The sequence below is a fragment of the Lepus europaeus genome, chromosome 22, assembly GCF_033115175.1.
Source record: "Lepus europaeus isolate LE1 chromosome 22, mLepTim1.pri, whole genome shotgun sequence".
Lineage (NCBI taxonomy): Eukaryota > Metazoa > Chordata > Mammalia > Lagomorpha > Leporidae > Lepus > Lepus europaeus.
This window is the reverse complement of record NC_084848.1, coordinates 31,756,736-31,897,816: the sequence shown is the minus strand read 5'-3', so window position 1 is coordinate 31,897,816 and position 141,081 is coordinate 31,756,736. Positions and strand designations below refer to the sequence as shown.

The following is a 141,081-nucleotide window of genomic DNA, read 5'->3' as shown; positions in this document are numbered from 1 at the left end:
GCAAAATAAATAAATAAAGGGACAAACATTTAGCGTGGTAGTACCCAAGTCCCATGCTGGAGTGGTTGGTTCAAGTCGCAGCTCCAGCTCTTGTCTCCAGCTTCCTGCCAGTGTGCACTCTGGGAGGCAGCAGTGACAGCTGAAGTGGTTGGGTCCCTGCCACCCATGTAGGAGACCAAGACCGAGTTTCTGGCTCCTGGCTTTGGTCTAGTGTGGCCATCTGGGGATTGAGCCAGAGGATGGGAGCTCTCTCTTGTTTCTGTCTGTCTCTGCTTCTCAAATAAACAGATTTTCTTAGAAAACACATTTTAAAAATAAATTTAAAAATATGAGAAAGAAGCAATTGGTTGGGATAAATGTCAAGTCCTGTTCGTGGTCTCAGAATGGCAGCAGCCTAGGTACTAATGCTGTCGAGCTGCCTCTGCATCGGAGCCTGGGGAGCTGGCCTGCAGCTGACCTGGCAAAGTCGACACGTCTGGAGTTGCCTGATCAATCAGAATCCGGGTGATGAAGGAGATGCTCTTGTCCTCTCTGTGCAGGTAAGCTGCTGTGAGTTCTGCATAAGAGACAAATGGACTATCCCTCCAGCAGCAGGGTGGAGAGCAGGCCGGGTCAGCAAAACCAGTTATTCCAGATAGGGGAGATGTGGGGAGGGAGTTAGAGGAATCTGATTCCTTTTCTTCCCTTTCCTTCTTTTGAAGAATCTGTGTAGACAATTCCTAAATAAGAAAAACAAAGTATTAAAATGAAGGAAGAGGCTGGTGCCGTGGCTCAACAGGCTAATCCTCCACCTAGCGGTGCTGGCACACTGGGTTCTAGTCCCAGTTGGGGCACCGGGTTCGGGTCCCGGTTACCCCTCTTCCAGGCCAGCTCTCTGCTATGGCCCGGGAAGGCAGTGGAGAATGGCCCAAGTGCTTGGGCCCTGCACCCTCATGGGAGACCAGGAGAAGCACCTGGCTCCTGGCTTCGGATCAGCGCGATGTGCCGGCCACGGCGGCCATTGGAGGGTGAACCAACGGCAAAGGAAGACCTTTTTCTCTGTCTCTCTCTCTCACTGTCCACTCTGCCTGTCAAATAAAATAAAATAAAATAAATAAAGGAAGAGAAATTATTTTTTAGATTAATTATTTGAGGGATGGCACTGTGGAGTCGTGGGCTAAATTTCTGCCTGCGATACAGGCAGCCCATATGGGTGCTGATTCTAGTACCGGCTGCTCCTCTTCCAATCCAGCTCTCTGCTGTGGCCTGGGAAAGCAGTAGAAGATGGCCCAAGTGCTTGGGCCCTTGCACCCATGTGGGAGACCCAAAAGAAGCTCCAGGCTCCTGGCTTCAGATCGGCGCAGCTCCAGCCGTTGCAGCCATCTGGGGAGTGAACCAGCGGATGGAAAACCTCTTTTTCTCCCCCTCTCTCTGCCTCTGCCTCTCTGTAACTCTGCCTTTCAAATAAATAAATAAAATCTTTTAAAAAATTAATTATTTGAGGAGAGAGAGAGACCTTCTATCTGCTGATTCGCTCCCCAAATGGGGCTGGGTCATGCTGCAGCCAGAAGCCAGGAACTCTATCCAGGTCTCCCACGTGGGTGCAGGGCCCCAAGCACTCAGACCATCTTCTGTTACTTCCCCAGGCACGTTAGCAAGGAAGTAGACCAGAAGCAGAGCCGCCAGAACTTGAACTGGCGGCTTAACCTGCTGCACCACAGTGCTGGCCTCCATCTTGAACTTCCTGAAAATTAAAAAATATATATTATTTTCATTTTATTTGAAAGATAGAGAGAGAGAGACAGAAAAACAGAGATCTTCCATCCTCACACATCGCAAATGCCTGGAACAGCCAGAGTTGGGCCAGGTGGAAGCCAGGTGTCAGGAATTCAATCTACAACTCCCTCATGGATGTCAGGGCCCCAGGTACTTGAGCCATAACCTGCTGCTTCCCGGGGGTGCACATCAGCAGGAAGCCGGAGTCGGCAGCGGAGCCAGGACTCACGCCGGGCTCTCCAACACAGGACGCACGTGTCCCAAGCAGTGCTGTGACCACTGCATCCGATGCTCGCCCTGTAACTCTTCATATTTTTTGAGAGAAGGGCTCTATCTATTCATTTTGCACTGGACTCTGCCATTGTTAAAATATTTATTATTTATTTGACAGACAGAGACAGAGAAAGTTCCTACCTCTGGTTTACCTCTCCCAAGCCCATAATAGCTGGGGCAGAGCTGGGGCTGGAGTTGGGCCAGGGCCGACGCCTGCGGCCAGGAATGCTATCCAAGTTTCTCACTTTGGAGGCAGGAATCCAACCACTTCAGCCATCACTACAGCCTCGCAGGATCTGCGCTGGGCCTCTGCCATCCTCGTTCCTGTCTTTTGCAGGAGAGTGGTGACACAGGCTTGGCCACGATGCACAGATTTTTGCTGCCTTAACTCTGTAGACGCAGGACCCTGCATCTGCCTGCAGGCCTCCTGGGGCTTGTCTTGAGGAGAGATGTGGTCCTGGGGGCTTCTCTCTGAGGACGAGCAAAGGATGAGCTAGAACTTTGGAAAGATTTGGAGGCCACCTGCCCTGACAGCTCACTTCACCACTACAGGAAAATGCCAGCCCCAAGGGGAACTATGCAGCCAGCAGCCAGGGGCACTGGTGCTCCAGGCCGTGATGTCCCCACTCAACTGAGGAGGAAGCTGAGGCTCCATAGGGCTCTGTCATTGACAATACAAACAAACAAACAAATCACAAAAGCAGGGCCTGTGTTGTGGCGAAGAGGGTAAAGCCACCGCCTTGAATGCCCGCATCCCGTATGGGTGCTTATTCGAGAGCCGGCTACTCAGCTTCCAGTCCAGCTCCCTGCTAATGCCCTGGGAGAGGAGCGGAAGATGACCCAAGTGCTTGGGCCTCTGCTACCAGGTGGGAGGCCCAGAAGAAGCTCCAGACTCCTGGCTTTGGCCTGGGCCAGTCCTGGCTGTTTCTGGCATTTGGGGAGTGAACCGGCAATGGAACATTCTCTCTCCCTCTCTCCCTCTCTCCCTACCTCCCTCCCTCTCTCCCTCTCTCCCTCCATCTCTTCCTCTCTGTGTAACTCTGACTTTCAAATAAATAAATAAATCTTTTTAAAAACCCTACAAAAGTATAAGCATTATGCAGGGGCTTAAGCTACCTCTAGGGACACCCATATCCCATATCCAAGAGTCTTGGCTCCCTGTGCTTCCAATCCAGCTCCCTGCTAATACTCCTGGGAGGCAGCAGATGATAGCCCAAGTATTTGGACCCTGACACCCATGAGGGAGACCTGGATGGAGTTCCTGGCTGCTGGCTTCTGGCTGGCGCAGCGCCAGCCATTGTAAGGGCATCTGGGAAATGAACCAGCAGATGGATGATCTCTCTCTGTCCTTCCCTCTCTTTCTGTCACTATGCCTTTCAAATAAATAAATAAATCTTTAAGAAAATTACACAAATATCATCTGTTCCTTAAAAATTTATAATAGAGGCCAGTTCTGTGGCTTAGCGGGTAGTTTCCACCCGCAACACCAGCATCCCATGTGGGTGCCAGCTCGAGTTCCAGCTGCTCTATTTCTGATCCAGCTTCCTGCTAATGTGCCCGGGAAAGCAACAGAAAATGACCCTAGTACTTGGGCCCCTGCACTTACATTGGATAACTGGAAGAAGCTCCTGGATCCTGGCTTCAGCCTGGCCCGGACCTGTTTGGGAAATGAAACAGCAGATGGAAGATCTCTCTCTCTCTCTCTCTCTCTCTCTCTCTCTCTCTCTCTGTAACTCTGCCTTTCAAATAAATAAATACAGGCTGGCACTGTGGCGTAGCACCATATGGCACCATATGGGTGACAGTTTGAGTCCCAGATGCTCTACTTCCAATCCAGCTCTCTGCTATGGTCTGGGAAAGCAGTAGAAGATGGCCCAAGTCCTTGGGCCCCTGCACCCACGTGGGAGACCTGGAAGAGGCTCCTGGCTCCTGGCTTCGGATGGACATAGCTCCGGCCATTGTAGCCAATTGGGGAGTGAATCAGCAGATGGAAGACCTCTCTCTCTCTCTCTCTCTCTCTCTGCCTCTCCTTCTCTCTGTGTGTGTGTAACTCTTTAAAATAAATGAATAAAACTTTTTTAAAAACCCTACTTTCTTTTTTTAAAAAAGATTTATTTCACTTATTTGAAAGACAGAGTTAAAGAGAGAGGTAGAGACAAAGAGAGAGGTCTTCCATTTACTGGTTCACTCCCCAACTGGCCGCAATGGCTGGAGATGTGCTGATCCGAAACCAGGAGTCAGGAGCTTCTTCCAGGTCTCCCACACGGGCACAGGGGCCCAAGGACTTGGGCCATCCACTACTGCTTCCCCAGGCCATAGCAGAGAGCTGGTTTGGAAGTGAAGCAGCCGGGACTCAAACCGGTGCCCACATGGGATTCTTGGCACCACAGGTGGTGGCTTTACCTGCTATGCCACAGTGCCGGCCCCCGACTTTCTTTTAAAAGAATTTTTTTAATTTGAGAGGGATAGACACACACACACACAGACACAGAGACATACAGAGAGGGGGAGAGAGAGAGAGAGGGCACCCTCCCATCTGTTTATTCCCTCCACAAATTCCTGCAACTGCCAGGGCTGAAGCCAGGGGCCCAGAATGCTCTCCAGATCTTCCTTATAGGTGGCAGGAATTCAACCACTTGGGCCATCACTGCTACCTGCCGGAGTCTGCATCAGGAAGAGGCTGAAGTCAGGAGCCAGAAGCAGGACTTGAACTTGGGCACTCTCACATGAGATGAGGGCATCTTAACCTCTCCGCCAAACGCCTGGTCCGGAGAGTTAATTATGTGGTTTTCTCTGCAAATTGACTTTGGTCAAAGTACTTCTTGTTTTGTTTTGTAAAATGTTTATTTATTTATTTATTTATTTGAAAGGCAGAGTTACAGAGAGAGGAGGGGAGAGACAGAAAGAAATCTTCCATCTGCTAGCTTACTCTCCAAATGGCCCCAGTGACTGCGATGGGTCAGGCCTGGGCCAGGCTGAAGACGCCAGGAGCCTGGAACTCCATCCGGGTCTCCCATGTGGGTACAGGGACCCAAGCACTTGGACTGTCTTCTGCTGCTTTTTCAGGCACGTTAGCAGGGAGCTGGATGGGAAGTAGTAGGCTGGTGCTGATATGGGATGCTGGTGTTACAGGTGGTTTAACCATTGAGCCACAAACCTCGTTCCAAAGTATTTCTTGTTTTTGAACATCCATCTCACCACTTCTCACAAAAGCCTTCTCCTTGGGCTTGCACTGTGGCGTAGCTGATAAAGTCGCTGCCTGCAGTGCCGCCATCCCATATAGGTGCCAGTTCAAGTCCTGGCTGCTCCACTTCCCATCCAGCTCCCTGCTAATGTGCCTGAAAAAGCAGCAGAAGATGGCCCAGGTCCTTGGGCCCCTGCACTCACATGGGAAGACCTGGAAGAAGCTCCTGGCTCCTAGCTTTGGATCAACTCAGCTCTGGCTATCGCAGCCACTTGGGGAGTGAACCAGCAGATGGAAGACATCTCTCTCTGCCTCTGCCTCTTTATAACTCTGTCTTTCAAATAAATAAACAAATCTTAAAAAACAAACAAACAAAAAAAAAAAAAAAAAAAAAAACTTCTCCTCTGAGATACCACAGAGCAATACTTTCAGGTTATCTGTGAAGCTGGGGACCCAGAGGGCAGCACTGTAGCAATTGTCACTAGGTCAAGATGATCACAAAGTATTTAAATGCCCCCTAACAAGATGGAAAGGCGCATTCATAGACACTTCCTAAGCACAAAAGATACAAAGGTGCCTTCTCAGATGGCTCCTTACTACAAATTCCCCAACACATTGCTAGAGCTGACAGCTACTCCTGCTTGGGGTCAGCATCAAAAATCAGGGTTCAGTGATGTCAATCCCCTCCGGCCGCTGTAACTCCTCGAGGCTGTCCAGAGTCTTCTGGCCCTGGGAGGAAGTCCTGGGCTTGAACGGGCCTGTGCAGGCCTTGCTCTCTTCTCCTCTTCCTGCCTCCTTCCTCCATTCTTAGCCCTCCCCAGCAACAGAGATCAAAGGCGCTCCCCAGGCCATCCCGAGCCGCTGCTGGAAAAGCCACGTGCGCACTGCGGCTTTCTGCTGACTGGGCCTGGGAGCGGTGCCAGGCCAGAGATTTTGGACAGCAAACCTTCCAAAAGCTGGACTGAGCCTGGAACAGATGTTGCCTGTGCACGGACAGCATGCACAGAGGTGGGCACGCCGCAGGCAAGGCTCTGGGATTTGGATAGCTTAAAACAAAACCATGGAACAAAGACCTGCAGACACAGCACTGATGGAGAGACTGAGGGAGGGTCTGCTGTCAGGGGCGCCCAGGGGAGCCCGCTCAGTCCTCCAAGAGACTCAGACTCCATGAGTTTCACACATGACAGCAAGGGCACAGAACAGTGCTCCTGTGACTCCCTCCCCCGCACCTGAGCCACGGAGGACTCAACAGACATCGCTTCCTCTTCCAGCTTTATCCTTAGCCTCCTCATTTTTTTTAAAAGATTTATATATTTATTTGAGAGGCACTATTACAGACAGAGAGAGGGAAAAAGAGAGAGAGAGAGTGAGAGCAAGAGAGAGAGAGGTCTTCCATCTGCTAGTTTACTCCCCAAATGGCTGCAACAGCCGGAGCTGTGCTGATCTGAAGCCAGGAGCCAGGAGCTTCTTCCGGGTCTCCCAGGTGGGTGCAGGGGCCCAGGCACTCGGGCCATCTTTCCACTGCTTTCCCAGGCACATTAGCAGGGAGCTGGATCAGAAGTGGAGCAGCCGGGACTTGAACTGGTGCCTGTACAGGATGCTGGTGCCACAGGCAGAGGTTTAACCTACTATGTCACAGCAGCAGCCCCGCCTCCCTGTTTTTAAAGTGGGAAATGACTGCCTGAAACTCACAAAGAAGTCAGGATTTGAGGAACGGCAGACATCACGGAGGTGCTATATCTGTAAACCACGTTTTGACCCACAAAGCCCAGTGGCACAGATGGAGCTGATGCTACTGCCTAATGGAACAGGTGATTCGAGGGACAGAGGAGTGTGCCGACCGGAAGACGTCCTCTCCACGGCATGCCTGAAATTCTACCACTACCAATGGGAACTACTGGGTAGCTGATTAGGGCAAAGAAAGGAACAAAAATTAGAGACCTGGGGGCGGGTGTTGTGGTGCAGCTGGTTAAGTTACCACTTGGCTACTGGCATCCAATAATATTAGAGTACTGGTTTGAGCCTGGCTGCTCCACTTTCTTGTTTTTTTAAAGATTTATTTATTTTACTTGAAAGGCAGAGTTACAGAGATGCAGAGGTTGGGGGATGGTGGTCTTCCATCCACTGGTTCACTCCCCAAATGGCCACAATAGCAGCTGGGGGCCAGCGCTGTGGCATAGTGGGTAAAGCTGCCGTCTGCAGTGCCGGCATCCCATATAAGCACTGGTTTAAGTCCTGGCTGCTCCACTTCCGATCCAGCTCTCTGCTATGGCCTAGGAAAGCAGTAGAAGATGGCCCAAGTCCTTGGGCCCCTGCACCTGCGTGGGAGACCCAGAAGAAGCTCCTGGTTCCTGGCTTCGGATTGGCGCAGCTCCAGCTGTTGCAGCCATTTGGGGAGTAAACCAGTGAATCGAAGACCTCTCTCTCTCTCTCTCTCTCTCTCTCTACCTCTCCTTCTCTCTCTGTGTAACTCTGATTTTCAGATAAATAAATACATCTAAAAAAAAAAAAAAAAAAGAAGTGGAGCAGCCGGAATTTGAACTGGCGCCCATATGGGATGCCAGCACTGCAGGCGGCAGCTTTACCTCCCATGCCACAGCGCTGGCCCTGGATGCGCCACTTCTGATCCAACTTCCTGCTTATGTACCTGAGAAGGCAGCAGTCCAAGTACTTGGGTTTGTCTCGCTGACAAGGGAGACTCAGATGGAGTTCTGGCTTCAGCTTGGCCTAGCTCCATTTGTTGCAAACACTGGGGAAGTGAACAAGTGGATGGAAGATCTTTCTCCCTCTCTGTCACTTTGCCTTTCAAATAAATAGGCCAATAAATCTTTTTTTTTAATAAGGTATTTTTTTTTTTTTTTGACAGGCAGAGTGGATAGTGAGAGAGAGAGAGACAGAGAGAAAGGTCTTCCTTTTTGCCGTTGGTTCACCCTCCAATGGCCGCTGCAGCCGGCGCATCGCGCTGATCCGAAGCCAGGAGCCAGGCACTTCTCCTGGTCTCCCATGCAGGTGCAGGGCCCAAGCACTTGGGCCATCCTCCACTGCCTTCCCGGGCCACAGCAGAGAGCTGGCCTGGAAGAAGGGCAACCGGGATAGAATCCGGCGCCCCAACCGGGACTAGAACCCGGTGTGCCGGCGCCGCAAGGCGGAGGGTTAGCCTGTTAAGCCACGGTGCCGGCCTTAGGCCGATACATCTTAAAACAAAAAAAAAGCACAGAGACTCAGAAAAACATGACAGAAGATCCACTTGTCTGGGATAGCTGTATGTTTGGTACAAGACTTAGGATTCCCACATCCTATGTCAAAATGCCTGGCTTGAAGTCCCAGCTCCACTTCTGATCCAGATTCTTGCTGATGCACACTGTGGGAGGCAGCAGGTATTGGTTCAAATACTTGGATCCCCGCCACCCATGTGGGTGAGTTTCTGGCTCCTGGCTTCAGCCTGGCCCAGCCATAGTTGTTGCGGGCATTTGGGAGAGTGAACCAGCAGATCTCCCTCTCTCCCTCTTTCTCTCTCTCTTTCTCTCTCTCTCCGTCTCTGCTTTTCAAATAAATAAAAAGAAATACATGTTTAGAAAAGATCAACTGGGGCCAACATTGTGGAGTAGCAGGTAAAGCGTCTGCCCACAGCGCTGGCGTCCCTTATGGGTGCTGGTTCGGGTCCCGAAAGCTCCACATCAGATCCAGCTCCCTGATGATATGCCTGGGAAAGCAGCCGAAGATGGCCCAAGGGGGCTTGGATTTTTGGTGGGAGGGAAGTTATGGGGGTGGGGGGAGCCATGGTAATCCATAAGCTGTACTTTGGAAATTTATATTCATTAAATAAAAGTTTAAAAATAAAATAAAATAAAATAAAATAAAATAAAATAAAAGAAGATGGCCCAAGTGCTTGGGCCCCTGCACCCACATGAGAGACCCCGAAGAAGCTCCAGGCTAGCTTTGGCCATTGTAGCCCTTTGGGGAGTGAACCAGTGGATGGAAGATTCTCTCTGTCTCTGTCTCTCCCTCTGTCTGTAACTCTGCCTCTCACATAAATAAATAAATCTTTAAAAAAAAAATCCACTTGGCTAACCCTGCTAACATGTTTCAAGGACAGCTTTAGAGAAAAGGCACATTAATCCAGTGTAGAGAAAACAGCACTGGACTTGGCGTCTGGCGGACCTGGGCTTGAATCCTGGCTCTGACATCTACCAGCCGGTGACTTTGAGCAGCTGCTCGACTTCTCTGAGGCTGTAACAGGGCTCACAGGGCTGCTGTGAATGTGGGCATGCTCTCTTAACTGCGACCATGTGCACACATGTGATGCATTAGAAGCTGCAGCCCAGGGTCCTCACTGACAGTGCGAGTCTGGGGCCAGCATGTTCCCTTAGCTGAGCAAACGCCTTTGCAGTCATTGTTCCTCCTCTCTCAAGGCCTCAGCTTGCTCGTGGGCGGTCCCTTCAGAAGTGGCATTGCACTCCGGGCGAGCTGCTGGGAGGCGGGAGGCTTGGATTTCATTGAAAGCTTCAGAAGTATCTGCATTCAGAAGCCTGACCTTTGAGATTTTTAAGATTTATTTTATTTATTTGAAAGAGTTACAGAGAGAGGTAGAGACCAAGAGGCCTTCCATCTGCTGGTTCACTCTTCAAATGGCTGCAATGGCCAGAGCTAAGCCAATCTGAAGCCAGGAGCCAGGAGCTTATTTCAGGTCTTCCACTTGGATTCAGGAGCCCAAGCACTTGGGCCATCCTCCCCTGCTTTCCCAGGCGCATTAGCAGGGAGCTGGATCAGAAGTGCAGCAGCAGGGACTTGAACCTGTGCACATATAGGATGCCGACACTGCAGGCAGGGGCTTTAACCCGCTGCACCACCGCGCTGGCTCCAAGGATGTTCATCTTCCTGGCTCCCCTGAAATGATTTTTTCTCTGAAAGGATGTCTTACCACCAGATGAGATCTGGACGTACCCCAGGCAATCTGCAAAGCAGGGTGGGGCAGCCAGGGTCTGGAAGCTTCTGAGGAGAGGCAGGAGGAGGGGCAAAGTTTTGGACGGTGGGTCAGGAATGTGCAAACAGAGGATGTGCAGGGACCCAGAGGTGACAGAAGGGGCCTTGTAGCTGATGGGTCCCTTCCTAAGTCACTGTGGGAACCTCAGCGTTTCCTGGCTCCCCTTTCTCTTTGCCCTCCCACTGCCTCTGTGAGGCCAGCAGGTTCTCCTGGGAATGCTCTGTCTAAGCCCCATCCCGTGAACTGCCCATCAGCGCAGAGGAACTTCCTGGGCACGTGACCTGTGCAATTGTACATGACCTCGTGCTCACAGGGACCCTGCCGTGGCTTTATTCTTGGCTGTTTCCATCTGGAAGTTGTCAACAATTTATCTCTGAACTGTGTGAGTGCAATGCAGTGGGTCGGCGCAGCAGCAGACACCCGGTGACGGGGTCCACAGGGCTGAGCAGGTGTCAGGAGCACAGAGCCATGGGCCTGGTTACCCTGCACGCACACACAAAGCGGGACAGTGTAGGGCACCCAAGGTGTCCCAGGCAGAACCCCAGCGACAGCAGTGGCAACTGCAGGAGAGAAAAGGAGCTCGGTGAGTGGGCAGTGCTCAGATCACTGAGTGGAGGCCACTTGTCTGTCCCTGATGGTGTCAATATTAACTCTATGTCTCAGCCCTTGGCCAATAAACTTTATCAGTAAGTTGTTGTAAAATGAAATTGTACATACGGACATTGTTATAAAGCGTGTCGGAATTGTCAGAGCCCCTCAAAGAGTTTAGAATCTTCAGTTTTGAAAAGTACTGCAGGCGGCCGGTGCCGCGGCTCAACACGCTAATCCTCCGCCTGCAGCGCCGGCACATTGGATTCTAGTCCTGGTTGGGGTGCCGGAGTCTGTCCCGGTTGCTCCTCTTCCAGGCCAGCTCTCTGCTGTGGCCCGGGAAGGCAGTGGAGGACGGCCCAAGTGCTGGGCCCTGCACCCTATGGGAGACCAGGAGGAAGCAGCTGGCTCCTGGCTTCAGATCAGCGCAGTGCACTGGCCACGGCGGCCACTGGGGGGTGAACCAATGGAAAAGGAAGACCTTTCTCTCTGTCTCTCTCTCTCACTGTCCACTCTGCCTGTTAAAAAAAAAAAAAAAAGTACTGCAGGGGCCTGCGCTGTGGCACAGCGGATTAAAGCCCTGACCCGAAGCACGGGCATCCCATTTGGGCGCCGGTTCTAGTCCCAGCTGCTCCTCTTCGGATCCAGCTCTCTGCTATGGCCTGGTATAGTAGTAGAAGATGGCCCAAGCTCCTGGCTTCGGATCAGCACAGCTCTGGCCATTGTGGGCACCTGGGGAGTGAACCAGCGGATGGAAGAACTCTCTCTCTGTCTCTACTTCTCTCTGTAACTCTGTCTTTCAAATAAATAAAATAAATCATAAAAAAAAAAGTACTGCAAAATTGCAAACATTCAGTCTTAGAGAAATGAAACTTAGTCTGTGCATTCATTGGAAAACAACACTTTTATATGAAGCGCTGGATGAATCAGTGATTAACAATCCAGAGAATTTCAAAATTAATTTTTCTGATAATTGAAGATGCAATGAAAGGTTGTATAAGTCAACGTTTTAAACAGTACACAAAGGGGCAGGCGCTGTGGCGTAGTGGGCTAAGGCTCCGCCTGTGGTGCCGGCATCCCAGATGGGCACTGGTTCTAGTCCTGGCTGCTCTTCTTCTGATCCATCTCTCTGCTATGGCCTGGGAAAGCAGTAGAAGATGGCCCAAGCTGTTGGGCCCCTGCACCCACGTGGGAGACCTTGAAGAAGCTTCTGATTCCTGGCTTCGGATCCACTCAGCTCTGGCCATTGAAGCCATTTCAGAAGTGAACCAGTGGATGGAAGACCTTTCTGTCTGTCTCTCCCTTTTTCTGCAACTCTGCCTGTCAAATAAATAAATAAATCTTAAAAAAAAAAAGAATAAGCTATTGCTTATTTTTGTAATAAATAAATAAATTGTACACAAAAAGATGAAGCTGTCTTTAGTTTCTTGTATGAAGCTCCACAAGTTCCAGGAAACATCACAGAAACAGTAAATGGCAAAATTAAATTCAGACTGGCATGAAATTGATTTGTATGAAGAACTAAATTTGTTTGGAAAAATTGTTGCGTGAGAATTGTCAGCTCTAAGAGCACCAAGATTTATAATTTAAAACAACAAGTCACAGTTGGGGGGTCATTGGTCAGTTGTCCAATGTCCTCACAGAACAAAAAGCACTCTTAGAAGATCCAGTAACAGTTCCATCAGCAAAGAATTACTTCTCAAAATTAAAATTATTAAAAATCATTGTGGGCCGGTGCTGTGGCTCACTAGGCTAATCCTCCGCCTGTGGCGCCAGCACACTGGGTTCTAGTCCCGGTCAGGGCACCAGATTCTGTCCCAGTTGCCCCTCTTCCAGGCCAGCTCTCTGCTGAGGCCCGGGAGTGCAGTGGAGGATGACCCAAGTGCTTGGGCCCTGCACCCCATGGGAGACCAGGAGAAGCACCTGGCTCCTGGCTTTGGATCAGCGCAGTGCACCAGCAACAGTGCACCAGCCGCAGTGGCCATTGGAGGGTGAACCAATGGTAAAGGAAGACCTTTCTCTCTGTCTGTCTCTCTCTCACTGTCCACTCTGCCTGTCAAAAAAAAAAAAAAATCATTGTGATGCGGGCATTTGGCCTCGCGATCAAGAAGCCTGTTAGTTTGCCCGTGTCCTGCTTTCGAGAGCCTGGGTTTGAGTCCCACCTCTGGCCTCTGACCCCAGCTTCCGCTGGTGCAGACCCTGGGAGGCAGCGCTGATGGCTCAAGTGGTTGAGTTCCTGCCATCCACATGGGAGCCCTGGATTGGTTTCCCAGCTCTCAACTTTGGCCCCAATCAGGGGCTGTTGCAGGCATACAACAAGTGAACCAGTGGGTGGGAGCTCTCTATCTGTCTCTCTCTATTTGGACCCCCCCCCCCCCCAAAAAAAAAAAAACAACTTTTTTTACATTTAGAAACTGGTGTTCATTTTCCATCAACCTCTGCTTCAGCGACTGTGAAGATCAGCTTAGAACCAGATTTGCGAGGCAGATGCCATCCCTTTTCCTTTTGTAGATGCACCGTTCCATTTGGAAGTCAAGGTTGGTGCCATCCGGGTGGGTTCCTGCTACATGGAATTTGAGGACATCTCCTCCTTCATTTACAGGACACGAAGGACCCCAGATGCTGTGACAGCTTCCCTTTAAGGTGCACTGTGGGGGGTTGGCACTGTGGCACAGCTGGTTAACGCTCTGGCCTGAAGCGCCAGCATCCCATATGAGTACCAGTTCGAGTCCCGGCTGTCCCACTTCCCATCCAGCTCTCTGCTATGGCCTGGGAAAGCAGTAGAAGATGGCCCAAGTCCTTGGGCTCCTGCACCTACGTGGGAGACCCTGAAGAAGCTCCTGACTCCTAGCTTCAGATCGTTGCAGCTCCGGCTGCTGCGGCCAACTGGGGAGTGAACCATCTGATGAAAGACTTCTTTCTCTCTGCCTCCCCTCTCTCTGTGTAACTCTCACTTTCAAATAAATAAATAAATAAATAAATAAATAAATAAATAAATCTTTAAAAAAAAATGTACACGGTGGGAATTTGCATTGTGGAGCAGCAGGTTAAGCCACCACTTACAAGCTAGCATCTCATATAAGAGTGCCAGTCTGGGTTCCAGTTGCTCCACTTCCAATCCAGTCTCCTACTAATTTGCCCAAGGAAACAGCAGAAGATGGCCCAAATACTTGAGCCCCTGCCACTCATGGATGTAGTTCCAGGCTCCTGGTTTCGGCCTGGCCCATATGGACCCCTCTCTGTGTAGCGCAGAAAACTATTTGTGATATATTTGCCAAGAGCAACTGACATTGCTTTCAATTATATTGATCAAAACTAAAGTTGTCAAAATTATAAATTCCAGTAGCCATTAATAAATGAATTACAGAAAAAGTAAGACAAAAGAATCTTTAGATGAATCAAAAATAACATGAATAAAATAATTTAATGTATTACATTTTTTAAATATGACACAAAAAGTTTAATTTATGAAATTATGTTGTTACTTCCGTATCACTATTACCCTTATTACATTTTACAAGTAATAAAACATTTTGAAAAGACAAAAGCTTCATATTCTTGTACCTTTGGCAGCAATCATGTCCTGCTTTTTGAACGAGGGTATTGAATTTTTCAAAACGTTATTTATTTCAGAGGCAGAGAGAAACAGAGAGCTGCCATCTGCTGCTTCACTGCCCAGTGCCCACAGTGACAGAGGCTAGGCTGGGGACAAAGCCAGGAGCTGGGGATACAATCCAGATTTACCATCTGGGTAGCAGGAACCCAGCTACTTGAGCCATCACTGCTGTCTCCCAGGGTCTGCATTAGCGAGAAGCTGGAGTCAGGGACCACAGCCAGGAATTGAACCCAGGCGGTCCGATGTGGGATGTGGGCCTCTAGACGCTTAGGCTAAACACCTGCTTCCAGGGGCACTGCATTGTTATTTTGCACTGAGTCCTACAGATTACATGGTCAGCCCTACCCCAGTGTCTGAAAGTCCCTCTAGAGCCCAGTGAAGCCCTCAGATGTGTATTTTAAGAGTTCTAATGTCCTCTTAACTGTGGTTTTGCCCCTCCCACAGGGACCTGGGGCAAATTCTGGAGGCATTTTTAGTTGCTAAAATCAGAAGGCTGCTCTTCTAGTGGGTAGAGGTCAAAGATGTGCGAAGCATCCTACAAGGCACAGGACAGGCACCTACAACAAGGATTCTTCCAACACAACATGTCCATAGGGGTGCAGCTGACCACAGACACCTGTCACTCTAAGTGTGGTCCTTGGACAAGCAGCTGCAGCATCCCTGATGGGTTATTTGCACCCAGACATTCAGGCTCCGCCCCAGACTAAGTCAGAATCTACATTTTAATGAGATCCCCATGGGATGCCTATGAACAGGCACATGTGCACAAGCGCGCGCACACGCACACACACACACGTTTGAGCAGCCTGGAGCTAGAGAATGCAAATCTCTAATGATAGATTTCAGACAGGTCAGGGAACTGTGGGGCTCCCAGCTAGGCTTATAGCAGGTTCTTTCCTCCCTGCGTGAAAGAATTCAAAGGTAGAGGCATAAAGATGTGCAGGAAAGCAGGATTTATTTAGAGCAAAACAAAAGTGCAAACTCAAGAACTAAGTAGTGGGGCCAGCATTGTAGCACTGCAGGGTAAGCAGCTTTCTATGACACTGGCATCCCTTAGGAGCGCTGGTTATAAGTCCCTGCTGCTCCACTTCTGATCCAGCTCCCTGCTAATGCGCCTGGGAAAGCAGCAAAGGATGGCCCAAGGACCTGCATCCACCTGGGGGATCTGGATGGAGTTCTAGGCTCCTAGGCTTCGGTCTGGCCTAGCCCCAGCTGTTGTAACCTTTTGGGGAGTGAACCAGTGGATGGAAGATCAATTTCTCTCTGTAACTCTGCCTTTTACATGTGTAACAACATCTTTAAAAAAAAAAAAAAAAAAAAAAAAGAACTAAGTAGTGATGAACCCAAAGCCAAAATACAAGAAGGCCCCAAAGAAAAACTTCTTACTGGGACTGGCGCTGTGGCCTAATAGCCTAAGGCTCTGCCTGCAGTGCCAGCATCCCATATGGGCACCAGTTCATGTCCCAGCTGCTCCTCTTCCAATCCAGCTCTCTGCTGATGGTCTGGGAAAGCAGTAGAAGATGGCCCAAGTGCTTAGGCCCCTGCACCCGCATGGGAGACCCGGAAGGAGCTCTTGAAAAAAAGAAAGAAAAACTTCTTACCAAGGAAAAACCTCCAACAGCAACAAACGCCTTCAAGAAAAGATATAAGCCCCCTCAACCAGGTTAGACCTTCCCTTTACAGCAACCGGAGGCAGCGCGGGTGATGTCTGGGGGGCTTCTGCAGACCTTGGAGCATGGGGTCAGGTCCCACGTCTGTCTGCTGGTAGCCATGGGAACCCTGGAGAAAAGGGAAAGCTTCCAGGAGGGCAGATGAGTGAGCTTTGAAGGCTCCGCAGGAGGCAGCTATAGCGGGAAAGGGCACATGTGTTTAAAGGCCCACGTGATGATGTGACCAAGGGTCAGTCCCTCACACAGGAGGCACATGGCCGAGCCCTCAAGCCCGCTGAAGCGGGAGGCAGACCAGAGCTTTTGCAGTTCACTCCCCAAATGGCTGAAACAGTCAGAGCTGCGCCGATCCGAAGCCGGGGCCAGGAGCTTCCTCCAGGTCCCCCAAGTGTGGGTGCAGGGGCCCAAGCACTTGGGCCATCCTCTGCTGCTTTCCCAGGCCATAGCGGAGAGACACGAACCTGCCCCCATATGGGATACCGGTGGGGCAGGTGGAGGCTCAGCCTACCACACCACAGCACCAGCCCCTGGAAAAGAGCTTTAATGGCCTGGCTTTCATGCCATTTGGCTCCCCTTCTCTGCGTGCCTACTTGACAGAGGTACAAGTTCAAAACCAGGGTGAGTTCCAGGGCCAAGGGGCTGCGGGACACACGGTATCCTTGCACCTGGCCTGCCTGTCACATGCCTGGGATGGTCATGGGAGAGAAGCAAGAAACATGAGGAAAATGATGGGGACAGATGGTCACTGCGGGGCTGGCCTACTGGTACCATTGTGCCACAATGCCAGCACCCCAGCTCCCTTTTTTTAAAATAATGAATGAATGAATGAGAGAGGCAAGCACACACAGAGAAAGAGAGAGAAGAGAGTGAACTCTCATTCACTGGCTCACAATGGCCAGGGCTGGGCTGGGCCTGGCTGAAGCCAGGAGCTGGGTATGCTATCCAGGTCTCCCATGTGGGTAGCAGGAACTCAGTTACCTGAGCCATCACCACTGCCTCCCAGGGACCGCACTAGCAGGAAGCTGGAGTCAGGAGCTGGAGCTGGAAACTGAGCCCAGGTTCTCCAGCGTGGGATGCAGGTACCTTAACCACCAGGTTAAAGGCCGGCTTCCAGGTTAGCCTTGTGTGTGTATGTGTAAGTATTAAAACAGAGAGAACATCGTGATTATTCTAACCGAACAGGCTGTTGTGGGGAAATTTGATTGTTGTGTCTTTTATCCTGATTTCTTGGACGTTCAGACACACAGCTTACTTTCAGCTTGGAGACTTGGAACTTTAGCACAGGTGACTCCATTTTACCTTTTAGCCTGGTCTCCTGGGGCCCAGTGCATGCATTTGATCAAAACAATGGCCTTTATAAGTTTCCTTTAACACGTAAATTGCAGAAAGAATGTGTGTGTGTGTGAACACTTCATCTAGAGCTTTTTCAGAACAATGTCAAAGCTGGTAGCACTATTGCCCAAGGTGTTGCAAGGCTGAAAGCACACAGCTGCCTTGACCTGCATTGGTGATGATTCTAGGTGGGAGTAGAATTTTCTTCCTCCTTCATGGTACAGTTAGGACACTGAATCTATTGATTTTTTTGGTAAATCAGTTTTTTGGTAAAGTTGTGTGATACATTCAGCTCAGCAAACAGAACATTCTCAGGACATTGAAGTCCACTCGGCGCTCTCCCAGTCACAGTGCCTCCCATGGGACACTCCACTCCTGACTTCTGATAAAAGGGAAATTCTAAATTTTATGACAGGCCATGGAGTAGCAGGAGGGAAGAGATCAGGGGACTTAATCAGTTTACAACTCCAGGCTAAAATTTGCAAACGTCCTGTTTCACATTTCTCAGTGTGCATTGAAGTTTTCACCCAAAACCCCGGGCACCACCACCATGTGCTTACTGTGAACTTTCTGGCTGGTAACCCCAATAAACCCAAAGCAACAAGTGCTTCCAATAGACTGTCCTCCTGCCAAAGCTATCCTTGCTTTTAGTTACCCAACCCCTTCTATGGATAGCTAAGGTTGGGGCTGCGCTGGGGCTCAGCAGGTTAAGCTACCTTCTGTGACGCCAGCATCCTATATGGGCATCCCATATGGGCGCCGGTTTGAGTCCTGACTGTTCCACTTTCTATCTAGCTCATTTACTAATGTACTTGGGAAAGCAGCAGAAGATGGCCCAAGTCCTTGGGCCCTTGCACCTGCGTGGGAGACCTGAAAGAAGTTCCTGGCTCTTGGTTTCAGATTGGCCCAGCTCTGGCCATTGCAGCCATTTGGGGAGTGATCCAGCAGATGGAAGACCTCTCTCTCTCTCTCTCTCTCTCTCTCTCTCTCTCTTTTTCTGCCTCTGCCTCTCTATAAGTCTGCCTTTGAAATAAATAATATTTTTTAAAAAATTTTTAGTTTATTTCCAGCACCTTAAATTAATTCTTCCTATCTTTGAACTTGATATAAATAAAATCATACAGTGCATAAATTTTTTGTGTGTTGTTTCTTTGAGTCAAAATTACATTTTCAAACCCATGTTGTTGGGTGAATTGGGAGTGTGTTCATTCTCATCACTGCATGGCATTTTTTTTGTGTGGATATCTCATGGCTTATTTCTCCATTCTACTGAAGGTGGATATATGGACTGTTTCCAGTTTGGGGCTATTACAAATAACAGTGCCATGTACGTTCTTTTAAAAAAATTAATTAAGTAATTTATTTGAGAGGTAGATTGAGAGAAAGAGAGAGAACTTCCATCCACTGGTTTACTCCCTGAATGTCTACAACAGCCTAGGCTGGGCCAGGCTGAAGCCAGGAGCCAGGAACCCAATTCAGGACCCCCATATGGGAGGCAGGGACCCAAGGACTTGAGCCATCACTGCTGCCTCCTAGAGTCTACATTAGCAGGAAGTTGAAATTGGGAATGGAGCCAGGATTTGAACCCAGGCACTCCAACATGGGATGTGGGTATCCCAAACTGTTGCTTAACCACTAGGCCAAATGGCTGTCCCTAGCAACATTCTTATGCATGCCATTTGGTGAACTTATGCAATTACTTATTTTTCTAGTTATGTGTTTGGGCATATTCTATTATCTACGATTTTTATTTCATGGTACTAAGAGGATGCCATAAAATACTTTTATCCAAAGGGGGCATAGGTGCTCAGGGAATGATTGAGACCCTCTGGCTTGAAGCGCACACTTCTGTTCATAGTCCGTGTGTCTGTCCCACAGGGGTTGCCTCTGCTGTCCTGTGCCCAGTGCTGGGGAGCACAATGGCTGTGATCCATGGAGGCAGAAAGTTTGAGAACATTGGAGGACAGAGGCCTGCAGTCTTGATCACTCCACTAGGGGGCAGGATTCCACAAGGGGCTGGGGACCAGCTGCCTCTTCTTCCCGGCAGGCTTCCAGTCCAGCTGCTTGCTCTTTCATTTTCCTCCGTAACTAGAGGTCCAAGTCTATTGTGAGAAATAGTAAAAAAAAAAAAAAAAAAAAAAATTATAGTGCATCTCAGTGGTGGCAGAGGGAACATACATACTTTCTGGGCATCAGACATTTTTCTCCTGGCCGGCAGAACCACCTTTCATGTTAAATGGAGCCTCTGGGGTCCCCCACATATTCCCTACCTCACGGTGAGCTTTGATAGCCGTGGGCCCGGGGCTGAGTTCACCTCCACTATTCCTGCCTGGTGGGTTCTGCAGAAACATGGGCTGGGAGCTTCAGGGTTCCAGTGGAAAATATTTCACACTTCAGTTGTAATATTTAGCAGCTGGTTCTTGGGGTGGGGTGGGGGGGCTAATTTAGAGCACTTATTAATTCTTGTAGTAAACACCTCTCCTATGACTGATTTCTAGCCATCAATCTGATGTCTCTGAATGTGGAGTCGGGAAGGAGGGGGTACAAAGTGGCATGACTATACTTGGACAGAATTTCCACCTTCCAGATATAGTAGAGGTAAACAAACTTGAAAGCACAGGCAAGACCACTATTTCACCAAAACTTGACAACAACGGGTCTCTGAAATGAAAGGGCTTATTGCACCATTGCAGATGCAAACCAGAAATGGACCAGGTCCTGGGACAAGATCCTGCAACTCCTAGGAGTGAGGATAAAGAGCAGTAGGAAAAATGTCCCCAAGACCTAAAGCTAAGAGCTTGTTTAAAAATGTGTTTGTTTATTCACTTCAGAATTTGTTGGAAAGAGAGAACTTTCCATCTGCTGGTTCACTCCCCAAATACAACAACTGTGGTTTTGGGCCAAGCTGAAACCAGGAGCCAGGAAGTCCATCTGGGTTTCCCATGTGGGTGGCAGGGGTACTTGGGCCATTATCTGCCGCATTCCCAGGTGCATCAGCTGGAAACTGGATCCTACGCACTCCGATATGCGACGTGGGTGTCCCCAATGGCAGCTTAATCTCCTGTACCACAACACCTGCCTTTGATGTTGAGTTTTTAAAATGTTTTTGTATGGTGGCTGCCGGAGCCTCACAGCCCTGTCCCTGCTTCCCCAGTCTGAAGGAAGGGGCCACCCATTCCTCCACCCAGTGCAGCTCAGAGCTGGCAGGGCCAGGCATACAACCTTCTCTTCTCACCTTTAATTCACGTGGAAATGACTGGGACGGTGGTGGGGGGCTTAGGGGGACTCAGAGGAAGGGTGGTGGTGGTGGACATTCGGTGCAGCAGCTACACCACCACTTGGGACTTGTGTGTTCTATATCAGACGCCTGGCTTACGCCCCAGCTACACTGCTTCTGGGTCCCTGACACTCACGTGGACGTGGTTGACCTGGATTGAGTTCCAGGCTTCTGATTTTAGCCTGGCCCAGTCCTGGCTGCTGCAGGCATTTGGGAGTGAACTAGCAGATGGCAGATCTCTCTCCATGTATCTTTTTTCTCTCTCTATCTTTCAAATACAATGAAAACAAACAAACAAAAAAATCACGTGGAAATGAACCATCACCCACATGAGAGACCTGGATTGCATTCCCAGCTCCTGGAGTTGGTCTAGTCCAGTCCTGGCCAACCACATTTGAGGAGCAGACCAGCAGATGGGATCTCTCCCTCTGTCCCTGCCTCTGAAATAAATAAATAAATAAATATTCAAGAAAATGAATCATCAAGGCATCCCCTAAGGAATTAAATCCCCAAGGGCATGCAGTGTCAGGTGACCCTGGGCAGGTTATAGAGGCCTCAGGCCACGAGCTGCCTCCAGCCCCTTCCCCCTTCCCTGCCAGCTGCCTCCCTGAGCCACTGCTCAGCCTTGGGGGTGGGGGGCAGTAAGCAGGCCAGCTGGCCTGGAGGGTGGGGAGAGCTGGCTGTCTTCTCCTGGGTTCCCAGCGAGGACTGGGACAGGCCTGTGACATAGAGGCTCCCTTCCAACTCTGGCTCTTCCCTGTGTGAAAAAAAATGAGGTCGGGGCCGTGGTGGTGCAGTGGTCAAGTCCCAGCCTATGACACCAGCATCCCATATGGGCACCAGTTTGAGATCTGGCTGCTCGGCTTCCCATCCAGCTCCCTGCTAATGGCCTGGGAAGGCAGCACAGGATGGCCTAAGTGCTTGGGCTCCTGTACCCACGTGGGAGACCTGGAAGAAGCTTGTGGCTCCTGGCTTCTGGCCTGGCACAGCTGGAGAGGAAGGAAGACAGAGAGATCTTCCACCCATTGGTTCACTTCCCAAATGGCTGCCATGGCCAGGGCTGGGCCATACTGAAGCCAGGAGCCACAAGCTTCTTCCAGGTCTCCCACACGGGTGGCAGGGGCCCAAACACTTGGGCCATCCTCTGCTGTTTTTCATTGCTTTAAAAAGGCTGAGTTCTGAATTCTGACCTCAGCAAAGCCCCTCCTAGCCAATGGCCAGTAGGGATTGGGCCACTGTACCTGGCTGTCATGGGTTCTGACAAGCTCCAAGCAGGGATGGTCTGGGTCATGGTGCAGGCTTGTGCAATCAGATAACCACCTGGGCTCAAGACTTCCTCCTCTGCAGTGAGAGCCACCTCTCAGCTCATGCTGGCTGTGCCCCACTGGGTCCATGTGTGCTGGACACTGACGTTATATGGTCAGGGAGGCTGAACACTTCTACCCCCCTTGGGTTCAAGTGGGCTTCTTTTCACGGGGCTTTCAAAGCTGCCTTGGGAATCATTTTTCTTTTAATTTTTTAAAATTTATTTTCATTTTATTTGAAAGGCAGAAAAACAAAGAGAAATCTTCCACCCACAGGTTCACTCCCCAAATGCTTGCAACAGCTAGGAACTGGCCAAGCTGAAATTAGGGACCCCTAGGTCTCCCACATGGGTGGCAGGGACCCAAGTACTTGAACCACCACCACTTGCTGCCTACCAGGATGCGTATTAGCAAGAAATTGGATCAAAAGTGGATCCAGGCCTTGAACTAGACACTCTGATATGGGATGTGGTGTCCCAAGTGGCATCTTTACAGCTGTGCCCAAGGCCTGTCCTTGTGCAAGCAATCTTGAATAGAAATATGAAACCTACACTAATTCCTGCATGAGATAAAATAAGCCAGTTATCTGCTTGGAGCCTCAGTTTCCTTATAGTTCAAAGTGAGAAATGATAACGTTCCTCCACCTTATGGGAATGTTAGGAGGATAAAATGAACTGGTGTTCAGTGAAGCCTTTTTAAAAGATCAAGAACTGGGCTGGCGCCGCAGCTCACTAGGCTAATCCTCCACCTGTGGCGCTGGCACCAGGGTTCTAGTCCCGGTTAGAGCGCTTGTTCTGTCCCGGTTGCTCCTCTTCCAGTCCAGCTCTCTGCTGTGGCCTGGGAAGGCAATAGAGGATGGCCCAAGTGCTTGGGCCCTGCACCCGCATGGGAGACCCAGAAGAAGCTCCTGGATCCTGGTTTCGGATCGGCGCAGCTCCGGCTGTTATGGCCAATTGGGGAGTGAACCAGTGGATGGACGACTTCTCTCTCTCAGCCTCTGCCTCTCTGTAACTCTGCCTTTCAAATAAATAAATAAATCTTTTTAAAACAGAGCTATGTAGGGACAGTTTGGGGCATTATTTGCCGTTTGTGTTGGGGAGGGCAAGGTTGAATGGTTTATTTGGAGAAGTGTGACCTTTAGAACAAAGAAGAACAAATTCTGGTTGTGCAACATACCTGCTATGTGGTTTGTGACAAATCACAAAAGTCTCCCAGAGCCTCACGTGTGAAATGGTCTCAACGGTACTCAGCTTGGAGGATTATTGCCAGAATTACAGAGCACATGTATGAGGTTCCTCCTAAGAATCCAGCGCACACTGGGTGCTCTGTAAATGGGGGCTGTCATCCCTGCTGTCACTTGGAGGCCGAGCTCCACTGTCCTGCCCTGCAGGTGGCAAATACATAAAAGCTCCTTGTTAGATTGCTGGGGAGGAAGGAGGAACGCCCTGCCCCCTGACTCTTAACACAGGAGTGACCTGCTTGTCTTGGCTTGCCCACGACTGTCCCAGACTTATCAATGGAAGCCCCACAGGCCAGGGACCCTCTTAGTTTCAGACAAACCAGGAAGGTTGTCTACTCTGCTCCCCACCAATCCCTGAGGCATGTCCAGTGTCCTTATTTGTTTATTTATTTTTATTTGAGAGGCAAAAAGAGAAAGAGGGAGAGCAAGAGTACTCCCATCTGCTGGTTTACTCCTCAAATGGCTACAACAGCTGGGGCCAGGCCACGTTGGATCTGGGAGCCAGGAACTCATGTGGATGCCAAGATTGCAATTACGTGAGTCATTAGTGCTGTCTCCCAGGGTCTGCACAGGCAGGAAGCCAGAGTCAGGAGTCAGAGCTGGGAACTGAACCCAGGGACCCCAGTATGGAATAACAATAGCTTAACCACCAGGCTGTTCCTGGTGCCTAGATTTAGAATAACAAGATTTGTATGGGACATCTGGAAAGATCTAGGAACATTGGCTCAAAAAGCCATCCCAAATCCTTTTAAAAATAAGGCAGGGTTTAAATAAAGAAAAATAAAAAATTATCTCTGGCCTTAAAATTCATTGTTAGTGTAAGAAATAAAAAATCTGGACCAACATTGTGGCATAGCAGGTAAAGCTACCGCCCATGATGCTGGCATCCCATGTGGTCATCAGTTCCTGTCCTGGCTGTTCCACTTGCGATCCAGCTCCCTGCTAGTGGCCTGGGAAAACCAGCAGAAGATGGCTCAAGTGTTTGGGCCCCTGCCACCCACATGGGAGACCTGGAAGAAACCCCTGGTTCCTGGCTTGGCCCAGCCTTGGCTGTTACAGCCATCTGCGCAGTGAACCAGTGGATGGAGGATCTCTCTATCTCTCCCTCTCTCTGCAACTCTTTCAAATAAATAAATCTTTTTAAAAAATCAGTTATGAAAGCCATATGCTGTTTGATTCCATTTATATGAAGTGTTCAAAACAGGCAAATCCATAGGAACAGAAAGCAGATTATTGGTTGCCTCTGGGAAATGCATATGAAATTTCCTTTTGGGGTCATGGGAATGTTCTAAAAATTGATGGTGGCAGACTGTAAGACCTGTAAATATACTAAAACCCACTGAACTGTACACTGTAAATTTACAAATCTTTTTTGAAGGTTTATTCATTTATTTGAAAGGCAGAGTGATGGGGGTGGGGTGGGGGAGATCTTCCTCCTGTTGATTCGTTTCCCAGATGCCTTCAACAGCTGAGCTGGGCCAGGCTGAGGCCAGAAGCCTGGAACTTCACTCAGCTCTCCCATGTCGGTGGCAGGGCCCCAAGCTCTTGGGCCAGCTTCTGCTGCTTTCCCAGGCACATTAGAAGGATCCGGATCAGAAGTGGAGCAGCCAGGTCTCAAACCAGTGCTCTGATATGGGATGCCAGCATTGCAGGTGGCAGCTTAACCCAAAGCATCACAATGCCGGCCCCTAAAATAATTTTTTTAATTAACAAAACAATGGTCCCTCCCAGTATAGAATCTGTAGGATCTAAATTATTCTTTTCCAAAAAAAATATTTATTCATTTGAAAGGCTGAGAGAAACAGACAGACACAGGGATATCTTTCATCTGCTGGTTCATTCCCAAGTACCTCCAACAGCCAGGGCTGGCCCAAGTGAAAGTCAGACTGGGACTCAATTTAGGTCTCCACATGGGTTGCAACAACTCAAACACTTGAGCTATCAGCTGCTACCTCCTAGGGTGTGCATTAGCAGGAAGCTGGAGTTGGAAGCAGAGCTGGGACTCAAACCCAGGCACTCCCATATGGGACATGGCTGTCCCAAGCAGTGTATTAACCACTGTGCCAAACACCCAACCTAGGGCCTACATTATTTTTAACCCTCATCGTGAGAAATATCTTCAATGGCATTAAAAATAAGTTGTACTCCAGGCCAGGGAGTACCACCCCCATTTTGTAGGTGAGAAGAGCAAGGCCGATAAGCAGAATGTAACAGGCTTTTGCTCAGTTCTAATGGGGGAGGCCAGTGGAGCCTCGGGCAGGAGGGGTAAAGGGGAGAGGAAAGGCTGGGAGACAGCATTACAGCAGAGCAAGGAGAGAGACTCCAGAGGGGAAATGGATGCCCAACTGAGCCTCAACCAAAATGCCACAGACAGGCAGAAGGAGCAGCTCCGGAGAGGCTGCAAAGGCTCGGTGGGGAGGCCATTCTACAACAGGGGCAAGGGCTCTGAGCTGGGCTGCTGTGCTGTTAGACCAGCAGGTGGTACAGGGAGGCCTGGGGGGGTGGTGTGTGGAGGGACAGACAGGCTGGGCACAGACAGTGAGGAGCCCTGTACTTGGTCTCTGGGGGGTGCAGTGGGGGGCTTGCCTTCATTCATTCTGTGGCTCCAGGGGAGGATTTTAGCAATGAACAGACCTGCCCACGGTTCCAGAAGCCACCGGACTATATGAGAGGTGCTGGGTCTTTCGGGTGGCCACCGAGCCTGTCGGCGGGGAAGGCGACTGTGCAGCACAGCTCAAGCTCGCCGCCTGCGCGGTGAGCCGACCCCCGAGGAGATGCATGCTTCCTTCCCTTCCTCTCTGTCTCTCTCCATGTGCCTTCTCCAATCCTTTCTGCCTCCACCCTGTCCCCCGGCTGCCCCCTTCCTGAGCCCTGGGGCTGCCTCTGTGGCGGAGGCTGGCACGGTCAACTCCGTGGGGGTGTGGGCTGTGCAGTCGCAGCAAGGGGGAGACAGTGAGCAGCAAGGGAGGGGTGTCCATCATCACCAGTGACTCTGGACCCAAGAAGAAGACAGAGCATAGACCGGCTTAGGGACAGGGCAATAGGCTGGGCAGATTGCTGTGGAGCCCAGAAGGGAGGGCTCTCTTGGGAACAGCTGTGTGCAGGTGGGGAGGGGCGCTGGTCTGAGCTCTTTCAAAGACATGCCCTAACTTATTCACAGTACTTTTCCTGAAATCGAGCTAGAACCAATACTGGTCAGGGGCCCTGGGGGTGTTGGTGGGGGGTGTATCCACGTCCCACCTTGGGGAACAGGACTGCTTATGCCAAGGTGAAGCAAAAGATAGGAGTTTGACGTTCCAGTAGGGACGGCTCACCATCCACTGAGCACCTCTGAGGCCAACACTTGACTCAACGCCCTGGGGCACAAAGATAAAAAGCCACAGTCCCTGCCACCAAGGGGTCACCGGCTGTGTAAGCACAGAAACCCAGGACAGATAGCTGGGGCGGCAGTGCCAGTGGGAGGTCACCAATACATGGTGCGCTGGTCGTGGTCCTGGCATGCTGCACCTAGGCTCACACAGGATGATGGGCTGGATAGCCCCAGGAGGCTGGCCCCCGGCCGGCACGCAGAGCTGGGCACCTGGCAGGGCTCTGTGCCCGGCTGTGCCACTCCTTGCTAGGAACTTGAACTTTTCAACCCTGGGACCCATGGCGGATGCTTTCGGTGTGCTGAGCGCTTCCCCGGGAAGGCGCCAGTCCGACCCTAGCTGTCCCGACTCGGAGAGGCTGGAGGTGGAGCCGCGACCTGCATCTTCACCCTCAACGGCCCGCCCGGCCCCCGGGGTGATCTGAAGGTAGGTAAAGGCTACACACAACTACTTAATAGGGCGGATAATCACCTGCTTCCGAGCTAGGTCAGAAGAGCCATTCAGGAGCTCACAAGACAACACGCGTGAAACAGCCTTGTAAACCTGGTGGCAATCCAGTTCTTTGCAAATAAGAACAATTCCCCCTAAAAACAGCAACAGTGCAAGACCTGGGGAGCGCGCACCGCCCCGTCCGCTCCGCTCGGGCTCAGTCAGCGCGGCGGTCCCTTTAAGGGCCCCCCCACACCCCGAGGTCTGGTCTCCGGCGGGGCGTCTGGCGCGGCCTGCGGCGCGTGCGTGCGGGGGCTCCCAGTGGGGCGACGCCGGCGCTTGTTGCGTGGCCCCTGGCCCCGCCCCGCTGCGCCCCGCCCCTCGGCGGGGGCTGCCCCGCCCCGCGCGGTACAGCTGGGCCAGTGACGCCGCCGCCGCCGCCGCCGCGCTCCATTCTCCGAAGCCGGCGACCGCCTCGCCTCCTGCCCCCGCACCGCCGGCCAGACACGGGCACGCGGGGCCTCGCCCGGACCCGAGAGCGCTGCGGTGGCGCGCAGGCGGCGCATCGGCTCCCTCCCTCAGCTCTCCGCGCCGCTCCCGGGGTGAGTTGTCACGGCGGCCGGCATTGTGTGTGTCACTGGCGCGCGCGGCCGGCTGTCAGCGGCCGGGGCCGGACGCGCACCGGCCGCGAGGGTCGCGGGCCGGGGGCTGGGCCGGCTGCGCCCCGGCGGCGGCCCGCCCGTCTCCCTGCCGCCGGGAGCCCCGAGGAGGGCACCTGCCCCCGGGCTCGCGGCTGTGCGCGGCGCGCCGGGGCCGGTCCCCTTGGCGAGTGCGGCGCGGAGGCGGCGGGCGAGCGGCCCTCCTTCGCGGTCCCCGGCCCCGCGCCGAGCCGAGCGGCGGGCGCTGCGCCGGGGCAGGGCGGCCTCGGCCGAGGTGCGTTTCCTGAGGAAGTCTGGGGCCGGCGCGGGCGTCCGTGCGCACGGAGCTGCCCGGAGCGCCTCGCGCCTTGTCTGCGCCCACAGTCTCGAAAAACTTTGATGATCGGGGCCGAAACTCCCCCCGAAGCCACTTCCTGTTCTGCCCTCGCTTGCCGGTGCACGCCGCTTCTGACTGCAGAGAATCGGTGTGGGTTCGCCCAGCCTGCACGGCTGCGGAAGTGGAAAAAGTTACCTGGCACGGGAAGGGGCGCAGAGGGCGGTCTGGGCACAGCCGGACCCGGGCTGGCGAGGGGCAGGTTCCCGTGCGGGCGCAGCGGCCTGCGGAGCTGCTGTGGGCAGAGTTTTCGCCCTGGGGCCGGCCTTTGTTGCTCCTGCTACCCGGGGTCGTGTGCGCTGTGTGCGGTGGGACCCCCCCCCTCCCCCGCCACGGGTTTGACTAGCTCTGCAGAGGTGGGAAGTGTTGTCTCTCCACCCTGCTCAGCGATTGATCCAATTCCTTGCTGTTTTGATTTCTTTGGCTTAAAAAAAAAAAAAAAAAAAAACAACTATATGAGTGATGCACACACACGCTTTCTGTTTTGGGAATTCCACACCCAAATTGTCACCATCTAGTGGAGGCAAGTAGAGACATGTGCTTGGCTCGAGTGCTCAGCTTCTAGGCTTTGCGTTTTTAGCTAGATGCATAGGCAAGCAGAAATGAGTATTTTCACAGAGTTGCGTACGGCTGCCTCTCAGTAAAGGAAGTATTTAATAAAGGAGAGTAGCAATCATATGAGCAAGGGCTAAGAGCTTTTTTTTGCCTGGTTTCATGTAAGAAACAGCAGACTTTTGAGGTAGACATTTTTATACTCCCATTTTTCCAGTTGAGACCGGCTGGATACGTCGAAGAACTTGTCCAGGGTCACAGAACAGCTCCTGGTGGAGCCCACCCTCTGATCCACTGGATGATTCTACCAGTTTCCAGTTTGTTTCCCTTTTGGTAAAACTGAAGCTGGAGTCTTTTAGAACCTTCTCAGAGCGCCACTGCTTCAGGCCATGTCTCAGGTCAGGAGCCTGCCCAGCGCTTTCTCCAGGGTACATAGTTATGGTCCGTTTGCACCATGTGTTTATTCTTTCTTGTTTTCATTCGGTGCTCACCAGTATTTATGTAACACAAAATACACGCCAGACTCTGCAGAGTCCTGGGGCTACTGCAGTGCAGAAGACAGAACCCAGAGCTCGCCGCGTTCATTTGCTGTGTGAGGAGCTTCTGCCCAGTGGGTTGCACAGGACAGTATGGATCTGAAACCTGTATGGAGGAAGCAGAGTAACTTTTCAGATCTTGGAGTAGAAATGATATAGGAGACAAATGCTCACTTGGGGACAGGTCTCTGGTTGGCTCAGTGTTTATAAACATTTAATTTTTATTTATGGGAGCGACAGAAGGAGAACTCCTATCCATGGGTTCAGTTCTTTTTTTTTTTTTTTTGAAAGCTTTTATTTAATATAAATTTCATAGGTACAGCTTTTGGAATATAGCGGTTCTTCCCCCCATACTCGCCGTCTCACCCCAATTCCCATCCAGCGGGTTCACTTCCAAATGCCTGCAACAGCCAGGGCTGGGCCAGGCTGGAGCTGGAAGGCCGGAACTCAAATCTGAGTTTTCCGTGGTGGTGGCAAGTGCGGCCTGAGTACTTGAGCCATCACCTGCTGCCTCCCAGCGTGTGCATCAGCAGAAATCCTGGGCTCCGGGAGCCAAGCCAGGACTCAGGTTCAGGCACTCCAGGGAGGGATGCAGGCAGCTGACCCCCTAGGCCAGATGCCTGCTCCTTTGTGTCTAACTCACTCTCAAAGGGTAGAGTTTGATTTAGTCACTGAGGCTGGCCTGGACGGAGCCCAGACTCTGAGCTGGTGGAAGAAGAGTGAGCTGCGACAGATGCGGAAGAGACCTCGGCCCTGCTCTGGTTTCCTGGCTTGTGTCTCGGGCGTGGTGATTGAACTTGTGCCCTTATGTAATGGTGGATCGTGTGGCAGGGGATTTCCTCCTCTGCTGTTGCCAGGGCAGCAATTCCTGTTGCTCCCTCCCCAACCCGTACCCTGCACCCATGAATCCTCCAAAGGTAATAATTCACCTGGCTTCTTAAAGGTAATAACTGCTTTCAAGTTTATTACCGCTAAGCATTGTTTCCCTCCTTCCATGCTTGTCCATCTCCCAGATAAAAACTCCATTTTGTTTCAAGTCTTTCCATATCTTTAGCTCTTCTGGCAACCAGGTTACTATTAGTATGGTCTGTGGGCTTAAAGAAATATGGTATTTTTTTTTTAAATTAATGAGGTACATAATCTTCCTCATTGCGGTTCCAGAACAGATGAAGTGGGGAGAAAGAAGCAGAAGTGGCTGCCAGCACAGAGGCACAGCCACAGAGCACAGGTGCCTGTGTTTCCCCTCCCGGCCCCCGTTTACCAAGGGATAAACCACGAGAGGCCAGGGCAGGGCACAGTGAGCACCGCACATCCCCTAGGCGGCCCCATAATTACATACAGGAGCTGATACTGACTGAGTTGTAGCTGACAAGCGGGATTCCCACTGAGACACTAGGGACACGTAGTGTAGGGGGATTCCCTCAGGCTGGAGGGGAAAGATGAGAAGGAATGAGGGCCTAGAGGACAAAATCTTTTTTTTAAAGGTTTGTTTACTTGGAAGGCAGAGGCAGAGAGAGAGAGAGGTCTTCCATCTACTGGGTCATTCCCCAGATGGCTGCAATGGCTGGAGCTGGGCTGATCCAAAGTCAAGAGCCGGGAGCTTCCTCCACGTCTCCCACATGCGTGCAGGGACCTAAAGACTTGGGCCATCTTCCACTGCTTTCCCAGGCCATAGCAGAGAGCTGGATCAGAAGTATAGCGGCCGGGTCTAGAACTGGCACCCATATGGGATGCCGGCACTGCAGGCAGCGGCTCTACCCACTGCGCCACAACACTGGCCCCTTCCTTCCTTTTTTTTTTTTTTTTTTTGACTTGGAAAGCAAACACTGTTTGGATGCACACTTGAGTGTTGAGAATTAGGACATCTGGGTTAAGGGTAAGCAGTGATAAATGCATACTCCTGTGTGATGATGGAGACTGTCCTGGCTTCTCTTCAAGATAACGTCCATCCGAGGTCACCGTCTTAGTCTACTTTCCCTTGCTATGACAAATATCTGAGATGGTAATTTATGATAAATTATTTGGCTCACGGTTCTGGAGGCGGGGAAGTCTGAGAGTGTTGCTGGTATCTGGTGAGGCATCTCTAGGGCCTTCCTGCAGCTCCGTCACCAGGTCACCTAGCAGAGGGCCTCCTCTGGCAAGACGGCAGGTGTACAAGCCCGCCTCTCCTCCCCTTCTAAAGCCACCAGTGCCATCCCTCCTGTCCTCATCCAATCTTAATTACTCCCAAAGGGCCCTCCTCCAAATATTAGCATGTGAGTTTCGGGATTAAGTTTCCAACACGTGAACTTCTGCAGGACACGTTCAAACCACAGAGCTCACATATCCCACGTAGTAAAATTTCATTTAGTGGAACAGTTTTGTTTTAAAAAAAATATGTTTTTAAGTTATGTTGCGTGTCGCAGGGAACTTGGAAATGAGGGCAGTGACAAATACTGCCTGAATGTCGTGGGGCTAGCATACATACATCCCTGTTGATGAGAGTAAAGGACGCAGGTTGAGGCTGAGACTGGAGGCTTTGTGATGGGTATTGGGAGCTGTGAACAGCTCTGGATGTGAGACCCAGGACACAGGTGATCCCTGGGCTGGATCGCTCAATGCTGGATCAGTTGGCGTTTGTAAGGGTCTCTGTAAACACCTTTGATCGGGGGGGTGCTGCCTGGGGTGCTCGGGTGTCAGAGTGGAGTACTAGGTCCACTCCAGCTTCCTGGAAGCAGCAGGTGACGCCACAAGTGGCTGGGTCTCTGCACCCACGCAGCGGGCTTTGAGCTCCCATCTCCTGGCTTTGCCTTGGCCTGCTCTCTGCTGTTGTGGGCATTTTGGGGAATGAACTAGCAGATGGAAGATCGGTCTGCCTCTGTCTCTGCCTTTCAAATAAACAAGTAAAATCTTTTAAAATATATAGAGAGAAAGGAAACAACTCAAAGACAGCCCCTTTTATCTGAAAAAGTAGGGGTCCTGGCAGGCACCGGTATGTTCCTTCGTCTTGTGCTCACAAGTGTCTGACGACTGTCGTTTTTCTGTCCTTTCTAGTTTTTTGGCCTAGAAACCAGCAGGGTTCCTGCAGTAGCCCTCTCATCCTCTGGGGCTGACCTGAGTGCTGGTAGACCCGCTGTGGCGCTGAGCCGTGTCTGGGCAGCCGGGAAGGGCCACCGATGCTACTGTCAGGGCGGGGAGACAGTTGAGTCTCTCTGAAGGTACTGCCTGTAGTGACAGCAGGAAGTGCCGCCACCAGAGAGACCGGAAGGGTTCACAGGCCCTGCTGTTGCCCGTGTGTGCTGGACTCTCTCTCCCCGGCTCTTAGATCGCCAGGGTGGAATAGCCACCCAGGATACACGTGAGGGCTGCACGCCGGGCCTACGTGCGGTCCTCCGGACACAGGGTACTGCTGCAGCACTGTGCCCTTAAACATATCTCCCTCCTACACCGCGTGGTGTTTATTCATTTTACAGAGCCCCAGTGCTTGATTTGGGGGAAGGTAGCCTGGGGTTCCGGTGACAGTAATAGGTTCTCAGGGCGTTTGACAATTCTTTATTACGCAGAAGAGGATTTTCTGTGTTGAAAAATAAAACGATTCAGGATCCTTTTCTCCTGCAGTTGGAGACTGAAAACAGAAAGGAGGAGAAGAGACAAGGTCAGGGAAAGTCTCCCCGCCTCTTCCTTGTTGGGGGGGGAGAACGCTCATTGAGCTTTCCACACCCAGCTGCTGCCCGTGATGCCCTCCTTCACCCACAGGAGTTTAACATCGGGCGTGGGGTTGCCCTTCACGTGGACTGTGCTGAAATTTTCTTTGGCTAGCCCGGACTTCGGCTTCTGACAAAGCTGGTAAAGTGAAACTGGCTTCTGGGACTGGGATAGCAGCCTGTTTATCCAATTCTTCCATCTTCGGCTTCTTCTCAGTCAGTCTGAATAAGTGAAGTGGGCGGAATCTGAAAAAGGGAACAAGGAGCTTTTGCTTATTTTGCATTTTAAATTGTGGTACTCTCTGAACCACTCAGGGAAGACACAGGAGAATTTTTTGAGGTTATCAGTACACTGGGACCAGATTACAGAGAGCTTGGAGAGCAGAAGGGGAAAAGCCCCATGACTCTGGCCCCGACACTAACATCCTTTCTGTGTGTTCTGCTTTCCCCATCTTCAGTTGGCAGTCCCTGTACTTCAGTGTTGTGTATTTTTCCCCTTAGCGTTTTACCATAAATGTTTCCTGTGTATACCTTTCATGATTACAACCTATGGACTAGATGAGCTGTGATTTAAATATCTTTCCTTGTATGTGTAGATGATTTCTAAGCTTGCTCAAGGAAGTATTTTTTTTTTTTGAGGGGGAGGAGTGTGGCATTTTATTTTGTCATATGCTTTTTAAAATTTTATTATGTATTTGAAAAGCAGAGTTACAGAGAGAGACAGGAAGAGATAAAGAGACAGGCCTTCTACCCACTGGTTCACTACCCAAATGGCTGCAGTGGCCAGGGCTGGGCCAGACCGAAGCCAGGAGCCAGGAGCTTCTTCTGGGTCTCCCATATGGGGGCAGGTGCCAAGCACTTCAGCCATTTTCCATTGCATTCCCAGGTGCATTAGCAGGGAGCTGGTTATGCCCCAATGTTGGCCCCGGGTCATATGCCTTTTTAATAAAATAACTTTGTTGGGTCTGGCGTTGTGGCGTGGTAGGTGGAGCCACTGCCTGTGCCAGCTGCTCCAATGGTGGCCTAGGAAAAGCAGCGGAGGATGGCCCAAGTGTTTGGGCCCCTGCCACCCATGTGGGAGACTAGGAAGAAGCTCCTGGCTCTTGACTTCGTTCTGTCCCAGCCCTGGCCATTGTGGCCATCTGGGGAATAAACCAATGGATGGAAGATCTCTCTCTTTCTGTAACTCTGACATTGAAATTAACAAATAAATCTTTACAAAAAAAACTTTGTTGAGATATAATTTACATGCCATAAAACCCACCTGTTTTTAAAGTGTAAACTTGATTTTTAAGTTGCACAACATCACCATAATCTAATTTTAGACATTTTGTTACCCCAAAAGGAAACCTGCTAGTCCTTCCTTATTCCTCTACGGTACCCCCAGCCTAGGCCACTGCTCATCTGTCTCCCTTCAGGGTTGGGCACTTCATATAAATGGAGTCACGTGATATATGATCTTTACACTGGTTTCTTTCACTTAGCATAGTGTTGTTGAGGTTTATTCCTGTTGTTGCAGGTATTAGTACTTCATTCCTTTTTGTTGCTGAATAATAGTCCATTGTGTAGGTATGCCACATTTTGTTTATCCATTCACCAGGTGATAGGCCCTTGGGTTTTCATTTTTTGGTTATAAATAATCTCACCAAGGACACCCATGTGTATGTTTTTGTGTAGACAGATATTTTCATTTTGGAGGCAGCTGTTTTAAAAGGTACATGCATATCTCTTCTTTTTAAAAAAAGATGTATTTGTTTGAAAGGCAGACTGATGGAGAAGGAGGGAGGGAGGAAAAGAGGGAGAGGGAGAGAGAGAGAGAGAGAGAGAGATCGATCTTCCATTTGCTCATTCACTCCCCAGATGGCTTCAATAGCCAGGGCTGGGCCAGGCCAAAGCCAGGAGCTTCTTGCAGGTGTTTCACTTGGGTGCAGGGGCCCAAGCACTTGGGACTTCTTCCACTGTTTTCCCCAGGCCAGTAGTAGGGAGCTGGATTGGAAGTGGAACAGCTGGGACATGAACCGGCACCCGTGTGGGATGCTGGCATTGCAGGCAGTGGCTTTACCTGCTATGCTACAACACTGGTCCTGGTATTTCTACTTGGACGTTAACTCTCAGTTTTGCAGTTTGTTTGAGGGAGAATAGTGGTATTGCTTGATCCTGTGCTATTGAGGATTTTACCGTGAATTAGGAAGGGTTACCACCCAGAAGAAAGAATCTTGTGTTTATGAACTTGAACTCTCAGGGTTGTTTCCAGATCTTTGGTGCAGAACTTTGCACATCCGGGAGTGAAGACAGATGCAACTGTAACTAACTTTGGTGCCTATGTACAGCTGCTTTAAGAAAATAAAGAGGATTTTCAGCATGAAGCTCCAGTTCTAAATTGTGTCATTGTGTTTTATAGAGAGAACTTTGCCGTGAACCCCAACTGAACCTTCCTTGTCAAGTGTAACTTACGGTTCTCAGAAGCTTTTTCTTTGCTTATGAAAAATTCCATGCCACGGTTCTGTGTACCTGCTCTGAGGTTTCTGCTGGGCTGGGGAATGGAGTGGTTACTGCACAGAAAGCCAACCAGCCAGGTAGGGAGCAGGAGTAGCACTGAGTGTGGTGAAAATAGCTCCCACTGGGCTCGTACAGGTGGACTGTGGAGACACCAAGGTTAAAAATACAGACTGGGCCAGACACAAAGAGGAGCAGATGGTGCAGCTGGGGGTGTCGTTTCCTCTGCAGGATCTGCTCCTGGTGGTTTTGCATCATGCCAGCCGCATTCTGGAATGAGCCGACAGCATGTCTCCTTTTGCCCTTGCCCTACTTGGAACATTTGTGATCAGTAGCTGGTCTTGCATCCCCTGCTCTTAGACCCCTCCTGAGAGCCCTGAAAAGGGTGCAGGTGCAGGTCCCCCAGCTGTTTTTTTCAGAGGGTCAAGGTGCTTCTGTCCCAGAGAAACCTGGGATTTGGGCACCTGCCCTTTGTCCAACAAAGCAGACAAAAACTAGGAACATGAATTATCTTCTCTGGATTCCTGTATTTGGAGTCATACTCAAGGTTCCATCCTTCCAGAAAGTTCCCTTCAGTGTGTGTGTGGATGGGACGGTAACTTCCTTTTTAAAATTTTTACTAATTTGTTTGAAAGGCGAGGAGAGGGACCCATGTTGTGGGCACTGAGTTAAGTAAGTCACTGCTTGTGACAGCAGCACCCCAGATTGGAGTGCCGACTACTCTGCTTCTGTTCCAGCTTCCTGCTGATGTGTCTGGAAAAGCAGTGGAAGATGGTACAAGTCCTGTGGTCCCTGCCACCCGTGTGGAATTGCAGGATGGAGTTCTTGACTCCTGGTTTCAGCCTGGCCCAGCCCTGACTTGTGGGCATTTGGGGAGTGAAGCAGCAGGTGGAAGCTCTCTCTCACTTTCTCTTTCTCTCCCTTGCTCTCTCTCTTACTATGCCTTGTGAGTAAATTCTTAAAAAAATACTGAGGCAAAAAGAGAGAGGTGGGGAGGCAGAGATCTCTCACCACTCTGGTTCACACCCCAGACGCCCACAAGAGCTGGGGCTGGGGCTGGGCGAGGCCAAACCTGGGAGCTGGGAACTCCCAGGTGGGTGGCAGGGACCCAGCTATCTGAGCCATCACTGCTGCCCTCCACAGTGTGCTCAAATTAGCAGGAAGCTGGCATTTGGGCTGGAGCTGGAGCTCAAACCCAGGCACTCTGGTATGGGATGCCTCTGTCCCAGGTCTTACCTGTTAGTACAAATTCTGTTCCCAAGTCCTAGGAGTTTCAAAAGGTGATGTGAAGCAAGATAAAACTCCATCTGAAGGTTCGCATTCCTTTAAATGTCCAGACACCACCAAAACTCTTTACAAACAAACCCAGTTTGTGAAGAGAAACTGCAGGCTCAAGAAATGCTGGAGTTGGATGGCTGGAACTCTGGGCATCATCATTTTCTACCTTTTCATTTTGTAGAAAAGAAAGGTGGGATGCGGGTACTCAGCGCTGACTTGTCCGATTGCTGACAAGGCCAGCAGAGAAGCCAGGGCTCCGGATTCCTAGTCTAGTGCTCTTTCCATCCCACTGGGATCACCTCCTTGCTTCTCCCCCTTCTCACCTGCTCCCATCCCAGTAGAGCGGATTGGGAACCCAGAGGATGTGTTAGCAAACTATGTCCTTTGTGTGATTGTGGCTTGTGACATGTGCACAATGAGTCTCTTTCTTTTGAGGGAGAACTGTTCTTAAAATGGCTGCAGTTGTCTTCAGACTGTGCCTGCTTAACTATTTTGTCTTTGCTGTGCTGCTTTGCGGATCAGAAACACCAGCTGACCCTAGGCCAGGGAGATGTGTTCTCTGTCCTTTGTTCCCTTTGGGCTCCCTCTTGCCCAGGTGGGACAGGTGGCAGGTGCTGTTCGCATGGTAAGGGCAGTGGGATTGCCAGCATGCTGTCTGGAAGAGCTGATCTCGCCTCCACCCCCACCCACCCATCCCATTAGCAGATCAAAACCCACACTGTGTGATTCTGACTTCCCTGGGCTTATTTTGTGCATCGGAATACAGTGTGAACACACTTCCCTCAACTGTGCCTCTAACCAGCCAGGAAGGAAACAGGTCATATAGGCTGGCGTTCCCCGTCACACACAGGCAGTGAGGAGGGTTTTGTGTTCAGTGGGTGCTGCTGTTTCACTTGGCACACTCAAAGCATTTCTAGAGAATTAACGAATGGTGTGTTGGCTGGCTCCACGCCTTTATCAATCCTGAATTTCCCATCCACCTCCAGGTTGAAACTGACATGGAAAGGCCACTTGCCTCTTAGTTTCAGTCCTGTGGGGGTTTTGCTTATTACACAGCAGAATAGCAAGAAAAACAGGCCCTGGGTTTCATAAGAGTTCCTGGGTCCATCTTTTTTCCCCTTTACCTGTACCCTCAAGTCATCATAATTTGTGAGCTGATAATCTGGTTGGGCTATGATGGCAGCTGATGCAAGGTGGGTGGATGGTTGCTGCAGAAACCAGAAGGAAATAAATCTAGTCATTGTTTGGCATGAATCGGTGCTTGGCACACTGCTGTGAGCAGAGAACAGACGAGACAGACAGGACTTGCCTACATGGAGTTAGCAGTCTAGCGCCTGTGAGTTATTTAGCGTGAGAGCAGTGTTGGAGGAGCCTGCTACCCACAGTAGGCTTTCACCTTGACTGCTCTCACTTTGTGGGTTTTGTGCTGCACACAGTAGTCACTGTGGAGGCGGGGGTAGGGAGGACCTGGGAGGGATCCCTGGGAGTGCCCAGGGCCTCTCCCTAGCAAGGCTGCAAACTGCCTCTCCTTGCGGAGTGAGCTGAGTCTAGGATTTTAGTCCTTCTCTTGCTTTCTGATTTCACTTAACCAGGCAGTTTTTAATCTGAGAATGTTTTTGGACCTGAAACAATTTTTTTTTGCATTGGAAGTGAAAAGCGGATGCGGGTTCAACAGTGAGAAACTGGGAAAAATTGAGACTAAGACAATTCAGTGGCCTGAATTCCTCAGGGAGTCCTTTTTCTTCTTCATTTCCCCAGGCCTTGTTTTTCGATGGGCATGGTGATTCCTGGTTCTCTTCCTTTGATACCATACTCTGAAGTTTTATAGCCTGCGGCAGGTGCTAAAAGACCAGGGCTCCCAGCAAGCATAGGTCCTGATACTTTACCTCTGTGTAGGCGCAGGTTCTAGGCTGACATCCGATCGATGATTGTCTTGTCTACTTCTTTGTCCCCACTCCTGGATTAATCGGTTGATTAATAAGTGACTGTCCAGGTGTGGGAGGGCAAGGGGACTTTGAAGCCATGAGCCTTGGTGACAAGGAGTAAAGAGTAGTATCATGATAGTGGTATGAAAAAATTTTAAACATGGAGACATTGGGAAAAACAGATAAGCAAGGCAGTAAACAGCTGTAAGGACCTTCACCAAGTTCACCCTGGTTGTGACCGGAAGAGAAGATAGCTCAGGAGCCATGGTAGGGGGGCGTGAAAGAAGAGGAGGGGTTGAAGGTTGTTCAGAATGTTTGAGGAAGGCCAATCAAAACCAAAGCGCAGGGCCCCTGAAGTGTTCTGCTTGAAGATCAGTGAGTCTGTTAATTTTCAGGTGCATGTCTTTGTTTCTGGAATTCTCTTGTTCTTTAAAAAACCCAGGAGGCGTCAGCCATGCCCTAAAACCAGCTTACGCATTTGCCTGTGTGGTTAGGAGAGATAAATATGTTTAGCATCCAGCATGAATCAGGTTGCAGGCAAGAAGGTAGTTATCAGAGGGTGATTTGTTTCTCTTTGTTCTCCAGTGTTGGGCTCTTTGGGGGCCAGCTCTGTTGTTACTGGAGTTTTGAAATATAAATGTGTGGGCCACCTCCTTTGAAAGGTTGTGCATGCTTTTGTAAAGGCACATTTTTGAAAGAAGGGCTGTTGTATATGAATGCTGATGTACTTTTTTGGGGATCTGAGGGCTCTTTGAAATGGTCACAGGTAAGCAATGTATGTATTTCAAAATTGTTTTGCCCCAAAGTAAACTTACATTAACTTGTTATAACGTGTCTGAACAGGATCTAATTTGAAGTATTCAGGAGGGTAATACATTAGTTTAAAAAGAGCTCGGGGCTGGCATTGTGGTGCAGCAGGTTAAGCCACTGCCTGCAATGTCAGCAGTCCATATGAGTGCCAGTTCGAGTCCTGTCGAGTTGCTTCCAATCCAGCTCCCTGCTAATGTGCCTGGTAAAGCAGCAGAAGACCCAAGTATTTTTTTTTTTTTTTAAATTATTATTTTTGACAGGCAGAGTGGATAGTGAGAGAGAGAGAAAGACAGAGAGAAAGGTCTTCCTTTGCCGTTGGTTCACCCTCCAATGGCCACTGTGGCCGGCGCGCTGCGGCTGGCGCACTGCGCTGATCCAAAGGCAGGAGCCAGGTGCTTCTCCTGGTCTCCCATGGGGTGCAGGGCCCAAGCACTTGGGCCATCCTCCACTGCACTCCCGGGCCACAGCAGAGAGCTGGCCTGGAAGAGGGGCAACCTGGACAGAATCTGGCGCCCCGACCGGGACTAGAACCCGGTGTGCCGGCGCCACAAGGCAGAGGATTAGCCTGTTGAGCCACGGCGCTGGCCAAGACCCAAGTATTTGGACCCCTGTCACCATGTGGGAGACCTGGGGAGAATTCCAGGCTCTTGTTTTGGCCTGGCACAGCTGTAGTCATGTGGCCATTTGGGGAGTGAACCAGTGGATGGGTGACTCCCTCTCCCTCCCCCCAACCTCTCTTTCCTGCTCTCTCTCTGTAGCTCTGCCTTTCAAATAAATAAGTAAATCACAACAAGAAAAAGAGCTGCAATCAGAGCAACATGAGATTCTGCTAAACATGAAGCAAGAACAGACATCAAATTGATGGTGAAGCTTTGGTAGGAGAATGGTGAAGCTTTATGAAATGTTTATGGGGGCAGTGCCCCAAAGAAATCAGTTTTTAGATGGATAACTCATTTTTGGAAGACATGAGGTGATGTTGAAGATGAAACCCACAGCAGCAGACTGTCCGAATCGATTTGTGAGGAAAAAATTAGTCTTAACTGTGTCCTAATTGAAAAGGGCCAACAGTTAGCATCAGAAACAGTAGCCAGCACCATAGAAGTCTGTGGGTTCAGCTTACAAGTTCTGATTGGAAAATTGAAGTGGAGCCAGCTTTCTGCTTGGTTAATGCTAGAACTGTGGCACCCAGTTCTGCTGCAGACAAGAGTGGGGCTTACAATGGAATTTTAAACAAGTAGGATCAAGGTCCAGAAGCATTTCCTTGAAGAACTGGAAGAGGAGATGCACGTGGCTCTACCAGCATGATCCTGAAGATAAAGCACGACCAAAGCAGCGGCTACCACGGGAGGCAGTGGTCCAGTTAAAGCTCAGTCCGACAGTCAAGAGCAGAGGCCATGACGACAGGCTTTTGGGATGCTCAGGGCATTTTGCTTTGACTTTTTCAAAGGCCAAAGAACGGTCACATCTGTTTATTAGGAGAGAACTTCCAGGAAATCAGCCAAAGTTTTAGCAGAAAAACTCCAGAGTGTTTTTCTCTATCATGACAAAGCTGCAGCTTATTCCTGTCACAAAGGGCAACTTTGTGAGACTTTTGATAGGAGATCATTAGGCATTGGCCTTACAGTGCTTATTTGGCTTCTTCTAACTCCTTTCTGTTTCTTAATCTTACAAAATCTTCAAAGGGTGCCCATTTTTCTTCAGTTAATAATGGAAAAAAAAGACTGGATTGACTTGGATAAATTCCTAGAACTCTCAGTTCTTTAGGATTGGACTGAATTTATTTATCTGAAAGGCAGAGAGAAAGGAAGGCAGAGAGAGAGGTCTTCCATCCACTGGTTCATTCTCCAGATGCCCACAACATTCAGGACGGCCGGAGCCCGGAACTCTATCTGGATCTTGAGTCGAAGCACTTGAGCCATCACCTGCTGCTTCCCAGGGTGCATTAGCAGGAAGCTGGATTGGAAGTGAGGTAGCTGGAACTCAAACTGGCTGTCCAGTGACTGTGTATCTGCTGCACCATGGTGCCTGCCCAGCTTGGGTGATTTATTAAAATTACTTTTAAAAGTACCCCTCCCATATAGAATTGTTATGAAAATCAAAAGAAATATTTAAAACGGTAGGCACAGGCCTGACAGCTATAAAAAGATATTCAAATGACAGTTTGGGGAAGAAGTCATTAATTAGTAGCCAACTCTTGTTTTTGTAGTGCTTGATTTTCTGTCGGGCTGTGCGGCCTTGGGTAAGTCTCTTAACTTTGTTAATCTTTAGCTTATTCAACTGAAGGCAGATTAGCAGCAGTATCTATTACATGTGGGAGATCCGAAGGATTAGATGAGACAAGTTAACCTGGCGTCTGGCACTTTAAGTGCTCAGGACTGTTAGCTGTTTTCAGCCATTCTCTCCACTGCTGTGCTTGAAGTGAGGTGGGCTTTGTACTCATTTTAAAGTTACAGAAAGTGAGGCACAGGGTAATTCGGTGACTTAGCTTATGGCCAGATGTTGGGTTAGCTGCAGAAATGGTGTTGATGTCTGTGTGGACTCCTTAGTGTTTCAGGGTTTGCCATGGAAGACTGGGCAGCCGCGGACCCTCGTGGCCTTGCAGGTGCACAGACAGGAAGCACTGGGCAGGGCTGCAGGTGTGGTATGCAGCAGGGCACTGCTGGTGTGGACTGAGGGGGTTAGTGATGGGGAGAGGCTGCTTTAGGACCATGTCCTTTCCCCACTTGCTAGATGAAGCGGTCCAGAATGACCAAAGGGAGGGATTTGTATCTTCTCTCCCTTTTCTTTGGCACCCTCCTGGCCTTGGTAGGGAGCAAACTTCCCCAATTGCTGCTGTTCGGAAAATTCAGGTCTGGCCTTCTCTGTGACACTGTCCCTGCTGCTGGAGTCCACACTGACACTGACCCTGCCCGATCCTGTTAGTTCTCACCCTCCTTTGTTGTGAAGTCCTGTGTACCCATGGGCTCAGCTTCTCCAGGGTAGATCTCGCTCTCCGCGCTCAGCGGCTGCTGTGACTGTCTGTTGTGGGACTGAGGGTTACGCTGAAGGCAGTCTTGGTGGGAACGAGGTTCTGAGCTGTGTATTTGTATTTTGGGGAGGAAAAAATGCTGAGTGATTTCTGCCCAGTAGTGTTGAGACAGAGAAAGAGAGGGAGGGAGAGACTGATTTTCTCTTCCCCCAAGCTCGGTTTTGGGCCAGAGTTCATTAAGCCCCTGGGTTTTTACAGCACACTTCTCACCTTGCCCTTTGCTTTGTTCTCTCCTTGTTGAGCCTTACTTACCTATTTACTCTGCTCCCTTCCTGCGTCTCAGGGGTCATGAAACTTTCCAGTTGGGGAAAAATCCAGACAATGCAATGCCAACAGTTTTAGCAACCTAAGTTTTACATATTGGACTGCAAGAAGGAGCATGTGTATTTGTACAGACTCTTGCACTTGATAGTGTTTGTATTGTTTACACATGTTTCAAATATATCCTTTCCAAATTTGCATTAATGGTGACTGGCAAACACTGTAGTGGATGTTTCTTTGAACCATCTCCTTGATGTGGGAATTGGATAATTCTCCATCAGGATTGAAAAAGTGTGAAGGGTCTACCTTTGGGGCACCTGCTTTTCCATACTTAATAACAGCCAGTCACCTGGCCTCTTTAGATACCAGTGCTCTGACTCCTGTTTGCTTGGCAACAGGAAGATCCCAGGAGGATCTTAAAGACTTAGTAGAAGGGACCCATTGCAAAATAAGAATCCCATCCCCCCGCCTTGGTGGAAGCCCCTCTGAAACATAAGTTGTGATTCTTTAGTGTCTGTTTTTTGGAGATAAGCTCACTTAAACTGATTCTGATTTTAGGAGAGATGAAGGAGAGTTGTGGGGGAGCTGCTTGTGGAAAACCGAAACTCTGGGTTGTTTCAGGCCTCGTAGGAATTCACAGGGGCAGCTCCAGGCCACTCGGGAGAGAGGCATGGCACACTGCCGGGGAGCTGGCATCTAGGATGCCACCTTTTGGGGACCATATTATAGATAGTCCCTGGCCTATGTGGAGTCATGCCTGGGCCTTATCAGAAAGGAACCAGATGGTATTTCTAGTAAAGCTGGCAGATGTTCTTGCTGTCAGAGTTAATTAAAGTTTTCTTACCTGGGAAACTGGAATTATGGAACTCTTGCTTTTGAGGTTTTGGATGGAGGTGAGGGTGCGGCGCTTACCTCACAGAGACTTAGTGACTTGATTCTATGTCTTCTCATCCCCTCTGACTGCTTCTCACCGAATGAGTCACTTATGGTATGGAGGTAATAGGGTCCAGGGCTCTCTCTGCTGTAATGTTAATGGACCATATGTGCCTGCTAAAAGATACCACTGGTGACTAAAGTGGCCATCGTTTGAGTCACTCCTTAAGACATTTGGACTTAGCAGGTACAATACATAGAAAGAGTTGCCCAGAATAGAGAAGACAGACACCTTGGGGAGGGAGCCGAGCGGAAGCGTGGAGTGCATGCTCTGTGCCAGGCACCTGCTAGGTTTTACCTAGGTCTTCACTAGCCCGTCTTCACTTCAGAGATCAGGAAACCCAGTGCTGACATGTTAACTCCTGTAAGATATTGTGTTGGAGCTTGAGCCAAAACGCCTCAGTTTTTTCACGGCAGATAAAGTATATGTGGACCAGAGAGCTGGGGTGGAGGCTTAGGTGACGGGGCTGGCCAGGTGGGAAAAGAGGTAGCGGTGGAAGGGTGGGAGGTGGTAGCTCTTCCTTGAGGCAGGCTCCTGGGGTTTGCTTGGGCCTGGAGGACCAGGGAGCCTCTCAGTTGGGCCGCCACAAAAAGCCTTTTAATCCCTGGTCCTTACGGACTGGCAGCTCCCCTCTCAGCGGAGGCTGCATTGTTCGCCTTTGAAACACTACGTTTATGGAGCCCCATTTGGCCCGATGGGAGGGGCCAGTGATGCCCTGTTACATTCTCCTGATTCCTTGCTGCCTCAGAGGTCCTGCAGGGACAGTTCTGCCATTTCCCTCTCAGTGACCTCTGGCTGCTCCCTCCTGCAGATGGTCTCTTTCCCATCACAGATGAGTTGGAGTCAGGCCTACAGAAGGGAGCCTTCTCATCTGGGTTCAGGCTGGCCAGACATGCCCAGCAGTGATGGTTCTTGCTCCAAGGCTGGGGAGCTTGACCAAGCCTGCCGTCAGCCCATTCAGCACGCTAGTGTTGAGTGTGTGTGTGTGTGTGTGTGTGTAGACAAAGATGACAGACAGGTCTCTGCTCTAATATGGATGACTAATGAGCAAAGACTCAGGTTGGTTCCATTTCCTTGCAAGTGTCCACAAACATGGCAGTCTTGTCTTAAGTATTGTGAGGATAAAATGTAGTAATAATGAATTGAGACGGCTTTGAAAATTATAAAGCTCCAGATTTCTGCAAAAACTTCTTGCAAGTTAGGCTGATCATAAAATAGTAAGTGTTGGAGCTGGATTATGGCCCATATGAACACCAGTTCAAGTCCTGGCCTGCTCTACGTCCTATCCAGCTCCCTGCTAATGTGCCTGGGAAAGCACTGGAAGATGGCCCAAGTGCTTGGGCTCCTGCCACCCACGTGGGAAACCTGGATGGAGTTCTAGGCTCCTGGCTTCAGCCTGGCCCAGCCTTGGCCATTGTGACCATTTGGGGAGTGAACCAGTGAATGGAAGCTCTCTCTGTGTTTTTCTCTGTGTCCCTCCCTCCCTCACTGTAACTTTGTCTTTCAAATAAAAATAAATAAATGAATAACCCATATTGAATGCTTTCTATGTGCCAGACAGTATTCTAAGTACTTTATATGTGGTATTTTAATTAGGCTTCACACTAACTTTGAAGAAGGTTGCTTATCTGTGTCCATTTTACTGTTGAAAGAGTTGAAAAAAAAAAAAAAAACTCTTGCCTAGGATGGCACAGCTGGTGAGTAGCAGAGGCTGCCCTGTGTGACCTTGGTAAAGACCTTGTGAGAGTTAGGGAGTACTGGTCCCATCCCTAGGGGAGGCAGCAGCCTGGACTTAACCTGCAGAGACCCCAGAGGAGCAGAGAACGGTCAGGCTGGTGCCAAGAAAACATCAGCGTTTCTGCACGACTTAATCAAATTACGGAAACTGCTTCCGAGCGCGGAGCCTTCTTTCTTGGATAGTAATGCAATTGAAATACATGATGTATGCCAAGAAGGAAGGACAAAACTGGTGAGCTCACGCATGTGGATGGACACTGACTGACTGACTGCAACACAGAGGCAGAGCTTGAAAGCCAGTGCATCTTTATTCAATTTGCAAACGCATGCAGGGACCCAGGCAGCATGGCCCGTGTTTGGACTCTTAACATGCTGGAAAAGAATAACTCTGCCCTTCCTACCCTTTTCTGTAGAATTGTTTTTATTAAGAATATTTGAATTTGACCACTCCTGCGCAGTGCATGTGTCTTTAGTTCGTATTTATCTGAGAAATCGAGGTCATGTTTTGGAGGTGACTTCTGCAAGGTATGGGGGCACACACACATGTGGATGATGGGAAAGTCAGTCTCATGTCAGAAGCACGCCTGCAAAGAGCGCTCTCGGAGTTGATGTCTCTGAATTCCCACTTCACCCCGCTCCATTCTGACAACAGCTTTCTTAATAGTCAGTGCCTATGACTGATAGTGGTTCACAGTTGATGGTTCAGGGGAATTAACCATCCCCTGCTGACCTATTCCCCAATTGTTCAGTGGCTTCAGAAGTCTCCTAGAGTGCCCCAAAGCAGTGGTGCTTAAGGAATGCTTCAGAATTACCTGGGCCACCCCAGACCTGTAAAGTCAACCCCCTGGTGGGTGGAGCCCTGGCACTGAAGCCTTCAACAAGAGTTCCTCTGCCAGGAAGCCAAGTCCTGCCCCACCCCAGAGGGCAGAGATGGGAGCAGCAGTGTGAACAGTCCTCAGCACTTTGTTTTCCTTCGTATTGTTGCCTCTTCATTTAACATCCACATTTAAAGTGATTACATTGTATGATATGGAATACCTTTGAACCTCTAACCAGGGATGCATGCTTTGGGGTCAGATTGCTTAGTTTGAAATCTTAGCCCTCTCTCTTTTTTTTTTTTTTTTTTTTTTTGACAGGCAGAGTTTAGACAGTGAGAGAGAGACAGACAGAGAGAAAGGTCTTCCTTTCGTTGGTTCACTTCCCTAATGGCCGCCACGGCCGGCGTGCTGTACTGATCCGAAGCCAAGAGCCAGGTGCTTCCCCTGATCTCCCATGCGGGTGCAGGGCCCAAGGACCTGGGCCATCCTCCACTGCACTCCAGGCCGCAGCAGAGAGCTGGACTGGAAGAGGAGCAACCGGAACAGAATCTGGTGCCCTGACTGGGACTAGAACCCAGGGTGCCGGTGCCGCAGGCGGAGGATTAGGCAAGTGAGCCGCGGCATCAGCCTCTTTCTTTCTTAAAGGTTTTTTTACTTTGAAAGTTAGAGTTAAAAGAGAAAGAAAGAGGGATTTTCTATCCACTGATGACTCCTCACATGGCTGTAGCAGCCAGTACAGGGCCAGGCTGAAGCCAGGAGCGTCATGTATGTCTTCCACATGGGTGGCAGGGGCCCAAACACTTGGGTCATCTTCTACTGCTTTTCCTAGGCTATTAGCAGGGAGCTGGATCAGAAGTGGAGCACCCAGGACATGAACTGGCACCCATATGGGCTGCCAGTGTTGCAGGCAGTAGCTTTACCTGTTATGTCACAATGGCAGTGCCTGCCTCATTACTTTCTATCTGTGTGACCTTGGACAGGTTATTAAACCTCCCATGTGCCTCGGCTTCCTTGCCCAAAGATGGAGATGATAGGTAGCCCCTACCTTGTAAGGTTGTTGTGAGGACTGTATCAGATACGAGATGCGAAATGCTTAGATCAGTGTGCAGTAAAGAATCATTCAAGTTAATAGTAATGATGTGACTGTCCTGAGATTTCATGGTACATGGGTGGGCTTATGCCCACCCAAGTTGCAGACTTGGGGGCTGGTGCTGTGGTGTAGCAGGTTAAGCTGCCACCTGTGACACCTGCATCCCGTATGGGTGCCCGTTTGAATCCTGGCTGCTCTACTTCTAACCAGCTCCCTTCTAATGCTCCTGGGAGAGCAGCAGGAGATGTTCCAAGTGCTTGAGCCCTTGCACCCATGTGGGAGACCCAGAAGAAGCTCCCGGCTCCTGGCTTCAGTTGGCCCGGCCCAGCTCCAACTGTTGTGGTCATTTGTGGAGTGAACCAGCAAGGGGAAGATCTCTCTCTCTTTCTCTGTATGTCTCTGCCTCTCTCTCTAAACTCTGCCTTTCAAATAAATAAGTAAATCTTTAAAAAATGAATTTGTAGACTTGAATCCTGCAGGATGATGGACCATACCTCCCCGCATTGGGACTGCCAGGCTGTGGCTTGCAAAAGGCTGCTCGCCATCCCTCGGAAGCCTGCCTCAGCTGCGAGAGCCGATGTTCTCAGGACGTGACCTGGCTTTGACTTTCCGAGGCCACTGTGTGGAAGAGGACAGTGCGACTGTTCTAGGGCGGCCAGAATCTGTCACCTGTGGGGGGGAAGCACTTGCTTAGGAAATGCCACATTAGAACCAATGACCATTTGTTCTGTGTTCACTCTGGGCCCTTTTTCCTCTTAGGAAAGAGGGTGCACCCCCTTCTTCATTTGTGAAGATGCCCATCTCAAACTCATTTTCCCCAGCAACGAGCTTGTTTTTAAAACATTGTAAGAAGCCACAGCCATGCTTGTTTCTTGAAGAAAGACTGGGAAAGACAGGTCGGTCACAAGCAGCTCAGCAGCGTGTGTGCTGCCTCTCTCTCGAGGATGTCGGGGCACAGAGCAGCGCATTTCAGGGAGCCAGGCTGGCCCTCCTGCAGCTCACAGGCCTCTGCCACTGCCCCTGGGAGTGCCCTGCTTGGGCACAAGCCTTTGCCAGCGCCCTTGTCCCCGTGTGTCCTCGCCCCTTCAGGGCAGTCACTCGGTTCCAGAGATGCTGCGGACTCAGAAGCCCTTCTGGCCTGGTTCAGGGTTACCCTGCTCTCCTGGTTCTGTGCCCATTTTTCACATGGCAGGTGGTGAGGAATCCTGGCGCTCAGGGTGGGTTCTTCTCGGTTTATTCCTCCTCCCTCACTGGAAGGGAGAACTCATTGCGTAAGAGCAGCACTTCCCTCCCGACCTACAGCCACACCGTGCTTCCTTCCCCTTTGTCTCCTTCCTGGAATAAGAGCTGCCAGGAAAACTGCAGTGCAGGACTCTTGAGATGTATTCAGCTGAGAGATGGACAAAGGAATCCTCAGTGCTTCTGTTCTTTATCTGTCATCGATCTCCCTGGCAAAGGAGAATTACAGGAAATCACAACCAGCATTAAAAAAAAATCCCGAGGGCAGGTGGGAAAGGTGGACCCTGTGACCCCTATTCCCAGAAACAGGCGGAATGGTCCAGCTGATGCCCTTAGCCGTTGGCGTGTGCAGAGCCAAAGCATCGCCTGTCAGGAACAGCACCATCTGGGAGTCCAGACGTGAGTCTCCTGCTCTGGTCCCAGACGCCCCTCCAGTCTAGTCAGTGAGCAGCTCTGGCCAGTTCCTCCTCCTCCAGGCTCCTGTCACCACCACCCGGGCCACATCTCGTCTTCCTGTCCGGTCTTCCTGGCTGCTTCAATCGCGCTTGCTGGGTCCCTCTCCCTGAAGGCAGTTCTTGAGTGCGGCGGGCCTGGGTGTAGAGTGAATCCCACATATGGTGGGAGTGCCTCTTGAGGGCTGGAGCAGTAGATGCTTGTAGAACTGGATTAGGTCAGCCTGCTCCTCAAGCCTATTGTTTGGCTCCCAGATACCTACTGAGCCAAGGCAGACTCTGTGCCTGTTTTTCATGACTATACAAATTGACTTTACCTTAAAGCAGCTGAATTCTTCACACTTTGTGGAATGACCCGGGTGTATACTGGGTGGCAGATCGTGGGGAACGGGGAACGCAGTAAGAGCTGGCGCTTGCCTGAAGGACTTCAAGATGGAATCTGCTTTCTCTTTCCTGATCCTCGGCCCCCATCTCGCTTGCTTGTTTCAGCATTCCTACCCTAACCCTCTCTCTCTCTTGTTCAGCCTGCAAGGGTTATAGTCCGGGCCAGATCTCCCCTTCCCTCCTTTTTAAGGCCTTTCTGCATTATTTGTGGTTTAGGTCAGTTTCTCTCTTCTCTTATTTTTCACTCTTGTGAAACTGACAAGCAGCTGCCCCTTATTCCTGTTTTCTCATCTTATTCGCGATTTAGCATTTTGTTGCATCCACATAGTATAGTGTGAAACAGATACTCCTGCTTTGACTGTGTGCATGTTATGGTTGCTACCTGGGTATGCAGCCTCTCCAGCTCCAGGGAAGGCTCCTGTGGGCTGGGCACTTGGCAAGCCGTGCGTAGAAGACTGTCCGGAGGGGCTGATGACACGTGCAGCACACAGAGGCCAGCCAGTGGAGGCGAAGGCAGTTGGATGGTGCTTTGGGAATGTGGTTCTAGCAGGATTGAGGTGGCTTGGAGCAGAGCAGGAGCTGAAGGCTGAGGACCCCTCAGGAATTGTGGGACTTGGAACCAAGACCTGAGACAGGACAGGACAGGATAGGAGGGGGTCAGCCTTGTCTCCCAGCGTTCATTCTGTCATGCGCTTCTCCCAGAAGGTGATGAGAGTCCTTGGGGTGTGATGGTGAGGCTGGCTGCCTCTGTTTGACCCAGGTTCTCTGTGTGGTGAATCACCCCAAAAGAGGGGTGTGAGAAGTGCACAGGGAAGTTATGGCCTAGGGGAATGGACAGTTGGGGGCTGCAGCCTGAGGTCTTGATGATTTCCCTGACTGGCATTTGTGTTGATTTCCCTGAAGTTTGGGAATTTGAATGTAACCTGCTAATACAGACATTTCTTTCTCTGCTTTGTCAGTGTCAGGGCTTACAGGCTTAGGTTGCATTTTCTCTTCGAATAATAGGAACAATCTTGCATGAAATTAAAAGCGGTGTCCTCCACTGTGACTTGGGCTGAGTTCTAAGCATCGTGCTGACTTTCCCCTTCCCCTCTAATTTCTCAGATCCATGTAGGACTGTGCCACAGGTGGATTACATCTGTGGGCTGGTGCCGGTTTCAGCTGCCTAAATTCCTTGTTATCCAGTTTAAATCTGTGGAGCACATCTAAATTTACTGGGATTACAGGAAGTGTGGTTAAAAAGGCCAAAAAAAAAAAAAAAAAACCACATTAAATTATAACTTGTGTGAAAATAAAACCAACTTGAATTTTCTTCTCATAAACTCTCTCTCTGAAACACCTCTTTAGCTATTTGTCTTTGGCAAATGGGTTTTGGGGTGACAGCCCCTTAGTGTTGTGATGGACGGATAGAACAAGTCAGTGGTCACTTGGCAGAATGGGGAGCCTTTAAAAAATGTCTGTTGCTTTTGGAAGGTAGCAAGTATAGAAACCAGGCCACCTGTCTCAGATGTATACCCGCTTCCCGTTCTGTTCTCAGCTGGCAGAGGCTGTGGCTGCAGTCTGCCTAAAAAGATCATGGCTTGGGTTTGTTGAAATGTCTGCAGCAACGTGGTAATGAAGTTTAGTCCTATTCTGGTGGTGATGGTAGACACTTCGTAGCAGGTGCACAGATGGAGTTGTGAACTAGTTCTTTCCTGGGTACCCAGGAAGAAAGTTGCTTGCTCACTTGATGGGTGAAGGAGTGTGGAGTAGAGAAGGAAGCAGGTAGAGACACCATCTGCCCAGAGGTTACTCTTTAGGGAAGTGTGGTGAATGAAGTTTTGTGTTCTCTGTTTGCAAGAGGGTGTGCTGCTTCTTTCAAGAAGGCCTTTTACAATAGCGCAATGGTTCCTCTGGAACTCATGGCGGGATCCTTTTCCACCCTCTCCTGTATTTACAGCAGCTTTGCCCCTAGGGGAACATTCATCTGTTTTTCAAAAACAGTGAGAAAACAAGAAGTTCTCTTAAACAATAAGGTTCGGAAATCAGAACTGCATTTGCCTTTCAGGAGGGTAAGTTCTAAACGGTTGTTATTTGGGTGGAAGAGGAAGAAGTCTGGTCACATGCTCAGTGTGTGCGCATGCGCACACACACACACAAACATACACACAGGCTCACCTCTAGCTGGAGTGTCCCCCGAACCTCCCACAGGCTCACCTCTAGCTGGAGTGTCCTCACCATGCACACACAGGCAGGCACAGGCTCACCTTCAACCCCAGATCCCTGAGGCCCAAGGGAAGGGGTTGAGGGCATGAGGTGCTCGTGGTGACTCCGAGATTGTACTAGAGCAAGTATGGCTTTTCGGCCCCTGAGTAAGTCAGTTTTTCTAGCAGGCCACTTTTCTTGCTTTCAGTGTTTGTGTGTGGGGCCCCGAGCTGGTGCTGGTCCTATAGGCCATGGTGAGCTTTTGGTGACTGCACTTGAGTGGGTTGGTCTGGAAGATTTCTGACTGTTGGGTTGTTTACATCACACCCACGCTTCAAGGTCTCGGCTCCTGGGAGCCGAGGCCCTCTGAGCAACAAGATGAGATTAGTAACCGGGTTTAACCCTGACACCCCCTTAGCCTCTGGCTGCACAGTTTTAACCAGCTAGCTGGGTGTTGACGTGCATCTTTGTTTTGTTATGAGGAGTGACTGTGCCTTCTATTTAGAGTCTGCAGTTACACTGGGAAAGCTAATGAGTACTTTCTTCCCCTCTGATCTGGAGTGGGCGGCAGGCTGAAGGCTGGGGGACCACAGTGGAGCAGGTGCTGTGGAAGGCGGGGATTGAGGTGCAGTGAGGGCAGCTGGGCCCTGTAGCTTCAGTGGCTTGTTTCTCACCCCCAGCCCCCTTAGTCCGTCCCCCAAGGACAGGCCAGAGAAGCGGCTGTCAGCTTCCCTGAAATGTCTGCTGCTCACGGCTCAGGTAGTGAGGGCAGCCTGAGGAGGGGTGGGCCTCCTGGGCAGGAGAGTGGGAGAGGCCTGGTTCGGCAGGGCCTCCGACCTGCCTCCTGTTTCGGTGTTGGCTGCTGGTTTCCTTCAGCTCTCAGAACAACCCTTCTTCAATCTCCAGAGGGACCGGTCTTCGCTCATTCACACCCAGCCAACCTCAGGCTGCCTCTGGTTCCTTTCCCGAAGAAGCAACCAGCCACTCTGCTTTCTCAGGACCTGTTCCCGCCACGCCGGAGTTCCTGGAGGCCAGTGCTGCTGGCCTTCTGATCTGACACAGGCCTGCACAGGAGCCGTTGCTGGGTGCTCAGAACAGACCTAGCTGGGGGGGCGGGGGGGAGAGGGGGGCAGCCCTGGGGCTGGCACTCCCTCCTGGAGGGCCCAGGCTGCGGTTGGATTCTGATGGGAGGTGTTTGAGGAAATAGGCTTCCCGAGAATTAGAGAGCTGGGTTCTGGCGCAGCCATTTGCAGGCCCTGCATCCCTGGGCAGCTCACAGCTCTCTCTAGAGCACAGTTGCCCTCTACAGTGGATAGACTGAGCTTTGCAAGACGATCCCACAGTTCCTTTAGGCAAATTGCACACAGGAGTCTGCTGTTGGAGACGGACCAGAGGCAGCAAAGTGTGAGACAGAACCACTTGTGGCTCCTGTTTCTTTTTTGCCCTCAAGCCTTGGCCTGTGCTGTTTCTTGTCCTAGGGACGCCCTACCCTCCCTTCCATTCACATCCATTTGCTCTGCGTGGCCAACTCCTCCCAACAGCCTCCGTCGACTCTCACTACTGCGTGGCCCCCTTGGCTTGGGTGCCCTGCCCTGTGCTGCCGCATCACCCTGTGCTTAGCACTCACCTTGCCAGATTGCTGACTGGGCCCTGACCTTGCCGTGAGCTTCCTGGCACCGCAGACTGGAAGGCATACTGTAAGTGTTGAGTGAATGAATGACCTCTCCTGGGCCAGCTCCAGGGACCACCACCTGATGGGACCACCATCCCCCAGGTTCTCTTACTGAGCTGTATCTGGTGCTGGAGACCTCGGGTTATGCCGAGAGTTGTTTCTGAGGTGTGTGCCATGTGACAAGGCAGTGAGGGGTGGAGTGCCCGTTTCCACCAGGGGTTGAGCCTTGACTTCCTCCTGCTCCTCTCAGTCTCTAGCCCTGGGGGAGGGGCTGGCAGGCAAGTGCAGATCTCTGTCCTCTGCCAGCTGCCTGGGGCTGGGCCATCTGCTGCTAGTGACAGCGGGTGGGGTGAGAGACCTGTGCAGGGGAGGGAGCACGGGGTGGGCCGCAGCCTGGTCGCCTTCACTGTGCTGACCCCAGGCAGAGTCCAGCCCCCCTCCTCGCCACGTTGGAGTCTTCTGTTCCATTGCTGTTAGGCTACGCTTCCTCCTGGTCTTAGTTTTGTTCCAGCTGCTGTGGGCCACCCCCATTCTGCTAGGAGAACCCTTGCTGCATTTTTTTGTTTACTCTGTGTGTGTGCTTTGCCCTTTTGCCCATGCCCCCAAGAATCTTTAGCAAGATAGCAGCAGCAGCAGCAGGGTAAAAAAAAAAATCTTTAGAAATGAAACTTTGCACCCCTGTGATCGCTATTTAGATGCAAATGATAGGTCTCCACCCTTCAGAGTTTGTACCTTTGGGTTCACCACCTCATTTTCCATTTCTTCTCCTGGGGAGCCTTTGAACAGTAGAATCTCCCTGGGAGGAGCCCTGATTTAGCTTGTGCTCCCCCACTGGCCTTGTATGGACAAAGGAAAGACACAGGAGAAAGTGACCCTTTGGTGACTTTGGGTTTGGAGGTTCTGAACTGGTGTGTTTGTGTGTGTGCACTGTACAAGAAGCTGGGCTGAGGGGAGAGTATGGATGGAGTCTTACTGGTCACTTTGACCAAGTGGGGATGTGGCAGTGCAGGGACTAGAAGGGCAGGTGCCCCCAGGCCTCACCCCTGCCCCCGCTCCAGCTCTGTTCCGCTGCTTGATCTTGTGCAGGTTCATTGAGGGTGTTCATTTTTTTCAGTCTTTCTCCTCATTTTTTCTTTCAGTTTTTTGGATAATTTCTATTGCTGTATTTTTGTGTTTTCTAATTTCTTCTTCTGCATTATCTAATCTGCTGTTAATCTCATCTATATATTTTTCACTAAAGATTTTGATGTTTTTCCCTCTAGAAGTTCAATTTGAATCTTCTTTATGTCTTCATTCCTCTCCTGACGCTCACTCGTGCCTCTTTTGCTGTTCAACAGGTGGAGTGATGTTTATAGTAGTTCTACTGTCTACTATGCGTAGTTCTATCATCATGCCATTTCTTGATCTGTTTCTGTTGTTTGAGTATTTATTTAGTTTTGGGTCATAGTATTCAGTTTCTTGGCCTGCATGTTAATTTTTTTAAAAAGATTATCTGTTTACTTGATAGGCAGAGTCACAAAGAGAAGGAGAGAGAGAGAGGTCTTCTCTCCACTGATTCACTCCCCAAATGGCCCCAGCGGCCAGAGCTGGGCCCATCCAAAGCCAGGAGCCAGGAGTTTCTTCCAGTCTCCCAAGTGGGTGCAAGGGCCCAAGGACTTGGGCCATCTTCTACTGCTTTCCCAGGCCACAGCAGGGAGCTGGATCGAAAGTGATACAGCCAAGGCTTGAACCAGCGCCCATATGGGATGTCGGCACTGCGGGCAGTAGCTTCCCCCACTGTGCCACAGCACTGGCGCCTAGAACTTTTTCTGTTGCTTTACATGTGTACTTTTGAACATATGTGGACTTCATTCTGATTTGATCCTTTCAAGCCTTGCTTTACTTAAGCTTTGTTAGGGAGGATCCAGAACAGCCTTTTGTCTGGAGCTCAGACAGTCTCAGGAGGCAAACCCTTGTGAAGACTCCATGCACTGTGGACATGTTTCCACTTTAGCTGGTGGGAGGCTGAAGTATTGCTGGCTTTGAGTGACTCTGGAGGTGGTGCCACCCACTTCTTTCCGGTGGTTACTTCCTCAGCATTGTTGATTTTCCCAGGCACACATACAGATCAGTACTAAGCCAGGGGCTCAGAGGCACCCCTCTGCAGACCTCTGGAGCTTTCCCCTTGGCAGCCCCCTCCCCTGCTTTGCTCTGCAGTTCCATCACCTTGGCCTTTCCAAATTCCCCGCTGTGTCTCAGTGAAATCGTGGAGCTCCTTCAGCCTGGGATCTCTCTAGGGAGTGAGCTGGAGCATTTGTGGGACTCACTGCATTTCTTCCCTTTTCTCAAAGATCACTGCCCCATGGTCTCTATTGTTCAAGGTCTGAAAACCATAATTTCATGTATCTCACCTGGCTTTCTAAGAGAGGAGTTCTATCATGTTGGTAGTAGAAGACCTCAGATGGTGACCTCAGACCAATTTTTAACCTTGAAAAATCGTGTTCCTCTTGTGTTCACTTACCATGGATTCATTTAGGTAGATTTTATTGAGAATTCAGCTAGGTTCAGGTCGTGTCAGTTTGGGAAACAGTTACTGAGCACCTGCTATGTCCATAAGAACAGCGCTGTGCTGCCTGTGGCTTAACCTGCGACTTTGTGCTCTAATCTGCTGCTGAACTCTCTAGCCAAGGACTGAGTGTATGTTTTAAGGTGTTGTCCTTGATGAATGTGACATGTATACACGTCAAGCATTCTTCATGAACTTCCTGAGTATGGTCCCATGAAAGCTGGCTAGTCAGCCGACCTAACTAGTTACAGTTGATGAGCAAGCGGCAGGTACTTGGTGGTCTGCCAGTCCATGTGCCAGGCCTAAAAGGCCTGTGTGGGGAGGAGGAGAGAACATTAAATGTCTGTGGTGGGCCCCTGCATCTTTTTTTTTTTTTTTTTTTTGACAGGCAGAGTGGACAGAGAGAGAGAGAGAGAGAGAGAGAGAAAGGTCTTCCTTTGCCGTTGGTTCACCCTCCAATGGCCGCCACGGCTGGCGTGCTGTGGCCAGCGCACTGCGCTGATCCGATGGCAGGAGCCAGGTGCTTAACCTGGTCTCCCATGGGGTGCAGGGCCCAAGGACTTGGGCCATCCTCCACTGCACTCCCGGGCCACAGCAGAGAGCTGGCCTGGAAGAGGGGCAACTGGGACAGAATCTGGTGCCCAGACCGGGACTAGAACCTGGTGTGCCAGCGCCGCTAGGCGGAGGATTAGCCTAGTGAGCCACGGCGCCGGCCTGGGCCCCTGCATCTTAACCTGGCTTTATTCTGTGACAGGTAACCATATGCAAATTCAACTTCTGAAAAATGCATGTCATCAGTTCTGCAGTTCTACCAAGTAGGTGCTGTTACTCCACTCTCTTAAAAACAGATTGATTTATGTGAAAGGCAGAGTAACAAGGAAAAACAGACACACACACACACACAGATTTTTCATCTGCTGGTTCACTCCCCTAATGCCTGCAGCAATTGGGCCTGGGTCAGGCCAAAGCCAGGAGCCAGAAACTTTATCTGGATGTCCTAGGTGAGTGGCAGGGGCCCAAGTACTTGTGCCATCATCTTCTGCCTCCCAGGTACAATAGCAGGAAGTTGGATCAAAAGTAGAGTAGCCAGCGTTTGGATATGGGATGTGCACGTCTGTCTTTTATATATAAAGATTTATTTATTTGAAAGGCAGAATTACAGAGGGAGAGAAGGAGAGACAGAGAGATAAAGAGATCTTCCATCCACTGGTTCACTACCCAGCCTCAACAATGGTTGAGACTAAATCAGGCTGAAACCAGGTCTCCCCCATGGGTGCAGAGGCCCAAGTGCTTGGGCCATCTTCTGCTGCTTTCCCAGGTGCATTAGGAGGGAGTTGGATCGGAAATGGAGCAGCTGGAACTTGAACTGGGCTCATATAGGGTGTGGCTCAATGCTGGTCCCTGAGATATGCATGTTTTTAAGTGGTGGCTTAAGCCACAGCATTGCAATGCCTGCCACTTCCTCCAATTATTAAAAATGGTTTATTTATTTAACAGGCAGAGAGAGAAAAGAGTATAAAAAGAGTGAGAGAGGGAGAGAGAGAGAGAGAGAGAGAGCGAGAGCTCTTTCTCTTTTGGTTCACCTCCTAAATGCCTGCCATAGCCAGGGCTGGAGCCGGGAACTCAGTCTGCATCTCTCAGGGCCCAACTACTTGAGTCATCACTACTCCCTCTAAGGGTACAAGAGTAGCAGGAAGCTGGGACTGGGACCAGAGCTGGACTTGAATCCAGGCACTCTGATATGGGATATGGTGTCCCCAAGCAGTGTCTTAATCCCTGTGCCAATCACTTAGCCCTGTTAGCCCAGTTTTGTGTGCGACAGAAGAGACTCACAGCAGTAAAGCAGCACACCTGGGCTCTCTGAGCAGTCAGAGGATCGGGATCTGAGCTCCCTTTGTGTGACTCTAAGATCTCACTATTCAGTAGACCACACTGATTGACCTATAATTATCTACTTCACTTCCCTTTTTGGGAGTTCCAGCTTAGCTTCCTGTTTTGTACTTGACACTTTGTTGTGTATGTGTCTCACATATATATATGAGGATAGAACACTGTTAGCTATTTAAGGAGCATTTTCTCCAAATGCCCACATTCTCATGAGATCTACATATAGGTACCAATATCTGTGTTGAATAAAGTTAGTGGGTTCCTTATGAGAGAAGTATAGGGATGGACTTCTTCTTTTTAAGATTTATTTATTTGAAAGAGCTATATAAAGGGAGGAGGAGACAGAGAGAGAATCTCATCTGATGGTTCACTCCCCAAGTGGCCGCAATGGCCAGCCTCTGGGCCAGGCCAAAGCCAGGATTTTTCCAGATTTTCCATGTGGGTACAGGGGCCCAAGCACTTGGGCCATCTCCTGCTGTTTTCCCAGGCACATTAACAGGGAGTTGGATGGGAAGTGGAGCAGCCGTATCTTAAACTGGTGCCTATATGGGATGCTGGCACCACAGGTGGCGGCTTTACCCACTGTGCCATAGTGCCAGCCCCAGGGTCAGGCATTTAGTGCAGCAGTTGGTACTCAACTTCAGGCGTCTATATCAGAGTGCCTGGGTTCAAGTCCTGGCTCTGCTCCTGATTCCAGCTTCCTACTAATGTGTATCATGGGAGTCTGCAGGTGATGGCTCAGGCACTTGGGTCCCAGCCACCATGTGGGCCATCTGGATTAAGTTCCCTGGTCCTGGCTTTGGCCTGGCCCAACCCCAGCTATTGTAGGCATTTGGAGAGTGAACCAGCAGATGAAGACCTCTGTCTCTGCCTTTCTTGAAAAAAAAAGAAAAGAAAAGGAAAAAAAGCAAGAGAAAGAAAGGATGTTAGAAATGAGTGTAGAACTCCTGCCTGCCTGGAGGGAAGCAACAAGCCTCCCTCACTGATTGGTGTTTCTTTCTCACCTGCTGTGTGTCTCAGAATCCATGACTCTGAACATCCAGGATGTTCCCCGGGCTTTATGAAGTTCTTCATTTGGTACCTTTGTCTGAATTTGGGCTGATTTGAGACTTTAGGGGTCTCTAGGTGGAGACCTGAGGGATCCCTTGGTGTGAGTTAGCTTAACAAGATACTTTCTTGGTTCCTGATTTAGGGCCCCACGTTGGAGGAAACTGGAAGTTGTGGTATGCATGGGGCCAGAACAAGAGCACGCAGGCCCTGGTGGAGGGGCTTTGGACGCTTAAGAGAGTCTGTGAGGCAAAGGTCTGGCAGGGGCGCAGGGCTAATTAGGGGGGAGGAACGGTGGGCAAGCTCCTCCTCCTTGTATTTGCATGGCCTCACAGTCCACCTTGATGGCTTAGAGGAAGTTTTGAGTGGTTTGTGAGGAAGTAGACAAGAAGAATCATGGTTTGGTTATATATTAGGAGACTTCCTGGAACTCACAGGAGATGGGGAGCATTTGGAGCCAGAAGACAGGGGCTTGTTTGTCTTGAGTGTGCACCTCGTTGGGGCTGTTAAGCTTTGGTAGTTGTGAAGTATGTGTTCCTAGAAACACAGACCTGAACCTCAGGGGACATTTGAATAGGAAGGAGAGAAGTTACAGAACCACGGCCCTGTTTAAGGAAAAGACTAAGACAACAGGGAAGGTTACCTTGGCCCTGTACTAGTTGGCTTTTTTCCCTCTCTTGAATCCTACAGAAGAGGTAGCAAGTTCAGGGGAGGGGGTGATGAGGAGAGAGGCTAAACATTTTTGTTACTCAGTACCAAGGAGCAGGCAACTGTAAAATGCATCCCCAGCTTCTCCTTAATTGTTGCCGACTGTGGCTAGTGAAGTGTTAGTTCAGGGAGACTCTCGGGATGGGTGTGTTGCCTAGCTATCGGGTCAGTTCAGGGAGCCCTAACTGAAGTCATGGGATTGACTGAGAGAGGTCAACACAGATAACACAGATCCCCTCTGGCTCTCATGCAGGTTTTTTTTTTTTTTTTTTTTTTTTTTGACAGGCAGAGTGGACAGTGAGAGAGAGAGAGAGAGAGAAAGGTCTTCCTTTGCCATTGGTTTACCCTCCAATGGCTGCCGCGGCCGGCACGCTGCGGCTGGTGCACCGCGCTGATCCGATGGCAGGAGCCAGGTGCTTCTCCTGGTCTCCCATGCGGGTGCAGGGCCCAAGCACTTGGGCCACAGCAGAGAGCTGGCCTGGAAGAGGAATAACCAGGACAGAATCCGGTGCCCTGACCGGGAGTAGTACCCCGTGTGCCGGCGCCGCAGGCGGAGGATTAGCCTACTGAGCCGTGGCGCCGGCTCTTATGCAGTCTTTCTTCTTCTCCCTTCTTTCCCGGCGACTCAGCGTGAATGGTTTTGCCCTGACCATGTGCACCTTCTCACGCTGAATTCTCTGCACTCACCTCTCTGAGGAAACCGCTCTTGATGATGTCATCCGTGGGCTCTCAGTGGTCGGATCCCATGGGGCGTTTCTGGTTCTCATCTTTCCAGAACTGCCCTGCCTCCCCACACCTTCTTACACCTTCCCCAAGTTTTTCTGTTCCTCCCTCGATGTCTGATGCACTGGTTCCTGGTTTTCTGTACATTTGGGGCTCTCCTCCCTTTGTGCGCAGAGGTTGGTGTTCTTGGGGCTCTGTCCTCGGCTCCCTTCTCACCCAACTCCCTGTCTCTGTCATCTGTTTCGCGTGGTTTCAACCATGCCTGGGCTAATAATTGGGAGGCCCGTGCCAAGCTCAGAGAGTGCTGTGGGGTTTCATACTCATATCGGACTTGTCTGTTAGACTTTCTTGCTGAACGTGTTTCAGGTATCCTCAACTCAACACATCCAAGAATAATCTGAACTAAACTTACATTCCCCGCCAAAATCTCCTTGGTCACCCGTGTCCTTTTTTTCCTGCTGTTATCCTTCCAGTCAGCAAGGCCAGGAGCCGGGGCAGCGTCCTTTATTGTTGTCACTTACCTCTGTTATTTTTTGATATCTTGTACAACATTTGGCATATCATGGATGCTGAATGAATGAAAACCTTTATTTCATCTGAATTTAATTACCGTGCAGTACTTTGGCTTGGATAAAGCTGAACCCTCCTGGTTTGGAGAAGGGCATTGATTTCTGACCACAGTGAAATTATATCAAGCAGATGAGTTTTTTTAAAAAAAACCGAAATACTTTTTGGAGGGATTAGTCGTTGTTAGAAATGGGCAGACCTACCACTGTGCTGCCTTTGGGGGCTGCTGAATGGCACTGCTGGGAGAACTGTTTGTGCAGCTCGGAGTGACGTGGATGAAGAAGCCAGGTTCTGGCTCTGGGAGGCACTGTCCTTTGCGTTCGTGGGAGTACAGGCAGGATGTTACAGGTGCATTTCCCCCCAGTACTGTAAGTTTAGTGCAGAAATAAGCAACATTTTTCTGCCAGGGAGAGTAACACGCCCCGTTTTACTTACTGGTGGATTTCCTAGTCGTATCCTGGGGTTTTTAATATACAGGTTGAGGATGGGGGAGGCACTGTCACAGCAGCTAAGACACTGCTCGCGATGCACATCCCATATCCGTGAGCCTGGGTTCCGGTCCTGGTGGTTCCCAATTCCAGCCTCCTGCTGATGTTCATCATGGGAGCAGCAGACGGTAGCTCGAGCTCAAGAAGTTGAATCTCTGACACCCACATGGGCGATGCTGATTGAGCTCCTGGTTCTTGGCTTCAGCCTGGTCCAGCCCTGGCTGTTGCAGACATTTGAGGAGTAAACCAGCAGATACCAATTTTTCTCTCTCTGCTTTTCAAATGAAAATAAATAAAAATTTAGAAAATTAAGGCTGAAGATATATGTTTAACTGCTATGCTTTACTAAATTTATCTTCCTTCTTTGCTGTGTAGTCCCCTATAAAAAACAAAAAGGAGAAATTGGTTTAAAGAGTCACAGGATTTGGAGCCAAAAGAGCTCTTCAAGTCTCCTAGTCTGACCCTGCGTTTTCAGATGAGTGACAGTAATGATAGCTGGTGATGGCTGTGTTGTGGCCTAGGTTAGCCTAAAATTAATATTTCGGGCTCTTGCCTTTTACTTAGAGAAGAATTGTAAGCACAGGCTCAAACACCGCATGCAGCGTGGTGAAGTTTAGATTTTATTTAGAGGGTGAGAGGGACACACAGGAACATAAGGGTTTTATTAAGGGAGAGTGGGCCAAGAGGGGTAAATGGGGAACTTCATACCAGTCATTTCAGGGGTTCATGAGGAGAGGGAGCAGGCCAGAGTGAGAGCCGGCCTGCCCAGTGCTCTCCAGGTCTCTTATTCACTAAAATGGGAGTGGTTACATAGTCTGATTGACAGGTAGGCGGATACAGATCCGATTGCGTGAAGCGGGTGTGGCCTCCAGCTCCTGAACCTAATTTCCCTGACCAATCCCATATCAGTTGTATTAGTTGCTATTATTTTTGATGACTAAGTGCTTTAGATACATTTCTTCATATAATACAGATTATGTATTATAATCTGAAAATCTAAAATCAAAAATACTTGCTAAACTCAAACTTTGGAGCATCAACATGATGCCACAAGTGGAAAATTCCATATCATAAAACTTTGTTTTATGTACAAAACTATTCAAAGTGTGTAAAATTTCTTTCAGGCTATGGTCTAAGGGGTATATGAAACAAATGAATTTATTTAGACTTGGGTCCCTTCCCTAAGATACATACCTCTTTATGTATATGCAGATATTCCAAAATCTATAATTCAGAATGCTTCTGGTCTCCAGCATTTCAGATATGAGATATTCAAGTGCACTTAACAGTAGACCTATGAGATAGGTATTGTGTGCCATTTTAGAGATTTGGGGGGCGCTGGTTCTAGTACCAGCTGCTTCTCCTCCCATCCAGCTCTCTGCTATGGCCTGGGAAAGCAATGGAAAATGGCCTAAGTCCTTGGGCCCCTGCACCTACATGGGAGACCCGGAAGAAGCTCCTGGCTTCGGATCAGTGCAGCTCCGGCCGTTGTGGCCATCTGGGGAGTGAACCAGTGGACAGAAGACCTTTCTCTCTGTCTCTCACTGTAATAACTCTACCTCTCAAATAAATGAAAAAATAAATAAATAAAAACTTAAAACACACACACACACACACACACAGGGCAAGGCTTTGCTGATGTGAAGCATCTTCCTGGCTGACTTATCCAGTTAGAGGCAGGATACAAGTGGCACCCCAGCCTCTTGACCTTGAACACAGATTTCTGATTTTGACCTGAGGGCTCACTCTTTGTGGTCATTTTTGTCTCTTTTTTATTTGCTCTCTATCCCCTTATAATTTCAATGAAATTGAATGAAATAGAGGGAAGGGTGGTTTAGGCTTGGGGTTTTGGGTGAGTTTTTAGAGTTTATTTTTAAATAGGCAGCCTTCCCAGACCGGAATGTAGCAGGCGGCTTGAGAACCAGGAAGTGACACAGACCTGTTTATCCCATCCCACTTGGGGGCCTTTGGAAAGGATCTGCAGACATGGTAAAAAGTAAACATAACCGCATCAGCCACTTCTCTGGGGTTTGCTATTTTTGACCTGGAGGAGGTGTTCACTGCACAGCTGTTTTGAAAACCAAAATCCAGCTCCTAAACATCGCCTTGAGCAAAGGTATAATAGATGTCACAGGACAGCAGCATTCTGGAACCCAGTATCATCCCCTCCCCTGTCCTCTTGGTGAATTGTTCTTGCATTTCTTTCTGTCAGTAGCACTGTGGGTGCAAAACACTGTCCTGGGGCCCTCAGCTGATGCATGCATGAGTTCAAGGTCCAGCCCAGAGCTTTCTGTTTCACTTCTCTGCTGCACCCCTCAGAAGTCTTGGTTCAGATCTTTGGACATCCTGTGTTCTCAAAAAGCACTTTTGTTGTTGTTGTTGTTAGCAGTCTTCTCTTGGGCCCTAGTGACAGTTTGGCAATGCTCTATAGATCAACTTAAAATTCCTCTCAGTAGATTGTGGATTCTCTGGGTGAGAGCTGTGCCCTGCTGCATTGCTGTGTTCGTCTGAGCCTTTCCCAGTAATAGTCGCTGATTCGCACTAGAGGCACTGGAAACAGCCCTGAGAGGTCAGGTGCAGCACATCCACGTCCTGAGCCTGTGTTTCTGGTGATTACTGAGACCTGTTCCGCTCAGCTCTGATGGGAACCAAGCAGATGGCTGTCATGCTACAGAGGATTTGTCTTGGGATCCAGGGCCCAGTTACTTCCACTCTGCCAGGCACCTGTTTTTGGCTTGCTCGGTGCCCAAACTGGAGGCTTTCTACCTTTCTCCTCTGGTTTTGTATCTGCTACGACTTTGCCATCTTGTTGTACACAGATGTCTTCTGGGTTTACCCTTTTCCCTCTTCATTCAACAAGCTTTTGTTGAGCATTTTGGGGCACTGAGAGGAGCCGAGTTGGTGATCTTTGCAGGAATTGATTACCTGTGCTAAGGACGCCATACAACATTTTAAGTGGCTCAGGGAGGGATGTGCTTCGTTGTCCCATTCATACTCCAGGCAGTCATGCTGTGGGTTCGAAAGAACTTCCTGTTCCCATAGAGCCAAATGATAAGAAGTTTTCCTGGAAGACTTAGGGAGGCTTTTTCTTTTAAAGGTTTATTTATTTATTTGAAAGAGTTACAGGGCAGGTGGGAAGAAGACTGCTCTTCCAACTGCTGGTTCACTCCTCAGATAGCCGCAACAGCCAGCAGTGGACCAAGCTGGAAGCCAGGAGCTTCATCTAGATCTTCTGTGTGTGTGGCAGGGTCCCAAGTACTTGGGCCATCTTTCTATGCTTTCCTAGACCATTAACATGGAGCTGGATCAGAAGTGGAGCAGCTGGGACAAGAACCAGCATCCATATATGATACTGGCATCACAGGGAGTGGCTTAACTAGAAGCAAGGGGAGGAAAGACTTCTGGGGGCCCTTGGATTCTGTTGTTATCTGCACAGTGATCTTAACACCACCTGTTTCACATGTAAATGAGGGTACTTCAAGTTCATGGAAAATGGAATTAAAATTTATTTTGGTGTACAAACATTTTGAAATCCATGCAGTTTTTTCACAATATACATTTTTCATGAACTTTTTGAAAATCTCTCATGCATGGATTTCAAGGTGTTTTTGCACCAACGTAAATTTTAATTCCATTTCCACGAACTTTTTGAATACCATTGTATATACACCTGTGCACATGTAAGCACACTCACGCACACACAGAGTCCTTAGTTGCCATAGACAGTAATAATTATTACCTGAGTCACAAATACAGTTATTTAATTTGGGCGTGGGGTAGTACTAATGGAGTGACTTTAAAAATATTTTTAGTTCCGATGGGAAAGAAGCTGGGAGTGTCCTTGGTTTAACCTGTGGGCTGTTCTTCCGTATAAACTGAGTTTGTTTTTGAGCCAGCTGGAGGGGGCCCTCAGAGTCTATGGTATCAGCCACAGGCTACTAGAACAGGGCTCAGAGCTCGTTGGGTGCCCGCCGTCTCAGACACAGCCCTAAGGCTCTCACACACACCTCAGTTTCCAGCCCACAGCAGTCCAAGGAGGCAGCAGCATTTTGTCCAGGTCACATATGGGAGCTGAGACAGACGTGCCCTAGACCACCCCAGTAACGATATTCAAGCAGTCCAGAGGGTTGCAGGGTACCAGCCTCCCGAGAGGGATTTAGCTGAACTGTTTCCTTTGAGTGATGAGCAAACAGGCAAGGGAAGCAAATGTTTGTCCTGGGCAGCCCATCAGTCATCGGTGAGGCTGGGACCAGAGAATTGGTTTCCTGCCTTCAGGTTGGGATTTATGGCAAGCTGACTTCCCCACTGTCAGAGGCGTTCAGCCCAGCTTTGCCTCTCTGCCGCCTCTCCTTCTCTCTTGTCTTGAGTCTTGCTTTCTCTCTTCTGCCCTTCTCTCTTGCATGTTTTCTCTTTCTGCCTGGGCCCCTGTGGCTCTGCAGCGTGATCCTGAGGCCGGGATTTTTTTTGCTAGACGTTTGTTATTTTTGGAAAGCACTTTAGGAACACTGTGTACGGATGGCTCTTACAAATGTGCTGATGGATTGATTAAGCTCTAAATGGGAAAGTGGACTCTCCTGGGTTTGCTGCAGTGCACAGCGAGGTAAGTGCTCAGGACTGGCCTTGGAAAAGACATTGCGGGGGGGAAAGGCTGCTCCTGCAGAACAATGCAGGCAGATTTAATGTGTCTTCCTTCCAGCCAGAGCTTTTGTTGACTTACATTTGCAGAGGAAGGATTTCTGGGCCCCTCCTATCCCCTAGAGACAATCCAGATTCTTAGAACTGAAAGGGCCTTTGGGATCACCCGGGTCTGCCTGGGCACCAGGAAGACTGGCTGACCTGCCTGAGCCAGACCGCTGTTTAGCTGCTCCCTGGCACTTTCTCCTGTGCTCAGGACCCTGCTGTAGCTGCGCTGCTGTCAGGTTCTAGAAGATGTTGGAGACTGCAGGGAGGAGGCTTAGGAAAGGGTGGCGGTGTGTCTGCTCGTGTTCCTGCTGTTTGAAATTTGGGGACTGATGGTGGTGATGGGGGAGTGTGGTGCCCAGAGGATGTGGTGAGTGATTGTGGGGGAGCTAGACAAGGCCCACGGAATTTCAAAGCAGTTCACAGACACCTCTGGCCCCATGCGGGGACTTAGCTGCCCTAAAGGAAAGCTGAAGGTAGTTTTTGTGATTTGGAGGCGTGAAATTTGGTGTTTGTGCCATTTGATTTAAAAGCTGGAGATGAAAAGGAAATACAGTAGCATTCCAGCACATTCCAGCAGGAATCTCCAAAGTCCAGTAGAAGAATCTGTGGCTCTTAAAGCACTCAAGTGTTAGCCGTAGAAAGGAAGCAGAAGCCAGAGTAGAAGGACCCATTGGTTCTCAGGCGGGAAAAGCAGAGGGCATCTTTCTATAAGTAAGTTCATCATTGTTTGATTGGGGTGGGAAGTAGGAGGCATTTAGGTAGCTTGCCTGCTCTAGCCTGGCCATTTCAGGGTGAGTGGGAGTAACCAGGGACAACTGGAGAGATGAGGGAGCGTCTGGGCAGCTGTGGCCCTCCCTATTGGTCACTTCTCTAGCCACACCCTATTGGGGAACTTTGGACTTCAAAGTGTTGGGACTCCTTATCACTACTCTCTGAAAAGTAGCTAGGTGGTTACATTCTGTGCTCACCTCTGGAACAGGTTCTTTGTCCTCTCCCGGATCGCAGGTCAGCCTTTGGGTTGGTGGAGGTGGTTGGTGGAAGGAGTAAACTCTGCCCTGGCCACTTGCCACCACTAACCCTTTCCAGATTAGCCCTAGTCAAGAACGGGTATGTTCATTCATTCTTCCTAACTATGGACAGGTGAGCCATAGTTTAGGAAATAGCTTGTCCTAAACATTACCTGTGAACTGAGCCTGACCTCACCTCACCAGTACCTGGGAGCCATGCTGGACTGTGAGTCCAGCCCCTCTTCCCTCCACGCAGGGGCGCTCCAGCAGGACTGCGGCATTCACCCCGGGAGCACTCGCAGCTGGCCCAACCTGCCACCACCACCTCTCTGGGCCTGGAGCCAGCTCTGAAGGTGACTCCAGGGCACCTGGGTCAGCCTGGCGGCACTGTGGCAGCAGCAAGCAAGTAAGCCGTGTCACCTTTGTGCTCATGCTGCCAGTTCTTCTTCATTCTGGAAGCCTGCTGTGCGGTCACCACGTCTCAGGTAGCCCTGCTGTCTTGGCTTCTGGCTAAGACTGTAAGTGTTCTTCCTGGTTTCAGAACATTTCCACGTCTTTTGTCCCTTTTGTGCCTCACCAGAGCCTTGCAAAATAGTCAAAGCCAGCAACAGCCCACTTTGCAAATGAGGAAGCAGAGAAAGAATGAGCTAAGTGGCTTCCTCAGGCTCAGAGCCATGGGTCAAGGGCAGTGCCCCCTCCTCCTTGTAGGATTTCCTGGACAGGAAGTGAAGTGTCCGCGACATCACCTTCAGCAAGGTAAAGCCACCCAGCTTGTGGTGGTTTGGGTTCACAGAGGCAGGAAAGGCTGGCTCATGGGGTCCCCTGCTCCCACTTGCTGCTGGGCAGCAGTACCAGCTCCCAAGAAAGGAAATCGGAAAAGTGAAGGCAGGTTTTCCACGACCCCTCCGCACCCCGTGTTTTGGAGGGGAGGGCTGGCTGGTGGAAGAAGAGGTGGATCATATTCAGGGAAATGTGGACACATGGAGGAGTCCGGGCCCAGAGAGCCTCTCGGCCCCGCTGGCTGGCTGGTGGTGGAGGTGGGCCTGAGCCACCCCAGGCCCTCTTCTCTCTGCTCAGTGCTCAGTTCAAGGGTTATATTCCTTGTGAGGATGGGTGAGGGGGGGCTTTGCAAATAGGCTTATTTCTAGGTTCCTCTTCAGTGATTTTTTTTTTTTAATTAAAGGAAGTAATATACCAAAAGAAAGCAAAAGTGTAATGGATCCTCCCCCTAATACACACACACACACACACATTGTAAACAAAGTTTTAGCCTTGGTATTTCTTTAGGGATAATGAATATATGGTCTTAATTTGTTCTGAAATATTTTTCTTTTCAGTTGGTCTGTAATGCAAGGACAGATTTTTTTTTTTTAAGATTTGTTTTATTTATTTGAAAGGCAGAGTTAGAGTGAGAGAGAGAAGAAGGGGGAGAGAAAGAGAGAGAGAAGGATGGGGAGAGAGAAAGAGGGAGAGAGAGAGAGATCTTCCATCTGCTGGTTTATTCCCCAAATGACTTCAATGGCCAGGGCTGGCCATGCCGAAGATAGAAGCCAGGAATGCCATCCAGGTTTCTCACGTGAGTGACAGGGACACAGGTATGTGAGTCATTTTTCGCTGTATTTCCAGGAGCATTATCAGGGACCTGGATTGGGAGTGGAGCAGCCAGGACTTGAACTGGCGCTCATATGGGATGGCAGCGTCCCAAGTGGTAGCTTAACCCACTGTACTCATATGGGATGGGTGCTCCTGTTCTGGAGCAGTAACCGCGGGCCCAGCCTTGCGTGGAAGCAGTCTTCTGCTTCTTTTTTGCAGTTTTCATCACTGTTTCTATCACCTCATCCGTTCTGCCCTTGATCAAGTCTTAGGCTTGGCGGTGGAATTGACCCCTTAGCTCTACTGGTTTCCCAAGCAGTAAGGGAGGGGCCAGCTGTTGCTGTAAAAGATGGAAGGAACCGGGAGCTCATTCCTGCACCATCTTCTCCCGGATTCCTCACTGGGTCTTCCCCGCAGTGTTCATGAGTTTAGCAAACATTCGCTGCCTGCCTGTGAGCTGCCAGGCCATACGCTGGCTGTTGACCCTTCCAAGTTGAGTAATTCACAGTCCTTGCCTTCAAGGAACGCTCCACCTGGTGAGGTGTCCACAGATAACACATGGATGTCATAGCCTGTTAAAGGTGCAGCCGTGGCACCGTGAGCAGGGGTCAGTCCCACAGGGGTGGGCCTGGTGGCAGGTGGCAGATGGCAGGCAGGAGCTCCGCCTAGAACGGACCCTTGAGCTGAGCCCTTCCAGGACTGCTCCTGACCTAGGGAGCAGTCACATTCCTGTGGCTTATTTTAATGTGGATGGGTTTGTTGAGGGAAGAGACAGGCAGTCTACAGGAAGGCCTTGCTACCTTATTTTATATTTCGTCTGTTTGAACAGGGAATGTGTTTACAAAGTACAACGTTCAGGGAGGCTGAGGGAATTCATGCAGGGGAAGGTGTTCTCCTTCCCTGTTAACCTCTCAGTTAACCTCCCCTTCTTGAAGGCAGCACTCAGTCACCAGTTTCTTATGAATCAATCAGAGGGATTTTCTGTGATTCAGGTGTGTGTGTGTGTGTGCGTGCATACCCCACAAAAAGACATACAGTCAAGTGGTTTTCTTTTTTTTTTAAAGATTTATTTATTTACTTGAAAGTCAAAGTTACACAGAGAGAAAAGGAGAGGCAGAGTGAGAGAGAGAGAGAGAGAGAGAGAATCTTCCATCCGATGGTTCACTCCCTAGTTGGCCACAACAGCCGGAGCTGCACCAATCCGAAGCCAGGAGCCAGAAGCTTCTGGGTCTGCCATATGGGTACAGGGGCCTAAGGACTTGGGCCTTCTGCTGCTGCTTTTCCAGGCCATAGCAGAGAGCCGGATCGGAAGTGGAGCAGCCAGGACTTGAACCGGCACATATATGGGATGCCAGCACTGCAGACGCTGGCTTTATCTGCTATGCCACAGTGCCGGCCCCTAGCAGTTTTATTCATGGACTAACTAAAAGTCATTCCATATGACCATATAGTAAACTGGCCTGTTCTCTTAAAACCCCTAACAAATATTCTGTGCTATGTAACTTATTTAGTCCTCTGATGAACTCTTAGGTTGCTCCAGTCTTTTGCCAGTACAAACAATGCAGTGAGGAGCAGGCACTCGGCGCAGTGGTTAGGATGCCCATGTCTCGTATCGAATTCCTGGGTTTCAGTCTTGGCTTCACTCCTGATTCCAGCTTCCTGCTACTGTGCACCCTGGGAAGCAGCAGTTGATGACTGAAGTGGTCAGGTCCCTGCCACTCACAAGGAAGAGTTGGACTGAGTTCTGAGCTCCTGGCTTCCACTGGGCGCAGCCCCAGCTGCTTCAGGCATTTGGGGAGTCAGTCAACAGATGGGAGATCTCTTTGTCTTTCTGCATTTCAAATAAATTTTAAAGATTATCATTTTTAAAAGATTTATTTATTTACTTATTTGAAAGGCAGAGTTACAGAGACGGGGGAGAGACAGTGACAGAGGTCTTCATTCCTGGAACTCCAACTTCATTTCCTGCTGCTTTTCCAGGTTTATTAGCAGGAGCTGGATCAGACAGACTGGTGTCCGTATAGGATCCCAGTGTCGTAGGTGGCGTCTTAACCCCCTACTCCACAATGCCAGCCCCACACATGTAATTTCTGAGGACAGATTCTGTTAAGTAGAATGGATGGGTCAGAGAGTATGTGCTTTTTTTTTTTTTTTTTTTTTGGACAGTTTTATCAAGTTACAATCCAAAGAGCTCCACATTGTAAAATTTGAAAGATAAGATTCCTTACCACTTGTCCACCACAGCTCTGTCCCTGCCCTCCAAACCTCCAAAGTCCCTGTTGGGGTGATCTTCCTAAAGTAATTTGGTCTTACGACGAACCTGTTTACCGTTCTTGTAAGCATCACATGGTTTTCAGGGTAAAGGTTAAACTCCCCGGCTCAGCCTCTGCCGGGAAGCCGCTGAAGTAGTCTGACCTGCTTGTGCTGAGTACTTCCTTCTTTGCCATCAGGACTCAGTTCAGCACCACTTCCTCTGAGTCTTCCCTGAGCACCATCCTATGCAGCCTCTTGCAGTCACTACTTAAATATTTGTTGTGCACATGCTGTGATGTCACAGAGGCAGATGTCTGTTGTGATGAGCCACAGGTGTTTATTGCTGCCTTCAGGGACTGATGTCCACCTGATGTGGCTGCTTCTGAGCCCATTGCCTCACTTTGTCACTCATCAACTCTAGTGACATAGCCTTTGACCTCTTTGGACCTTGGCTTAGGCATCTGTCAAACGTGAAGGTGAGGCTGGATGAGCTCAAAGGTCCCTGTGGCTCAGGCCTTATTAATGATTACTGTGGCAGTGGTAGTCAGTATTTGTTGAGGATTTACACAAGGCCAGACAGTTTGCCAAGCACTTTAAAAAAACTTTTTTATTTTAATTATTTGAAAGGCAGAGTTAACAAGAGAGGGAGAGACCCAGAGAGAGAGAGAGATCTTCCATCCACTGGTTCATTCCCCAAATGGCCACAACAGCCAGGGCCAGGCCAGACCAAAGCCAGGAGCCAGGAGCTTCCTTCGGGTCTCCCATGTGGGTACAGGGGCTCAAGCACTTGGGCCGTCTTTAGCTGCTTTCCCAGGCGCATTCGCAGGGAGCTAGATCAGAAGTGGAGCAGCCAGATATGGGATGCTGGCATTGCAGGCGATGGCTTTACCCGTTAGGCTAGAATGACAGCCCCTTGCCAAGCACTTTGAACCTAATCCTTGTATGAACCTTGTAAAAACAGTGTGGTCACTATCCCCATTTTACAGATGAGGAAACGAAGGTGGAGAAGTTATGTGACTTGGACATAATCGAGGACACAGATGTAAGTCCAGGCATTCTGACTCTACCTTTCTCGGACACAGAAATGCACACCCATCGCACATTTCTGCACAGTTTTGCGTACTGTTTTGGGTCATTCACAGACTCCACCCCCAGACCTCTCTATGAGCTGTAACTGTTTTACAACATTAAAGGTAAAAGCTGGGGACAGAAGGCTGCTTGAGGACCAGAGGCTGGCTGGGTTTTTGAAACCTGGGCTAATGCTTATTTGAAGACTCTTTTTCTTTGTCTTTTTTTTTTTTTTTTAAGATTTATTTATTTATTTGATAGCTAGAGTTATAGACAGTGAGAGGGAGAAACAGAAAGGTCTTCCATCTGCTGGTTCACTCCATAAATGGCCTCAACGGCTAGCACTTAGCAGATCCAAGCCAAGAGCCAGGATCTTCCTCCCATGTGGGTGCAGGGGCCCAAGCGCTTTGGCCATCTTCTGCTTTCCCAGGCCATAGCAGAGAGCTGGATTGGAAAAGGAACAGCCGGGACTAGAACCGGCACCCATATGGGATGCTGGCGCCACGGGCAGAGGATTAGCCTACTGTACCCCAGCGCCAGCCCTTATTTGAAGACTCTTTTTTTTTTTTGACAGGCAGAGTAGACAGTGAGAGAGACAGAGAGAAAGGTCTTCCTTTTTGCCATTGGTTCACCCTCCAATGGCCGCCGTGGCCAGCGCGCTGTAGCCGGTGCACCGCGCTGATCCGATGGCAGGAGCCAGGTGCTTCTCCTGGTCTCCCATGGGGTGCAGGGCCCAAGCACTTGGGCCATTCTCTACTGCCTTCCCGGGCCACAGCAGAGAGCTGGCCTGGAAGAGGGGCAACCGGGATAGAATCGGTGCCCCGACCGGGACTAGAACCTGGTGTGCTGGCGCCGCAAGGCGGAGAATTAGCCTACTGAGCCGTGGCGCTGGCTTGAAGACTCTAGAGAGAGCTGCTCCTCTTTTGGATTGAGACAACTCTTGTTGCTGTTTGCGTTCCCTCTTTGCTGGGGAATACAAGTCTGAGTCAAGGCTTCAGATGAGGATTATGACTAGGTCTGGCTTCTCAGAGCATCCTTTGGGCTGTAGATGACAGGCTCCCTTATCTATGCACATAAAGCCTTATAAATGGGGGGATATGTATGGACTTAAAAAAGGAAATATCTTATCAGAATATTTGTTATACACTAGAACAAGTACAATGAAATAGGTTAACTAAAATCTAATAGGCATGCATCATTTTATAATCCAGCTGCCTCCTTACAGGTATGCAGCAAATAATCTTGTAAGTCTTGACCGGTGATTTAGATAGGTTTTTAAGATACTGATTGCTACCCTTCTGAAGGCTATCTGAACTGGAGAGGCTGATGGGACTAATTGACAACTGTAGCCAGTCTTCCACCCTCCATTGTTGTCGGGGAGAGCCGCAGAATGTGGCCTCTCTGGTCACAGGTGTGTTGGGCGGGCCTTGATGAATTAGTCCATTTTTGAGATTCACGGCCAGGGAGTCAGATCCTCCCGGCTCATCCAGCCCGGGGCGGTTTAGCAGCCAGCAGGGGGTTGGCTCCTGCTGCTGCATTCCTTCTCTAGGCGGTGTTTTTCACCCTTTAAGACACGTGTTCGCTCTCTTTTTTTCCTTTTGGTTAGCTGGACTTGTTCCGAGCCCAAGTAGCAAAAGCAGAGCCTCTCTGCCCCTCTCTGCTGGAGCCACCGAGGCTGGCGGTCGGGCCGAGGTGGCAGCCCCGCAGAGCTGTGCTGTGCCGACGACGGATGTCCAGGTGACGCGGAGCTCGGCTCTTGGCCCCCTGGCCAGGGTCTGGTTCCCGGACGCTGGTGGCAGCTTGCTGCAGGCCTTGGCGTTTCCCCAGGGAGAAGTTGAAAAGCCGCCTCTGTGCTGTCTCTGGCTGGCAGCAGGGATCCAGTGGCGAGAATTCTTTCAACTTTCTATTTGATTATGGCTTCCTTACTCAAGTGCTTGCTTTTAACTGACTTATGACTAAAGTTTTCGCCTTTCTTATGTCCTTGTTTCAACTTTTTTGTTTTTGTTTTTGTTTCTTACAGGTGAATCTACGCCTGGCTGACGTTAGGATTCTTACTTTTGGATTTTACATTTTTTCTTTTTAAAACAACTTGGACGGATAAAAGATGTGCCATGGCAGGATAGCACCAAAGAGCAGCTCAGCGTTGGCCGTGGCCTCCGTCAGACATGGAGCCTTCCTTCCGCTGGTGGTCCTCAGTACCCTGCTTGGAGACGGGCTTGCCTCCGGTGAGTCCTAGCGTCCTCCTGCAAGTGGGAGGGAGAAGACTGAACAATTGTTCCTGCTGGAGGCTGTCGTAGGGGGTTTTATGCTGTGGTACATACCAGGGAGCAAGGCCTGGGGCCTAGTGAGACAGCCATTGGAGGGCTGTGTGGGAACCTGCCGGTGATGAACTCAGCACCCTTCCCCCCAAGCCAGGACGGAGCTTGATGCACACACAGGTCAGGGCACAGGCCTGGGACTCAGGCTGCTTGTGTTCAGAGCCTGTTCCTACTGGGACCCCTAGCAGTTTGTTTTACCGCTGGAGGGAGAATGATAGGTGATGTGATAGGTGAATGATGGGTGGGAGAATGAATCACCACACAGGGTGGTGTGGAGATTAACAAGACAACACTGTCTGCACTCAGGGATGGTCAGCTCTTTGCTTGTCTTCCGGTGTTTTTCTCAGATGGAGAACGTAGTCAAGTGACAGTAGGACTTGGTTACTGACACTCCTGATGTTCTGATCTTGGACAAGACACTTAACCACTCTGTGGCCCGGTCTCTCTGTGAAATGAAAGGGTTGATCTAGGTAACCTGTAAGGTTGCTTCTGGCTCCCTCAGTTTGTACTCTTACAATTCTGTGGGCTTTGTATTGAAGAGGGTGAGCTGAGCAGAGCTCTAGCCGGGGCTAGAAACGCTGTAGTGAGTCTTTTTAAGTTTGTTTAGTTCTTGTTGCCTTCAGCAATGTTCTATGTGCCAGGAGACCTGGCACCCTTTGTAGAAAAGACGCATTTGAGCCTGTGCAGTAGACCTCTGGGTGATGTCTCAGAATCTGCCTTTGTAGACGGGATCCCTGCTGTCACTGAGCTCACCAGTAATGGGCACCCTCCCCGATTCCGTTAGAAGAGTGCGTGGGGAAGTTTCGATGGATGGCATTCACTGGAGAGGGATCTCAGAGCCAGATTCTAGACGGGGACAGTGGTGGGGAGTGGGGTGTGTATATGGTGGACGTAGAGTCCATAGTTCAGTGTTTTCACGTCTACCACCCACTTACCTAACATGATAATAGTGCAGTCTCTTCTAATCTTATTGTTATTTTCTTCTGAATCATTGGGGGAAACAGTTGCTGATTTTTTCAAATTATTATTTATTTGAGAGAGAGACATTGAGCAAACTCTCATTTGCTCCCAGAGCTGGGAGTCAGGAATGCAGTCCAGGTCTCCCATGTGGGTGGGAGGAACTCAGTTATTTGAACCATCACCTTGCTGCCTCCCAGGGCCTACAAGAGCAGGGAGCTGGAATCGAGAGCCAGAGTTGGGGATTAAACCCAGGCCCTCCTGTTTGGGATGCAGGCATCTTAACTGCCAGACCTAACAGCCCACTCCCAGCTGCTGAGTTTTCATTGCATCATAACCTTCTCCAGTACACACATGCAGCTTCCTTTTTCTGCTGCCTTCCCACTGCATTTTGACACTTCACCCAAACCTTTCCTCCTTGGCCTTGAGAAGCACTGGCGTAAGCCCCCTGGGCAGTGATAGTTGGAACCCGTGGTGTGGGCATCGTGGTTGTAGGAGGTTTCAAAGAAGAAAGCCAGACTGCACCCATGTGTGACACAATGAAGCAGGGCCTCCATTCACTGAGCAATTCCAAAGCCAACCATGGAGTATAGAGACTGTCTTGTTCGCCGTTGTATAGTATAAAGCTAGCAAACCATGGCCCACAGGCCAAGTCCTACTTTCTGCCTGCGTTTGTGTGGCCTATGAGCTAACCATTTATATTTTTCAATGGTTAGAAGAGGGGCTGGTGCTGTGGTGTTGAAGGTTGGCCTCTGCCTGCATTGTCAGTATCCCAGTGGGCACCTGTTTGAGTCCCAGCTGCTCCACTTCCATTCCAGCTCCCTGTCAATGCAGCCTGGGAAAGCAGCAGAGGATGGCCCAAATGCTTAGGCCCCAGCACCCACATGAGAGACCTGGAAGAAGCTCCTGGCTCCTGGCTTCGGCCTGACCCAGCTTCAGCTGTTACAGTTGATTAGGGAGTGAACCAGCAGATGGAAGATCTGTCTCTGCATCTGCCTTGCAAATAAATAAATCTTTAACAAAAAAAGATTAGAAGAAAAATCAGAAGAATGATGTTTTGTGATGTAGAAATTACATGAAATACAAATTTCAGTGTGCACAAATGAAATTTGATTGGAAAAAAACAATGCTCATTCATGAATACATGTGTCCATGGCTGCTTTTGTGCTACAGTGGCAGAGGGTGGCTAGTTATGACAGATCATGTGGCCTGCAAAATCTCAAGTATTTGAGCCTTAAACTACCTGGCACTCTGTGGAAGAGATTCACACCTGCCCCCACCCCAGAGCCAGTGGGGCTCCATGGGCATGTACATGAATGGAATGCTTATTTGAGCAGGACTGCCACAGCCAGGTGGGACTTTGGAGGCTGTGTGCTTATCCAGGGTCTTAGAACTGGTGCTAGGGCCAGGACCAGGCACCCTAGGGCCTGTGGTGCTCCTGTGACCTGCCTCTTCCAAGGCTCCTCCATGGAAGCCACCCAGTGTGTTACACAGTGGTGTTAGTGGCAGAATGTCTCAAGGCCTTAGCTCCCAACCCCACTTATTAAAGATTTATTTATTTATTTGAAAGGTAGAGTTAGAGAGAGAGAGAGATCTTCTTGGGGCCAGCACTGTGATGTAGTGGGTTAAAGCCCTGGCCTGCAGCACCAGTATCCCACATGGGTGCCGGTTCTAGTCCCGGCTGCTCCACTTTTGATCCAGCTCCCTGCCAATGTGCCTGGGAAGGCAGCAAAGGATGGCCCAAGTGCTTGGGCCCCTCCACCCACATGGGAGACCCAGAAGAAGTGCTGGCTCCTTTCTTCAGATTAGATCAGATCTGGCCTTTGCTGCCATTTGGGGAGTGGACCAGTGGATGGAAGACCTCTTTCTCTCTAACTCTTTCAAATAAATACATTAAAAAAAAAAAAAAAGAAAAGAAAAGAAAGAAAGAAAGATCTTTTATCTGCTGGTTCACTTCCCCAAATGACCACAATGGCTGGGTAGGCTGAAGGCAGAAGCCTGGAGCTTCCTCTGGATCTTCTACATGGGTGAAGGGGCCCAAACACTTGGGCCATCCTCTGCTGCCTTCCCAGGCACATTAGCATGGAGCTGGATTGGAAATGGAGCACCTGGTCTCGAACCAGCGTCCACATGAGATGCTAGTGTCGCAGGTGGCTGGCTATACCCACTGTGTCACAATACCGGCTCCAAGGCCTTAGCCTCTTCAGCTTCATTAAGCCCCCACCCATCCCCACCCTCCATTTTGTTGGCTCCCCCTACCTCCTCCCATTACCCACACCGTTTTCCATCTACCCACACCTTCCCAACTTTCCACCCAAGGTCTGAAATCAATTATCAAGGTTCCAGACTGGCTGGATAAAGGGATTATTATTCTCCAGTGTGGAAAAATGTGTCTGTAGTGTGGGCTCAGACCAGGATGGGAAAGTTGGCTCTGTTGTTTTCCTTCCCCTCCCCCATCTGCAAAGAATCCTCCCTCCTTGGCCCTTCCAACTCCCAAGTCATTTCTATTCCCCATAAAACGCGTGTCCTGGCAGGCAGCAGGGTGCAGGCAGGGGAAGGGGTTTCACCAGCACTTAGATCCAGTGTACCAAGTTGCTGCCAGTGTTTCTCTCTCTCTCTTCTCTCTCTCCTCTCTCTCTCCCTCCCTCCCTCTCTCGCTCTCTCAGCTTCTGGGGGAGGGAGGTGCCTGCTCCTTGGCCTGAAACCCAGAGCACACCTGTATGGCTGTGCCTGCCTGGCGTGAGCAGCATGCCAAGCAAGTTTGCCAAGAAACCAGGACTCTAAGATACTCTGAAGCCAGGGAAAGGCAGTTCAGTTCGGGAAAACCTCTGCTTCCCCTTCTTGCTTTTCTCACTGTGGCTGCTCCTCAACACCCTCTCCAGCGACATCCGAAAATGGGGTGCTTGTGAAATACACAGCTTATCCACTGGGCTCTGGTTGACCCTGAGTATGCTACCATGTCATGCACATTCATGACAAAGTGGGCATCCTTGGGCGCAATTTGCCTTCTTGTTTCAGCCCTAGTCTTGGTCATAAAGCTCGGTTGGGTAGAAAGGAATCGTGGATCTGTCCTGTCTGGGCTCAGTTTCCATGCTGTGTCTCCTGTCTGCAGCTACTCGGTTCGGAGTTACAGCAGAGAAGGTCTTAGAGAGACATTGCCTAAGTCTCCAGCGTTCCCTTGGTCATTCCTTTAGATGGGGAGAATTACTGAAAAGTTTCTTTACTGGTGTCAAAAATCGTATCTTATTCTTTACAGCCAGTCACACCATGCAGTGGGAAGACCAAAATTAGAAGTAAGACCTGTGCCGGCGCCGTGGCTCAACAGGCTAATCCTCCGCCTTGCGGCACCGGCACACCAGGTTCTAGTCCCGGTTGGGGCGCCAGATTCTATCCCGGTTGCCCCTCTTCCAGGCCAGCTCTCTGCTATGGCCCGGGAAGGCAGTGGAGGATGGCCCAAGTGCTTGGGCCCTGCACCCCATGGGAGACCAGGAGAAGCACCTGGCTCCAAGCTTCGGATCAGCGTAATGCGCCGGCCGCAGCGGCCATTGGAGGGTGAACCAACGGCAAAAAGGAAGACCTTTCTCTCTGTCTCTCTTTCTCACTATCCACTCTGCCTGTCAAAAAAAAAAAAAAGGAGTAAGACCTGTGTGTGTGCTACCCTCTTGCCCTTCTTGGACTAGAGGAACTGGGGTCCCAGCTGTGCAGCAGTGTCTCCTGGGTCTCCTAGCTCTGTACCTTTGCCTGTGATCTTGGGAAACTTGCTGTGTGGCCTTTGGTGAATCACTTGACCCTCGTGTCTCCTGTAAAACAGAAACGACGATCCTTAAGAGTGGTTGGGTTGGTGTTGTGTAGACTAATAAAAATGATTGGCGGGCACTTGGCATGTAAAATGTGCCGTGTAATTCCCAAATAATGACAACAAAGCAGAGCCGGCGTGTGACCTGCTGTTGAGTCATGCTGTGCAGGAGACGTCACTCAGACAATGTCCTTTGCTGTCTTGAGAACATAGAACGGAAGGTGCAGGGTGGGTTGCAGGGAGGGGATGTGGAGCAGTTGTCAGATTTGACCAAGGAAGGCATTGTTTGCTTCAGGAATCCCCTGGGCGAGTGCATAACCTCTGAAGTCCCAGAGAGCTCCTGTTTGCAGAGTTGGGTGAGCTCAGCTGGCCTAGAGAGGAATCTTTTGGCCTGCATTCTCTCTTCCTGAGCATATTTACTGAACAGGCTCAATACTTTCCTGCCTGTTTTCTGGTTTGTGCCCCCTCCCCACCAAGTGTTGCCATGACACATCAGGCCACATTAAACCTCACAGTTGCCTAGGGCAGTCCTAATAACAGCGGAAGCAGCCGTCTTCGGTTCCGCAGCACAGTGAGAAGGCCAGGCGGTCGGTTTTCATCGCAGATGGAAGATGTTGAGAGCTGGCTTCTCTGGGAGATGACGTGACTTTGGCCCTCAGCCTTGCCATGGCACAGAGAAACTGGCAGGTGGCCCTGGCTCATCTCAGCATCTCTGAAGGCCCTGAAGTTGGAGAGGAGAGGACAGAAGGGAGCGTCATCTCCACGTCTGATGGCCGTCCGTGTACAGCTGTCAGAAGCCCCGCGGGCTGGGTGGTCCTGTAGCCGTTTCACAGAAGCCGAGCCGCAGGTGCTTAGATGAATTACTCAGACAGACATGACTGTTAGTGGTGAAGCTTGCTGGGATTTGTGTCCAGTCTGTCTCACTTGCTCAGAGAGTCTTGGCTGGGGACCACCCTATCTGTGCCGAGGGCAGGCTTCCCGGAGGCTGGTTTCTTCTGTTTCTTGATGGAAGTGCTCAGACCAGCATTCGGGTTATTCAGATGGCAGAAGGGTTCTTCCTGTGTTCTCTCCCCGTGGTTTTATCAAAAAGGATACAAGAGTCATCCCTGGGTCCCCATGTTTCCTTCTTTGATGCTTTCTGTTCTCATCCACCGTGGCCCTTGGTTGTTTGGTTCCAGTTTAGGCACCGAGTTTGCCAAGGCACTTCTGTTCTTGGAAAGGAACAATAGGGACCATAGCAAATTGTTTGCTAAATGAGGATGTAGTTCCCAAAACATCCGCAGAGCTTCCTGTCAGCTGCAAACCCTGCTGACGAAAGTGATGTAATCGCCCCATGGTGTAATTACCTGTGACTATAAAAAGACCTGGGGACTGTGGTAGGAGGCTGGATGGGTCATTACAGGACTTGTTGAATGCTGGCGTCATGAAAAGACATTGAGAAATTGTTCTCTGCACACTAATTGTTGTGCCATGTGTAGAGAATTGCACAGGGTACACCCTAAGAAAAGCAACCCAGAGCTCCCCCAGCTGAATGTCTTAACCGCATCTTGATTGGGTTAAAGACCTCATTGAAGGTGAATTCCACCTGCTGAGCAGGGGTCCCCCACTACCCTGGCCTACCTTGGAAAGCTTGGAGGTTATTCTTACCTGCCCAGCACTTTCTGCAAAAGGGAGTCACAGAGTACTAATAAAAAGTTAAGGTTAGCACTCAGAATCTTTAGTGATTCTAGGTAGGATTCCAGGGGAACTTTGATCACTGCGTCTTTGCAGTGGAGATTCCTTTCCTCTGCGTCACCCTTGAGCATGAGCCTGCAGGAGGGGCTTGTGCTGGTGTGGCTGGCCGCCTGGACTGTGGCCAGGTCAGCAGTGACCTGGGCCTGCTTCATGTCAAGCTTTGGGGCCCAGAGGGACAGCAGTGTTTAGAGACAATCTTTCTGTGGTGCATTGTGAGTGAGGGGTATATTAGCTGCTGACGTCTCTCCAACCGTGTTCTTCAACCTCACTTTCAGTCAGTGTTAACACACAGAAATCTGGGGGTTGGCACTGTGGTGTAGCAGGTAAAGCCACTGCCTGCAGTGCTGCTATCCCATATGAGCACTGGTTCGAGTCCCAGCTGTTCCACTTCAGATCCAGCTCTCTGCTATAGCCTGGGAAAGCATCAGAGGATTGCCCAAGTGCTTGGACCCCTTGGACCCACATGGGAGTCCCAGGGGAAGCTCCTGGCTCTTGGCTTTGGATCAGCTCAGATCCAGCCATTGCTGCCATTTGGGGAGTGAACCAGTGGGTGGAAGACCTTTTTGTGTCTCTTCCTCTGTAGCTCTGCCTCTCAAGTAAATAAATAAATATTTAAAAAAAAAAAAAGAAAGAAAAGAAAAGTGGATGAGGCCCAACACTGTGGCATAGTGGGTTAACACCCTGGCCTGAAGCATCGGCATCCCATATGGGCTCCACTTCAAGACCCAGCTGCTCCACTTCCGATCCAGCTCTCTGCTGTGGCCAGGGAAAGCAGTGGAAGATGGCCCAAGTCCTTGGGCCCCTGCACCCTGTGGGAGGCCCTGAGGAAGCTGCTGGCTCCTGGCTTTGGATCGGCACAGCTCCGGCCGTTGTGGCCAATTGGGGAGTGAACCATCGAATGGTTCACTGCCTCTCCTCTCTCTGTGTAATTCTAACTTTCAAATAAATAAATAAATCTTAAAAAAAAAAAAAAAGTGGAAATCTGAATTCACTAAAAAGGAGGGAGGGTGAGATTACTTTTTAAAAAAACTATTTATTTTATTTGAAAGGCAGAGCTACAAAGAAGAAGGAGAGACAGAGAGAGATGTCTTCCACGTGCTAGTTTACTCCCCACATGGCCGCAATGGCAGGAGCTGGACCATGCCTAAGCCGGGAGCCAAGAGCTTCCAGGTCTCCCGTGTGGGTGCAGGGGTCCAGGTACTTGGACCATTTTCTACTTCTCTCCCAGGCGTTTGAGCAGGGAACTGGATTGGAAGTGGAGCAGCCAGGAGACTCAAACCAGAGCCCACATGGAATGCTGATACCACAAGTGACAGCCTAACTTGTTAGAGGCGGAGGAGAGAGAGAGAGACAGATATCAATCTTATATAAATAAATCTTTAAAAAAAAAAGATATCAATCTTTCATTTGCTGGTTCACACCCCAAATGTCCATGACAGCCAGGGCAGGGCCAGGCTGAAGCCAGGAACCAGGAACTCCATCTGCTTTCCTACCTGGGTGGCAGGAACCCAAGTACTTGATCCATCATTTGCTACCTTCCCAGGTGCATTAGCAGGAAGCTCCACGGGAAGTGGGATAAATGGGGTTTGAACTGGCACTCCAGTGTGGAATGCCAGTGTCACAAGGGGCAGCTTAACCTGCTACAGCACAACACCAGCCCTGATTATAACATCTAGAAAAACTCTTGTCCCTGGAGTTTTTTCACACAGCTGTCTTGTCAGGTGGAATGAGATTCAACTCATATATACCTTAAAACAGCAGCTGTGTGACCTGCAACTCTCATGGGCCCACTAGGTCACTAGCGTGGCTTGGTATTTTATCTGTGGCCTTTCCGCCTCAACTCCTTGCCTTCTCAAGAGGCAGTACAGTCTGAGTAAGATGATTTGGGATTGAATACCACCTTTGTTCCTTGAACCATGTTACCTTGGATAATTTCCCTGACCTCACTGTCTATTTCTCCAGAATGGAGATGATAACAATGCCTGCTTCGTCAGGTTGTTGGGAAAATTAAATAAGACAGTATAAGTAAGGAACTTGGAACATTGGCGCACAACAAAGTGGTTCCCTTGTTGGAAGATCAGATTCTTGCACCAGCTGATAGCATTCTGCCCTTCTGGTTTTTGTGATTCCCCCACTGTTAATTGGTTCAGACAGGCTCAGGGTTGGAAGTTGCTCCTGGTTCTCAATTTCTCGGGTTCTGTTTGGTTCATTCAACACAACACATCCTGAGCGGCGTTAGATCCCTGATATTCTCGAGGTTTTCTTAAGCCCCTAAATTCTCAAATGCTACATGTATTCGTTCCACACATGAAGACAAGTGGAAAAGAGCAGTAACGCTGCTTCCAAATGTAGGTGCTTGGGCTCAGTGAGGTGACCTCTCAGGAAGCCATTCCTGTCTCTTGTTGGCATTCAGGGCTACCATTTGTTGTGGTTTGGATGTTTGTTTGGGTGTTGAATGTCCCCCAAATGCTCATGTGTTAAAAGTTTGGTCCCCAAAGTCTTACAGTAATGGAACTAAGAGGGTGAGAACCTAATGCAGTTATGGTGTCAAGACATAGGGCCCTTGGGAAGTGGTTGGGTTGGGTTAGGGTAGAGTCCCATGACCGATTCATGGTGGCTTCATAAGGAGATGAAGACAGGCCATGGGCTCCCTTGTGCCATGTGCTATTCTTTGCTGCCCTGGGACTCTGCCAGCAGCAATGACTTCACTAGAGGCTGAACCAGCGGGGCCAGTCTGATCTTGTACTGTGAACCTGCAAAACTGTAGGCCAAAGTAAACCTGACTGATCCAGTTGGGAACTTCTGGAGTCATTTTTGAAACCTTGCATGTTAAAACCTTGCATGAGTTTGTTCCTTTAAAAATATGTTTTAAATCACCAATGGTATCAAAATATAAATAGGGCCGGCGCCGTGGCTCAATAGGCTAATCCTCCGCCTTGCAGCGCCGGCACACCGGGTTCTAGTCCCGGTCGGGGCACCAGATTCTGTCCCGCTTGCCCCTCTTCCAGGCCAGCTCTCTGCTGTGGCCCGGGAAGGCAGTGGAGGATGGCCCAAGTCCTTGGGCCCTGCACCCCGTGGGAGACCAGGAGAAGCACCTGGCTCCTGCCTGCGGATCAGCGAGATGCGCCGGTCGCAGCGGCCATTGGAGGGTGAACCAACGGCAAAAAGGAAGACCTTTCTCTCTGTCTCTCTCACTATCCACTCTGCCTGTCAAAAAAAATAATAATAATAAATAAATAAATAAATATAAGTGATGTGATATAATGATATAAATACATATAAATGATGTGACTGAAATTTAATTTTCGGTAAACAGCTTTTAATTCTATTTTTCCATGAACATCTAAAGAATTTTTGTTTATTTTCATCTACTTGAGAGAGAGGTTGATCTTCCCTTTGCTGGCACATTCCCCACATGCACGCATGAATCAGGGCTGGGCCAGGCCAAAGCTGGAAGCCTAGAACTCCATCTTGGCATCTCGCGTGGGTGTATGGGTGGCAGGAACCCAAGTACTTGAGCCATCACCTGCTGCCTCCCAGTATGTGCATTAGCAGGAAGCTGGATCAAAAGCTGAGGTGCTGGGACTCAAACCTGCATTCTAATTATGGGATGCTGGCATGCCAAGTGGTAGCGTAACCTTCCGTGCCACAGTGCCAGCCCCAGAGGATTACATTTTAAATGATTCCAAAACATATGTGGGATAATGCAACATTAGAATTAAAAAAAATAAGAAATGTCTTATTTTCTCTTGTCTTGGTAGTCCTTCTGCTTCCACCTCTTTTTATTGTTGTTGTTCATTTGTTTTGTTTAATTTTGATGGACAGAAACAGATAGAACACCCGCCACCAGCAGGATTGCTCTCCAGATTCCCCCACAGCAAGAGTCAGGGCTGAGCCAGGCTGAATCTAGGAGCCAGAATCTCAATTTAGGTCTCCTGTGTGGGTGGCAGGGACTCAAATAGTTGATCCATCATCACCTGCTGCCTTCCAGGGTGCGCATCAGGAGGAAACTGTCACCAGGAGTGGAGCTCGGTCTTAGACTCAGACCCTCTGATGTGCGATTCCAGCACCTCAACCACTGGCTGAACCACAAGGCCAAACACCTGGCCCCTCCTACTTTTCTGAGATCTGTTTGACGGCATTTCTTTGTTTTATATATATATATATATATATATATATATATTTTTAAATTAATTTATTTGAAGGCAAGAGAGCAAGCGAGTGAGAGACAAAGAGGGATCTCTCATCTACTGATACACTTCCCAAAAGTCTGCAACAGCCAGGCTTTAACCAGGAACTCAGAACCCAGTTCAGGTCCTTCATGTGGGTGGTAGGGACCCAAGTACTTGAGCCGTCACCTGCTGTCTCCCAGGGTGCCCATTAGGAACTTAGAGTTAGGAGCAAAGCTGTGGCTCAAACCCAGGCACTCAGATAGGAGGTGCAGGTGTTCTAAGTGGTATCTTAACCACCGTGTCAAATACCCACCCCGGCATTTCTTTTCTTTTCTTTTTTTTTTTTTTTAGATTGATTTATTTATTTGAAAGGCAGAGTTACAGAGAGGCAGAGGCAGAGAGAGAGGGAGATCTTCCATCCACTGGTTCACTCACCAAATGGCTGCAACAGCCAGAGCTGGGCTCCAATCCAAAGCCAGGAGCCAGGAGTGTCCTCTGGGTCTCCCATGTGGGTGCAGGGGCCCAAGCACTTGGGCCATCTTCCACTGCTTTCCCAGGCCATAGCAGAGAGCTGGATCAGAAGTGGAGCAGCTGGGACTCGAACTGGCCACCCATATGGGATGCTGGCACTGCAGGCAGTGGCTTTACCCACTGCACCATAGCGCTGGCCCGCTGCCCCCTCCCTCCCATTTCTTTTAAGAACCTCTTTCTGGGGGCTGGTGCTGTGGCGTAATAGGTAAAGCCACTGCCTGCAATGCCAGCACCACAAGTCCTGGCTGCTCCTCTCCTAGTCCAGCTCTCTGTTATGGCCTGGGAAAGCAGGCCCAGGAAAGATGGTCCAAGTCCTTGGGCCCCTGCACTGGCATGGGAGATCTGGAAGAAGCTCCTGGCTTAGGATCAGCTCAGCTCTGGCCATTGCAGCCATTTGGGGAGTGAACCAGAGGATGGAAGACCTCTCTCTCTCTCTGCCTCTCTGTAATTCTGCCTTTTAAATAAATAAATACATCTTTAAAAAACAAAAACCACTCTCTGCCTAGATTGATTTGCTTCCCCAGGCCTGGAGATTTTTTCCCCCGTTTGCCTTACTAGCTTTATCAGTAACCAGATCTTTTGAAGTACAGTTGTTTAATCATCTAAAATTCTGGCAAGTCATCCTGGGGGGAGAAACAGATTCTTGTCAATATTTCTTCTTTGCAGAGCGCTTTGTTTTTTTCTTCTTAAATTCACAAAAGTATTTTAGGCATTTCAGCCCTGGGGGAAGAGGGTGCAGAATGTTTCTGGAAGTTACGGCCATGATAACTCTGCTTGTAGCCGTTGTTGTTCTGAGCATCGGGGGACACTTTATGAAATGCAGAGGGCCTAACCAGTTCTTCACGCGTAGTAGACACATGTCTCCTTGGGAGAGGGCAGGACCTGTGTGTTTATGGTCACTGGCTTGAGTTCTGACAGCTCGGTCTTGTTGACTCTGGCAGCACTGAGAGGTGCTGGAGACTTCTTGGGATTGCTGCGGACCAGTGGGAGACGGAGCAGGCAAGAGGAGCAGCTGTCAGTGTTTCCTTATTGCTGATCCAGCACAGGGAGGCTGGGGACAGGCAGGGGGGAAAGTCGTGGGTCTCTCTTCTTCCCAGAGCTCGTGACTTTGGAGGCTGGAGCCAGTGACGTTTGAGCCAGTGCAGCCCCACTAAGGCTCCTTGAGTACTAAGCATGGCGATCGCGGAGTGGCCAGCGAGGTTAACCGGAGAAAGCAGTGGGTTGCGTGGTTGTTTGCCTGTACCACTCTCACGGAGGCTGCTTGTCGTCTCTGAGCCTGGAAGTCTACTTTACATGTCTCTCTGTGTCTTTGTTCGCAGCTCTTGTTCTTTGCTCTTATTTGTGTGTTTACACATAAGCTTGTTGAAGGGGGGACTGAGTCCTTTACATGTTGCTTCTGTGCTGTAACCGAGTGATGGTCTCGTGTAGACTCAGAGCACGTTCTGGAGAATTCCTGGTTTGTCCTCCGCATAAAGACAAGCAGGACCACATCTGGGTCATATGAGCAGGAGTACTCTGGGGGTGCCTGTGGTTCCCCAAAGGATCCTGTTCCTAGCCATTTGGCAAGGGTGACAAGAAGCATAGGATCGTGTCTTTGGGTGTCAGGGGTGCAGATGCTGGGGCTCGTCTGCTGGGAGAGGCACAGGCTGACCTCCCAGAAGAGCTTGTTGCAGAGTGTGCTAACCTACAGTTCCGAGTGGGTCCCCTGAAGTGATGAGGAGGGATGTGAAGATCTAGTGGAAGGATGTAAGGAAAACCATGCCAGCTCAAACACACCCTGGTATTAGACAGCGGCTGGGAGGTGCAGCTGGGATGGTTTGTTTGTAGCCATAGCTCCCAGAACCTCTGTCCCTAAAGGTCAAAGCTAAGGAAACCCCCTGTCTCCCCTTTCCCTGAACATCAGCATAGCACCTTCAGGCCTGTTCTTCTTCTTCTTCTTTTTTTTGTTTTAGATTTATTTATTTATTTGAAAGGCAGAGTTACAGAGAGGCAGAGGCAGAGAGAGAGAGAGAGGTCTTCTGTCTGCTGATTCACTCCCCAGATGGCTGCAACAGCTGGAGCTGTGCCAATCTGAAGCCAGTAGCTTCTTTGGTCACCCACGCGAACGCAGGGGCCCAAGGACTTAGGCTATCTTCTACTGCTTTCCCAGGCCATAACAGAGAGCTGGATCGGAAGTGGAGCAGCCAGGACTCGAACTGGTGCCCATATGGGATGCTGGCACTGCAGGCGGTGGCTTTATCCGCTATGCCACAGCGCCGGCCCCCAGCCTGTTCTTGCCCTATCATCTTATGACTGGGATGGGCCTTCCTCTCATTCTCTTTATTCTTCAGGGCCCAACTCAGTAGCCTCTCTCTTGAGGTACCACCCATTCGCTCATCACTAGAAGTAATAGGGTCTAAAGGAAAGCATGGGCTTCGTGTATTTTCTTGAATGGAATTAGCAAGAGCCCTAGTATCAGTCCTTTCTCTTTGAGAGGCTGTGAAGAGGCTTTCCCAGGAGTTGGAACCCTAAGAAATCTCCACTGTCTGATCTGCAGGGGCTTTTGATCTGATGGCTTCCTAAGACACCTGGGAATTTCAGCTTTGAGGAACCGGAGCCCTGTCTTCCGCAGATCCGGGTTCACATGCCCCATACAATTGCTCCAGCATGACCCGGTTGTGGGGCTGTGTTTGGAGCTTTCATAATCAGCATTATCTTCTCTAGACAAGAACATGTTGACAAAGGGTGACGCAGGAGGTATGCATGCCAAGGGGGCTTTCTGGGTACCGATACTGGACTGGCTCTGGAGGGAAGCTGCCACATGCACCTCAGTGCCCCTCGTAAGCCTGCGAGAGGACAGCGGTGGCCAGGGATGGTGCTGTGGCCCGGGAGGGTGCAGAGCTGCTGGCTTAGTCGCACTCTAATCTGTTGCTCAGCTACTGCCAGGACTGTGGCAGCTGCTGGGGTCAGGGAAGTCATTACGCCACGCTGGAATGCCTGTGGGAGAGGCTCCTGGTCGGTGGGATGGTTCTAAGAGGTCTACACCAATACCTGAAGTCCAGGCGGGTGAGGTAGCATGGGACGATTAAGAAATGTTTTGGGGACCAGTGTTGTGGTACGTGTGGCTTCTTCCTGTGATGCCGGCATCCCATATGGGCACTGGTTTCAGTCACAGCTGCTCTGCTTCCGATCCAACTCCCTGTTACTGTACCTGGGAAAGCAGCAGAAGATGTCCCAAGTGCTTGGGTCCCTGCACCCGTGTGGGAGAGCCTGGTGGCATTCCAGGCCATCTGGAGAATGAACCAGCAGAAGGAAGATCTTTATATCTCCCTCTCTATTTTTAACTGCTTTTCAAATAAATAATTCTTAAAAAAATAGTCTTTGGGGCCAGATGGGCTGGTTTGAATCGTAGTTCTGCCATTAATATGTAATTCTGAGCAAGTTTCTCAGACTCTGGATCCATTGGTCTTCGGATCTGTCAAGCTGGGATGAGAACACACACACCATATATATAGGGTTGTTACCAGGGTGAAATGTTGCTGTTACCGTCACTGTTAACGCTGTGGCACCTCACAGGTGGCACTCAGCCAGCGTGTTGTGGGGTGTCTAGAGGTAAGAGAGGAGTGTGTTAGTATAGTGTCTACTCTGCTCGTCTGGGTACTTCCCTTGGAACTGGCGCTGTCACTTCTGTCCCAATATATTGCATCCCAGTATTCTCCTCCCCCGTGTGGAGTATGTTCAAAGCAGGGGTCGCACAGAATAAGTAGTGCAGCCTTAGCGTGCGGATTCGGCAGTTTAGACTCAGCATCACCAAAAGCAGTTTGGGAGATGCACCCCCAAAGGTAGAGGCAGGTGCCATTCCTGGCTGAGCCATCAGAGCCAGGCAGGAGGTGGAAGTCTGGCTCTGCTGGAGTTAAAGAAAAAGGGTTAAAGATCAAAGGGCTAAAGAAGAAAACAAAACCCCAGTTAATGGATCAAGAGGTTGAATGAATCTAAACTGGGAAGAAAAGAGGACTGGAGGAGGATGTTAATTTTAAGTCGTGGGAGAAGACTGAGGATGAGAAGAGTGGCACATGACTTCCCTTTGCCCACGGGACAGGAAGGAACAGGCTCAGTGAGGCTGGGGGAGGGCCGGGGAGGCGTGTCTGACCAGGGCTCCTTCTCTCCCTGCCTGTGTGGGGGTCCCGTGTGGGTCTTAGCTGGCGTCACGAATTCCACTGGTAGGCTGGCGGGTGTGGGGGTTCGGAACTGACTGGCAAAGGAAGCAGACGGACGGCATCCAGGATTCCTTGTCTTGAGTCAGGCCAGCGTAACTGGAGAAGCGGGGTGAGGCCTGCCTGTGATTTGATGTGTGTGGAACTGTGGTGACTTCCAGCAGAGATGTGTCTCGGGTTTCTTTCAGAAGTGCCCTACACAAAGGAGCCCGCTCCCGAGCTGAGCTGTCGAGCTGTGGTTCTCAGCACCTTGCCCTCAGGCAGCACAAAGCCTTTGTGCGACTGGCCCCTCTCCATGGCATTCAGAAAATCTGTTTCCCCTAACTGCCGACCTGGCCTTGCAGGAATAGCTAAGATGGTGAATAAGAGGATTAAGTGAGATAATATATGTAAAAGTGCTGAGTAAAAATAAAAGTATTCCAGTGGAAGGGATTATTATAATGCTCTTTTTCCCCCCAGTCAGCATCCTTTTTTCTGAATTGCTCAAAGCACTGAGTTAACACTAACTGGTTAATCCAGCGTCCATCCCTGGGCGGGAGGCATGCACTTACTAGTCTCCTTTGTATACAAAGTCAAAGTCAAGTTCCCCATAGAATGCCAGATCTTGAGTAAGTTTGAAACTCCAGGCTATGGGGTCTCAGTCTGGGACCGGGACCTCCCAGAAAGGAATAAGGAAGGCGAGAGGAGAAAGACAAGGATCATTACCAGAGAAGTATTTTTCATGGACTGCTGGTCAGGTCGCATGAGGGTGTTGTAGTCAGAATGTTGAGTAACCCAGAAGTCTGACGTCCGTTTTCCTCTGAGAAGCCACAGAGAAAGCTCCCACTGGGAAGGAGGCCTGGTCGGAGCCAGAGCAGCAGAGAGCTAACAAGAGTGGGGAGTGGGTATGGGAGGAGGGGGTGCGGCAGATTTCCTAACTGTTCTGTTAGTGGTGTGGCAGGGGCACCTGCCATGCCCCATTCAGCTTCCTGACAATGTGTCCACTCTCTCTTCGGATGTGTACCAGGAAGTATCGGGGGTTCCCCTGCCATGGCTGAGGCTCCAGAACACACACACACACACACACACACACCCCACCCTGAGTGTCTGCCCTGGTTCAGTTTTGCTGCAGAGCAAGTACTGCAGGCCAGGTTGGTCTTGTACCAAACTTCCATCCAGGGAGGCGTCTGGGCCCGCTGTGGCCCCTCTGAAAGCTGGTCCCCATGCCTAGAGCTGCTGCGGACAGGACCGGTTTCATTCACGGTAGGAGGCAAGGCCCTGCCGCGTCCCAGGACCTGTTCCTTTCTCTGTGAAGACTTCAAGGAGGCGGTTCCATTTTTGCTCTTGTTCTCTCTTTGCTCTTGTTCTCTCTCGCCCAAGGCCTGGAACCCTGGAAGCAGGAGAAGAATATGCTGAGCTGGGAAGCTCCTCCTTCCCCTGTGGAACCTGTGTGGGCTCCCGGCTGGGAAGTTCTGGAGGTCACTCAGGTGTGCCAGTGAGGAAGCGCACACTTGGGAGGGAGCCACCAGGCTGGCAACACTGGTGGCCGGACATGCCTCCTGCAGCTTCTGATCCAGTAGCTCTTCGAGGAGACTGGAGAATCTTAAAGAAGGACTTGGCAGCTGGCTGGGGGACCGTCCGTACGTCAAGAACTGCAGATTTACGTTTGGGGTGAATAAACCTGTCTCCCACCCTTTTCAGAGCGGTACAAGAGTAGTGGAGAAAATCTTTTTTTTTTAAAGATTTACTTTATTTATATGAAAGACAGAGTTACAGAGAGAGGGAGAGACAGAGAGGTCTTCCATCCGATGGTTCACTCCCTAGATGGCTGCAATAGCCAGAGCTGCGCTGATCCAAAGCCAGGAGCCAGGAGCTTCTTCCGGGTCTCCCATGTGGGTGCAGGGGCCCAAGGATTTGGGCCATCCTCTACTGCTTTCCCAGGCCATAGCAGAGAGCTGGATCAGAAGAAGAGCAGCTGGGACTAGAACCGGCGCCCATATGGGATGCCAGCGCTTCAGGCCAGGGCTTTAACCCACTGTCCTACAGCACCGGCCCAAGTGGAGAGATCTTAAACCCATTAGGGAGAGAGCTGGTTTGGAAATAGGCTCCAATGGGTGGACCAAGCTAATTCTAAAATTGGGAGAAAGTTGAATGATTAACACAGGGTGCAGGCAAGTCTGCCTCTGACCATCTGCAAGCCGGTCTGGTCCTGCAGAGAGTGGCGGCTCCTCCCCACTGCACTTCCCTGTCTCCCCTGGGGCAGCAGTGGAGAGTCTGCCCTGGAGGAAGCCCTTCCTCCCCGGCCTCTCCAGTAGGAAGAGCAGGTCCCGAGCTGGGTCCTGGGCGTCAGCCCCAGCGCTGCCTCTCAGGAGCTGTACCTCGCCTGGTCCTAGGGTGGTGGGAGGGTTGGGCCATCTCTCCAGGGAGCTCTGAAGAGCTCTCATTTCCTGGTTCTTCAGCGCTTCACCTGGACAGTTTCCTCCCCCAGGCTCAGGAACTCTTCTGCTTGCTTGCTTGTTTTCTGTTTTTTGTTTTTGTTTTTGTTTTTTTGTTTTTGTTTTTTTCTGTGTAAGGAATGCTGTTGATAAGCAGTGGTGAGTCAGAATCCCATCCAGAGGCCGGCTTGCCCGAAGTGAAACTGGGGAGTGTCGCGATCAGAGAGGGGACTTGTGTGCTGCTTCTGTGACACCTGCCTCCAGACAGGAACGGGACGCAGCACCTCTGCCGTCAGGATCATCCTTGCCCAGCCCAAGGCTCCACTGGCTGTCTGCCAGCCCTGGTGTCCCGGGTGCTCAGTTGTCCCCTCTCATTCCCTGCTGCCTGACACAGTACGTGGTTCGCAGCCTGTGTCGGTGCTGCGTGGATGGACTGGGGGCATTGTGTCCAAGTACAGCTTTTTCTTTTCTTCAGTTTCCCCCATCTTCTAGGTCCCAGGTCTTCCTCCAGCCTCCTCCCTTCTCTTGCTCTGTGCAACACTGATGTTAACTCTTCAGCACTCCTGGAGAGCTGGCCATGTGTGTTGAGTGCTTCAGGGGTTTGGGGGTGCACCAGGTAATCACTAAAGACCCTGGTGAACGCTGCGGGGGGCACCTCCAAAGCATCCCCGTCTTCTTCTTGTCTCCTGTCGTCTGCTTACTTGGTGGAGGGCAGCTCTGAGTTACAGAATGTTTCCACTGTCCCTAGGGAGTTTGCTGTGGTCTTCAGATCACGTTTGACCCTGTTTCTAGCCCTGATTTCTTGCAGGAGTGGGGCAGTGTTTGTATTGGCAAGCTATGGGACTCCTGGCTTGGAGGGAATTAGCACACCCTGCCTCAGAACCATTATCTGGCCTGCCTTCCCAGCTTCTGTCTTAAGGGGCAAGAGAGAGAGTTCCCAACCCTGGTTACTTGTCGCTCAGCCCCTCGGAGCCAGCCTAGGCAACGTTCAGACAGTTGAGCACTGACTAGCCCCAGGTCTCTGCCGAAACAGGGAAAGACCCAGGTTGATTTACTTTGTGTTAAGTAAAATCACCCGCCTTTTGATGGTTCCATTAATTTCCTCCCTTCTGAACACCCTCCTGTTGGTCGTAATTGGAAATCCTGCCTCTGTGTCTCATTTCACCACCACTGCTTTAATCTGAGACAGCTGGGTACTGCGCTCTGCTTTTTCATTTACTGGAAGAAAGGCTTGAAGATGGTCTTAATGACTGGCTGGGATTGTGTTCAGGAAGCTGGGAGGGTTGCTGTGCTTCAGTTCACACCCACCTGGGGGCCTAGTCTTACTCACCTTGCACCTATAAAACTCTGCTTAGTTCCTGGTGTGCAGGAGGAAGAGGTCCCCTGGAGAATGCCCCCCTATTCCAGGCGGTATGTATGCAAACTTCACGTAACTCATTTTGATCAGTCAACAGGTATAGGCCTCCTGGGCTGTGCCAGGGACTGCTCCAGTAGCTGAGTGTGTGTCCCTGTCACCCCTCCCAGCCCTGGTGGAAGTGCAGAGGCTTGTGGAGGTGAGATTCCAGCCGAGTGCTGGCTCCGCACTCCGTGCAGACCCTGGGGACCTGTAGGCTCTGGGGCTTTCTTTCTCTGCGTTTTCATGGTTGCATCTCTTGCTTCTGTGCTTCTCTTTGCGTGGCCCCGAAGAGGAGTAAATATTGTGAACCACCTCTTGAGATCAGAGAAATAACAGGTAGCAGTAGCTCTAACAGCTTATCACTGTTGGCAGTGGACAAGACAGAAACACATTCTTGTATACTCTGGCATCGTATGGTCCTCATATTAAGCCTGTTGTAGCCAATAAAGGGCCAAGCGGGATTCGAACATAAGTCCTTACATTGCAGTTCGAACTCTCTTTTGTTTTGATGCTACAGTATTTGTTCTGAATACTGATTTCCCATGCTGTGGTCTTTAGTATTGCTCAACCACTCTGTATATACTGGGTCTCTCCTGGGAACCAAGGGCCTTACAATCTAATTGGAGGAAAAGATAGGATGAGTGTGTCTTAGTTGCCCTTGAGTGTTTCGGGTACTTAGTCTGTCTAGGATGGCTTCTAGAAGAGCTGAGACTGAAATGAGGCCTGGTGGGAAGGCAGGAACCCAACCAAGGCAGAGCTGGTCAGGGGATTTTTGGTTAGTATCTGACTGCCTGAGACTGGGATACAGGGAAAGTGGTGAGGTTTGGCTCTGCCATCAGACCTAAAAAAACCAGCATTCTCTGGGCGATGCTTCTCCAATATTACTGTGCTTTTAAAATCCCATACCCCCGTCCCCAAGTTACCATTCTGTGGATCCAGGGTGTGTAACCTGGCAATCTGCATTCTTTTTGTTTTGCTTATTTGTTTCTATTTATTAAAAAAGGCATTGAATCTGTAGGTGGGTACACATGTACACACTCTGTCTCCCTGCCTCTTCAAAAAAACAAAACAAAACCGTTCTAATCATACCTGACATATTTGCTTCTGCTTTTTCTCCAAAGGTAACCAGTGTCATAATCCCATGTACATCTTTGCAACATGTTTCATGTTACTTGCACGTGCATTCAGAAGCACTAGAGGATACTGTTTTATGTATTTGAAAAATGTGTTGACCTTCTGTGGCATTCTTTGTTCACTCAGCATTGTCTTTCAGATTTATCCACGATAGTGCATTTTTTTATTTACCTTACAGCGTTCCATTATTATTATATAATTGTTTATGTATATGGATATTAACAATTATAAATTTATAGTTTCAAATTTTAAGTTACTGTAGTTAATTACAACTACAGTTTGTGGTGCTGTTTGTAAACATTCTCACCAGTGTGGCTGTAGATGACTTCATTTTTTTGCTGTCACAAGCAGCGTGTTGTATGTGTGTTCTAAGCACCCGTGCTAGATTTCTCTGGCATGCCCCAGCAGCAGAGTTGCTGGATGGTTCGAAAGGCACAACCACAACTTTCTGCACTTTGCCAAATGCTCTCTAGAATAGTTGTACCAGTTTACACCATGACTGGTTTATAACAAAATTCCTGTTTCTCCACATATTTTCCAGTAGCTGGCATTGTGACATATCCATTTTTCTCAGTCTCTTATATATGAAATGGTATTCCTGTGGGGCTTTACTTTTGTGAAGGTTACAAAATCAATTTTTTAAAAATTAAAAATCAAGTGCTGTTTCCTTTTTTTATCTTCTCCTAATTTGTAGATTATTTGAACTTTCTCTTTCACAGTGGTCTTCATGGGTCCTTGGGACCCTTTTGGGGGATTGATGGGGTCAAAAAAACTATTTCCATACTAATACCAAGATGGTGTTTGCTAGGCTTCTTGACATCTGTCCTGATCTCTCTCATGTTCATTTTAATGAGTTTGCTGCTGTTTTTAAAAAGAATTCATAAGCATTTTTAAATTTCCGAGTTGTATTTTCAGTATGGAAAAGTTGGGAGATGTAGCAAGCACACGAACTTTTTGGAGGGCTCAGTGCTTTTCAGTTGTGTAGAGGGGTCTGAGGACAAGGAGTCAGGCACACTGCTGCTTTATGGGGCCAATTGTATTAACATTTTTTCCTTTCTGGGATGTTTTCTTTGTCTTAGACATTCTTTCTCAGCCAACATTCATGAAGATGGGCACTTAGATTTTCTTCTGGAAGTTTTGGAATGTGTTTTTATGGGCAGAGTCTCCATTTCCCAGGCCCTTTAGCCACTAGGAATAGCCTTTAAATGTACACCTTCTCATAAACACTTACACAACCTGAGTGAAGTATTCCCCATATCTGCCCTCTAGCAGTGATTTTTTTCCTTTGGCTGGGGGAGGAGGGACAGGTAGGCAGGGATTCAGCCCCCCTTCCCAGGCCCCTTTGCTAAGAGTCTCCTAGAGTCTCCCACAGTACAGCTGTCTCTCCTTGAGACAGTGAACACTCTCATTTTGGATCCTTGGGTTCATAGGGTTTGCAGCTTGGTTTTCCAGAGCCCTAGAACCTACCAGTGACAGGGAATTCCGGAGGCAAATCCCCTCCCCAGAGCCCCACCCTGACCCACCTCACTGATTTCCATTGCACACGCAAGGTCCTGCCGAGGCACCAGCGCTCCCGTTCCTGATGGTGTTGTGGTGGGTAACTGGCTGTCAGCTGCAGTCAAGGGCACAGATCAGGAACGGGGAACCTTTTTTCTGCCTGGAGCCATTTGGAAATTTATAGCATCATTTGCAGGCCAAACAAAATTATCAACTTAAAAATTAGCCTGCTATAGATTTATTGCATTTTTGAGTCCTGTCTGTGGTTGCCTTGGCAGGGCCTTATATGGGCCACAGTCTGGATATTTCCCACCCCTGGTCTAACTGATGGCCCCCTCCAAGAAAAAAAAAAAAAAATCACACTGCTGGCACCCAAGGCCTCACCATCTCTCATCAGACCCCTGCTGGGTTTCCGGTCTTTGATGTCTACTCATTCCTCTCCCCACAAACCCGTCTTCCACTCTGCTGCTGCAGTAGCTGCCAAAATCAGACTTGGCATAGTGCTGCTCCTGTGCTTCACACAACAGAAAAGGAACTCAGGGTTCTTCTAAGACTTCTGGTAAGTGCACAGTCCTTCCAGACCTACCCTCCCTGGTCTTTCGGCTTTCTGTCAGCCCGCCTCCCTGGCCTGTCCTCAGTCCTGGAACCTCCCCAGCACCTTGCATATGCTGCTCCTGCAGCTCAGACGTTGCTCCCCTCTTGTCTGCTGGGGAGGATCCATCTTACCTCTGAGACCCCACAGATCTCAACAAGTGTGAATTCTGAGACAGGATTCCTTCAGTCTCCAGGCTGACTCAGCCTCTCCGGGGCCTTTAGTCTGTTTCACTTGTGGCTTTGTTAGGGGAAGAAAGCTGATACATCTCTGCCCCTTCCCTGTAAATTCTGTTTACAAGAGTTGGCCCCAGTCATTTTGCAGCCCAGTTCTTTAGTAACTGCAGAAGGGGATTTTTTTGTGGTTAAGGAGCTGGTGTAGACATCCTACATCTTGCCTGCAGGCAAGGACTGCACCTAGTTCCTCCCTCTCCTCACCAGCAAGTCACTTATTGCTCATCTCGGAAAATAATAAATTGGGGCTGGCACTGTGGCATAGCGGGTAAACTGCCTATAGTGCCTGCATCCCTGTGTGGGTGCCAGTTCGAGTCCCGGCTGCTCCACTTCCGATACAGCTCTCCACTAATATGCCTGGGAAAGCAACAGAGAATGGCTCAAGTGTTTGGGCCCCTGCACCCATGTAGGGGACCTGGAGGGGGCTCTTGACTCCAGCCTTCAGATGGCCCGGCTCTGGCTGTTGCAACCATTTGGGGAGTGAACCAATAAATTGACACGTTTAGAGTGTGGCGCATGAGGTGCATGTATGTGTGAGTGCTGCCTGCAGAAAGGCCTTGCTCAGGGAAAGAATTCTGGACATGTCCTCTGCTTTTCCTTCAGGGGCCTTAAAATTTTTTTTTTCTGGGAACTCTGGAGATCTGTTAGACATGCAAATGAATCAGGGTAACATTCTTTTCTTTTTAAAATTTCTTTTTAAAATTTGTTTGGGAGAGAGGCAGAGACAGAGACATGAAGAGAGAACTCCCATCCATCTGTTCACTCCCCATATGCCTGCAGTGTCTGAAGCCATAGGCCAGGAACTCAATCCAGGTCTCCTGCATGGGTGGCAGGAACCCAATTACTTGAGCCATCACCTCTGCCAGAGCCAGGAATCAAATTCAGGTACTCCGATGTGTGATACAGGCATCTTTCTTTAAAGAAAGATTTATTTATCTGAAAGAGTTACAGAGAGAGGTCTTCTATCCGCTGGTTTACTCCTCAAATGACCGCAGTGGCCAAAGCTAAACTGATCTGAAGCCAGGAGCTTCTCCCACATCTCCCATGCCGGTACAGGGGCCCAAGGACCTGGGCCATCCTCTACAGCTTTCCCAAGCACATTAGCAGAGAGCTGGATTGGAGTTGGAGTAGCCAGGACTCAAACCAGCACCCATATGGGTTGCCAGCACTGCAGGCAGGGGCCTTAATCTGCTGTGCCACAGCACTGAGCCCTCTGCAGGCAAACTACGGGCTAAATGTCTGCTCCTGGGCAGTTGTTTCCAAATAGCAAGTGCTGTGCTGTATCTAAAATATGATTGCACTTGTGCCCAAGTTCTTGCACCACAGTACCTGTTGTTGAAGGCATGTATGTAAGGGAGAAAGAGAAAGTAGAGGGTGAACTCACGGTGGTATACTGGGCAGTATCCGTGGAAGCGTTTGGTTGGGCCTGGAACTCTGGAAACTGTGTTGACTCCACATCTGGCCTTGAAGAGTTGCCCTCCTTCACCCTGCAGCTCCCGGCCCTCCCATTCTCTGCACAACAGGCTCTGCCAAGGCTGAAGAGCATGGATGTCCAGGCTCTTTCTCTGCCCTGATGGGGAAGTTATTCTGTTTGTTTCCAAGAAGCCTTTTTTGCAATTGGGGAATTTTTTCAGTCCTCTTATGGGAAGTTGCTTCATCATTTCCCCAAAATATACTTTACCTCTTGTTTAGACAGGGTGCCCTTGAAGAGCTTTGGAGCCTGAAGGGGCGTGGGGGTGTTGTGAAATCCTTTGTGTGATGCTTTGATGCAAGCTGGAATGCTGGCTGTGTGCAGACAGAAGGCTCAATTTTCCATGGCTGGGTCAGGAGTGGGGTGTGGGGTGTGGGGCGTAAGAGCGAGTCCCTGGGAAGCCGTTTTAAGCACTGGGGTCCTGCATGTTGTGAGAGGTCTCGGGCAGGCTGCATCAACGGTGTCCAGTGCCTTCAGTGAGCCCGAATGGTGAAGGGGAGTGCTTTCACCTTTGGAGGACTCAGGGTACCCTGAGTGGCAGGGCCAGTGAGCAAAGGGGTATGCAGCTGAGTAGCCACACAGACACTGATTCAGAGAAAGCAGTCCCTGCAGCAGAGCGCGCTGACCAGGGCTAGTTCACTCAAGTTGCTGGGAGTGCACATGGACGATATTGAGGGAGAGAGAAAGGGGCAGAGTTGGGGAGCCAGGAGGTTGAGGTGAGGCCACGGTCCTGGGTGAGGGAGGCCAGTGGGAGTAGCCTGGTGGGACTTAAACATGCGAGGAGTGGAGCAAGCCCAGGTGTGGGGAGACTTGCATATCCGGGAGGAACGTTGAGACTTGTGGAAAGACACTGGCAGCATTTAGAAGTTGGTGACAAGAAAGCATCGTGAGGAAAAATGTGTTTGGAAGGAGAATTGGGGTGTGCCAGGAGGGAGCCCTGGCTCTGTCCAGATTTGGAGGGCAGGTGTGCCGTCAGTGACTAGCAGGGAGGAATGGTCCTGGGCGAGCCTGGTGGCCCCTGCTGCAGCTCCCCAACAGGGGACAGCACCTGGGACACGAGGCTGTTGCTGGCTGAGGAGGATCAGGGACAGGCACCACCCAGACTGAGGCTTTGACCAGACTCTGCCCCGAATGGAGGTGTTGTCCCTGCAGGGCCCAGTGGAGTCAGTGTGCAGCAGATGCCAGGCCTCCAATGGTCATCATAGAAGAGACTGACCAGCGGTCACTGTCCCGGTGACACAGTCACCTCACACCTGCTCAGCTGCCTCCTCAGACCCTTGGTTGGGTGCATTACCTTCCTCTGTGCCCTGCACCCCCTTACAGAATGTAAACAAACAACTTAAGTTGGAATTTTTAAGAGATCAGTCAAAAAGTATTCTTAATGGTGTATCAGTGTAGCAGTTATTCTTGGTGAAAACCAGAAGTTGAAAGAAGCAGTTTTATTGAGAGAGATTCTATCAGTTCTATCAGTGGGGGCCAGCAAGCATAAGCATGTTGTGTGGATCCGAGGATCTATTAATTTCCAGCAGAAGTGGGGAAAGTTAACAATTGCCGAAGGAGGTACTGCCCAGTTCTCTTAATAGTCAGAAAATGATTGATAGTTTGAGTTCCAGCTGCTGTGCCTGGGCCAGGCCTGCCGCTCCCAGCAGACCTGCCCCAGGTGTCCTGGCACAGACGCATGCTGTGGCCTTATTGCCTTGATAAGTGAGCAGTTCCTCTTTGGGGATCAGTCCAGCCTGTTGCCCAGCTGGGTGCAGGCCAAACTGAGGCTCCCCTGTCGGTCTTGGCGCTCTCAGCACTGGGGGCCTCGTGGCTAAGGAGGGACACTTAGCTTAGAGCCTTGAGTCTTCAGCTTTCACGCCAAGGCATTGCTCTTCAAGACCCAGGCTTTCTTCCCCTTTTCTCAAAAGCTGTGTTTCAGGATACTGGTAGATCAAGTGTGAAAACCATTCTGTTGTGGTTGAGTGACGGGGTGTCCTTGAAGCGGGCTTGACTTGTGAGTGGCTCTGCCCACAGTTGCAGAAGGCTCAGTGGAAATTCTCATGTTTGCTTGTTTCTGAGATGGAAAGATTGAGGGACCCTGGAAGGACTGAGGGAGGAAGCAGCTCTGAGGGAAGAGTTGTCTGCCGCATTGGGGGCCCTACTGGAATGGGTGGTTGCAGGTGAAGGGCTGCTGGTGCAGACTGGGCCAGCCCTGGAGAATATTGTCCGCTTGTGCAGACTCTGTGTCTGTAGTGAGGCACATTGGGCCTGTTTACCACAGACCAAGTTCTCCCAGTTGAAAAGGAACTGTTGTGCCACCAAGGTTGTTCTGCAGGGTCTGGCTGGATGCACCTGCGAAGATTCTTCAGGGCCCTGATTGCATGTTTGACAAGTCTTTTCCATCAACAGGGCATAGAGGCTGGGGAAACCCAGGGGGAGCTTTCATCCTGAGCAACAGGCTTGTGCAGGTGCTGACTGGCTTGACTTTGCAAAGCGCAGTGTAAACCTCTGGGCTCTGTAAAATGCAGGTGCGGGTGCATTGCTGAATGCCAAAGATCCTTGGTCCTGGACATAGGCTTCATTTGTATGTGGCCCACCTTAGCCTGGTCTTCTCTTGGTTCATCAGAAAGATTCTGGGACTTCGGAGCTGGTTGATTGAGAGACAAGGAATCTAAATTTGATATCCTGGGAGACAGTTCCGAAGGCCGGGCAGTCTCCTTGTAAACATTTGTCTTGGGCACAGTCTGTGCTCTGGCACATTGTAAATGGACTCCCCGATTGACCTTGTGTAGTGAATTAGGACTTCTGTGCAGTAGCGGAGAGGGGACCTCTTGAGAGGTTGTGAGGTGTGGCCGCGTGCCAAGCAACAGCACACGCCGAGCATACACCGGAGCGGGAGCTTGAATGCTTCTACCTTTGTTTTGCAAGGGTGAGTTGAAAATGGAAAAATGAAACCATTGACGGTTGTTACACAAAGAGTAGGTCCTCAGGAGTTGCTTTAATTGCAGGATTCTGCAATGCAGCAGTGTGCTGCAAGGGGGGAGGTCACTGTTGTGGGACACTCCTTGACTGTCAGCTGCTAAAAGAAACCACACACACAAGCACACACACACACAGCTCTGAAGTCTACAAGCCCTCATTAGATTGTTCCAGACTGTTCCCAGAGGATGGGGTACAGTTGGACACTTAGTGGTCTTTTTTGGCTTTTTGAACATACAGCCTTCTTACACAATGTAGACCTATTGTTTGACTCTGAGGGCCCTGTTCAGGCATGTGGGGGACTACCTGTAGCAGGTGCTGGTGTGACGTGGCCTTGCCGAAACAGAAGTGTCTTTGTCTTCCCAGAGCTGCCAGAGTCTGCTCTCTGGAATACATTACATGTTGACCCCCTCTCCCTGTGTTAGTGCCTTTCCCCCTGTGTTCACTCATTTATATGCTAATTCCTGTCATTTTTATTCCATTTAGATACGTTTAACCTATAGGGTTTTAAGCTGTCAGATGGGCTTTTGTTTAAAAATCTGGCCTGCTCAAACATTGCTAGCCCCAGATTTGAGCAGTTTGAAAGGAAAACAACCTCCACAAAGTAAACCAGCTCCTAGACCGTGAACTTTGTCAAATCTCTCCAGTTCAGCTCCTCACTCGCTGAGTGTGGAGTGCTTTCAAAACAGAGTTTTAGAAAAGAACTGCCCAATACCCTACACCAGGGGACTAGAAAAGAGAGCAGTCTGTCCTGACAGCTTTGCGGGCTCTCCCCTGCCTGGCTGGCCACGGCACGGAGTCGAAAAGCGTACGGTGTCTTTCGTAGTTGCCGTTACAACATGTTAATTAAGAGAATTCAGCTGTGGCACCAGCTGGGGAGGTCTGGCTTTGTGGAAGATTGCAATTAGATGCTTTATTTTCTATTTTCTTTTTCCCCTTTCAACTTTGGTGGAGGGCCTTCGAGGAGGGGCTTTTAGTCTCAGCAGTACAAATGCTTTAATGTGCCTAATTATGTAATCATACAGTTGCACGCTCTGTGTACACACACGTCATTTCACGGATTTTTACTCCGTTTTCTAACACGTGAAGCATCCAGCCAGCTTTCTGGATGGCAAGGAGAACACTGGGCAGGAAGAGGAGGAGGACAGAGGCACTTGTCATTTTTCTCTGATTGTGATCTGTCCTCCTTCCGTCCCCTCCCCCCTGCTTTATCGGCACGTCCTTAGCTCCCAAACAGGTCGCATCTCCGCAGTTTCCTGGCAAAGTCAGGATGATTTCCAGAAAGTTGGATTTTTTTTAAACTCTGTCATTCCTTGAATTTGTAAGTACAGTCTTTCACAGTATGCAGCGTTATTTTTTTCCCCAGTCCTTGCTCCACGCAGACACAGGGCCTGAGCTGGACGTGCGAGCTCCACATGCAGGCACAATGGGACCCATTGATTTCTGGCATTCAGCTTGTGCACGGAGGACCTGTGACCCCAGCTGTTAGACCCAGGAGCAGCTGCTTTGTGGGCTCCAGTCCTCCAGGGATACGCCATCTGCTGCCTTGTGGGAGGATCCCAGGAGAGAAGTTGGCAGAAGCCGTCTTTGTATCCTCCCAGCACCCCAGTTGTTTCCGGTGCCCCTCACCTAGGCAGACGTGGTGACACTGCCGCACTGGAAATCCCACATAGTTTCCCTTGTTCCTCCCCTCCCATGTGCCACCGCACCCCCCACACCTCTCCCCTGCCAGCACACCCAGTGTACTGGAAAGTCTCTTCCAGCTCAAGCAGGCAGCTGCACGTGGCTGGCCTCTGGTTGAACTGGTACTTTGGAGCAAACTTTGATTTTTTGTAAAAAAAAAATGCTTCTGTGTTTTAGGGTGCTAAGAGTCATTAAAATCTCACCTCAAGATTTCACATTCTTTTTTTTTTTTTTTGGACAGGCAGAGTGGTTAGTGAGAGAGACAAAGGTCTTCCTTCCGTTGGCTCACTCCCCTAATGGCTGCCATGGCCAGAGCTGTGCCGATCCCAAGCCAGGAGCCAGGTGCTTATTCCTGGTCTCCCACGTGGCTGCAGGGGCCCAAGGACTTGGGCCATCTTCTACTGCTTTCCCAGGCCATAGCAGAGAGCTGGATTGGAAGAGGAGCAGCCGGGACTAGAACCAGCACCCATATGGGATGCTGACACTACAGGCAGAGGATTAACCTACTGCGCCACGGCGCCGCCCCATGATTTCACATTCTGCAGCATTGCATCCGAAGCCTTCCCACGAACCCTGGAATTGTTCTCGACTTCCTGCAACGTGCGGCCTCTTGATTCTCTGCCTTTGTGCGCTTGTCTCCTCCTGTGTTCTTCCCACTCTCCCTTACCCTGTGGTCACAGTCCCACTTCCCTTGAGTTTGAGCTCTGATACCATTTCTTTTGTCTTCTCTGGTCTTTTCCCCATTGGATTAATCCTCTTTCAGAATCTCTGTAGCCCACATTAAATTTTTTTTTTAAAGATTTATGCATTTATTTGAAGGCAGAGTTACATGGACAGAGAAGGAGAAACAGAGATTGTCTGTATGCTGGTTCATTTCCCTAAATGGCTACAGCAGTTAGGCTGGGCCAGGCTGAACCCAGGAGCCAGGAGCCTCCTCCAGGTCTCCTATGTGCGTGCAAGGGCCCAAGGACTTGGGCCATCCTCCACTGCTTTCCCAGGTGCACTAGCAGGGAGCTGGATTGGAAGTGGAGCAGCTGAGACTCAAACTAGCACCCACTTGAGATGCCAACACTGCAGGCTATGGCTTTAACCCACTGCACCACAGAAACTGGCCCCCATACTGATTTTTTTAAAGTTTTTAAGATGTATTTAGTTGATTTGAATGTCAGAGACATATAGAGAGATCATCCATCCATCTGCAGGTTCACTCCTTACATGCACTCAACGGCTTGGGCCACGCCAGACTGAACCCAGAAGCCAGGAACTCAGTCTGGGTTTCCCACGTGGGTGGCAGGGACCTAATTACTTCTGCCATCACCTGCTGCCCCTGTAGGTGCACGTTAATAGGAAGCTAGAATGCAGAGTGAAGCTGGGACTCAAGACCCAGCAACTCCAACGTGGGATGTGGGCATCCCAAATGGCAGCTTAACCACAGTGACAAATGCCTGTCCCAGCCTGTCTTGATTTCTAACGCACACCTGTTGTGGTCACCTACTAGACAGTGGGCATCCAGAGAGCAGGGCCAGTGTCATTTCCCCACCCACCTGTCGTGAACAGAGTAGTGATTACTATTACTAAATCTGGTTGGGGGTCCTTATCCATTTTCACAGAGACGGAAATCTTCGCAAGGACAGACTGTGGATTCTTTGCTCTTGAATTTCTAGCACCAACCTGGCATGTAGTAGGTGCTCAATAGCTATTTGTTGTATTAATGAAGGAATTCCTATTAGAAAAGTGTAACCTGGAGAGAAATGACCAATACCTGTGCATCTTTTTCCTTTCCTTTGATGAAGGTTGTTAAGCCTAGTATTTGGAGGACAAGAGACTGAGAATATTTCTGTTCACCAAGGTAGCATTTGGACATAGCTATCCGCTGGCATGCAGAGTGGGTGAATCCGTAGCAGCCACTACTTTCTGACCAGGAACCTCTCGCCAAAGTGACCTGACAGATGGGTCTGAAAACCAAGAGAAGCCATAGCAGGTGATGGGCACGATCTTCAGACTAAAAAAATTAAAGTTTGGTTGAGATTCTACTCCTGACTTTAACCTAGTTAAATGCAGGTGAAGATCATGGGCAAATTCTAGAGCTGACGGGCCAGGTGCCCTGCTTTGGACATCTCAATGGATTCCTGTTGGTTTTAAAGATCTTACAGAGGCTGAAGTATGGCTTCCTCAGAGAACAGCATGTGGGAAGGATTTACCAGGAAAAGCGTATGGGAGGAGCAAAGAGATATTGGGTGCTCTGTGTGCTAAGCAGTCCCTAGGTCACCCACCTGGCCTCTCACAGGACCAAAGGTTGGAAGTCAGCAAGAACAAGAAAATGCCTCCCAGTCCGTGGTCAGCTGGGGAGAGCTCCCCTTGCAGGCCACACAAAGGAAAACAAGAAGCCAAGGTGAGCCTCTTCCTCTGCTGGCCATGGCGAAGCTGGCTTTAGATTTAGGGATTTAAAGCAGAGAATCCCATCCCGCACAAACGGAGGAGGACTATCCGGGTCTGTGGACTTGGTAGCTTTTGAGTACGGTGTTCATTACCTGTTGGTTCATAGGTAGGACCTGTGTTCCTGGCAGCTTCACCCACTCCCTTCTCCTCGCCAAACACCTTACCGTCCTTTTATCTTCCACAGTCTGTCTCATGATAGGGCCAGGCCCAGCGCAGGCCCCCACGGAGTTCTCCACATGTCTCGTGGCCAGTCACATCCACTCAACCCTCTCCCCTCACTTCCGGGGGTGACCCTCCGGGACCTGAGGAGCTGTGCTGATGGTAGGCCATGGCCATGGCTACAGTGTTTCTTCCTGTGTTTGTTTGTTTTGTGTTTTTGGTGGTGGTCAAGGCCCCACGAGCAGCAGGGGTGGTACGCGGTCGAGGTGCCCCAGTGGCCCCGACCGCTGCAGGCCACAGCCCTCCTCCCGCAGCTCCCTCCGGGAAGGCTTGAGTTCTCCGCTGAGAGTGTCCCCGGGTCTCCTCCCACTCACAGCGCTGGCATCTCAGATCCTCACACGGCTCCATTGTTTGTCGTGCACAGAGACGGGTGAAGGGAACTCTCTGTCTCGCCTTTGGCCGCCACTTCTCTGGAAAAACGTGGCCCCACTTGAGAGATGACCCGAGTCCTCTGGCCACCTGTGAACTCCCCAGTCTGTTTTCCCCTCCGGACAGGAACTGCAGCAGCTCTTGTCCCCATGCACCCCACCGCCACGTCGTCCTCCGTGGCAGCGGTCACCCAGCAGCTTCCCCACACTAGGGAGCAGGTCAAGCCAGTGCGACCTCAGGCTGTTACTACATTTGAGTATTTACCCTGGCGTGGGAGTAATCAATAGGACAGCAACACTGAAGGGCCACTGTGGTGCCCGGTGATGGAGGTTAATCCTCTCCTCTCTCCTGCCTGCTGGACCACAGACCTCATTAGGTTTGCTTTAACTTTAAATGTGTGTTTCTTGAAGGCCTGCTTTGTGTGTGCGATACTCAAACCGGCACCAGGAGTTACTGTTACCTGGCAGAATCAGTCCAACTCTGCTGTAAACTCTAAGCCAGCGCCGAGTTAATCACCACCTGCTCATCAGGTACCCCTCTGAGGGTGGGCAGTGTCTCAGCCACAGACTGGGCTTCCTCAGAGGACCTGCTTGTGGCTCCCGGAGGCAGGGGATTCTGTGGGCAGAGATGCTGTGTGGTTTGGATTGGCGGTGGGGTGAAGGACGGAGCCCTGGCGCAGGAGCTGCTGGTGAGGGAAAGATAAACATCCTCTGCCGTCTCGGAACCCGCTGGTGCCTCCTCAGGGGAGATGCGGTAGCGCTGGTTCGTTAATAGGCGGGCAGTGGCCCGGCCCCCTGGCTCTGCTGTCACCCTGTCATTTCGGAGATGGAGGTGGGGGCAGCCGTGGGCTCTGCTCTGGAGGTCACTTTACTGGGGCGTGGCTCTGGCACTGAGTGGCTGAATGGAGGAGGGTCTCTTGCCACCCTCTTCAGTAGCTGTCCTAGCAGGGGGAGGGGCCCAGCCTCCAGAACAGAAGGTGAAAGGGTAGAAGGGTTCGGGAAGGGGCCAGCGATTCCTGAGCTGGAGCAGGGGAGAACAGACAGTCGCCACCCCCACCCCCACCCCCACCCCCACCCCCACCCCCACACATCCTGCTCTGTTTCCTGCCTGCCCTTCTCCAAATACTCAGAGGTTTCTGCAGTGGTCTTTTTGTTTTTTTTTTTTTCCTTACCAAATCCTTTGCCCTACCCAATTCCAAAAGTCACAGATAAGGATTTAATGTGCTGCTGAAAATAAGTGTAAAAATTCATCAGGCACCTCTGATCTGTGCCAGGGATGGAAGACGTTTCCAGGTGTGTGGTTTTATCGGCCTCTCCAAGTCCCAGGGAGCGGGGACTGGCTGGCAAGGGGCAGTGTCTGACACCTCCACCCTGGCCTGACAGCATGTGGCCCTTGTCCCTTGTCCATTCGGCAGGGAGTAGTGCTCCTGGTTGGGCACCAGTTTGGAGCATGTCAGTCTCTGACTCTTCGCAACCACTGTGGCCCACAGGAGTTAAAAACAAGACAGAAGCTGCAAGGTAAGGCAGTTTCTTCTAAGCATCTACTCTGCTGAGCACTGGGGCTACAAACAGAACAAATCCCTGCTCTGTACTTTGCAGGGGTGAGTAGGTGGGGGAAGGGGCCCTGTGAGAAAGCTGCTGCAGAGAAAGGACACAGCGTGAGCTTCAGAGAGGAGTGAAGGTGTCCCTGGGACACAGAGGAGTAAGGCTGGTTACTGAGTGCTGAGTGCGCTGGACCTGACCCGCCCAGCAGCCCCAGAGACGGATGTCTTTTGAGTCTCCGCATTAGAGATGTGGAAACCAGGCAAGAGGAAGATCTGCACCCCAGGCTGCTCGGCAGGTGGCCTCTAGAGCTGCACACAACCCCTGGCCAGCTGATTCTAGATAACACCACTCACACACCCCACGTCACTGTACCCTGTGCTGCTGGTTGCTCTTTCTTGTAGTGCCTGGGGACATTTCCTGGAATAGGCAGTTGGGAAACTTGGGACCTAGGAACTTTTGCACCACAGCGGGTGGCGTCCCGGCTGACTGCCTGGACTCAGGTCAGAGTTTACAGGCCCAGGGGAAAAAGAGCACTTCTTCCTGAATGACTAAGGACTTCTGGTGGTTGCCTGCAGGTATAAAGGAACCACTCTCGGTCTCGCTCTCGCTCTGCTTGGCTCTGAGGCTACAGGCTGGCATTTCCCCTCTCCTGTGGGGAGCAGGGCGGGAAGAGCCACAGGGGCAGCCTCCACCTTGGGTGGTGTCTCCTATGTATTCGACCAGCCCAGCTCCAGCGCCACACCCTGAAAAAAAGTCTAGAGCCACTGCAGGCCAGCCCTCCCCCAGCCTGTGGGAAGTTCTCATGAGAAAAGGGATGGGGTCAGACAATGGGCTTCCTGTCTGACTGCTGGGAAGGTCTGTCTCACAGGAGAGGAAGGTTGCAAGTAGCATGAGAAACCATCTCATGTCCCTCTCCCTGCAGCCTGTGGTAGACTTTTGACTGAGTGGGGGCTCAGGAAGGCAGAAGGCCCGAGAGCGCCACGGATGGAAGCAGCCCTGGTATCTCTTAGGGAGTTGGGCCCTGCCTGTGTTCCTGCTCCTGCTGAATCTGCTGGGGCTAAGGAGCTTCTGCAGGGACAGGATGCTTCTCCTCACCCTGTGCTAAAATCAGATCCACAATGGCTGCAGGTCTTTTACAAATAAACCTTGGAGGTGGTGAGGCCAGCCATCTAACCCACATTGCCTTGTTTTCTCGAAAGGTACAAAGACAGAGACCTCCCATCCACTGTTTAGCTCCCTAAATGCCCACAGCAGCCAGGGGTAGGCTAGGGCAAAGCCAGGAGCTAGGAGCTCAGTCCAGGTTTCCCACATGGGTGGCGTAAGCTTGAAACTAGAATAGGAGCAGAACCTGGCCTCAAACCCAGGCACTAGAATATGGGATGCCCTGTGTCTCAGCAGCAGCTTAACTTGCTGTGCCAAACACCCCCCTCTCCTTTTACCTTTTTAATGTGACTACCAGAACATTTAAAAGTACATCTGTGTCCACGTGAAGATACTGTTGGATAGCTCTGTGCAAGGTATGTGATTTCCATTTGTTCCGTTTCTCTTGCTCTATGGTTGTCAGAAGGGTAAGATGGTCTCTGCCCAAAAGGGACGCCCCAGGCTAGTAGACAAACATGCATGTGAACAGCTTGTGTCATCCGTGACCCCTACTTCATTGATCACCTTGGAGTTGGCTGTGTAACGTGTGTTCTCTAGGTTGGAACCTTTGTGGCCCTCCTGGGCACGTGTTCGGAGAGGGCCGACTCTGACTGGTAGAATTACAACCTTGCCTAGGGTGCTCTGAGATCGCAGCTGCGGCTGGTGTGTTGGGTTTGGGGGACCCTGTTTCTTCTCCCCCTGCGTTCCCAGGAAAGCTCTCTGGCCATCCTGCCTTTCAACGTTTTCATTAAGCACCTGTTTCTGTGTGCCCTGTTGTGTCCTAATTGCTACTGCACCAATATTTTAGTCTAAAGCTGTTCTAAACCTGGAGTGAACTCCTGACCCAGTTTCTGAAGCCCTAGTTACCCTGCTCAGCAGTGTAGTGTTTTCTTGGTAACCGCCCATCAACCAGAAAGCCTTCTTGATGAATTTTTTTAGAATGTAATGGGATTATATGTATTTATTATTTATTTGAGAGACAGAATGAGGCAGATAGAAAGACAGCTCCTATCTGCGGATTCACCCTCCAGATGCCCACCACTGCAGGGCCAGGCCGGGAGCAGGAACTCAATCCAAGTCTCCCATGTGGGTAGTGGGACCCCAGCTATTTGAGCCCTCCCTGCTGCCTCTTGGATCTACCTTAGCAGGAGGTTGGAGTCAGGAGCTGGAGCCAAGTATGGAACCCAGGTTCTCTGCTATGGGCTGTGGTGTCCTTGACTGAACACCCACCCCACAGAATGCACTGGTATTTTGTTTTTTGGGTTGTTTTTGTTTTTTTTTTTTTTTTTTTTTTTTTTTGACAGGCAGAGTGGACAGTGAGAGAGAGAGAGAGAGATAAAGGTCTTCCTTTGCCGTTGGTTCACCCTCCAATAGCCGCCGAGGCCGGCGCACCGCGCTGATCCGAAGGCAGGAGCCAGGTGCTTCTCCTGGTCTCCCATGGGGTGCAGGGCCCAAGCACTTGGACCATCCTCCACTGCATTCCCGGGCCATAGCAGAGAGCTGGCCTGGAAGAGGGGCAACTGGGATAGAATCTGGTGCCCCGACCAGGACTAGAACCCGGTGTGCTGGCGCTGCAAGGCGGAGGATTAGCCTGTTGAGCCACGGCGCCGGCCTGCACTGGTACTTTGAGGCTCAGGCAGTCGGTGCTGGTCCTCATGCTGTTTACTTCCCACACCTTGTTTTGAAGGCGCGCAGGTATTGGTTCTGGTTTTTTTTTGTTGTTGTTGTTGTTTGTTTGTTTTTTAAGATTTTATTTATTTGAAAGGCAGAGTCACAGAAAGGCAGAAAGGGAAAGAGAGGTCTTCTATCCACTGATTCATTGCCCAGATGGCCACAACAGCTGGAGCTGCTCCAATCTGAAGCCAGGAGCTTGGAGCTTCCTCCAAGTCTCCCACACGGGTGCAGGGGCCCAAGGACTTGGGCCATCTTCCACTGCTTTCCCAGGCCATAGCAGAGAGCTGGATCGAAAGTGGAGCAGCTGGGACTCAAACCGGCAGCGACATGGGATGCCAGGTTGCAGTCAGCGGCTTTGCCACAGGGCCGGCCCCGTGGTTTTGTTTGTTACACTGAATGGTCTCACACCCGCACCCGGATGCCTTTCCTGGAGCTTGTTTTATCTTGATTGTTGAAGTGGTGTAAGGGTGTTGTGTTTGGTTTGCCTCTTCCTCCTGAAAGACTGGTCCCCAAAGCAACAAAAGCAGAACTTACTGAGAGTTCTTGTTGGTTTCTGGAGGGTGTGGAGCTGGGGTAACCCTGAAGTGCAAGCTGCTGCCAGCTCCTTGTGCTTCTGCGCCACCTGCATCCTCTGCAGCTGTTGGCATCGCCTTGCCTGAGTGCCTGCTGTGAGCCAGGCCCTCTGCTGGCCCCAAAGAGTTCACTTGCCATCTCCTGAGCACACTGGATCCCCAAGCGGCTATGGGAGACAGTGAAACACAGACAGGAAGCTAAGTAGAATTGATTAAACTGTGTTCTGCCTGACCTTCCTCTCATTTTCAAATTATGTAGCATTGCTTGATCAGATGAGTCCAGTGTCTTCCCGGGCTAAGAGCAGAGCCTGGAATTCCTCCGCGAGCCTGGAGCTGCCAGAGAACCCCAGGCTCACGTCAGCCTCTGGCCTGTGACAGTGGCTTCCAGAAGCCACCAGGTGATTTGCTGGCTGTGTGGGCGCTGATATTCTTCCCTTTCCTGTTAACCCCAGAACTCCTTTGGGCCAGGACTCTTCCACTGTGGTCTTTGGATAAGAGATTTTGTTTTGTTTTTGTGCTCCTGGGGTCTTAAAATGACCTTGTTTGTTCCTACCTCTTACTTCTTTTAAAACAATTTTTGTTCTTTCTTTCTTTCTTTATTTGAAAGGCAGTTACAGAAAGAGAGAGAAAGAGATCTTTCATCTGCTGGTTCACTCTCCAAACGGCTACAGTGGCCAGCATTGGGCCAGGCTGAAGCCGAGAACTCTGTCCGAGTCTCCCACATGGATGCAGAGGCCCAAGCACTTGGGCCATCTTCCACTGCTTTCCCAGGTGGCATTGGCAGGGAGCTGGATCAGAAGTGGTGCAGCCAGGACTCAAACTGGCGCTCCGAGGCAGCAGCTTAACCTGCGGCACCACCACACCGGCCCCCATGTCTTCCTCCTAAGGCACCCTTGTTTTCCTTCCATGAACCTGTAGCTGTGTCTCATGATGTCGAGCTAACATACCTGCTTACTTCCTTTGTGTGACCTTTATAGATGGCAGAACTTTTGTGCTGAGTTTGTTTAACTCCACAGGGTTGCTGTCCTCTTGAAGTCCCTCTAAGAGGTCTTCCCAGCGGGGCGCACGTCTGTGGATTCGACACCTCTGGCTCCGAGTATAAGCGGTGCTTGTGCAGTCAGGGCCCTCTGTGAGATGTTCCCGGCTCTGCACGACTTAGTATTTTAGGACGGATTCTGCCATTCAACCCAGCTAAACTGTGCTGCTGGCATCTCTGGACCCACCTACACTTCCCCACTGCAGTGCGCTGGCTTCAGCTCCACCTCCCTTCCTGCTGAAAGACAGCCCTATGTGGAATGCCTCCAGGAGAGCCTTTCCACGCTCCCCCACACAAGCTCTCTCCTGGGAGAGCTTCCTCTGCTGGCCTGGATCCAGAGTCAGTCTGAGCATAGAGTTCTCTGTGAGAGAACACGGGACAGACCCCTGCGTCGCCTTTGGAGAGGGGAACCGGATGGTCGGGGACAGGAGAGGGGCTTCTTTTTCACTGTGCACCCTTATTTTTTTAATTTTACACTGTGTATTATCTCCCAAAACTTTTTCCTATTAAAGTACTGTTTAAATAAAAACCCAATTTATAAAATGTTAAAGAAAATATTGGAGCATAGCTTTATAACCTCAGAGTAGGGGTAGTGGCCTTAAACCCCAAGTCCAGAAGCCACACAAAAAAAATTTTTTTTTAAAGATTTTATTTATTTATTTGACAGAGTTACAGACAGTGAGAGGGAGAGACAGAGAGAAAGGAATTCCATTGGTTGGTTCACTCCCCAACTGGCCGCAACGGCCGGAGTTGCGCCGATCCGAAGCCAGGAGCCAGGTGCTCCCGGACCCCCATTCAAGTCTCCCATGAGGGTGCAGGGGCCCAAGGAGTTGGGCCATCTTTCCACTGCTTTCCCAGGCCATAGCAGAGAGCTGGATAGGAAGTAGAGCAGCTGGGACCAGAACCAGAGCCCATATGGGATGCCGACGCCACAGGCGGAGGATTAACCCACTGCACCACAGAGCCAGCCCCACAAAAAATTAAATAAATAAATAAATAAATAAATATATATGTGGGCACTTAAAAAGTCGTGGAAAATGGCATTAAAAGATGTTTACTTTGATGCAAAAATCCTTTTAATACATGCATATGCGGGATCTTCAGCAAGTTTGTTATGGGAGCCATTGTTGAGGCATAGTAGGCTAAGCCATCACTTTCAACACCAGCATCCCATTGGAGTGCAGGTTCAAGTCCCAGCTGCTCCATCTCTCTCTCTCTCTCTTTCTTAAGATTTATTTATTTTTGAAAGGTGGAGTTACAGAGAGGCAGAAAAAGAGGTCTTCTTCTTTCTCAAGCCATAAAAGAGAGCTGGATGGGAAGTGGAGCAGCCGGGTCTCGAACTGGTACTATATGGGATGCCAGCACTGCAGATGGTGGCTTTACCTGATACACCACAGCACCAGCCCTAACTGCTCCATTTCTGGTCCAGTTCCCTGCTAATACCCCTGGGAAAGCAGCATAAGATGTTACAAGTGCTTGGGCCACTGCTGTCTATGTGTGAGACCTAGACGGAGTTCCAGGCTCCTGGCTTCAGACTGGCCGTTGCTGCCATTTGGGGAATGAACCAAGCAGCTGGACAATGGATCTCATCCTCTCCTCCCCTCCTCTCTCCTCTCCTCCTCCCTCTAACTCTACCTTTCAAATAAATAAATAAATATATTTTTTTAAAAAGTCTTAAAAAGCTTATTATGAAAAACACTATGCATGGATTTGAAATTATGTTTGCACCTAAATAAACTTCTCCCTTAATTCCATTTTCTACAAACTTTTTGAAATACTCTGTATTTCAAAAATAAAGTGTGCACTTCTTTGGTCTTTTTCCTATTGGGCTGCAAGTACTGATGTGCTAACCTTTTATATCCTTTTCCAGAACATAGCACAATGCCCTTTATACAGTAATCAATAAATATTAGCTGAATTGAAATTCAATCGAATTGCAGCTCACTTCCTTTTTTTTTTTTTTTTTTTAACAGGCAGAGTGGATAGTGAGAGAGAGACAGAGAGAAAGGTCTTCCTTTTTGCCGTTGGTTCACCCTCCAATGGCCGCTGCAGCCAGCGCATCGCGCTGATCCGAAGCCAGGAGCCAGGTACTTCTCCTGGTCTCCCATGCGGGTGCTGGGCCCAAGGACTTGGGCCATCCTCCACTGCCTTCCTGGGCCATAGCAGAGAGCTGGCCTGGAAGAAGGGCAACCGGGATAGAATCCGGCGCCCCAACCGGGACTAGAACCCGGTGTGCCGGCGCCGCAAGGCGGAGGATTAGCCTGTTAAGCCACAGCGCCAACCGCTCACTTCCTTTTTTTAAAAAAATGTATTTATTTATTTGAAAATCAGAATCACAGGGAGGGAAAGAGATTTTCCATCCACTGGTTCACTCCCCAAATGGCCAACGCTGGGCCAGACTGAAGCCAGAAGCCAGGAAATTCATCCAGGTCTCCCACGTGGGTGCAGGGGTCCAAGCAATTGGGCCATCCTTCACTGCCTTCCCAGGCACATTAACAGGGAGCTGGATTGGAAGTAGAGCAGCTGGGAGGGACCCTATGGGATGCTGGCATACGCAGACAGCAGCTTACGCTACCGTTCCAGCCCTTCTTTTTAAACCTCACTTTTTTTCCCACTCATAAAATAAGTGCCTGGGGCCTTCCACGGTCCTACTCAGACTCTGGAGATGTGGTTTTTATGGGCAAAAATCCCCAGCATCTTGGACCTACTCGCAAGTCCTTTTAGAAGCCGCCTTGGGGCCATGCAGCATGCTGAAAGAATGAACTGGTTAAGCAGGGCCCAAAGAGGGCCAGGGGGTGAGAGAGGGAGATGTGTGGTGGGCCCACTGCCCTGGACAAGGGTGCTCAGGCCTCTCCGAGCCACGCAGCAGCCGAGGGAGTGCCAGCGCCTGCTGCCCTCCGGGTTAAGACCGTGGGCCAGGTTGAGGGCAGCAGGGGGCAGCGGGCTCCTCTGGCTGTCTCCTAGTTTCAGAGAGGGGACTGGACTTCTCTCTGGGATCCCTAAGGCACCTATGCCAGCTTTGTTTTGTTACCAGCTCTTGGGTCTGTCCCAAGGCATAAGCAGCTTGAGGGCTGGCCTACTCCAACAGCTGTTGGAGGCTGGAGGGAAGTGAGGAGGCCAGAAAGGCTGAGAGGACACAGCTACGTGGAGGGCGGTCGGAGGCCCGGGGACGGGGAAGCACCCTTATCATGTGCTGGCAGGCGCTGCCCTGTGACTCCCAGTCTCTCCAGGCTGTTCTAGGACGTGAGAGAAAGAATGACCTTGAGATATTTCCAGCGAGGGCAGGGTATTTGTCAGCAAAACTGCATTTCCCTTGGAAAAACTTCTGATCTTCCTCGTGTCCGGAAGACTTTTGGATAATTGAAGTTCGTGGGTGCCTGGCCATCCTGCCTTCTCCCCCACTCCACCTTACAGACAGCAATCCCCTAGTGCCTCCACTGTGCCCTTCCTGTGCAGGGACTGGGCAGGCCCAGCCACCCACTTCTGGGGGCTTCAGTTCTGCAGTCTTTTCCAGGGTGGAATCAGAGGCCTTGCGACTCCTCTGACTTAATCATTACTGCGGCTGATCTGGACCAGGGTCCCGGTGCCACTTGCCGTCTCCCTAATTGACCAGTTTGAAGGGGAAGGGAGCCTGTCACGGGCACCCCTCAGCTCCTGGGGTAGCAGCAGTATGTGCTGGGAGAGAGAGCACAGGGTTAGAATCAGAAGGCTTGACTCTGACCGGAAGTGCACTGTTTACCTGGCCTAAAGCTGGGCCAGCAGTCAGTGCACTTCCGAAGCTGCTGGGTCCTCATGTCCAGAGGGGAGTAGTGGTTACTGCTTCCCAGGGCTGCTGAGCAATCACAGTGTGACAGCTCCACAGTCCTCCCTGAACAGGAGATGTGGGCCGACGGAGACAGGTGATGTCAGAGAAGGAGCGCTGCAGGGTGCTGGGACGGCCGCCCAGGGAGTCATCGGAGGGCCGCTCTGAGGCTGAGGGCTCCGGTGCCCTTTCTGGCCCTGGTACGGAAACCAAGGCGAACATTCCCCCTGGCAGGCTAGCGGCGTCTGATTCACGGTGTGTGGTTAAAGCAAGCACATTGGTCTCAACGCTATAGGATCCAGACTGTGTCAGAGTGCGTTCAACTCTGGGTGCAGCTCTCTGCAGGTGGGTGGGGAGTGTTGCAGGCAGTAGGGTTACCCCGCCGCCAGGCCAGCGTGCGCCCCTCCCTGTCAGCAGCACCCTGCTCCACAGCCTTTCTGGGGGGCTCAGCACTTTGCTCTTTTGCTCAGAGGAGACGCCTGGAGAGCTTACCGGGTACCACTCTCTGTGTCCCCTTTGGTCTTTGCAGTGTGCCCCCTGCCCCCGCAGCCAGAGAATGGAGGCTACATCTGCCACCCCCGGCCCTGCAGAGAGCCCCTGACAGCCGGCAGCGTCATCGAGTACCAGTGTGCCGAGGGCTACATGCTGAAGGGCGATTACAAGTACCTGACATGCAAGAACGGCGAGTGGAAGCCGGCCATGGATATCAGCTGCCGTCTCAACGAGGGTCAGTGTGGCGGAGGAGGAGGGGTGCTGGGGTGCCGGTCTCTAACCCCAGGGGCATGGCGTGTGCTTGCCACCCCCGCAGTGCCCCCATCTGGGTGCTGTGTAGCCCTGCCTGGTATCCTGCAGTCCCCCTAACTTTGGGTTTCCTTGTCTTCGTGGAAGACGGGGTGGGGGTGGGAGACATGGGACAGGACGAGTGCTGGTGCGTGTCCCTCTGTGCTGGGTGGGTGGGTGGGGCTCCATGGCTTGTGAGGCCTCTGCCCTGCTCTGTAAAGCCCCTTTGATGTTCAAGGTCTCTGGTTTGCATCACCAAGTGCTGGTGACCCTTGACCGTGTTCTGCTAGCTCAATGAACACAATGCTAACACCTTGTCTGGTGCCTCCTTCGTTTTGTTTTTCCTTGAATGGAAACGGGACTGTTTTGTTATGGCGCCACAGCCCAGCTGGACAAGAGCCCTCTCTTCCTCCTGCCTTGCCTGCCAGGCACATCCAGCTGCCTGCGGAAAAGTGTGTGTCATGTGGTCTTCTTTGTGCTTCCCGCTGTGGCTCTGAGACCAGAATGTGTTTAACCCGTGACACCCCAGAGAAGGGCAGTGACCAAGCCAAGGTTTCCAGCTGAAGCTGTGCACCTGAGGACACGGCCATGTTGCAGCCCAGACCTGATAACCTGGCCTGCCCCCCTGGGGGGTTGGCGTACAGAGCGCCTCAGGTGGAGGAGTGATGTGCCCATTTGACTGATGGCTCCCAGCCTGCCACTGAGGATGGGCTAGTGTGGTTTGGGGGGAGTGGGCTGTCCAGGCTTACTAGGATCAGAGGGACCTCACAGGCCCAAAGTGAAGGGAATTTTCTGTTCAGGAAACGGGATAGGGGACGAACTCCTTCAACTCCTTGAGTGCACTTGGCTGCTCCGTGCTGTTCCTCCTGAGGTGGCCCAGTAGAGTAGCCTGTCTCTGGGTGATGGGTCAGCTTTGGGACCTCGGGTACGAGAGCCTTCTGACAATGGCTTTTTCCACAGACAAAGACACCCACACGTCGCTCGGGGTCCCCACGCTGTCCATAGTGGCTTCCACTGCCAGCTCCGTGGCTCTCATTCTCCTCCTCGTGGTGCTGTTCGTGCTGGTGCAGCCGAAGCTGAAGTCTTTTCATCACAGCAGGTGAGCCTGGTGCCAGTGCCGCTGCGGGGCAGCCTGTGACTGGCCACGGTTGCCAGCCTCTGTGTGTGTCCGGGAAAGGATCGAGCCTGCCATTTGTTGCTTTGCCTGCGTTACTTTATCCTCATAGGAACGTTCTAGATGAGGAGATTATGTCTCAGAGTGATTAAGCCATTCACTCAAGATGGCCCCTGGTCGAGGTGATGGCAGAGCCGGGATCTGAATCCAGATCTATTCAACTCCAAGGCCACGTCCTCGCCCACACATCAGTGTTTTTCTAAGTGTGGTTCCAGCAGCGGCAACATCTCTTGGGACTTGTTAGGAGTGTGTGTTTGCAGGCCTAACTGCAGACACTGGAGCGAGAGGTGGGCCTGCGCGGGCCCCCCAGTGTGATTTGGGAAGCCTCTCCTGGTGACTGATGGGCACGTGCTCCCGTGTGCTCCTGTTCTGGTTCCCAGTCCTGGCTGCACGTGGAGAGGTACGTTCCGGTTGTAGGAGCTGAAAAATGGCAGCAGGGTGTCGGCACCCAGACATTCTGGTAGGTTTGGTTTGGAGTGGGACCCTGGTGTCTGCATTTTACACAAGCTTCTCGTGTGGTTCTGACATGCGCTGAGGGTGGAGAACCCTTGCCCTGCATCGAAGGAGAAACAGGGAGTAGCTTTTCCTGTCTAGCTTTGACACTTCCCTTTGTGCTTTAGCCGCAAATCATCCCACACAGGGGTGGGCGAGGCCGGATGGAGCGGCCCCCCAGTGCACCCCTGCTGGTGGACTGTTCTCCCAGGCTGTCATGGCTCCCGTGGTTGACTGGCCACCCCCACAGTTCCCTGGTTCCTCGTGGGCAGTCCTGGCTTCCCATTCACCCCAGCCCTGCCTCAGCCCCTGTCCTCACTCAGTAAAATGCTGCCAGCTGGAGTTTGCCACCCAGGCCCAGGCTGCCTTGAAGGTCTGCAGCTCTGTGTGACTTTTCTTCCTTCCTTTTGTTTTGTTCTGCTTTGGGGGAGGGAGTAGCTGTCATTTTTAAAGGTTGTTAATAGAATACAGAGGGTTTGAAAGAATCACCTATTTCCACATAAAGTCAAAGTGATCTAACCTGCATTTCCTCCGTATTAGGGAGGTCTTTTTTCTTGCTTACTTAACTAGTAAGTCTGATCATAGTAACTGGTTGAATATTTTTTTGAGTAGAAGGAGGATTTGGTTTCTTTATAGACCCCATTTAAGCATTGAACTTAAATGTGACTTCTTAAACAAACAGAACTTATTTTGAATAACAAAATATGTGTCTACACACTGCTGCCTGTACCATGCCATCATCCGTTTCCGCTCCTTCAAAACGCTCAGTGCACTGTGACAGGTGCCACCCCTCTCCTCCCAGGGGGCACAGTGTTGGAGTTTAGAAGTGCAGATTTCATCTCCCAGATATGGGTGAGGAGTTGAGAGTGACTAACAGGGGTCGGCCACCAGGCGTGGGCGCCTCCCAGTGTGAGGAGCTGAAAGGACACGGCTTCCCCTCCGTGGTGTCCTTGGCAGCACTGAGTCCGATCCTGAGGAGACAGACAGACCCAGATTGTGGGCGTTCTGTGAGACAGCTGGCCTAGCCCCTTCCCAAAGAAATGCCAGCGACTTAAATGGAAAACTCGTGCACTGTTGTAGGTTAAAGGAGTGAAGGAGCTAGGACCGCACAATGGAATGCACGGTCCTTAACCATGAAAACGGACTGCCTGTGAAATGGACAGACTCTCAGGCAGTCTGGAAAAGTTGTATGGCCGTATTCTTCTAATGTCACACTTGCGGTGTGATAATGTTGAACAGGCTGAGCATCCCTAGTCAGAAAATGCAGAATCCAAAATTCCACTGTGGGCTGACATGATGCCACCAGTGGAAAATTTCACTCTTGACCTCATATGACAGGTCACAGTCAAAACATAGGCACACTAAAAAATATTGAATGAAGTTGACCTTCAGAATATGGATATAAGGTATATTGGAAGCAAAGGAGTTTTGTGCTTAGACTTGAGTCCCATCCCCAAGATGTCTCATTGTATATGTGCAAGGACTACAGAATCTGAAATCTGAAACATGCCTGGTCCCAAGCATTTTAGGTAAGGGATATTCAGACTGTAGTTACATTAGAGAAGGGATATTCAGACTGTAGTTACGTAAGAGAGGACGTGCTTAGGAGGTACATGCTAAATAATGTCTTCACGTTGTTTTCCAGTAGGTCAAGCATGTGTGTAACAACAGTTACAACAGTGATTGCAAAACAAGGAAGCCGCATGAATAAATTTCACAGTGTTGAGTAAAAGAAGCCAGGCACACAGACACAGGTTACTATGTATTCCGCAGATATAAATGTTTCAAATACACAAAGCTAAACTCCAGTGTTTCAGGTAGTAGAACTTCCTAAAATAAAAATAAAAAGGAAAGGAGTGATTTCCATAGGAGTCAGGAGAGTGGTTGGCTGTGATGTGATGAGGAAGTGGAACGGCTGAGAATGGGCGAGGGCAGGCGGCCGCGTTCTTGAGCCCGGTAGGAGTTGCACCACAGTACTACCTTTGGAATGGATCAGTGAGCGCTATGTGTGTCCATCCTGTGTTTGCGTTTCAATTCACGTGTACTTTTTAAAAGATGTGGGCAGGCAAGACAAGCAGAGTGGCCGAGTCAGAACAGAATTCTTCCGATTTCTAGCCCAGTCTCCTGTTTCAAGACCATAATGCTTTCTCTCCCCCCACCCCCCATGGCTTTAGGAAGATATAATGTCTAGAGCATCCAGTGTAGCCCCTTAAACTGTACAAGGAAGCGGCTGTGGTTTATTCCCAGATACGTGCTAGCATCATTGTCTTGCTTTCTTGTCCAGCTGGGCCTGACGAGTGGCTTGATTTCCAGGTCTGCAGGCACCAGCTTTTGCACAGGACAGGTCCAAGCACCTGTGCACCCAGAGGTTAGAAACAGTCTCTGGAAGCAGGTGGAACTGGATTCATATCCCAGCTCTGTCCCTCGCCAGCTGTGGAACTGTAGGAAAGTTACCTAACTTGTCCGAGCCTTGTGCATTCCTGCTGAATCCCTACCCGGCCGGCTCCGTCGAGGGTCCAGTGGGAGAAGATGTCTAAGGCACTGAGCGCTGTGCTCGGCTAGGAGTAAACGTGCACGAAAAGGAGGCTGTTGTTGGGTTACAGCATTTCTCTAACTTGTGTTTATTCTGATTCTCCCTCTTCCAACCCAGGCGTGACCAGGGCGTGTCTGGGGACCAGGTCTCCATCATGGTGGATGGAGTCCCAGTCGCATTGCCATCCTACGAGGAGGCCGTGTACGGCAGCTCTGGCCACTGCGTGCCGCCCGCCGACCCCAGAGTGCAGATCGTGCTGTCCGAAGGCTCTGGGCCCGGTGGGAGGGGCGTGCCGAGGGAGCAGCAGCTGCAGGACCAGGGCGCCTGCTCCTCCTCGGGCGGAGAGGACGAGGCCCCGGGCCAGTCCGGACTGTGCGAGGCCCGGGGCTCCCGGGGCTCAGAGACAGTGCTGGTGCATCAGGCAACCACCTCTTCCTGGGTGGCCGGCTCAGGGAACAGCCGACTGGCACACAAAGAAGCTGTGGATTCCGAAAGCAGTGACATACAAAGCCTTTTATCCCTCACGTCGGAGGAGTACACAGACGGTAGGTGGCCTGTGCTGACCATGAGTGGCGAGCTGCTCGGGGCCCTTGGTCTGTGAGGAAGGGCTGGGAGCCTCTCTACTTAGCCCGCAGAGCAGGATTTCCCCCTCAGAGTCCCAGGGAGGGCTTGGGACTCTGCACTGTGAAGTTGGATAGTTTGAGTCTCTGAGATTGTTCATGGCCCCAAGGCCGTACTGAATCAAAAGGTGGACAGCTGGTTGGGGGTGGGGTCTGTCCTGCTGCTGTGTTCTTTGTGCTCCCAAAAGGTAAGGGATAGCAAGGAGACCGTGGGGTCATAGATTCTTGCACCAGCGCAGTGAAACCTCACAGTGAGCCCAAGAAGCGTTAGTTAGCATGACCATGTCACAGACATGGAGACTGAGGCTCAGAGAGGGTGTCGGTTGCTCACTGGTAAGTGGCTGAGCTGGTTTGAAAACAAATGGGGTATTGCTCCAAAATGTGCATGCCTCATCCCTCAGTGCCACACTACCACGCTACCTCCCTGGTCACACCAGCTCCTTTGTGGCAAACCAGCTGTCGAATACTGCCTACTGCCTTTTGCCTTAGCCGGAGCCTGGAGTTTACCTGTTGGCTGCAGTGTGCCCCTCTATACAGTGTGTTTAGTGAAATCCTAGCATATCAGGACGCAGATTAAACTAGAGGCACTCCTCTCCGTGGAAAGCCTTCCTGGAAGAGCCGGAGAGGAGACCACGCCTCCTGGGTACCCAGGCGCAGTGGATGTCTAAAGTTTAAAATACCTGAAAGAAACGCAGTTAGAAATCCTTGAATGCAGATCTTGCCTTCAGAATTCCCTGGTGACCAGCAGCTCGCCCTCTGCTTGCTGAGCCGGCTGGGGAGCTTCGCAAGGGGCCTGTGGTAGTTGAGCCAGGTTGGGATGTGGAAGCCGACGACCCCCCAGACCGTCAGCCACACACGCTGTGACACGTGTCTGAGTGCAAAGGACAGCCCTCCTCCCCCGGTTCCTGCCCCTCCTGCTTCTCCCTGCAGCCTTGCTTTGCTCCGTGTGAGGAGCAGGCATCTCTGCAGGCCGTTTTGGGCCCGGCGCTATTTAGGTTTCAGGGAAACAGGAAGCTTGCAGTCTGATGCTGAGGCAGGGAGCGTGGGTGAGTTGGGAAGATGGGGGCGGGGGCTGTCCTCAAGAACTCCCAGAATTCAGGATGGGAGGGTCATTGTTCCGAGGGGCTCAGAAAACACGGCACATGGTGACTAACGTGAGTGTTGCAGGCCGTGCCTGAGCTGTCCCCTAGGGAGGCAGGAGCATCCGGTGCCAGTCTGCTGCTGGGCAAAGACCGAAATCCAGAGCAGGGCTGTGATGTTCCCAGAGGCACACAGCTGGTGGATGGCTCTTCGGCGGAGCTGGGACTGAAGCAGGGCTCTGTAGCCAGGAAGGGCAGGATGAGGAAAGAAAGGGAGGCAACTGGACCGGCAGAGCTAAGGCAAAAGGAGCGATCGTGCTGGGGGCACGTGCTGATGGCTGCGCGGTCAGATCTCATCGCGGGGGGTGGCGGGAGAGATGAGCCAGAGGACCCAGGAAAGAGGCAGGCATTGTTTGGCCGCCTAGAGGTGTGTGAGGCCGATGTTTGATTGCTTTAACCTGGGTGTGGCCCCTGCAGCTGGATGAGTGGAGAGTCCCACAGAGAGCTGCCTGAGCTGACCACTGGGCTTCCCTTTCCTGTCTTCCTGCAGATATTCCACTGTTGAAAGAAGCATGAGGGCTGCCACCGGCCCCTGTCCTCGCTCCGAGGGTCCGCCCTGCCCTTCTTCCCTGTCCTGTGGGTTTGAGCACCCTGTACCCTCCAGCCACCCTGCCCTGAGCTGCCTCCTGTGTTTCCGTGTATCCCTGAAGGCCTGCAGCCACCTCGCTGGAAATCAAGGAAGATCACCGTCGGCCTGCTGCACAGCTGGAGGAACTGGCCCTTTGCCCGGCCCAGCCCGGCCATCTGTCAGGGACATATTTGAATGTGCTGGCTCGAACCCTCCCTCCTTCCCTCCCTGAGCCTGGGAGCCCCCTCCAGCCAGCTCTTGGGCAGCAGCCCCCAGGGTCTACGTGGGCCCGAGTGCCGCTGTGTTTACTTGTGCCTTCCCCCTACCCTGTCCAGCCCCCGTGTTGTGCAGGCTTGTGGCTCTCTACAAGCCTTACTGACTGCCACCCGGAGGACCGGGCCTGGCTCTGCCACCCTGACAGGAGCAGATGCGAGTGAGAGCTCTCACGTCCCAGGGGGCTCTCACTGGGGCAGGAGTGGGTCCCTGGGCTTGCCCTGGGTCAACACCCTGGGCATATTTGCTTGGTTGAGCCTGGAGGATTTGGAGAATCATGCCAAAGCTGTCCCAGCACCCGGCTGTCTAGCTGAGAGGTGCAGGCTCCTGGCCTTGTTGAGTGGAGAGATTCCGGAAGATCCTGAGGGAAGAAAGGAAGGTGGCCGGTAATGATTGTCTTCCGAATATGCAAATTCTCACTTCCTGCTTCCTGCAGCAACCTTCCTGGCCTCGGTTTTTCCATTTCCCTGCAATGGTAGGGGAAGTTGTGTGCTGCCTCCTGGGCCGCATCCCAGGCCACTCTGGCTTCCTTGTCGCCCGCTGGGCCTGGGGCGGGAGAGTTGCTGAGTTGCCTTGGGGTGGCTGCCTGGTCGCTGGCAGTCGGCAAGTTGCCCCTTCTGGGTTCGTGGTGACAGAGGAGAGGCACAGGCCAAGAGTCCGGGTGGCTGCAGGCAGCTCCAGCCCTGTCCTGAGGATCCTCACCACGGTCACGTGCCTTAGTAGCTGTGCCCAGGAAGTGGCCTGCTGCCTGCTGCTTTGCCTCCGTCTGCCCTTCCTTGTCACCTGTCTGCCTGTCCCAGCTGACAGGTGGCTCCTTGTCTCCCCCGACACCCTGGAGGTAGGGTGGGTGGGTACAGGGCCCTCGGAGGGGAGCCCTGGCGATGAGGGGCCTCTCGCTTTGCCCTGCGTTGAATGCTGACAGGCTGGGTGGGAAGGCCCTGCCCAGCGGCAGTCATCTTCAGAAGGTAGACGTGGCATTAAGGAATGTTTGCTTTTACTTTTTCTAATCTCGGAAGCTCTGGGGCTGGAAACTTGGCAGCTGCCCCTGTGCTGCCCCTCGCTCCTCCCCCAGGCCCGTCTGTATGGGATGGTAACAGAAATAAAGCCCAGTAGACTTACGCGCCTGACCTAGAGTTCGCTCCTGGCCTGGGTGGGCTCTAGCATTAGAGGGACAGCCCCCTCCCAGCCCACTGCTCTCCTGCCTCCATTCACACACAATGCACTTTACTTGCTGGTCATTCCCTGACCTCTTTCACCACCACTTGTTGTCTTCCTTCCTCTCAGGGTAAGGGCAGCACCTGCTGTGCCTGTGGTTACCCACGTGTCCCCCTACCCAGGAGCCCGAAGCTCCAGCTAGTGTGGTCAGACAGGGAAGATGCTGGAAGGGGGGAAGGCAGGAGCTTGAGCGGGGGGAGCCTGGCGGACCCAGCTGCCTTACTGTGCATAGACTCCCGCACCCGCAGGGGCACCCTTGTCCTTCTGAAACCAGGGTGCAGGGGTGGCCACGTCCTGGTCTCACTGCTGAGCCCCAGCTTTTGTGTCCCACTCCTCTGGAGCCCCAGTTCTGCTCCGGAATCCTTTCTGAGCGGCGGCTCACCCTTTTCTCCCTGATTCCTCTGGCATTTCCCTCTGAGAGGCTGCACTTTGTATTTTTGGGTTCATTCAGCCACTCGGTGACTGACTAGCTTGGTGCCTGCCTTCTCCAAAGCTGCCTTCCACCTCCTGCCATTGCCAGGGTTGCAAGCCCAGGCTCGCCTACCAGGCAGGAGAGAGAAGGAGGGCGGAGCATAGGGGTGCCCCTGCTGCCCCATCCTCGCCCCCTCCCCCATCGCTGGCTTTGATGAGAGCCCTGGGCCGTGGGTGCAGGCGGGAAGACACAGCTCCTGCTGGCATCGTGATGACCCTCCCACAGCTGCTTCTCTTTTCCCCCAAAGCAATCTCGTAACCATTGGCACGTGCTCTGCTCCCAGGGCTTCTGGGCCTTGTGGCTCACAGAGGGATTAGGGGCTCCACAGCTGCCTGAGGTGGAGCCTGGCTGGGCGACCAAGGCAGCCTTAGGTGCGGCGCTGTTAGGAAGGGGGCCGCCTCAGGAGCCTGGAGCAGGTGGGAGAAACTGACCGCAGCCCTGCCTTCCGGGGAGTAGGGCAGAAGCCTGGAGAAACGGGCAGCGCCAAAGGACTTCCATTATAAAAAGGGTTTTGTTTCTGTTTTTCTTTGCACACTTGCGCTGATTCAATATAGGTTTCTTGTCCTGGAGATGTGCAGTCGCATCCTAGAGACCCTCAAGGGCCAGAATCTGGTGAAAATCACTCACAGTTTCCGTCCCTTCCAGGCCTTGGTTTAGCAGCCAGGCCCTGTCTGTTGCCTCTTTGTGCTTCGCGTGCCGTGCTCCGTTTCGCTGGGCGTGCGCTGTGCCGTGGGCCACATCCTGGCCGCTTTGTGAGTGAGTTTGGTTTCTGAGGCATTTCAGTGTACATTTGACAAGCACTCCATTTGCAAACAGAACTTCAACAGATACTGCCTTCCCCGTCACCTTGGCCCCCCCCTCCCCCCCAGCTTTAGATTTGTGCGGAGAAGCCACTGGCGAGACAAAGGTATACTCTTCCCGCTCCATCCGTGGTGGCGCAGGGTCGGGCAGCCCTCTGCCTGCTCCTGCCCGTCCCCGCCCCAGCCGAGTGCTCAGCCACTTGGCTTCCCACAGGACAACGCGGCCTCTGTTTCCGGGAACATCCTCGCGTAGAGAATGGAATATGCTGCAAACGTTTCTACACCCTCGCCCCCACCCCCGCCAGGGCAGAAAGGGCCTAGAGGGGAAGTGAGGAGCGGACTCCACAGCTGGATTCCAGATGTGCTGGCCTGGGACCCCGGCAAGGCCGGGAGCTCCTCTCGGGGGACCTGCTGGGTCTCCTCGCTCTCAGCACGGGGACAGGCAGTGGTGGCCCCAAGTAGGGGCTTGGGGACTGTTTTGCTTGGCAGATGCGGTGGCCTGTTCCCCAGAGAGGGAAAGGTGGCAGGGCCAGCTTTTCTGGGAAAGACTCTAGTTTCCAGTAGGAGCCTGGCAGAATTTTGAATGAGCGGCCAAGCCAGCTGGAGGAGATGCAGGGACAGAGTCCTCTGGTTGCTAAGCAGGGAGAGAGAGGCAGCTCCCGCACCTGCCCTGGCTTCTTACGGTTATCACACCACTGTGGCACCCTTCGCACAATGGTACTCTCCTGATGGTTTCAGACAACGCGCGCATAATTGACTCTGTGCAGGATGTCACTCAATCAGTTTGGGTTTGCTTTATTTTATTTTATATATATTTTTTTGGTATCCTGTACATTGCAGTGGGTGTGAAGATAGTATTTTAATATTTGTACAAAGTTAATTTAATTTTAATTGTTCTATGTATATAACTGCATTTCTAAAATAATAATAATAATAAAAAAAAGTTCTTACGAAGGCAGTTGTGGGAGATGTGATCCTTGCAGAAATATCTTGGCCGAAACCATAGATTGAAATGAGTGGGTGTCAGTTGGAGCCCGTGAAGGCACAGGGGTGGAGGAGGTGTGGGGAGCATGTTTGGCACAGCGGTTAAGCCGCCGGTTGGGACACCCCATCCCATATTGGAATGCCTGACTTTGGATCCGAGCTCTGCCCTGAATTCCAGCCTTCTGCTAAGCACGCTGCAGGAAGCGGCCGGTGATGGCCCAAGTACTTGGGTTGCTGCTGCCCACATAGAGTGCTCTGCACTCCAGGCTCCTGGTTTTAGCTCAGCCCAGAACCAGCCATTGTAGGTATGTGTGGGGTGTGAAGCTCTCTCTGTGGAGGAGATGGGAAGAGAAGGTATTGTGTGGTACAAAAGTCTATGAGAAGACCCATGCTGTGGCTCACTAGGCTAATCCTCCACCTGTGGTGCCGGCACCCCGGGTTCTAGTCCCGATTGGGGCGCCGGATTCTGTCCCAATTGCTCCTCTTCCAGTCCAGTGGAGGATGTCCCAAGTCCTTGGGCCCTGTACCTGCATGGGGGACCAGGAGGAAGCACCTGGCTCCTGGCTTCAGATCGGTGCTCGCGCCTACTGTAGCGGCCATTTTGGGAGGTGAACCAACGGAAGGAAGACCTTTCTCTGTCTCTGTCTCTGTCTCTCTCACTCTGAAGCAGCTTGATGAATGGCGGCAGTGGGGAGATGGAAGAGACCGTCTGTAGGAGGGGAAAGTGGGGCTCAGTCTGGGACCTGCGGAGTGGGTGGTGCCTCTGTGGCATCCCAGGGGAGACGTCCCCCAGGCAGTGGGGTACTGGGGAGAAAACCCCAGAGGGAAGCACTGGGTGATGGGGACTGACCTGCCTAGGTGGGAGACAGAACCGGAGGGGATTAGGTCTAGCAGTGTGGTGGAACATTCCAGACTGGAGGGGCTTAATGAGGAAGAGGCAGTGAGAAAAGAACGGGCAGAAGGAGTTGGAAGAGGGGCCTTATTCGGGTTTTCTTTTTCATTAGTTTTGGTGACTTGAAAGGCAGACAGAGATCTCCCATCTGCCAGCAACAGCAAGGGCTGGGCCACCACTGAAGCCAGGAACTGGGAGCTCCACCCAGGTATCCCCTGTGGGTGGCAGGGACCCAGTTACTTCAGCCATTTCCACTGCCTCTAGGGCTGCATTTGTGGGAGTCAGGAGCCAGGGGCGGGACACAAACCCACACACTCATAGGGGATGAAGGTGTCCCAAGCGATATTATTTTTAATATAGAAGAGGCACGTTAGAGGTTGGAGATGGGGCAGGGGAAGGTGTGGTTGGGTTTGTAAAGACGGCTCTAGCCCCAGACTGCCCAGGTTCAAATCCCAGCTGTTTACAAACTGTAGGGTCTGCATGAAGTATTCTAGGCCCGTGTCCTCACTTGTCACACGGAAGTACCTTACCGAGTGTGTGCCGTCTGCTGGGCGCGGAGTGATGGAACCTGGTCCTCGCTCCAGCCGGGCTCTGCTCAGGCTAGAGATGGGCGTGGAGGTCACTGTCAGGTGAGACAGCGAGCGGGCAGGTGTTCAGGCTATGAGCAGAGGTGTAACAGGGTACTTTGGGATGAAAAAACCAAGCTACCCTGAAGCTTGCCCTGGGGGAGCGGGGCGTGGGGTGGGAGAGCGTTTCAGGGCCTCCGGTGACAGCCTGCCCGCCGTCCAGTCCTGCTCTCGGGAGCAGCAGTCCCTGGGCTGCTGCCTGCACAGGCGCCACTGCCATTCGTGCAGAGGAGGGAGAAGGGAAGGACGCCATCTCCTGAGCGCCTTAGCAGTTTTTAAAGAGCAGCGGAATGTGGCATAGCGGGTAAAGCCGCTGCCTGCAGTGCCGGCATCCCTTATGGGCGCAGGTTCTAGTCCCGGCTGCCCCACTTCCTACCCAGCTCTCTGCTCTGGCCTGGGAAAGCAGTGGCAGATGGTCCAAGTTCTTGGGCCCCTGCACCCACCCACGTGGGAGACCCGGAGGAAGCTTCTGGCTGCTGGCTTGCAGCTTTGGCCGTTGCAGCCAACTGGGGAGGGAACCAGTGGATGGAAGACCTCTCTCTGCCTCTCCTGTCTCTGTGTAACTCTGACTTTCAAATAAATAAATCAATCTTTAAAGAAAAAGGTGTGTGTGTGTGGGGGGGTAGGTAGCAGAAGCTTGGTTAGCACTTACCTGTGCAGGGCTCTGAGTGCTTTGTGCGTGTCTAGACTCAGGTAGCCTACAGAGGAACCCCACGAGGTAGGTGGGGGGTTATTCCTGCCTGGAGCTTCCCTGCCACCTCCAGTGAAACTGAAGCTTAAGGCAGAGCAGCACCTGGGCTGAGGTACAGCCAGGATTCCATTCAAACCCACCCAGCCAGTTCTGCTGGGACATCCCCCCACCCTGTGCCGCAGCCCAGCCCGCCTCCCTTGGGGCCCAGGGGAGGGGGTGGAGGGGAGACGTGTCACAGTGCTGCCACCTGCTGCCTGCTTTCCAGAGACTGTTCTAACCCTGAGCTCCAGCTAGAGGCAGAGAAGCAGCGCCTGTTCGGCGAGGATGACCGAGTAGTGTTGGCTCAAAGAATGGGAGGGCCCAGCCAACGTGGCACTGGGACGGGGCACCCAGCTCTGCCAACCGAGAAACAAAATGAGTTTGCAAAGTGCATACTTGGTTCCTCCCTGAGAAAAAGATTCACAAATCGGGACGACTGCTTATTCCAGGGCTGGGGGAGGCGTCACTGTCCTGGGGAGACAGGTTTGCACAGGTCTCCCATTAGGTAAGGAATGCTGGGGCAGGGGGTGGCATGGGCCAGGAGCAGGGAGTCCTCAAGGCGGGCTCAGTCCTGCGGTTGTTACCTCTGTCTTGGTGACTGGGGAGGAGGCACAAAGGCAGCAAAGTCACACAACCTGCCCGGCCTCTTGGGGTGTGAAGGGCGCGTGTAGAGGAAGGGAGAGCCCTGCCCCGAGCCCCCCCAACCCCTGGTTTGGAAAGTTGAGACCCCCCCAGGTGACAGCTGAAGTAGGAACATGCTCTCAGATGGCTCTTCCTCAGATACTTACAAACATCTTTTATTTATTGTCATGTTTTATTTGAAAGGCAGAGAGAGAAAGAAGCAGAGAGATTCTGTCCGCTGGTTCACTCCCCCACATGCTTGCAAAAGCCAGGTCTGTGTCCGACTGAAGTCAGGAGCCTGGAATTCAATCCGAGTCCCCACGTGGGTGGCAGGGGCCACGCCCTTGAGCTGTCCCTGCTGCCTCCAAGCGTCCACATTAGCAAGGAGCTGCGTTAGAAGCAAAGCACCCGGGCCGTGAACTAGGCATTCCGACACGGGGTGCAGGCATCCCAAGCAGAGGCTTAACTGCTGCCCCCCAAAAATATTTTAGATCATCTAGAAGAAAATTAAAATCACCCTAACATCAAGTCCTGCTCATAATGTGTATGCTTCCAGGTGTTGGTGTCTTGCCTCTTAGAAGAGAACACTTTTGAGGCATAACAGGTTAAGCTGCTGCCTGCAGTGCTGTCATCCCATATGGGCAATGGTTCAAGTGCTGGCTGCTCCACTTCTGGCCCAGTTCCTTGCTAATGCACCTGGGATAGCAGTAGAAGATGGCCCAAGTCCTTGGGTGCCCCTGCACCCACGTGGGAGACCCAGAAGAAGCTCCTGGTTCCTGGCTTTGGCCTGGCCCACCTCCAGCCATTGGGGCCATTTAGGGAGTGAACCAGCAGATGAAAGATCTCTGTCTCTCCCTCTCTCTGTAAACTCTGCCTTTCAAATAAATAAATAAATCTTTTAAAAAATCACTTTTTAATAGCACAACGGTATTCAAAAAGTTCATGGAAATTGAAATTAAAAGATAAGTTTATTGTGGTGCAAAATTTGAAATCCATGCAGATAAAGAGTCTTCAAAAAGTTTGTGAAAAATTATATTACAAAAACTGCATAGATTTCAATTTTTTGCACCAAAATAAGGTTATCTCTTATTGATACTAATTTTAAATTATTTATTTATTTGAAATGCAAAGTGACAGAGAGAGAGAGAGAAAGAGAGAGAGAGAGAGTCATCTTTGATCTGCTTATTCACCACCCAAATGGCCACACCAGCAACAGCCAGGTTTGGCCCAGGCTGAAGCCAAGGACCCAGAGCTCCGTCTGGATCTCTCACATGGGAGGTGGATACCCAAATACTTGGGCCATCTTCTGTTGTCTTCCCAGGTACGTTGGCAGGAAGCTGGATAGGAAGCAGATGGAACTTGATCCCGGGCACTCCAAAATGGGACGCGGGCATATAACTGTTACGATTGATGCTTTGATAGCATTTTTAATGAGCTCCTTAGGAAAAAGTACTGGATGTGAAACTGCTGGGTCAAAAGCAATGCATGGCTTAACGGCTTCTGATATTTCTCAAGTTGCCCATCAAGAAAGTTGTTCCAAATTATACTCTTTTTAAAAAAATATTTTGTTTACTTGAGAGGCAGAGCTACAGACAGAGAGAGGGAGAGACAAAGAGAGAGGTTCTCCATCTGCTGGTTTACTCCTGAAATGGCCGCAATGGCCTGAACTGGACCTATCCAAAGCCAGGAGCCAGGAGCCTCCTCCAAGCACTTGGGCCATTTTCCACGGCTTTCCCAGGCCATAGCAGAGAGCTGGATTGGAAGTGGAGCAGCCAGGACTCGAACTGGTGCCCATATGGGATGCCAGTGCCGCAGGAGGAGGCTCAACCTATTACACCACAGTGCCAGCCCCCCAAATTATACTCTTTCCCACAACCTCACCAGCACTGGGGATTGTTATGTAAAGAAATATGCCACTTGTAAGAAAATGGTAATTTTTAAATTTTAATTATGTTATTGGCTTGAAAGGCAGAGACAGAGATTTCCCTCTGGTTTACCCTCCAGATGTCTGCAAAAGCCAGGGCTGTGCCAGGCTGGAGCCGGGAACCTGGAAATCAATCCAAGTCTCCCATGTGGGCGACAGGGAGCCAACTGATTGAGCCACCACCTGTTTCCCTTTAGGGTGCACATTAGCACAAAGCTGGAATTGGGAGTAGAGCCAGAACTTGAACCCAAGCATTCGGATATGGAGTGTGGGTGTCCCAAGTGGCATCTTAACTACCTTATCAAATATCCACCCCCGGAATGGTATTGATGTCATTCACATTTGTTTCATTGTTTCTAAAATCTGTTAGCTTATTCTTTATAACCAAGCCATCTTGAAAATCACAAAGAAGTCTTAAGTTTGAGAAGAAAAGTCAAAAGAGTGATTTCCTCTCCAAATTTAAAAATATATGTGGGTGCATGGCGGACCCGGAAGAAGCTCCTGGCTTCAGATTGGCCCAGATCTGGCCATTGCGGCCATTTGGGGAGTGAACCAATGGATGGAAGACCTCTCTCTCTCTCTCTCTCTCTCTGCCGCTCCTTCTCTTTCTGTGTAACTCTGACTTTCAAGTAAAATAAATATTTTTAAAAGTACACATTATGAACTATGCATGGATTTTAACATTTTGCACCAATATAGACCTACCTTTTAATTCCATTTTCCACAAACATTTTGGAGGACCCTTGTACACACACAACCATAAATATAATAAAACTTGCAGACCACCGAGGGATCAGGAAGCTGTCACCCCTGGGACTTGGAACACAATTAGTCATTACTAACAAGGTTTTCCTGATGGGTTTTCATTCCTACGTGATGAAAAGAACACATGTTCTGGACTTGGATGCTAAGAAAGCATTTGCTACCGGCTTGAGTAATCTTGGGAAAATGAACTGGATTCAGAAAACAAGAGACGCTCGCCCAGGCGAACGTGGATGTGTGTGGGTGGGGTGTGGGTACCTCAGCAAGGAAGGAAGCAACAGCAGGGGGGAATTCAAATGGGGCAGGAAGCCACCAAACCCAGGAAGAAGGCGGTGAGGGCCGAGTCAAGATAAGGGAAGGTGGGCCGGTGCTGTGGCGTAGTTGGCCACGCTTCTGCCTGTGGTGCCGGCATCCCATATGGGTGCCGGTTCATGTTCAGGCTACTCCACTTCCAGTCCAGCTCTCTGCTAATGGCCTGAGAAAGCAGTGGAAGATGACCCAAGTGCTTGGGCCCCTGCACCCGCATGGGGGACCTGGAAGAGGCTCCTGGCTCCTGGCTTTGGATAGGCTCAGCTCTGGCCGTTGTGGCCATTTGGGGAGTGAACCAGTGGATGGAAGACCTCTCTCTGTAACTCTACCTCTTAAAAAAAAAATAATAAGGGAAGCGTCCTTACCTGGGAGGACACTGGCACCAGTGGGCACTGTGGACAGCAGGCAGGAGAGCCGAGGTGGGCAGGTGGGGACACAGGAAGAACAAGCGTGATGCATTTAGGGAAGGCCAAAGCAGGTGCCCATGTGCCGGGGTCACATGGATGAGAGCAGCGTCTGCCCATGGCTTTCTCGCTCTCGCCACTGCAGCCGGACGATGCGTGGGTGTTGTGATGAGGAACCAGGCTTAACATCGGGAAGCGGATCTCCATTATGAGGCCACCCGGCTCTGAAATGATGCCACAGCCTGGCATCTTCATGTCCCCTCCAGCAACACCTCTGCCCCCAACATTCAGGCTGCTCTGTTGCAAGAGCGGAAGGTGCAACTGGCTTAAACCCCCCGCACCGGGCACACCTCAGGCCCACTGGTGACCTGGTGTCTCCCCCAGGAGCTCTCCATGAGAGCAGGAGAGAAAATGAGCCACAGACTCTCAGTGGTCATCCCTTACAAATGATGCCACTGCAGTGCGTGCTCCATCCAGGTCTCCCATGTGGACGCAGGGACCCGAGGACGTGGGCCATCTTCTGTTCCCTTCCCAGGCACATTAGCAGGGAGCTGGACTGGAAGTGGGGCAGCTGGGACTCGAACCAGTGCTGTGCATGCTATATGCTGATTTGTCCAGGGCCGTGTGGCCCGTTGGCGTGAGCTGGGTTGAAATTCCAGGCCCCAGCCCAGATACAGTGTGTGTCCCCATCCCTCCAGCTTCAGCCCGTCCACTCTGCTCAGCTTCCAAGCCTTGGCTCCATCCTAGTCTCCAACCCAACCACCGTTTGCCCCCTGAGCACCCGCTGCCCATTGCTCCAGGAGTCATTGGTGCTTCCCTGTGGCTCCCGGGCCCTGAGCACTGCCCCTGGAGAAGGGGGAAGGGAGAGTAAGGCCTGAGGGTGCACCTCCTCAGGCGTCGGGGCGTCAGGGCATCCTCAGAGACTCTCATGGGGAAACCAACATCAGGGAGCTCTTCACTGCCTGCCTGCCTGTCTGGACAATGCTTGGGCAGCCAGTGCCTCCCAGAGCCCCAAGACCTGGGCAGCACTTTCTTTTTGTAATTCCTGTCCCTGTGCCTGCCTTCCTACGGGGACCTCAGTGCATTTGCCCTTGTCCCTCATGCCGAGGAGGGACCCCAAGGCCCTCTCCGCGGGGGGCTGGGTTTCTTGGCCCAGTAGGGGCAGTACTGTTGCCCCCTCCCTGGGGGTTTGTGAGGAAGGCAGCTCCTGCCACAGGAGAGGCGGCAGAGCCTCCTGGCCCCGGTACTGAGCCCCCTCCTCTACTGCCACCGTGGGGCAGAAGAAGGAACTGCCAGGTCCAACGCAGGGGGATGGAAGGCGGTGACAAATGTCACAGCCCAGCAACTCCCCCCGCCCCAGTGTCCTGTCGCCCTAATCCACCTGTGGCCTGAGGCATGGCCACCTAGCCTACCCCGTTTCCCTGACCTTCCTCCACATTTGCCGAGCACCTTCCAGGTTCCCTGGCCTGGGTCAGGTGCCTTACTTAGTCACCGCGGCAGCTCTGGCCAGGCAGGCATTCGTTAGCCCTATTTTACCCGACAGGCAAATAAGGCTCCACGAGACTCCAGCACAGTCCGAGGGCACTGGGGCAGGGGTGAGTGGCCGAGCTGGGGTTTGAAGGCAGGCATGCGCTGCTGCCTGGACACATCACGCCACACCTCTTCTCCCCCCAGCGTTCCTCCCTGGATAGACTCGCCTAGCACCTGCTCCTGTCCTGCCCAAGAATTCTCTTTGGCCCTTCTCAAAGCCAGGACTCCAAGCCGTTTAGTCAGGGTGCCTCGCTCGGGAAAGGTGAGGGTGGCTTGGGAAGAGGCTGGGTATCAGCTGGTCCAGCCTCCCCTCAGGTTCTGGAGCAGGGGAGGGGGGCGCACCTGCTGGCTTTTGGTTTGTTTCAGCTTCTCAACAGGAGATTTCACCTGTCTGTGCACTTGAGTGGGGTCCTCCTCCAAGCCACCTGGTGAGACAGGAGCCCTCCAGGCTGGGGACCATCCCGTCCCACACCCAAGCAGGGAGCAGCCACTGGGCAGTTTGAATTTTTCATAATGTCCCTAGTGCCCCCCAGAAAAGGAAACGTCACAACCCAAAAATGTCCTGATCAACCTGTCTGGGCACTTGGAACTCTTCCTGGGCCCCCGGGGAGCAGGGAACGCCCTGGTTCTCAGCTAGGGCTGGGCAAGAGGGGACTCTCCGCAGCGAGCTCCTGGAGAGCCAGTCCCCTCCGCAGCCTGCAGGCAGGTGGAGCCGGCTGCCGGGCTGGACGGCTGAAGGGATTTGGGTGCGTGAAGGAGGGAGGGCCATGGCTCAGCACAAAGGCATGGAGCATACGGAGGGGTGGGGGGGCGCTGTGGCTTCTGGAGTTGGTCTCTGGAGGCCCTCTAGCCCCGGGCCTGTCAGGACCATGGAGCCATAGCCTTTCCAAGGAATGGCCGCTCCCCGCCCCTGCTTCAGACTTTATTCACTTGCTAATGCATTCAACAAACTTTTTTTTTGGGGGGGAGGGGGGTTCTGACGTTATACAAAGTCTTGTACTGGGCCTGAGGGCACAGTGGGGCATGAGGCTGTCTTTGTCCTCAAGAAGTCTCCAGACTCTGGGGGAGGAAGAGATGGTACAGCTCTTAAAGACAGGCTGAGTGGACAGCCAGCAAAAGCTGCAGGGGCAGGTTCGCAGAGGGCCCGGGCAGCCAGGAAGGAGGAGCTGGTTCCTTTGGGGATGGGCAGAGATGCCCTAGGGAGTGGCGTTTTACAGATGGCCTGTGGGCTTCAAAATATCCAGGACTTGGAAATCAGGGAAAGAGCGAGGAACAGTCCACACCGGAGATGACAGGGACACGAGCCAGGAGGAGTGCAGCACGTGATTCGGAACCGGATCCTTCTGTCATAGAAGACATTGCTACTTTTAGAGACTTATTTATGGGGTCGGCGCTGTGGTGCAGCAGGTAAAGCTGCAGCCTGTGACGCTGGCATCCCATTTGGGTGCTGGTTCGAGTTCCAGCTGCTCCACTTCTGATCCAGCTCTCTGTTAATGCACCTGCGAGAACAATGGAAGATGGCTGAAGTGCTTTGGGCCCCTGCACCTATGTGGGAGACCCAGAAGAAGCTCTGGCTCCTGGCTTCAGACCAGCCCAGCTCTCTGGCCATTGCGGCCACTTGGGGAGTGAACCAGTGCATGGAAGATTCTCTCTCTCTCTCTCTCTCCTTGTGTGTAACTCTGCCTTTAAAATACATAAAATAAATGTTTACAAAGGATCTGTACTTGAAATAATTACACACACACACACACAGAGGTCTTCTTCCATCTGCTGGTTCACTCCCCAAATGGCCGTAACAGTCAGGGTTGGGCCGGGCCAAGCCAGGAGCCAAGAACTCCATCCAGGTCTCCCACACTGGGGCAAGGGCCCAAGCACTTGGGCCATCTTCCACTGCTTTCCCAAGTGCATTACAGGGAACTGGACTGGAGGTGGAGTAGCGAACTTAAACCGGGGCCCATATGGGATGCCAGTATCTCGGGCTGTGGCTTAACCTGCTGCACCACAACACCAACCCCCATAGAAGATGTTACTGGAGGGTGAGGATTAGATGGGAGTAAATATCAGTGTTAATTTCTTTCTTTTTAAGGATTTATTTGAAAGGCAGAGAGAAGGAGGAAGAGATCTTCCATCTGTAGGGCTGGACCAGGCCACCAGGAGCCTGGAACTCAACTGGGGTCTCCCATGTGGGAGAGAGGAGCCCAAGCACTTGGGCCATCTTCTGCCTCCCGAGGCACACTAGCAGGGAGCTGGATGAGAGGCAGAGCAGCCGGGACTTGAACTTGTACTCATGTGGGATGCCGGTGTTGCAGGTGGCAGCTGAACTCGCTGTACCACCTTGTAGGCCCCCGTGGTAGTAATTTGATGGGTGCATTGTGGGTGTGCGGGAGAATGCTCTGGATTGTGTGAGACGTATTAAACTATTTGGAGGGGATTGGGCAATGGACTCTCAGATGGCTCAGGAAACTTTTTGTACATTTGAGATTATTTCTAAATACATTTTTACTCTAAACAACATGACAGTGTACCCTTTGGCCTGGAAATTCTCTGTCTGAGTTCATTCCTGAGGCTCTAACGTAATAGCTTACACAGGCAATTTATAAACAACTGGTATTTACTTCTTGCCATTGTGGGAAAGGCCAAGGCCAAGGCTCCAGCTTGTCTGGCGAGGGCCAGGTCTGTGCGTCTCCTGCTGCACCCTGACGTGGCAGGAGAGATGGAAAGGCCATAGGGGTCGTAAGGGCAGTGACCTGTTCATAAGAGCAGAGCTCTCATGATGTCACTGCCTCCCAAACCCCTCCCCCCACCTTCTAACACCATAACACTTGGAGCTCCAGCTCTAACATAAACACTTCTATTCAAAACACAGAGTTCTGGGGGGCCGGCGCTGTGGTGAAGTGGGTTAACGTCCTGGCCTGCAGTGCCGGCATTCCATATGGGTGCCGGTTCTAGTCCCGGCTGCTCCTCTTCCGATCCAGCTCTCTGCTGTGGCCTGGAAAAGCAGTAGAATATGGCCCCAAGGACTTGGGCCCCTGTTCCTGCGTGGGAGACCCGGAGGAGGCTCCTGGCTTCGGATCAGCACAGCTCCAGTCTTTGCGGCCATCTAGGGAGTGAACCAGTGGATGGAAGACCTCTCTCTGTTTCTACCTCTCTCTGTAACTCTGTCTTTCAAATAAATAAAGTAAATCTTAAAAAAAAAAAAAGGACAGTGTTCTGGGGGGCCAGCGCTGTGGCACAGCGGTTTAACGCCCTGGCCTGAAGTGCTGGCATCCCATATGGGCACCGGTTCAAGTCCCAGCTGCTCCACTTTAGATCCAGCTCTCTGCTGTGGCATGGGAAAGCAGTGGAAGATGGCCCAAATCCTTGGGTCCCTGCACCCACATGGGAGACCTGGAAGAAGCTCCTGGCTCCTGGCTTCAGATCAGCGCAGCTCAGGCCATTGCAGCTGTCTAGGGAGTGAACCAGCGGATGGAAGACTTCTCTCTCTCTCTGCCTCTCCTCTCTCTGTGTAACTCTAACTTTCGAATAAATAAATAAATCTTTAAAACAAAACAAAAACACAGTGTTCTACTGGCTGAAGTTTCTCCTACAGATATCTTCGCTCACAGGTGTATAAGATATTCATTGCAATGGTTTAATAAAGCAAAAATTTGAAAATAACCAAAACGATCATCCATACGGTTGGTTAAATGCATGTGGTGCAAACACGAAGTAGATGCAGGAAATAGAAGAGCATAAGATGGCTTGGGACCAATCTGGGCAATACACTGTTGTGTGAAACAGTCAAGTGCAGAACAGGGTACACAGAATGCTATTGTGTTTGTACAGAAAGGGGAAAGAGGTGTGCTTGTGTGTGGGTATGCACATGCGTGCGCATATGTGTGCGTGTGTGTGTGTGTGTGTAAGTGTTTAGAGGATTTCTGTAACTGGGCGCTGGGTGCCCTTGTGAAAGGGGCTCTGGTGCTTGGGAGAGTGACACGGGAAGAAGAATCATCTTCTATACCCTTGTGCATTTTGGAATTTTGAAGCAAGTGAATGCATTACCTGTTCAATACCTATGAAAAAAGCTACATGCATGCTGCTTGCTTACGGAAGTAGTAGTCCCATGATTTTGAAGATACATCTGATCTGATGCATCTGTGGGAGGGGACACACAGTTCCCTGCAGGGCCTCGCGGAAGGTCAGTGAGCAGTCCTCATTGCTGTTAGTTCCATCCACCTTCTGAGAAAATGAAAATTGTGCGATGGGATCACCAGGGTTACAGACTGACTGTGTACCATCTCAGGTTCCTGTGTGGAAGTCCTAGCCCTCGGTACTTTGGGATGCAACCATATTTGGAAACAGAGTCCTTAAAAATGTTATTAATGGGGTTGTCTCATCACTGTGACGTGGTAGGTGACGCCTCTGCCTGTGGTGCTGGCATCCCATATGGGCACCAGTTCGAGTCCTGGCTGCTCCACTTCCCATCCAACTCTCTGCTGTGGCCTGGGAAAGCAGTAGAAGATGGCCCAAGAGCTTGAGGCCCTGTGCCCACATGGGAGACCCAGGTGAACCTCCTGGCCTCTGGCTTCGGATCAGCTCACCTACAGCTGTTTCAGCCAGAAGATCGCTCTGTCTCTCCCTCTCTCTGTCTCGGTAACTCTGCCTCTCAAATAAATAAATAAATCATTTAAAAGCAAGGTTATTAAGTGAAAATGGCATCGTGAAGGTGACCCCCGTCCGCTACAACCGATGGCCTTGCAAGAGGAGGCAGTCTGGACCCAGATGCACATGGTGGGAGGAGGCTGGAGGGGCACGGGGAGAAGACGGCCCCTGCGAGCCCAGGGCAGAGGCCGGGAAAGGCTCTTGCCCTCGCACCCGGAGCCAGCTCTGCCTCCAAGACTGTTGCTCAAGGCGCCCACTCTGCGGAACTCTGGCAGCCCTGGCAACGGGCACATTCGGTCTCAAAGCAGGGGGTCTGTCCAAGGCCTTCTCCCCCAGCAACGCCACCTGCAGGTGACAGACATGAGTCCTATATGGGGCGAGCCATGAGGGACGCAGCTGGAAAGGTAAGCGGGCCCCCGGCAGCAGCAGGACTGCACGCCGTACAAAGCATCTGGATATGACTCCATGGGCACGTGGGAGCCACTGAAGGGTCTGAAGGGAGAATATGAGTCTAATGTAACACATTGCAGAGGACTTGGTGGACAACAGATTGGAGGCCCACCTAGGAGACCCCTGCAGGCATCTCGGTGGAAGGGGAGCCCTAGCCCTGGGCTGAGCAGCGAGCAGGGCAGAAGGCAGGCGTGAGTCAGCTCGTAGGAACGGAGTGACCTGCTCGCATGTTTGAGAAGGTCCCGCAGGTTAAGGGGTCCGGGCGTTGAGGCTGACTGTATGGAGAGAAGGCAGAGGAAAAGCCAGAAGGGGCCTCTCTGCAGTGAGAAGAAGGGGGACGCGCAGAGAACGGAGCCAAGGGCTGTGATTTGGAAGCGAGTGTGTGGGGGGGAGCCCAGGCAGATGGCCGGGGAGCTTGGGACCGCGAGCTGTGCCAGCGCCCAGGGCGGTGTCCATCACCGTGTCCCAGGGCTTCGGAGATGTGGGCCTCCCCTGGGAGGGCCTGAGGACAGCCCACTTGTGAGGGTGGAGCCAGCCAGGCAGGAACTCGGCTCCTCCCCCTTCTCCAGACGGCCAGATGTTGGGGCCACAGAGCCCACGGCTCTGCCAGGTCTGACACAGGCCCAGGCCTCAACTGCCAGGAGGGAGAGGTACAATGTTACCGGAAACACGTGCACTCATGCCCCCAAAGGTCTCCTCGGACAGCAGTAATCACATGGATCGCGTGTCCACGGTGTGCCAAGCTCTGTGGAGGCTATAGGACTGCAGATGGGAGTGGAACTGACAAGGCCCCTGCGTTCGCAGCCGGGGCTGGTCAGTCGCATCAGGAAGAGCTTCCTCGATAGACTGATAGGTGGGATTGAAAAACTGCAGGGGCTGGCACTGTGGCACCGGTTCAAATCCCAGCTGCTCCATTTCCGATCCAGCTCTCTGCTGTGGCCTGGGAAAGCAGTAGAAGATGGCCCAAGTGCTTGGGCACCTGCACCTGCATGGGACCCAGAAGAGGCTCCTGGCTCCTGGCTTCGGATCGGCACAGCTTCGGCTGCTTTGGCCAACTGGGGAGTGAGCCAGCAAATGGAAGACCTCTCTCTCTCTCTCTCTCTCTCTCTCTCTCTGTGTGTGTGTAACTCTGACTTTCAAATAAATAAATGAATTTAAAAAAAAAAAAAAAGGAAAGAAAAAGTGCATCGGTCAGGCATTTGGGGCAGCGGTTAAGGTGTCACTGGAGATACTGCGTCCTGCATCAGAGCACCTGGGTTCGAGTCCATCCTCTACTCCACATTCCAGCTTCCTGCGAATGTGCACCCTGGGAGGCAGGGGTGATGGCTAAGTCACTGGGTCCCTGCCACCCATGGGGGAGACCAAGATTGTGTTCTTGATTCCTGGCTTCTGCCTGGCCCAGCCCTGGCTGATGCAGGCCGTGAATCAGCAGATGGAACACCTCTCTCTCTCTTTCTCTCTCTCTCTCTCAAATAAAATGAAAATAGATACATAAAAATGCATAGGGTTACAAATACAAGGTCCAGTTCACCAGCATCCCTGTGAAAGGAAGCATCTTGTGGCTGGAG

At 51.1% G+C, this 141,081-nt stretch overlaps 1 protein-coding gene across 3 annotated transcripts; it reads left to right on the top strand.

The window, feature by feature from the left end:
- The first annotated feature begins 27,481 nt into the window (after positions 1-27,481).
- Positions 27,482-126,603, top strand: SUSD6 (sushi domain containing 6). 3 transcript variants are annotated; one of them, XM_062181837.1, is made up of 6 exons: positions 27,482-27,619; positions 73,718-73,922; positions 116,104-116,301; positions 117,315-117,453; positions 120,671-121,098; positions 122,803-126,603. In XM_062181837.1, the coding sequence occupies exons 2-6, from the start codon at positions 73,802-73,804 to the stop codon at positions 122,826-122,828; spliced, it is 912 nt and encodes a 303-aa protein (XP_062037821.1). In that variant the 5' UTR covers positions 27,482-27,619; positions 73,718-73,801; the 3' UTR covers positions 122,829-126,603. The 3 variants fall into 3 exon arrangements, with proteins under 3 accessions (XP_062037821.1, XP_062037823.1, XP_062037822.1); XM_062181839.1 differs by lacking the exon at positions 27,482-27,619 and adding an exon at positions 71,641-71,671; XM_062181838.1 differs by lacking the exon at positions 27,482-27,619 and adding an exon at positions 73,329-73,434.
- Positions 126,604-141,081: the final 14,478 nt, after the last annotated feature.

What these genes read in the sequence shown, in the direction of transcription:
- SUSD6 (XM_062181837.1), top strand. Translation starts at nt 73,802, where the DNA reads ATGTGCCATGGCAGGATAGCACCAAAGAGCAGCTCAGCGTTGGCCGTG. An exon ending in TGGAGACGGGCTTGCCTCCG is followed by an intron (nt 73,923 to 116,103) that starts GTGAGTCCTAGC and finishes TGGTCTTTGCAG; the next exon opens with TGTGCCCCCTGCCCCCGCAG. An exon ending in AAGTCTTTTCATCACAGCAG is followed by an intron (nt 117,454 to 120,670) that starts GTGAGCCTGGTG and finishes CTTCCAACCCAG; the next exon opens with GCGTGACCAGGGCGTGTCTG.